General features: G+C 42.0%; 5 protein-coding genes across 11 annotated transcripts; 4 read left to right on the forward strand and 1 right to left on the reverse strand.

Moving 5' to 3' along the window:
• Window positions 1-5,616: 5,616 nt before the first annotated feature.
• On the forward strand, window positions 5,617-32,633 carry SYDE2 (synapse defective Rho GTPase homolog 2). The gene is made up of 7 exons (XM_058030097.1): window positions 5,617-5,725; window positions 9,104-9,796; window positions 18,244-19,343; window positions 22,167-22,293; window positions 26,823-27,004; window positions 27,866-28,097; window positions 30,215-32,633. The coding sequence occupies exons 1-7, from the start codon at window positions 5,617-5,619 to the stop codon at window positions 30,715-30,717; spliced, it is 2,946 nt and encodes a 981-aa protein (XP_057886080.1). The 3' UTR covers window positions 30,718-32,633.
• Window positions 32,634-36,342: 3,709 nt separating this feature from the next.
• DNAI3 (dynein axonemal intermediate chain 3) lies at window positions 36,343-64,067 on the reverse strand. Of its 5 annotated transcripts, none has more exons than XM_058030050.1 (23): window positions 60,913-60,933; window positions 58,408-58,491; window positions 58,127-58,165; window positions 54,450-54,631; window positions 53,806-53,910; window positions 52,844-52,981; window positions 51,282-51,481; window positions 50,915-51,031; window positions 50,072-50,256; window positions 49,052-49,173; window positions 48,861-48,950; window positions 48,341-48,454; window positions 46,822-46,953; window positions 44,886-44,959; window positions 43,409-43,559; window positions 42,570-42,657; window positions 41,788-41,918; window positions 40,378-40,441; window positions 39,882-40,012; window positions 39,022-39,226; window positions 38,531-38,619; window positions 37,168-37,301; window positions 36,343-36,575 (listed from the first exon to the last, which is right to left on the reverse strand). In XM_058030050.1, exons 2-23 carry the CDS (start codon window positions 58,475-58,477, stop codon window positions 36,569-36,571), a joined length of 2,568 nt encoding a protein of 855 aa, XP_057886033.1. In that variant the 5' UTR covers window positions 58,478-58,491; window positions 60,913-60,933; the 3' UTR covers window positions 36,343-36,568. The 5 variants fall into 5 exon arrangements, with proteins under 5 accessions (XP_057886033.1, XP_057886032.1, XP_057886034.1 ...); XM_058030049.1 differs by having other exon boundaries at window positions 38,531-38,622; XM_058030051.1 differs by lacking the exons at window positions 58,408-58,491; window positions 60,913-60,933 and adding an exon at window positions 64,020-64,067 and having other exon boundaries at window positions 38,531-38,622.
• Window positions 64,068-64,303: 236 nt separating this feature from the next.
• On the forward strand, window positions 64,304-80,161 carry MCOLN3 (mucolipin TRP cation channel 3). Of its 3 annotated transcripts, none has more exons than XM_058030272.1 (14): window positions 64,304-64,565; window positions 67,211-67,440; window positions 69,190-69,357; window positions 69,890-70,043; window positions 70,509-70,593; window positions 70,674-70,770; window positions 71,373-71,472; window positions 72,852-72,964; window positions 73,042-73,191; window positions 75,108-75,209; window positions 75,321-75,443; window positions 75,967-76,173; window positions 76,532-76,661; window positions 77,854-80,160. In XM_058030272.1, exons 2-14 carry the CDS (start codon window positions 67,213-67,215, stop codon window positions 77,871-77,873), a joined length of 1,677 nt encoding a protein of 558 aa, XP_057886255.1. In that variant the 5' UTR covers window positions 64,304-64,565; window positions 67,211-67,212; the 3' UTR covers window positions 77,874-80,160. The 3 variants fall into 3 exon arrangements, with proteins under 3 accessions (XP_057886255.1, XP_057886257.1, XP_057886256.1); XM_058030273.1 differs by lacking the exon at window positions 64,304-64,565 and adding an exon at window positions 65,379-65,431 and having other exon boundaries at window positions 77,854-80,161; XM_058030274.1 differs by lacking the exons at window positions 76,532-76,661; window positions 77,854-80,160 and having other exon boundaries at window positions 75,108-75,240; window positions 75,967-76,092.
• Window positions 80,162-82,344: 2,183 nt separating this feature from the next.
• On the forward strand, window positions 82,345-99,017 carry MCOLN2 (mucolipin TRP cation channel 2). Its single transcript, XM_058030181.1, has 14 exons — window positions 82,345-82,394; window positions 86,001-86,160; window positions 87,839-88,012; window positions 88,139-88,283; window positions 88,816-88,903; window positions 89,034-89,130; window positions 89,346-89,445; window positions 90,874-90,989; window positions 92,084-92,233; window positions 93,564-93,665; window positions 93,784-93,906; window positions 96,311-96,517; window positions 97,640-97,755; window positions 98,981-99,017. Exons 1-14 carry the CDS (start codon window positions 82,345-82,347, stop codon window positions 99,015-99,017), a joined length of 1,665 nt encoding a protein of 554 aa, XP_057886164.1.
• Window positions 99,018-108,854: 9,837 nt separating this feature from the next.
• LPAR3 (lysophosphatidic acid receptor 3) lies at window positions 108,855-121,856 on the forward strand. The gene is made up of 3 exons (XM_058030174.1): window positions 108,855-109,048; window positions 111,518-112,275; window positions 118,696-121,856. Exons 2-3 carry the CDS (start codon window positions 111,540-111,542, stop codon window positions 119,043-119,045), a joined length of 1,086 nt encoding a protein of 361 aa, XP_057886157.1. The 5' UTR covers window positions 108,855-109,048; window positions 111,518-111,539; the 3' UTR covers window positions 119,046-121,856.
• The last annotated feature ends 5,460 nt before the right edge of the window (window positions 121,857-127,316 follow it).

Genomic DNA, 127,316 nt, shown 5'->3' on the forward strand with positions numbered 1-127,316 from the left:
AACCTCCTGATGTTTTGAGCAAAAGTTTGGAGCTGTTTTTCTTTTGTCCAAATACATTACACTATTTTATAGTATTTACTTTCACTTCAAGCAAGGTTGAGTGCCACCAATCTGCTGTTTTTGTCTCCATGTTAGGAGAAGGTAATTGTGGTGATGCTCATGATACGGACTATTTTTACTGTGTGGGTCATGCTTTGGCTTCTTTATACTCAAAATACTTTGGTATTTTTAGCATATCTTCAGTGAGACTGACATCTTACCATAGCACTGGCATGTTGTAAGACTGCAGGCAGAGGTGGTAATGACAGCCCTGAAGTTCAATGACGTGTTTTGAAAAAGTCATAGAGATGTTAACTTGCATTTTCAAAAAATTCAAATGCTAACTTAAAAAAATACATGTAAGATGCTAAAAAGAGAATGAATTACTGTCTTATTTCTGCTTAAGCAAAGCACAGAAGGCAGAGCTGTGAACATTCCAGCTGGTTAAGTTAGCTGATAACTATGAACAGAAGAATTTCCATCACATTGCTCATTTGACTCTAGGTTTACCTTATATGGCTCTTCAAATTCTTTTCTGTTTCATTGTAATTACAGTTTACCAGGACACGTAGACCATGCCTCTGGAAGTGATGGGCTCAGCACTTCATGTAAAGGTAAGGTAGCCATCCTGATGCTGTAGGTCCCATTGCCAGAGCCCAGGTGGCCCATGCCACTGGGGTCAGAGAAGGACTGATGGTGGCAGTGGCTCCTCAGAGATGTGTTACCTCCTGGTGACAAGGCCACCCACGTTTTGTTGGGCATGGCCAAGCAACAACAATACACGTGCAGCACACCAGGTGTAAGATCTTGACAGAAGTGCCTCAAAGCTGTTCTGGTTCAGGAAGGTGTCTGGCAAGGATGCTCTCTACAAGGAGGCAGTGGTTTGAACCAAACACTTCACTGCTCTTGGAGTCTCTGAAATCTGCTTTTCAAAAGGGTACTCCAACTGCAAATACTTCTGGTGACCAGGAAGCAGATGGTGGACCCATTTTGGCAATGAACACCTTCAGCTTTGTCCAGCCTGTTGTCTATCAACCTCCTCAGGTTTAGAATATAAATGTTTTATTCTCCCATTGGTTTGTCTTCCTAAGATAAGTAGCTGTATTCTGGGCCTCTGGGGTGCCTTGGCTGGCCAGTTCAAAATAGGGTATGGGGGTAACAAAGGTCTGGATGACTGTAGTGGTGTCTAGGTCTGAGAGAGATCAGTCATTTGGCAGGCTGGAGATAAGACACACAGCTATTAGCTGCCTGATAGAGTTTCATGGGACTCTGATTTCAGTCCATTTTGATGTCAGGAAGGCAGACGCTTTCAACAAAAAGAGTGCTCATAGATTTTATTGGGGCATTCAAATGCTTCCAGTTCCCAGCTGTCATCAGCTCCACTTTAGTCATATAGTTGTCACTTTATCCCTCTGTCTGCAGCAGGTCTTGAGAGAAGAAAGATACTGATTTGTTAAGCTTTAATGAAAAGGAGACTCATTCATGTTTGCAGACACTTTTAGCTTTACTCACACAAATGAATCCCACTGAAGGAAAATAAAGTACATCTTTCCACGGGTACATCCAAAATTAATAAGAAACTATTATTTCAGATAGATCTGAGGAGATCTTGTATGCTGTGAGGGATGGAATTTTCTGAAGTCAGACCGGAGCAGTTCAAACCCAGTCCCCAAGTGTGTACAGAAATGAAAGCCTGTGTACTTAGGAAAGCACAACTTCTGCTGAGGCAGAGCTTATTTCTGGTGCTGTCAGCAAGGCTGGAAAAGGTTATTTTTCAGTCTTTCATGAGGAAATATATAGCTGCATAATTTCATTATTCAACTATATCAGTGCCCGAACATTGCTACCTATGCACCAGCATCTTCAGCAGTGATATCCTTCTGATAAATGCATTTTTTTTTCAACTTAAGTTGGACTTTTTGCCTGTTCAGTTATGTACAGTTCTTACATTATCAGCTTGGAAAAAAATAAGTAATTGGTGAAATCTCAATCTGATAATGAAAAAAACTTTTAAAAAGATTTCTCTTTGTACTATCAGAAGAATACTGTTTTCTCTTTGCTAAAAGTTACACTGTTTAATTGGTCCTAAATATTTGCCCATCTCCTGACAAGAAGCCCCTTCAAGTCTATGCAAGCTCTAGTCCCATTCTCTTAAAGTAGCTTTTACTTTTTGTAGAAGGCCAAAGAAAAGGACTCACATTCAGCACTGTGTGCTTTGCAGCTCCTGAACAAAACAGGCTGAGCTGAAAACAAAAGCTCAGCTTTGACTCTTACTCCACTGGCTCAAGTTAGCTCCAGCCAGATCCTTAATGTTACTTTATCTGCAGGTTTGGGGTTTTTAAGTGTGATCAATGCCAACACTGTTGGACAAATACAGGATGCATAGGGATGTTAAAAAAATCCAGCTGCCAACAAGAAAAAGTGCTTTGTAACCATAGTTTGGAATGGAAACAATTTTCTAAGATACAGATCAAACTGTGTTTATAGACTCAACTATTGGCAGCTTTTCACCAAGCTATTTCCTGTGTGCCTATTGCATAGAGAAATAATCTAAGTGCTTAAACTAACTTTAAAACCATACAGAACATGAAGGAAATACTGTGTGAAGCAGCATGGAAAGCACAATGGTGTTGAATTTTCTTTTGTTTTCACAGCTAAAACTGATGGGAGAAGGCAGTAAGTACTGCACACCAAATGCCAGTACTCCAGTTCTCTACAGGATTTGGTCCTTACTCTGGCCAGTACTTGCTTTCTACTAATATTTTTGTAGTTTTAATTGCTGAAATATCCAAATAACAAGCATTTTCAAAAATGCTTCCTAAATTAGACAAACTTGCTAAATGTTATATAGTTGCTTTAAGTGCAGCAAGTTATTACTCCTTAGTAAAATAATTCAGACAATCAAATGTACACATGAGCAGAAGGAATCTGATTTCCCATTAGAACAGGTGGAAAATCTGAAGGTCTGAAGATAAGAGTCAAGGTAGACATAAACTGGTTTGCTCAGTTTGAAATGGTTGCAGCAAAAGTTTCTTGCAGAAAAAGCCCAGAATTCAGCTGGTAGCTGTTTGGAATCTTTTTGGTGTTTTTCAGTGGGGCAGGTTTCCTCTCCCAGATTTCAAATGCATGCCCTTTGCTTCAGGCATGCATGTGCTGGTGGCACATCTCACCTCCTGACAGCACCTGTAAGGTCAGGGCACTCAGGCTGTGGTGCCCATGCAGAATTTTAATGGGGTTCTTGTTGCTGATGTTCTGCTTGGCTGGGCTTCATTCCTTTATCCCAGCCATGTCTCAGCTGGAGAGCATGGCAGCTCCAGCAGAGGGAAGCTTTATGGTTAGGGGAGTAATTTAGGTTGGATGGAACCTCTGGAAGTTGTCTGGTCAGCCCCAACACAGAGCAGGAGCCATGCAGGTGACTTTGGCCAGGGCCAGGCAAGTTTCCAGTGTCTCCAGGATAGAATTCCCACAGCTTTTCTGGGCAACCTGTTCTGGCATCTAATTATGACATGCACAACAACAATATCAAATTTGTTTATGCTTTCTTCTTCTTGTATCCTTACAGATCAGTTCTGGGAAGTATAGTAAAAGGCTTAGCTTTATATACAGATTCCAGCTAGAAATTTTTGTTGGGAAAGAAAACCACCTAAACAGGCAAGATCAATTCAGGTGACAGGGTGCTGGGCTTTTACTTTACCTGGGCCCTTGTATAATGAAGAAAATATAATTGTGGATGAATTTCCTGGAGACAGATGCATGCTGGAGACAGATATGGACTGTACACAGCAAGTGAGCTGTCAGAAAAGCATTGCCAGTTTTGGCTTTGTGCATTTCTTGCACTCTGATTTGCCTGAGATGCAGTTCCAAACCCAGTCCATGGGTGCTGCAATGCAGCTGCCAGAAGGAGCAGGATCTGAGGCCACGGGGGGCAGATCCATTGGGACTCACAGTTTCCCATCTGCACAGCAGTGAGTATTGGGATCATTCCAACCACCACCATTGCTTCTGGGATTTTTCCCAACCAAAGGCATTCTGGAATGGTTTCACATCTTGCTCTGAAATATGTACACAGTTATTTCACAATATGTGTATTTAAAGGAATGCAAATGGTTTCAAAAGACTGGATGGCAAAATAGCATTTCAAGTTGTTGTGCTGTGATATATGGTGACTACTGTGAGATTTATTTTAGATGAAGAGAAAACACAACTACTCTGTAATGAGTTGTTTTTACTTTGTAGAAATACAGGTATTGCTGGGTTACTACTGTTGGTGTCTCACATTTAAAGATTCAAAAATTTAATATAATTTGGTTCTTCAGGAAGATTTAGTTTCAGATGAGCAAATTGTTAGACTTTCCTCAAAATCTAGTAAGAGAGGAAATCTATGAATATGTGCAATGCTCTTATGTGGCATGGTGCTTTCTCCAGAACCAAACAAGCACTTCCTTTGGTCCAGGACTTGAGTGCTGTGCTGGGCATGCAGAATGCATGGAATGTCTGGCTGCTCCTGGCTGCCTTCCACAGCGAGGTGACAGCCAACGGGTAGTATATGGCAGTGGGTCCTGTGCTCTCACCCACCACAAGACAGGTGTGCTGCAGATTGTTTGTAAACTATGCACATAAAAAGCTGCAAAATATAGTCCTGAAGCTGTTTATAATGAAATTTAATGTAGGAGGTGTAGACTCAGGTACACATTAACCAACAAACCCATCTCAGTACTTTATCTTGGTAAAAAATCAATGCCATATCATCTCCTAAGATCGGTGTTGAAGGGCTGTGCATTTGCTAATGGAACCGATGCAGGATGTAGCTGAGCAGCACGTATACCATAACTGGATTTTTGCCCACTCGAGCAGCCTGAGCACACTATTTGCCCTGTCCTAATGCTGTTTGTCTTCCACCGGCGTGGCATTGGGGCTGGGCCATTAACAGCTGCTGAGAGCGAAGCCAGCTCCATCCCCACACGCCAGGCCCTGCGATGAATCTGCCGGGAACTGAGACCTGCCACACGCACAGCCTGAGCCCAGGGGCAGAAATGGGTTTTCAGCCCAGGGACTTGTTCCTTTGGGGGCAGGGGGAGCCAACAACAAGGGAAAGCACGTATTTAAAATACGCTGCGATTCTTTTGGTCTTGGTCAAGAAACACCACGCACATGGTGGCCGAAAGAGATGATGACACTTGGGGCCGCCGTGGGGAACGGGTACCGATGAGGAGTCTGTGCCTGCTCAGCGCCCGGGCCCCTCCGGTGGGCACTCCCGGGCCCGTCTCGGCTCCGGGGGCTCGGCACTCCCCGCGGCGTGCACAGCCCGCCCCTCAAGCCAGCCCCCTTCCCCCGGGGCGACCCCGCGCGCAGGCGGGGCGGGGCGGCGGCGCATGCGCGGCGCGGGCGCCCTCTCACCCCGCTGAGCTATGCCAAGTATGTGCGCGGCGGAGCCGAGGCCGGGAGCGCGCGGCGGCGGCGCCATGGGGCGGTCGGGGCCGGGGCTGCCGGCGGGGCGGCCGCGGCGCTCGGGGGCTGCGCGCTCCCGCGGGCCGGGGGGCAGCGCCCGCTGAGCGCGGCGCGGAGGCAGCGCCAGGCATGGCCGAACCGCTCCGCAGGACGCTCTCCAAGCTGCGGGGCAGAAGGTCCCAGCGAGGCGCGGCGGCGGGCGCCGGGCACCGCCACGGCGGGGTCTGCGCCCCGCAGGGTAAGTGCTCGGCCGCGAGGCTCCGGCTGCCCGCCCGCGGCCGCTCCTGCTCCTCCACCTGCCGGCCGGCGCCGGGCGGGGGCTCCCGCGGCACCGGGATGCTCCGTGCCCGCTGCCCGGGGCCGGCGGGAGCTTGGGTCGCGGATGGCTCCTCGGCCGCGGCTGCGTGCCACCGCTACCTGCGCTGCTTCTGGGAGCGGGAATTCCGTGAAAGCGAGAGCTCCTGGCGCTCCGACCAGCGCTGGGTGCGCGTCCCTGCTCCTTGTCTTGGCTCCCACATCTGCATGTCACTCCTCGGCTGCTGTTTGCCCGCTGGGCTCGGTTGGTTTGTTCGCTTTTTAAAGATGCACTCGGAATCTTACAGATCAATTTTCAGCTTTGTCGGTGTTCCATTTGAATATATAGTAGTTGTATCTTATACTTTTGTTAGGAAACTTAGCGAAAGAGAACGTGTTTAAATATCTGCCAGAAGAACTGAGAGTTGTTTGATCCATATATGGAGAGGCTGGATAAAGCTGTTCCCTGCTTCCATGCAATCTGCAAAGCAAGGCATGGGATCATGGTGAAGTATTTTCTGTGCCCACGGAGTTGGCATAAGGTCAGCTTTGACTGCAGTAAAGTTGAAACATTGTAGCTTTGATTTCTGAGCATACACGTGTTGGTACTATTATAGCTTAACTTGAAGTACTGATTTATTTAATTTTTCTGTCAATGGAGTGAAAGGTGAAGGAAATATCTGACTTTTTTTTTTTTTCTTGAACACCATATTGAAGCCTTTTGAAAAGGAACTGTTGTCATGTTTGGTATTTGTGTGGAGACACGGTCTTAACTATATTAAATGTAATATTAAATAAGTATGGGAAAATGCTAATAGTAGGTAGCATTCTTCTGAATGAAGCATTACTCTAGAACAAAAAGTATGTTCCTGACCTGTATGTCTTTCAGAGCTTTGTATTTATTTAAAATTGACTCACTCCTGTAACAGCTAACAACATTGAAAACTAGCTCTGTGATATTGAACCACTGGTTGTGCAGATACTTGCATGTGAACCAGTTTGTTACTAAAATAAACACAGGCATAAGGGCTTTCAGGATCAGGGCCAAGTTCGAATAAAGGCAAAGCAGTGCTTGCAAATACTGCTAGCAATTGCAGAAACTGCAGCTGGGAGATGTAAGTGTATAATGTGGATAAGTTTCAGTGGGCATTTCCAATTGATGACCTCTGGCAGCATGTGGCTGATGAGTTGGGATCGTCCTGAGTCCTGTGGAAGGTGGAGTGTCCCTGTGGGCAGCCTTGGCGGAGGAGGCTGGAGGCTCTGCATTGATGGCTCTGCACTAAGCTTTTGCAGATGGCTCGTTATGGAGATACCTGGGTGGATGTTGAAAACAAAGTTTTCTGCTGCTCGGGCTGAAGGGCAGCCTGAGGCTCACACCAGATGTGTCCCTGGGTGTGTGTTTAGGCACACTGTGCTGCTCAGGAGCTGTTGTTTTGGGAATTGCAGCCTGCCCTAAGCAGTGCGGAAGGACCCGTGTTTGTGCAGCAGAGCAGGAAGTAGCAGATATTTTTGTTTGTGGAAATACAGCTCTCGGATGCTCCATCTATTTATGTCGCCAGAGCAGGGACCAGCCTTGGAATGAAGCAAGGACTTTGGGATATTTGTCACTGGCAGGAAAATGACTGCCTGAGAAGTCCCTGACCCAAAGAGACTTCTTGGAAACGTAGGCATAGCCCTGTGCCTGTTGCAGATTAGTTTCCTATCCTTTTGGTTAGTTCTTACGTGAAATTGTAGTGTGACAGTGTGTAAGGAGGAACCATTACAACAGCATGCTTCCATTTCCAGGCTGTGGGTGGGGGAAGGAGCATGATTGCTGCCAAATCACTGAAACTTTGACAAGACATCTGCATGCACATTTCCCTCAGATTCTGCTATCTGACTGACTTAGGCCCCAAGTGTAGCAAAGCACTTCAGTGGAGGAGTGCAAAGGCTTCAGAAGGAGCATGATTAATTTTGTTAATTCTTTGAAACAAGTTAGTTCTTCTCATCACAAACAGTGATAACACTGCAGTTGAGCTGAACAAGCAAACTGTATGCTTTTGAAAAATCACCAAATGATGAATCTTTCATCAAATAAAATGGTGGTGTTTCAGATCTTATCAAGGATCTCTTCTATCATTAAAGTACAAACCTAAAAAGAGGGTCAAAGGGAAGGTGTTCAAATGAGTCTTTTTCATGTCTCCCTTTCTACAGCAAACTTGGCTGGATTTACTGAGCTGCTCCATGAGTCCTCCAGAAAGGTGCCCATATTTTAACATCCATTATTGGTGTGAAAATAATTCTTTGCTAAGAATAATGTTCAAGCAGTAATGAATAGCTGCTTCCATCTCTAATATCCAGTTGCAGGATGCTTCACGTGAAAAGAGGTTGTCTGTTTATGTGAACCCAGTTACCCCCATTCAGCCTCAGTGGCTGAGTGAGCCCAGTGTGGGTTGTCCTGGTGTGCAGAGCAGCATGAGGGTTACCTGACCTGCTCCCTGATTTTAATTTGGATGTGTTTGCAGCTTTTCTTCCAGTCCTAGTGCAGGGGTCGCAGCTCCCCAATGTGCTGCCGCCAGGGGGGTATGGCACTGCTGCTGAGTGGAGCTTGGCTGTGCTCTGACAGGGGGCTCAAGTGTGAGCAGCACTTTTCATGGACAATTAAATGTTTGTTGCTTCAATGAAACTCTCAAGTTTTGGGAACAGTCAGTGGAATTTGTTTACTTCTTGCGTGAAATTTTTGTTGTTTAAAAACTTGTCTACATTTCTTCTTCCTCCTTCCTTATTTTCATGATGGTGTGTTTTGTTTTATTCCCCCCAAATCAGGGGATGCTTCTGTCTTAATTGTTGGATAAAGCTGGTAAGGACAGGAGGCTGGAGGTTCTGGTGTAGGACATTTCATCACCTTTATACAGAAATCTAGAAATTAATCTATGTGGGGATTTTGTAGCCATTTAAGCAGTACATTGGGACTGTTTCTTCATTGGCATAAGTAAACTGGAGAAGTACTGTGTAGTAACTTTTCAGACCGATTGCACCTGAACTTGGCAGAAAAAAGCAGCCATTTCTGTGGAAGTATGCATGACCTTTCAGCAGAGCTATCTCACTGCCATTTATCTAAATTACGTGGTGTTAAAAATACAGCCAAACATGCCTGGCTTTTTATTAGCTATGTGCACATTCTGCTTGATGGGCTGAAATCTAATTTTGTGCTCATATCACCTTATCTTTTGTCCTTTTGGATGAGGTCTGATGCAAGTGTTATATGACAGCAAATGTGTTCATCTGTCAAAAGCCAAACGATATTCTAAACATTTGTGTTTCCCTCTCCTTTTGCCTTCAGATTTCATAGAAAATGTTTACATAGCTTCGAGAAGCAGGAAGGAGCCCGAGTGCCCCCAGGCCGGCGAGGTGCCCGAGCACAGGCCGCAGGTGAACAGCATCACCGTTTCCAAGAAACGCAGCTGGCTGCAGCAGAGCACCCACCGGCGGCCCCCTCCTCCCCTGGAAGAAGAAGATGCCTGTCAGGAAGTGCCCGGGGCCGTTGTCCCGGTGCCCAGGTCTCCCGTGCCGCTGCCGGAGCCCGCCGTGCCCTGGGCTCCGAGCAGGCCGGCGCGGAGCTGCGCCCCGCCGGGCCCGGCCGCGCTGGGCAGCGCCGCCCCCGACTGCGGCGAGGACGGCGACGCGGATGATGAAGGAGAAATATGGTACAACCCCATCCCTGAAGACGATGAGCCCGACTTGCCCGGGGTGCACCCTTCTGCTGTGAATAGCCTTGTTGCTGGGGGCTCCCCATCGGTTCGGTACAAAGCCCACGCCGGGGGTGACTCTGGGGCGGCCGTGAGTCCCCATGAGGGAGCCGCACGCCCCGCGGAGGGTGCGGGGGGCGGCCGGGCGGCACAGCCCGCTGAGGGCGGCCCGGAGGATGGCGCCCAGCCCGGGGAACACCCGCAGCAGCCCCTGCCGAGGTTTGCCTGCAAGGCTCCCGCTGTGCCAGCAGCAGAGGACAATCCTGCCTTCAAGTGTCCTTCCACAGGTAAGACTGAGCAGGAACATAGGTGTTCCTTGGTTATGTCTCTTTTCTCTTTCTCCGCCTCTTACGTTATCAAGTAAGCTTTTGGTGGAAGTGCATGTCGAGTGCATTGAAAGTGACTGAGGTTGTGAGGCTGATGCCTGCTAAGTGCAGAGGTGCACAGTTGTTTCCCAGTCAGTTTGTTCATGGCATCTCCAGGTGTGCTTGGCCTGGGTTCTCTCTGGCCCCCACCTCACTGGAGACAAAGGTTTTACAAAATGAGCCTGGTAATGTGAGGACACACTGGGTTTCCTTTGTCAGCTGGTGTCTAGCCCTGGCCTTGGATTCCTGCCTCAAAGCTACTTAATGTCTGCAGAAGTTTCTTTAACTTGCTGTCTGGGACTTTTTAATAAAGACCTTTTGGTAGACCATGTAAATGCTATTCATCACGTCCCTTTCTGTAATTACTGTCTTGTTGACTGTCTCAGGCTAATCTAATAGACTGCAGAAGAGTGGTTTTCACTTTCAGAAGGCAGTCTCTTTGTTCCTTGTTATCTTTGGCTGAGTGTTTGATAGTCTCGTTTCCATAATTCCATTAGTGTGTGAATTCAGCATCATATTAAGGATTTTTCCCAGTCTGTTAAAGAACCCCAAACAAATATAAAACCACACCAAACAAAAGTAAGTAGAAAAAACTCTCCCAACCCTTTCCAAAAAGGTATTACTTTTAATTACTTATGTGCCTCATATTATCTCAACCTTAACTATAGTGTCCTATTCAAAGTTAGAAACAGCATAAAGTTCAGGAGACAGGGAATGCCAGGTTTCTTTCTTTGGAGAAAGGTTACACTTTACACTGACATTTAAGAGCCTGTATTTCTGCCTGGTTCATCAGAAAGGACCTGAAACATTGGTGTGGGAGCCCAGGTGTGCATTGCCTTCTGGAGGAACTTTTTGGGTTGTCCCCATCCTGGCAGTCTCTGGCCCCACGTCCCTGTGTAGTGGGAGCTGCTGTGCCTGGATTCCTGGTGTAGAGATATTCCTTCTGGGAACAGGGTTTGTTTTCAAAGCACCAGAGCAACTGCTGTTAACAGCAGAAGAAAAAACTCTTGGTCTTCTGGGGCTCACATTTTGTTCTTTTCATGGAAATGCTGCAGATACAGGCATATTTTTAGTTGCAAAGTGTGTTAAAGTTTTTGGGCATTTATGACAAATAGCTCACTTTATAGCTGTTTTAAATACCTAGACCAGTTTTATTTGCTTGCAAGACAGATGAGATAATATGTTCTTTGGTAGATTTTTGACGTTGTTGGGGCTCTAGATGCTTTGCAGAGGTCACTAAGTGTGGTTATTTAGGAAAGCTGTGTGTGTCCTGCAAACTGCTCCACTTAGTTGGTTAAACTCTCCATACGTGGGTGACTATTTCTTTTTTAAAAGAAGTTAGTCCCTTTCTGTAAGAAGAAAAATGTCAAACTTGTTTTCATACTGCATTTATTTCTGAAAGCAAGTTGTTGATTTAAAAGTTTCCTGAACCTGGGAGGAAGTTGCGAATTTCACCTGATTGTTTGTTATGCATTTAGTTAATTAAGGTACTTCAAATGCAGCTCTCCTTCTCCATGTGTTGGGTGGTGATCACATTGAATAGATTAATTGATGATGAAGTGGATCCCTGCTGCTTGGTAATTGGCTTTATTATGGAGAAGTGGCTTAGTTCTTTTTAATCCAGTTAAAGTATCTACAGTTATTTTCAGTCAAATTTAAAATGACAGCTCATCCATATAAAATTACTACATGAAAGGCACCATGGCCAATTTCACTTTATTTGTGATAGGACCTTGTTTGAATTATAGAGCTGGTATGAAATGGATGTCTCTGTTTGCAGAGAGCTGGTACATTAAGCAGTAACTCCTGTCAAATAAGAAATTAAAGCTTTGGGGAAAAGTCTGCCTACCTTTCTTATTGATGTCATATATAATATGTCAATACTGGTTAGCATTGGAGCCTAAATGTTAGATTTCTGGAAGCACAGACAGAAAAAAGTGGGGCAGTAGAAAATCCAAGAAAATAAATATATTTGTTTATTTTGTCATTTGGTATTTTGCTCTTTGGACAATGGAAACAATTTTACCTTTAAAATTTTTGCCTTACTTGGATTTCCAACTTTGTAGAGTGAAAATAGTAATGCCTTTTTTTTTTTCTTTTTGCTTGCTTTTTTGAGTCTTTATTAGACAGGAGATTTCTTTATGAAAAGAATAAATGATAGAATTCTGTTATTGTGGGTCTTTCTAAACAGAGCACCAAATAGGTATTTCCTGTAACTGGAAATACTATTTCCAGTACAATGGATCATAGTTGGAGAGGTGCTAATTTGTCCCATAGTCTTAATTTACATTGCTAGCTCCTGGTATTAATCTGGTTACTTTCTACAGTAAATGCCATTTATGTTAATAGGATTTGTCAGGTAATTCCTTAGTGAATAATTCTAGCCTTGTTGGCTTTAAAAAAGAAACTGTCTAGAAATAAGGCACTCTTATAGCAGAGCTTGGGAAAAAAAAATGCATTTTCTTTATAACATGCATTCAAAAGATAGGAGTAAGAAGGTAACTTGGTTCCAAGTTAATAATGTAGAAACAGCCCAGCTTAGGGTCTTAGGTCTGTGGGAGAAGAATTTAAGTGGAAAGAACCCTGGAGGCTGTTTTTAATTATGTGTCTCTTTGCACAGACAAAATGGTTATGATTGAAAAATAGAACTTTTTTTTGTTACAAATGCAAGATGAGAATTTTTTTCACTGTAAAATGTTGAAGTAAGTTTTTTTTTATAACTCTTTAGGACTGAGCTCTTAACTGTGTGTTTTTATTGCTGTATCACCTGCAAATTATTGAAGAAAAGCATCTCTTTGTAATGTTGGCTCCTGAGACAGATTTACACCACAGAGCTCTGAATAGTGCCTTCTGTTTCTTACAATATTTACAATATTTTTGCATTTGGGGAGGATAACTGTTGGTGTTAGTGCCTACCTAAGGAGTGGAATCATCTCATGTGTCTGAGAGACATCCTGGTAGGATTGGTGCATTGAAGGCTGCCAGGAACTAGATTGTGCTTTTGCTACTAAAATTGTACTTGAGTTAGTTGTCTGGGTGGAAAATCCTGGTAAGAGTCACTGTAAACAATTTCTTTCCAATGTTATGGCAAGTGAAGATGGATCCCATATTCCCACTTAACCCTGATATGTGCCAACTGGAACTTGGCTTAATTCCTGTTAAAACTACAGGGCTCTTTCTCCACTTAGGCTGTGACCATTATCCTGGTTTCCAAATACATCTTTTGGGGCCAGTGTATGCAAATATTTTGCATGCTTACATGTTGCAGGCAAGCTTCCAGCAATATACATAGAGTGTACTGGGCAGCAAATGCTTTCTACACCTTTCCTTCCACATGTTACAATTACTATTTTTGAAATTTAATGCTTATTTCCCAGATGGAAGATGCTTTGTGGTTTACCTGTTTTTCAAGTGCAAGGAGCTTTGGTTTCACAAGACAGAAGTGCATTAATGTGAAATAGTTGCACAATGTGTGAGATACCAGAATGGTTAGGGATTTGGCAGAAAGGTCCCTCTGCTCCCTCTTTTTCCTGCAGAGGTGAAGCCAGTTTTTAGGTGGGTTTTTGGGGAGTTTGTGCACATGCTTTTGGAGGTCAGAGGCTCATTCATGCATTTGTCTTGGCTTCATGGGGTGACAATGCCATAAAGACCTGCTGGTGAGAGAAACAACAGGATGTAACACTGTGGAGTGGGAGCAGTTCTGTCAAAGTAGTTATTGCCTTTTTCAGTTTCTCATTTGTCCTGAGTAACTGTTAATATCCTCTGATGGGTAAATAGGGGCAGAGCTGCTTTTCATGCCATGAGAGACCCAGTGAGGAGAGGAAATGTTCATGAGAGCAGCCTGGGCAGGCAGTGCCTGGCATCACTGCCATGCTCCAGCCTTGGAGTGCCTTGGTGCGGCTCCAGCGTCTGAGCAGAGCCGCCTGTGGTTCCTGTGCAGGGTCACTGATGTTTCAAACATCTGCAGCAAACTCATGCTGCTTTGGAGATACTGAACTCTTTAAATCTGGTCAGTAAAGTGCTGTTACATGTGCTTGCTCCTGTCTGCAGTGAGATACCCCGTGGTGGATGCTCTGAGGATCACCACCCGGATGAGGAGCAGGCACTGGTCACCCCCTTCACCTCTCATGCCTGAGCCTTGGAGGGGCTGTGCTGTAACCACCTCCCATTTCAGTTTTAAGCAATGTATTTTCTCTCTTTTGCTCCCATAAAAGTGATCCCTGAGTTGATGAGTTCATCACAACTTTATTAGTATCAGTGTGTATAGTAATCAAAGAAAACAAACTATCTTTACAAAATTCTGAGATTTTTTTTTACCATTTTAATAATTTCTCCATTCCTTGACGCTGAAGCAGTATGTGAGATAGGGACTGCATTGGTCAAAGTAGTCATTTATATAGAGGTTAAAAAGACTTTTCTTTACATGTTAAATGCAGAGATTCTTCTATTCAGTTAGATAAGTAATTAGGATTTACATAGAAATAATTGTTTTTTACACAGTTTTTTAAAGTGCTTTTTAGTTTTTTAATTTTCTTTTGCCCAGTTGCTGATGTAGATAGAGGTGATGCTTACCTTACATCTTAATTGAAGTTGCTTCAATTTGATATATCATGAGTTGTTCTCTCAATGCCATTTACAGTTCTGCTCTGAAGTTTTATATCAGGACAGGTCTAGAACTGTGCCTGCACCTGAGAAACTTAACAGCCTTTGACATCAGTAGAGCTGATGTACAGTGTGTCAGCTAAGTATCTCTTGTGGATTCTGCCACAGAAAAACATCCCTCTTTCACCTATTGTTTGCTACAAGAATGGTTTTGAGATATTTGGGCTCTTCTATTTTGATTTGCTGCTTTTTCACTTTTAATACATTAACTCAGCATTTCCATTAGGTGTGAGAGTGGCTGTTTGATACTTCAATAGCTTGGTGTAGTAAGCAACTGATAGCTTTCTGGCCAACTTATTCACCTCAACTTGTTCCCCAAAAATAAGTTGCAGTTTTTCTGAGTAACTTTAAAATAACTCAGAAACCCTATCTTAAGCAATGGGGAATGTGGCATATATGACAGGGTAGTCAAATGTGCCTGTAAAACAGCATGTGTTGCTGGCAATGGATGTGACAGTGATAAATGTGCCCAGACACATATAAAGTCCATTAAACAGGGACAGACAAGCATGTTTACTGTGCTGAATCACTGCCCATGTCTGGCAGGCCTGTGTTGGAGGTGCTTGAGCCTGAGCCCTCTCTTCCCTTGGGGCAGTGAGGGGACACTGGTGACTGTCCTGTGGACACCTGGATGGATGGGCGGGCAGAGGGGCCTGGTTTGTGAGGCACTGTGGGCTCTTCGTGTTTCTGTGGCCATGGAAAGGCTCTTTGCTTTCACAGAGCCACAGTGCTGAGCAAAGTAAAGGGTGGCTTTCTGCTCAAGCTGAACCCACAGCTGATGTTACACACTGTTATTTAGGGTGTCTGTTTGTTTTGACTTAGATTGCATTGTCCTGCAAAAGCTTTTTTTTTTTTCTGTATTCATACTGCTGAAGTGTCAGAAGACACAAGGCAAATATATTAAAGGCAGTATAATAGAACAGCCCAGGCTGGAGAGGGATCAGATGATCATCTGGCTCACCCTTCAGAGGAACAAGGAGCCTAAGTGAGACCACCTACCCCACCCTGTGCAGCTGCAGCTTGAAATCCTACAGGAGTGAAGACTCTACCGCGTCCCTGGGTGTTTCCAGGGGTTGAGTGTTCTCACTGTAAAATATAAACATTACATACACATGGTCAGCTGTGTATATAAAACTGACCATCCCTGTGCTGTCCTGGTGCAACAGGTGCCTCTTATGTTTTGTCTTCTGTCACCCCTCTGTAAGGATATTTTTAATGTCTGCAGTTTGCAGCACAATCTTGTAACTTGGATGAGAAAAGAGGTGCAACTCAGTTTTGCTGTCACCCTTGTGAGAAAGCTGGGTAGGCTGGGCAGTGAAGTGTTATTGGATTGTGCTACAACTCCTCCTGCAGCTTGTTCAGAGCTGTCATGTACACTCTTTTAAAATTGCGTGCATACCTCAGCACATTGCTGGCTTTAGTGGAACAACATGTGGCTCAGTGCTGATGGGAATACCATCCTGCATAATGCTCCACTGTTGAGTTTCCTCCAGCCGCATATTTCACTTTAACTGTTTGCTGCTGAACGCAGCACAAGTTGGACACAGAAAAGTCATAGTGTTAGAGTGACTCTTGGTTTTAATGAGTTGGGGTGGGGGAAGTTTAATTTGCTGGCTTGCTTTTGCAAGCCTGTGCCAGAGAGTTTTGACAGAAAGGGGAGATTAATGTTAGAGGCTGCAGTGTGGCAGTGATTGCTATAGAGCGCTCCACGCCAGCCCACCAGTGGGACCGTGCGGTGATTTGCAGTACAAGGGAAGGCTTTGTCTGCCTTTATCAAACACCACATTTCTAACTAGCTGCTTGCCAGAAAAGCACAGCAGGCGTGCTAGAAATAGCCCTGCCCCTGCAAGGGAACTGCTTCCATGAGATGCAGGTTTAAATGAATTTTCTTCTGTTCCTCTGGAAAACAGATTCTATGCATTATTCTTCGTAACTGAAACTTCCTTTTCTAAAGGTACTCTTTTAAGCCACCGTCTGCAAAAGTTACTTAATCCAAACTTCTATTGAGACTAGAGCTAGCCTTTGTAGGGTTTTTCTTGGAAGGGGGCAAGGGAACCAAAACCACAGCAGATGACTTTGGTCAAAGACCAGATTGCCTGATTTAGTTGTTAAGGCTTGGTGAAGTATAAAAAGTACATTACAGTCCAGTGGTGAAAATTAATTTGAATGCACAAAGCACTTGTAAGAATCACTTGCTGTGGACTTGAAGTGGTTAGTTTAGAATTAAAGTAGCAAGTCCTTGGCAAATCAGAAGGAGAAACTCCTTTAAAGTATGGTTTACTAAGCATCTTGTGAAAACAACCCTTCTTTCTGTCTTTTTATATGCTGTAAGCAATCTCCTTTTCTGTGGCTAGCAAAGGGGAATGATGGATGGATAAAGGTGTTTGAGTGTCTGTGAGCTGCCTGGGCTAATTGCTTCACACAGGGTTGGTGTGTTTAGGGGCTCTGTAGAACCCCAGCCTGCACAGGCGAGGCTGCCCAGTCCTCTTGGGAGCTGCTAACATTTGAAAATGGTGATTGGGATGGCTGTTGCTAGCAAGAGGCACTCTTTTTTTCTTAAGGGGAGGAAAAGTGACTCTAAGTGAAAGTAATAATGTAATTTTATTAATATCTATCATTTTTCCCTCAGCTTCCCTTCTGCATTGTTTCTTAACTAAGGTAAATTGATCAATTTTCCTACAGTTATTGCTGCCTCATGCTGGTAAAAGTGAGAATGACTTAAGCAAAACTTGTTATTTGCATTTTCTTGGGTATTAGAGCATGAGGTGAGCCACAGGTTCCTGTCTGTGTGCAATACTGGCTTATGTCTAATTATGTTCCTTAATTAACTGTTCTTTGCTGCTAAATTGAGGAAGTGTTGTTGGTTTGGATTTTTTCTTTTGCTCTTTTTAGCATCAGTGCTTGCTGATACATATTTTTTTTCCTTTTTGGTACCTTGAAAGGGGGGTGATTTCCTGTGAGGATGTCACTTGGGAGCTGTCTAACTTTAAAAACTCTTGTGGGGTGGTAGTGCCAGGAAACATGGAAGGTTGCTGGCAAGCAGTGAAATGAGGCAGTGCAGGATGCAGCTTTTGGAAGGAATAAATCTTACATCATGCTGTAGAAAGGAGAGGCTGAGAAGAATGAAAGAAAAGGTGTGAGACTATCTGCATCTACACAGGAGAGATTTAGGGCTCTTTGAGGTAATAGAGGGACACAAAGAGCCACATTCTTTCCTAGAGACAAGTGTCCTTCCTCTAGACATTAGAGTGGCAGTGCTGATGTGTTGGCTGTGTAGCTAACTGCTCTGCAGACAAGGGTGCCTTTGCCATATTTCCAGGATTTTTTCAGTCTGGTTTCCTTGCACTTGTGCCCCAGGAATGTGGCTGTGTGTGCTTGTCTGGGGGATGCAGCACAAGTGGCTCGAGCTGAATGCAGCGGGTGCAATTGCTCATTTGTTTATATGAAGTTTCTGGCCCTTTCATCTCCATAAAGCAGAACAAATCTGGCTTTTGACAGTGAATTGCCAAGTCTGGCTGATTGAGTCAGCAGAGCGCAGCTTTCTCAACACTTGTGAACATCTGAGTGAATGAGTGAAGGGTGTCTGAAGGAATTGTACTTACCAGGTTATGACAAATCATACATGTTCTCCCCAAGTTGAAGTTTTATTTTTTCATTGCTGAGAATTGCAGTTTGAAAATGATTATTCCTTTTCTTTCCTTCTAAAGGGTTTGGAGCTGCTCTTGCACGCAAACCTGATATACCCTCCACAGAGGTTTCTCCTCCAAGTCCCAGTCCCCTGAAAAAAAGCGGATCAATCAACTGGCCTTTCCCTGATAGAATTAAATCTCCCAGGACTGTGAGAAAGCTTTCCATGAAAATGAAAAAGCTGCCAGAGCTGAGCAGGAAGCTGAGTGTGAAGGGAAGTTCAAGCCATAGTAGTTCAGATAATCCTCCCTCCCTGCTGAAAAGTAGCTGCCGGGATACAAGCCATACAGTGTCTTTGCCTTCTTCTGGAAACTCCACCACAGCTGCCAGCAGGAATGTCATAAGCCGTTACCATCTTGACAGCAGTGTGTCCTCACAACACACCTACAAAAAGAAGAGCTTGAGGAGCTCCAAATCCTTCAACAGAGGTGGTTACCTCAGTGATGGTGACTCACCTGAACTTATAACAAAATCAGGTAAACACAGACATGACACCAAGTGTGGGAAAGGAAAGGAGAGCCTTCCAAGTAACAGTGGTAAACCTGAAATAGATATCGATGCCTTCAGACACTACAACTTTTCTGATCAACCCAAGTGCTCTCAGTACATCTCTGGACTCATGAGCATTCACTTTTATGGTGCTGAAGACTTAAAGCCACCACGAATAGACTCAAAAGATGTCTTTTGTGCAATACAGGTTGACTCAGTAAACAAAGCAAGGACTGCCCTGCTCACATGTAGGACAACATTTCTTGACATGGACCACACATTCAACATAGAAATCGAAAATGCTCAGCACTTAAAGCTGGTGGTGTTCAGCTGGGAACCCACCCCACGGAAAAACAGAGTGTGTTGTCATGGAACTGTGGCTCTTCCCACTCTCTTTCGGGTCACCAAAACACATCAGCTGGCTGTCAAGCTGGAGCCCAGGGGGCTTATTTATGTCAAGCTGTCACTCATGGAGCAGTGGGAAAACTCTCTTGATGGCCTTGACACAGACCGTGAGCCTGTGATGTTTGGGGTGGATGCTCGGAAAGTTGTAGAGAAGGAAAATGCAGGCTTGATGGTGCCACTTTTGTTGCAGAAATGCATTCTGGAGATTGAAAAGAGAGGCTGTCAGGTACTGTGCATGTTTTTTAATCTCTTTTGTCAATATTTCTGTGTAGAGATAGCTGTTGTTGCAGTGTAAATAGCGAGTGGAAATGGGGGGAATTAAAAACGTCTTTACAAGTCAATTTTTTTTCCTTTGCTCTTGTGTGTATTGAACACTGGCTATTGTAATGTGGGAAGAATAACAGGACTGTGTGCAGTCAGCACTTCCAGCTTGGCCTTTGTAGAGGAGAAGTACACTTGCTCACAGGAACTGCTCCCAGCAGAGCTTTAGGAGTGGGGTTTGTGAAACAAATCTGCAGCCCCCAGTGTGTAGAGTCACCCTTGGAAAGCAGAGGTCAGCTGAGAACTTGAGATTGTCTGACCCCTGAGACATGGGTCAGTCTGTAGGGACACACATCTAAATGCCAAAATGATATGGTGGAGTGTTTGCTCAGACCCAAAGCTGAGACACTCTGTGCAGGGACACAGTGAGCCCATCTTTTGGTGCAGTCTGAAGCCAGTGTGCCTGAGACCCATCTCTGTCACCACTTTGTACACAGCATTAGGGTGAGTCCCTGAGGGGCTGAATTAGTTCTTTCCTCACACCACTGCTCCTTGTCTTTCTACAGGTTGTCCTCAAAATTGGGAGTGCTGCAAAGCAAAAGTGCCCAGTGGTTTTTTTTTTCATCCCATTATTGGTTGATGTAATCTAATGAATAAAAATATGCGTGAGAAATGAGGTATGGAAAAACATCACTGGTTATGGGTGCTAGACAAGAGGTCTGTTAAGAAGGGCTATGCACAGTCTTAAGCTCAGATGTTCCCCATGGCAATTAGTTTGAAGCTGGTGGGAGGACTCTTGCCTGCTGTTCCACAGCGTACGTGAGCCCTCCTTGTGTTTTGCACCTGTTCTCACTCAGGTGAGACTGAGAAGTAGTCACACCTACCAGTGTTACTATTTTAAATTGCTGACAGGTTGGATATGCTTGCAGGTGTGATGAGATTAGCTCTGCTGTTTATAACCCAGGTCATGAACTATAGAGGGAAATGGAACTTCCACGTGGCTCTTTTGCTGAAAGTCATCATTGGTATTAGCTGTGTTACCCACAAGATTTTTCTTGTGGGTACTTCTCCTAACATGCAATTACTGGAAAAGAGAAGTTTTATTCTTTCTAGTATATGTGTCCTATGGTTTCAGCACTTTATTATGGGTTTATTAGCACCTAGTCATGCAAATGATATTGGGTAATCAAGGCAACACTGGTAATGAAGCAATTGGAATTTGAGTTATCTGAATGTACTTGATGCTTTTCGCACCGCAACAAGCATGAAATCTCTTTTTGTATTTGCACAGAGAGAACCAAAACTGCAAAATATACTGTTAACTTCTTTTAACCACATGCTTGTGTGACATTTTTGACTTTCCTATAGACTAGAAATACTGTCATGGTGCATAATCTCCACCTGAATTTCAGATGTGGCATTAGGAAACTTTAAAGTTTTAAAAGAAATTTTCTTAGGCATATACTAGGTCATATTTGGTCTTGAGAATGGGGGATACGAATTCCATTGGGTAACTTTCCAGTTAATGTATGACCAGAAAAATGCTTTTGCTTTCATACCTTCATTCTCATGGTTTTAAAACAGTACAGGTGGGGTTCTTTTGTTTGGCTTGGTTTTGGATAATTTTTTGTATTGAGTCCATGGTAGTTTTGAATTAATCTTTTACTGCTCAATACACCTGCCCATAATACTAATTAAAATAAAATTAATATTTCTAAGAATTAGTTTTGTAAGATCATAGTAGTACTTTACATAAATGGTGCTGATGAAAATAATGATAAAATGGAAAATTTCAATACATGAAAGTGCATGATTTAAATGGCCATTTAGTTGAAGAATGGTGCAGGTTTCACTCCTGTCACCTTAAGCATGCTAAATAATAGCTGTTTTGCAGAAAATTTTTAATATAATTTGAAACACATGGAAGTCAGCATCTTAGCAACTTTTAAAACAACATCTTATAGGTGTAATAATGGAGTAGTCATAATTTTCTTGAAATTGGTTAAAGGTATAAAACCAAATTTTTTATTTTTTACTATATAATATAATAGTGTAGGAAAATGCTTTCACTTATTTTGGGTTTGTGTTGGTATATTAATTGATTTGTAACTTTGCCCATTTTTAGTATGGAGTCAGTTGTGTGACTTTTTCTTCTGCTGATGATTAATGACTGTATTTGTACTGCAATTTTGCTTACATAAAGCTCTAAACACTTCTCACTTCTTTCTGCTGATGTTTGAATTCTATTTTGTATAATCAAACAATTATGCCAGGAAAAATAATGATCTGCATAAGTAGGGTGAGAAGCAAATATATACTTAATCTGTATTTCTTTCCTGATTCTGCATAAAAGCAAAACATTAAGCCATTCCAATTTAGGACTTGTGTTACATCAAAAAAACACTGCTCAGCACGTGGACTGTTGAGAACACAGGAGCATCCTTCTCTGAGTGCTCCCGGCTCCTGTGTCCTGGGAGGTGTCTGGTCCTGTGTGGGGTGATGGCACAGCCTAACTGTGCAAGCCCAGCTGCATTCCCAAACAGCTGCTGCTGCTGGGCACCCTGATGGCACAGCACACAGGGCATCACCAGCTGCTGCTGCAGGGCTCTCTGATGGCACAGCACACAGGGTGCAGTCACCACTGCTGCTGCTGGGCTCTCTGATGGCACAGCACACAATGGCAGTCACCAGCTGCTGCTGCTCTCAGGCTCTCTGGTGGCACAGCACAGGGTGCAGTGACTGGTCCCCAGGCAGGCAGGGCTGACATGGCTGTGCTTTGTGCTTGCAGGTGGTGGGGCTGTACCGGCTCTGTGGCTCGGCAGCGGTGAAGAAGGAGCTTCGAGAAGCGTTTGAGAGGGACAGCAAGGCTGTTACTCTCTGTGAGAGCCAGTACCCTGATATTAATGTCATAACAGGTAACACATTGACTTGCTTTTCTTCCAACAGGGTTGTGCCATGTTCCTCACGTACCTTTAAAAGGGGGAAATTGTGCTTTGAACTCTTTTTCTGTTGTCATTTTAACAAGCTTTTAACTTCTGCTGAAAGCTGGGTGGGAATGAGTGCAGTTACTTTGGGGATGTGTAAGTATGGATGAAGCAGCAGTGATTTTTAGGGAGGGGAAGACATGGAAGGACCTGTTTTCAGTAGCTATTCCACCAGGTACAGAGGGAAGTGGGAGTCTGAAAGGAGCTGGGGTCCTGGAGCTGGTTAAACCTCTGCCATTGGTTTGTATTGGAGAAGATCTGGAAAAGCTTGGTTGTGATCAGGCCTGTCTGCTCTGCTGTGGATCCTCACCACGTGACCCAGGGCTGCCTTGGACCAGCTGTTCTCCCCTTTATGTTGGAGACTGCAGGAGATACGGAAGCAGATTTCCCATTGTATTGTGCAGGCTAGTTAGAACTGCAGGAAAGTGCCTTCATTTGATCACTGCTTTTTTAAAACCTTGCTGGGCTTTCTCCTGCTCCCTGGAGTGGCCCTTCACTTGGTGTCACTCAGCAAGCTCCAGGCAGAGGTAAGGCTGCTCCTGGGCAGCCTGTCTGCATCAGCTCCGTACCTGGCTCTCTTCACAGGAGTTGCACTGCAGAACTGAAGTCAGTTGTTGAGGTTTTTCTGGTTTGCTAAAAACTGGAACAGTTTTATAACTATTGATATTTGATGTAAGCTAAAGTTGATCTAATTTCAGGCATCACTGAGTAAGCCAGTTGCTCTGAGAAATTAGTCAGAAGCATTCACTGCCTGTATATCAAGGGATGGAAATTGTAACAGTAGTTGGGGTGTAAATTTTCTGTGCCAAAACCCTTTCATGTAATAGCCAACATCCAGCTGTATAGAAGAGTTATACCCTGTTTGGAGGTTTATTTCATTTCAATGTACTGGGAATTAATTTTATTAATTACATTTTATAATGATACAACATATCAGAAGATGCTACCCGATGACATTTACTGAGTTCCATAAACCTCTTGGTTCAGGGTGTGCAGCCAGTCAGCTTGCCTTACTTGCCTTGGCTGATTTTGCTGTGTGTTCAGTGTTGTTCATAAGTACCAGCATTGTCACCATCAGAAACTTGTATTTATAGAGTCATAGAATTGTTAAGTTGAAAAGACCTTTAAGATCATCAAGTCCAGCCTTTAACCCACCAGTGTTTCACTCTGATGTTACACAGTTTTTATAACTGGGGTGTCCAGTAAAGGTAAAAAGTATAAATGATCTTTTAAACTGGGTCATTTTCTTCTCTTTACAAATAAATTAATGAGAAAAAATGGTGAGAACTTCTAATATCAGATTGTTCCATGAAATCATTTTGCATCCAGAGTTTGCATTGCAAGAGTGAAAAGACCACAGCTTTGTTTTCTGCCTTACAGAAAGTCTGTTGGGTGTCCTTTAGTTTGCCTTCTCTTGCAAGAGCTAGCTTACATGCTGCTTTCCTTACAAGGGAAAAGAGTTGTAAGGAATTGCAGCTTCTTTGCCCTGGTAGCCCTGCAGCTGTGCTGTGCAGGTGCCTGCAGTGCCTGTGTCAGCGTTGTGCTGCAGGGACTGACTGTGGGGGCTCTGTGGGCTGGGGAGCAGGGAGGGAAGGGCTCTTGGCATCTGTACCTTCCACTGACCAAATGCAGCCACTGCAGTTATGGGAAGCTGCCTGCTGTGGATTGACAGGAGAAACTGCAGTTTTGTGGACAGCTGAGTTAGCCACTGTGCCTAGTGCCAGGAATAAGAGAGCCCACAAAACTCACTGCATGTGCTTAGGGAGTTGGGTTGAGAGGGAATGTTTCCCCTGATTACTTAATGCTGGGGCTGATGCACATGATTCATACTTCTATCAGCCAAAACATGTGTTCCACAGAATATGAATCCTCAGCATAAATCTTGGCTGATTTGAAGAGAAGTGCTGCCTTATGTCCTTTTTGAAATTTGAGTAGCGCTCCTTTCCAAAAAGATGAATAATATTTTTTTTGACAGCTCTCCAAAGACTAAAGAATGAACATCAATTATTAAATCTTGAGTGAGAAATACTCTTGGGATTGGCACAAGCTGACACACAATGAAGTGGGCTCATGGACCAAACTGAGGCGTGCAGGCAGTTCATGGAACTGACCTGTAGCCATGTTGCATCGTGTCTCTTGGCATCCACGTGAATTCATATCTCTGCATAAAGCTTGCAATGCTCTTAACAGTTCAGTGGGTCAGAAAAATGAGGAATTAATGAAGTGGATGGCAATTTCTGCTCTCTGTCTAAATTTGTTGTGTGTGGTTGTGTCAAGAGGAATGTGCTAGTGGGCTGGCAGCGGCAGGAAGCGTAGATTGATGGAAAAAAAATAACAGCAGCCTCTTAGAGGGCTAATTTAGCTGAGTGAATGGCAAAAGGATTTAGAAAGGTCAAGGGGCATTCATGGCCCTCAAACCATCCTGCTATCTGGAGCTGGACAGGAGAAAGTCCTTTGGCAGGTGGCAGTCCTATGATTGTGGATGCTATTGCAGGAATTCCTGCTAAATAATTATTAATAGACAGTTGTGTTTAGTATAAGCTAATTTGATTAGAACATATAATTTCCTACTGTAAGCTGGTTTTAATTTCAGCCTCTGCCTCCAAAAAAAGCACAACTGAAACAACAGAGATCTTGATAGAAGTCAGCATCTCTTGCTAATATTTTGCTTATGAAAAAAAGAAAATATCCCAGATATGTTGTACAGCATCAGCATCTGCCACATTTGTTTCATAAATATTTTAACCAGCTAATCCACATAGGGAACCTGAGCCTCTAAATTCAGGGAAGAAAAAATATTTGGTGGGAAGGGAGGAATATGAGTAAGTTACTAAACAAAAACTAGCCACTTTAGTGGAGAAGTACCAAAAGTGCATATTCTTTTTAAAGCAAACAAAAAAATCCCACCAAAACACCAGGGGAAATATTTTTTCAGGAAAAATTGGTTGTTGTCATATTTTGTGTTCTTGAGGGGATGTTCCCATTTTGAGCACAGAGTGAGCTCCTGGAGGCCGTGTGGTGTCTGCAGAGCTGCTTTTGCCTGGCTGCCCCATGGCTGTGCTGCAGCAGGAGGTGATTGGGCAGCTCAGGTTCAGGGCACTGCTGCAAGGGCAGGATTCTTTTTAAATAAAAATATTTATATAGGTAGAAGACAACTCTTGCATGCGTTCTGCACGTGAAGGACAAAATGTTAACTTCTGTTCCCTGTACTTTGTTAGAAACTGCCTTGTAACAAAGCCCACCCTGTGCAGTTCATTTTACAGCTCTGTTACACAGGCTTGAGTTGATGAAAACTGTTGCTTTGTTAAATGGCACAGTGTGATGGTAATTGCTGTGATGTGAGATTTTACAAGGTTGTGAGGAGGGCCTGCTAAAAAAATCTGCCTTTCAAACTTTACCTGTTTGGAGGACAGGCTGCTTTGTTAACTGCAGTACCTACTTTTGAACAGCTTCTTTTAGTCCAGCATTTCTTCCTAACAAAGTATTTAAATGTAGTTGTGATCTAGCTAAAATTAGTAGATATTTATGGCACAGAAAGCAAATTTTTAAGGAAAATGAAAACTGCTGGGAAGCAGACTTGTTTCCTTCAATTTTTTGTTGGTTGTATTGGATATTGGTCCTCGATAGCCGCCTGCTATGCCCTTTCCAGAGACTGCTGTTAGAAGCCTTAATATTTTGGGTTATTTTATCACTGAAACCCCTCTCAAAATGAAGGATCAGCCAGGTTCCAAAGCCAGCTTACAAGAATGCAAACCTCAATTCCTCTTTGGAAAGAACAGGTGTTAATGAGGTGCTTGCCTGGTTGTTGCAGTCGCTGAAACAGCCTCTGTCCCAGCACACCCAGCTGCAGAAACGCTGCAGTATTTCTGTGCCCCAGGGAGGGCTCGGTGCTGGGCACTTGAGGCAGTGCCTCCCGGGGATGTGGATCACATCTGTCACAGCTGGAGGCAGTGGTGTGCTGGGGCAGCAGGGGGCTGGTGGCTCTCTCTCTTGGCTGGGTGAGAAGGCACCATGTGCTTTGCTGTATGTGCCCCTGGCACTGGGATGGTTGCTCATCATTTTATAGCTGAAAATAAACAGAAAAGAAAAACTAACTGATAGGCTTGTATAAAAGCTGGACTTTGATGTTTGTAGGAGCTCCTTTCCTTGAATACTCTGCTGGTGGACTGCTCTGAGTCCTTTCCTTGCCTCCCCTCACCCTGAAGGAGGGAAGCTTGGGGAGATGCTCACCTGGTGCCCAGTGTCCTCACTGCTGCACATGCAGCAGCCCTGTGCTCCTGCCCCTCTTTGCTGTGCCCTTTTGGTGCTGTCCTCCCATCCCTCACTCCTGAGTGCCAGGTTTGGCACTGACACAGAAGATTTTCTTGTGTAATGAGTGCAGTTGATGTACTTTAATGCTCCCAAAAATTGCTGCAAAGGGAATCTGCAGCTTGTTAAAGGCAGCTGTTGTGTCCCATTAGGTGTCCTAAAGGATTATCTGCGAGAGCTGCCCTCTCCCCTGATAACCAAGCAGCTCTATGAAGCAGTGTTGGATGCAATGGTGAAAAATCCCTTGAAAATGACAGCCAGTGGTTGTGAGAATGACCCAAGTGACTCTGAGCACACAGCAGCCCTTCTGGATTGCCTGCCAGATGTTGAGAAGGTGAGTCGTGTTAGCACATTCAAGTAAATCACAAGATTCAGAAACTAAAGGAACATTTTCACACTGGATATAAAATGTCTCAGAACTATTTATCAGATCAAGTGGTTCACTTGCATTTGTGATGCTCCACATGTGTGAAATAGTTCCATGCTGCAGTGAATTGGAGGGTCTGCATTGCTGGACTTGCTCTAGTTTTCGTTTTAAATTGTTTCTTTAAAACTGAATGAATGGCTGTGATCTCTACTTTTACAAGATCAGATAAATGATAATTCCCATGTGTTGTCCTGCTCCAGTTCTGCAGAGCTCTCTGATCTGTGTGTTGGAATTACCTGGACAAATCCATTCCTGTTTCTTAAGTATGTGCAATAAAGCCTTTGCTTCCCTTGCTGTGCAGAGAGCTGTGCACTGTTACCTGCCAAATTCCTGTGTAGCACCACAAACCACAGCCCCTTCTGGGGGGGGAGAGAGAGGGAGCAAGGGGCCTTCACAGTATCTGGAATTACCTGGAAGTTTGTTCAGATGCTGACATCATCTCGAGGGTTTCTTTATTTTCTAATGTACTTGGATCATCTCTACTGCTTCTGCAGCCTCTCCTCCCTTCCTGATGTATTGTGAGAAAACTCATCCGTGTGAAAATGAGTTTAGATAAGAAACAAACTGAGTCTTACCAGAAATTCTCTCTTAATTGGTCTGCTCTGTCATAGTCAAATACAGCTTTTCTAATTCAGCACTTGGATGTTCTGTTGATGAGTGTTGGTGGTAAAACCAGAGCTATCAGCCTTGATCTTTTCCCTCTAGAGCTGTGACCAGCTCCACTGTTGTCTAGTGTTTGGTTTCCTGAGCAGTATTTTGTTTCTTTAGGCTACCCTGAAGATGCTGTTGGATCACCTGAAGCTGGTGGCTTCTTACCACGAAGTGAATAAGATGACGTGCCAGAATTTAGCTGTGTGCTTTGGCCCTGTGTTACTGAGCCAGAGGCAGGAGACCACCAACCATAACAACAGAGTTTTCACAGACTCAGAGGAGCTTGCTACTGCCCTGGACTTCAAAAAGCACATAGAGGTTCTTCACTATTTACTGCAGCTGTGGCCAGGTACTTTCATCTGATCAAGGAAAAAAAATCAAACCATTGCTGTGTGTTTGCACTGTGTGACACTGTACATTAATTCACAGGATGATTGAGCAGTATCAGAATTCTTAAAATGTGAGTTACTGTGGCATCACTGTTAATCTAAAGAAATGATGACAGTTTCTATTTGGGCACTTTGCTAAATGGGAAGTTTGTTGCTTTAATTACTTTCTTACCATATGGCAGTGTTTGAGTATAATGAAAGAAATAGTGAAGAATTTATGTGAGTAAAGACAGTAGAAAACACTAACTCAGTGACATTAAAGTTTCCACATCTATATTAGAGAAGTGTAGGATTTTTTTCCCCTGCTCTTCAGCTTTGACCTGATAGGGTTAATTTATTTCCATTCTTGTAGTTTGGCAGAGTTGAAGATATCCTTAGAGTAAGGGGTCTGCAACTTCTACTTTTTTTTGCAGAGCTTTGAATAAGGAAAAATGTTGCTACTCCATGATGGGTTTGAGGTGACTGAAGGTGCTGCTGCTCACTTGTCAGCTGCAGGTGGGCAGCTCCAAAGCTGCTGATCACCAAAAATGAATAGAAGCTTTCAGTTAGATGAGTGAGTCTATGCAGGAGAGGTGGGGCATGTAGATGGAGGAAGAGGGAGACCGAGAGCTGTTTGGGCAGCAAGCACTGTGCAGAAACTAATCCTGAAACCCTGGGCATGGGTTATGGCATGGCTGCTGTGGGCTGCAAAACCAAGTGGATGCAGCTCTGCCCATGGGAGTGTGTATTGCCCTAAGAGGGTAGGAGTAGGGTAAGTAGTAGAGTTTTCCTTCACTTAGAAGAAAAAGCTGAGTCCTATCCCTTGGCTTGCAAGAACTGTGCAGGATATTGTGTTAAAAGAGAGGTAAAACACAAATGCAGGGACCTGAGTAGGTGAATACCACATAGGGTGAACAGCACACTTGGATTGAATGGAAGGATCACAGTCTGGTCCCTTATATTTAATCTCCTGCAGTTTGAGACAGCTTGATAACCAACGTGTTGTGCAATCCTTCAATTTCCGTATATTTCCAGGCGAAAACAAATAGGCCTTGTTTGGCCAGCCCGTGTAACACTGGCAAGTTATTGTTAACCCATGGCCCTTCGCTTAATGGAGCACAGTCTAAACAGAAGAGGTTTGTTATAGTAAGGGGGGGAAAGCAGTGAGAGTTATTGCTTGTTACTGTGCAAGACATAAAGCAAAATCCCCTGGAGAGGCCTTACTGTGGGTCCAGAAGGAGAAGGATTGGGCACATTTCAGGACTGAAGCTTTGTGCTTGCGTGTGGGGAGTCTAACAAGGAGGGGCTCACGTGGTGAGCTGCATGGGTTTGTGTGCACTGCCTTTTCAGTGGTCAATGGGAATAGGAAGTCTGTGCTGCTCATTACAAGAAGCAGTGGTGTGTATAAACCAGAAGTTTTGCAGCTCAGATACTTACTAGGCCCAGGGCAGTGAGCAGAGCAGAGCTGTTTGCCTTGGGCGGCAGGTCACAGCAGAGGAGCCTGTCAGGGACTGTGCTGGGCAGTTGTGAGCTCAGGCAACCCTGCCAGCAAACCCGTGTGAGTGTTCCTCTGCTTGTGCTGCCCAGAGAAATTACTGAAGGGGAGCTCCTTCAGTAGCACAGAGCATCAGGGCACAAGAGAAGCACGAGAGCTCAGCTCAATGTGTTGTCAGCTTCTCTAGGGGTTTCTCAGAGGTGGTTTTTTGTTGTGTTTTAACCTCTTTTGCTGTGCCTGCTTTCTGTTACTCCTTAGCCTGGGTGAAGTGTGTGAACTGAGCAGTTGGCTTTTCTTTGACCAGAGCTGAATGGTGATTAACTCATAAAATTAATTTAATTGGTGTTCTGGGAGTTTCTACTTTTAGAAAGGCTTCTCTACTGTAATTTGAATCTGGCATGAATCTTCAAATTAGGAAAAAAGTAGTTTTTCCTAACTATTTTATATCAAACAATGGCAAAAAGTGTGCAATGTGTTGGCTGTAAGATTGCATGTATTCGTGCATGCTTAGTGGGACATTGAGGGGTGACAGTGGGCAGCTGCCATGGACTTTTGTCTTGCAGCATGGGTTCAGTTGTGACTGGTTTAACTTCTCTCTTCTAGTTCATCACTCGCCTGCCAAAGAGCCAGCACATCTGAGTGTGTTTCCTGAGCACTCCTCCTGCCTGAATTACCTGAGGCCCAAGAGGCAGAGACCGCAGGTGCTGAATCTGAGCAGTGCCGACATGTCGGGGGTGCTCAGACCGAGGCCAGCCGGCCTCGACAGCCCGTCCAGCAACCGCTATGCTGGGGACTGGAGCAGCTGTGGGGAGAACTACCTGTTAAGCCCCAGGGACTGCCTGGGGGAGGCAGACTATGATGATGTCCCTTCCGAGGGCACGGACAGCGGGGAGGACAGCGGCAGGGCCGAGGAGCCGGACGGCCCCGCGGGACGCCCGCAGCCCGGCCCCACAGACCTCCCCTGTGGGAGCTGCCTGGCGGTGCCAGCCATGGACTCTGCAGTGGATCACAGAGCACACCTCAAGGACCTGCAGGAAAGTATTGATACTCTCATAGGAAACCTGGAAAGGGAACTCAATAAAAACAAACTAAATATGAGTTATTAAATCCTGTCCTGCACGACATCTCCTTGTGCCTCCGTGCCCCTTGTTGGGCTTCCCTGGCTGAGTGAGGAGTGATGGTGCCCCTGAGCACCCCGTGGTAAGGCCATGGCCCACCTTGTGTTAGCACATTTGAAGCCATTCCATAATGTTTCTGCCTTTCTCCTGGAAGGTGTTGTCCTGATTTGTGTTGGAGCCAAGCTTAGGCTGTAATGTGATTCCACATAGTGACGTTTCTCCCCAAAAACACTACGCACTTAGGTGGCCTGGGCAGTACCTGGTAGAAGATAAAGCAACATCTCTGCTGGCAGTGGCAGCAGAATTCCTCATTCCTGAACTCCTGGCTCTGGTACAGATGTTCCTCTCAGAAGAGGATGAACGCTGCTTGGCCTGAGTTTTGCAGCAGGGACTTCAGATAGACTTGTTTTACTATATATGCAATGGCTGCTATGAAAAATGCTTTATATAATATTTATATATAAAGTTTTAATTGTACAAATATTAACGTATTACTGTATTAACACTTTTCAGTAATTATTTAAACAAGCAAAAATAAATATTTTTCTAACCTTGTTTGTATATATCTATGTATAAATGTGCATGTGTCTGTAGCCATCTTTGTAAAGGAAAGGTCTCAAAATTATGAAATGTTCCCATTTCCAGGAAGAATGTTCAGTGATGCCAGGACAAGGTTACCCTTTGGGTAATACATTGCATTTGATTTATGCACAGAAACATGGCCGGAGAGAAGGTAGGGTGAATGATTAATGTAAATGACCTTGTGTATTGCAGGAACAGCCGTTTGCAGGTGTTGACTATTAACTTTCACACACACACACATCACCCTTTCTCTGTTTGTTTGGTTTGGTTTTTTTTTTTTCTTCATTGTTTGTTTCTTCCTCCATGGTTTTTTTCACATATAAAGAAGGTCTGGAAGGTATTTACTTTTCAAAAATTATTTTTTGTTTTTTCTTTATAACATCTTGCTTTGTTTTTTTGATGTTTTGGTACGTTTTTCTCTTTCCAGAGTTTCACGTATTCTTCTTGTGGTACTCTTGGCTACTGCTGATAGTTAGATGCATTTGAGCCCTCTCTAAAGGGTTGTGGCTCTGGAGATACAAGATACAAGTTCAGCACCAAGCCAGTTACTTTTTTTTTTTTCTTTTTAAATTACTCTCCCAAAAATGGAAGCCAGAATTGTCACATGAGGTTGAAGGGGTGGAATGATATTACTCCTGGGGAGTTTGGGTGGGATTGCAGTTCACTGTGACCTTATTAGATTCAGCTATCACCATCTGGTCAGAGCCTCTCTTATCTCTAGTCATTTATGGTGAGCCATTAAACATTTCCTGTTAAGGAAACACATTCTTGATTCAGGTAAAAATAGTCACCAAATTGTATAGAGGTGTTTTGATAGTCCTTCTGACCAAAAGGATGTACAGAGTCATTCCTTGTCCTCTACAGGTCACATACACACCCCCAAGGAAGGGGGGATTTGGGCAGGTGGGGCTGAGAAGGCTTTGGTATTTTCAGAGGTCAGTTGCTGCCAGCTGGTAGGGTAGAAATTAATTCTACATTTTTTTGGTACGATTTTTGACATCCCACCATGGCTTTCCATTCACCCTGTGGGTAAGTGCTTTTCTGCTAACCTGTACTTCCTTATACTCCTTAATTGAAGAGTTATTTATTTACAGTAGCAAGGAATTAAGAATTACTATGGCAAACTTCACCCCTCTTTTCTAAGGAATTATTTTAGCATGGTTCCAATGGGTTAGTCAATCTCACTAATTTATTTTTATAAGTGTTAAAAGATGCAAAACAATTATTGCAATATAATGATATGAATGAAAATGTAAATTTAACCTGAAGCATTTATCAATAAATTGATGTATTTTTTTAAGCTTTTATACCTACAGAATGTGCATACTTTTTAAACTATAAATTTAAATTCTAAATAAAATTTGAATTAAGAACAAAATCTGTCTGTGCCTAGCTCGTGATTATTTAAACCTGTCCAAACTGATGTCATCCATTTGCACTGGCTGCACATGTGAATTAATTATATAAAGACATTTAGCTTTTCAGATGTTTTGTTCTGTTGTCATGTCCAGATTGACCCAATGTTTGAGTTAGGTAATTAAAAACAAGCCACTACTCCATTAGCACTCTTTGAAAGATGTTTGCATTTAAATTTATTTATTAATCTTTCATTGCCTGTAATAACCCAGATGAGGCAGGTGGTTCTCTCTTGAATGCATGTAAGCTTTTCCTCCAGGAGGGCTCTGTAACTCTGTCAACTTTAGTACTTTAATATTACAACAGTGGAAATTGATGACTCCATAAATTGTATTCATGTTAATATCATGGAGTAATTAAAATACATTAATATATTGCATTACTGTAACATTTCCTGGTAATTTAGTTATAACAATTTGTAAAACACATATCTTAGAAATCCTCCTTTAATGAGATATTTCCCAAGTGGTATTTTGTTATGTTATTCCTTATATATATATATTCTTATAGAGACTGTTATATTTCATATAGTGAGTTAGAGAATCTGGTCAAGCTGCATTCTTTTTGTGATTGTTACAGATTCTTAAGGAACAGGATTACTGTGGGAATTACCTTAATCTAGGAACACTAAACTGGGAGATTAAAACAACCTGCTTCTGCCAAAGCAGTAATTAAGTTTTTTACACAAAAGGGCAGCCTCTGGCTGTGTGTGGATGCAGGGCAGAGCTCCTCCAGCCCTGTGGCCACAGCCAGCAGCCTCCTTTGCTGGGCTGACCCGTGCTGTTGTCTGCTGGGTGAGCCTCCTTTGGCACCAGGAGCAGCTCCTGTTCACCAGGACTGGAAGAGTTAACAGCAGAGGGAGAGCCTGAAGTGGAGTTCAGAGAGCAGGTTGTCCTTGGAGGCCGTGGATTTCCTTCAGGTGTGACCTCTGCTTCCAGGTAAAGACAATGGGTGTGGGTGCTTTTACAGAGGCAGTTCCAGGGCTTGCACCAAAATCACAAACAAATGGTTTTACCCAAGCACAAGACACTGATGGCCATGTGCAGGGATGGGTCACAACCAAGAATTGTAGTTTGTAGTCCCCTGGGAAAAGCAGAAATGCAAAGGTAGGTCTGCCCTTTCTTTGCTGCCAAGGGTTAGGGATATGATACACTTCAGTGGATTTAGGAGTGAACTCGGGCCATTTGTAGAGTTTTAATCCTTTCCTGTTTGTTTAAATAGGATTTTCCACATTCCAAACACTGTTGGTGCTGTGTGGTTGATCCACCTTTTTGCTTTTCCCCCTATTAGCTTCCCAAAGTGCTCATTACAGGAGCATGCAAGAGGGGAGTGGGGATGGTGTGGAGTGTGGGATAGTGGGGTGGCATGACCTCAGGCTGGCTTAAGCCACTGGGGACCTACATGCTCAGAAACTTCAGGTATTTACATTTGTCTTTTCCAAATGTGTAACCTATGTGCATGTTTGTTAATGCACCAGACAAGAAATGGATCTGCAGTTTAGACACGTTCTAAAAACAGAGGGAAACATCCCCAATGGATATGTAGGATTTTTACAGAATAAATCTATAAATCTGATAAAGCAGAGACATGTGTGGTATTTCCCCTGTCATATCTTAACCCCTTCATCCCCATCCCAAGGATGGGGATATTGGCATTCTTGACAGGAAGTGTATTTTGGTATAGGAAGCTGTTGTCTCACATTCTGCAGCTAACACCAGCTGAAAGATGGTTATTTGGGGTGTGAGGGAGACTGATGTTACACTGTCATGTAACTGATACATTTGATTTAAATGTCATCCTGCATAATGAATTTACTGTTTTCATTGTGCTTGTCCCTTAGAACCAAGCAGGAAAACCTGTGATGTGCCTTAACATCTTCAGGGCAGAACTGCAACGGCCCGATGGGAGATGATGCAAAGCTGGCCCTGCAGGTATTTGAACATCTAGAATTGTGTTAGATTAAAGGATCCTGGTGGGATGTCTAATCTCATGTCTCCTGTGTTACTTGGGAACAGAGATGAGGAGGAAAATGGCTCTCAGGAAGATGACTCCCTTTCCATTGGTCATTCCTGCAGCTCCCCAAACTGCTATAGGGAGGGAAGGGATTCTGATAAGCAGAATCCTGATCTGCTGCCTCTTTGGCTTTGCTGTTAGGAAAGCCCATCTGAAATCCCTCTTTTGGGATATTTTTTAAATCAAAACTCTTAAGAGTGCCTCTGTGGTGGGGAACAAGGCTCCCATTGAGGCTGCTGCCTCTTCTGGGGAGTAGTGACAGAGCTGCAGTAGAGGGGGTTGGCTGGGCTTTCCAGATAAGCCATGGCCATCTGATTGATTTATGTGTAGCTTGCAGCCCTGTTAATCAAAAGAAATCTGTGGAAGATGCTCTGAGGTGGTGTGCTAATGAAGTCCAAGCCTGATAATAGGTGAGCTTTTTAATTAGTCAGTTGTGTGATGTTTACATATCTGTGTAGAGCAGGCTGTTTGTTAGTTAAATATTGATTTAGTAGAGGAGCAGTGTTCTCTTCCTGTTTGCACTCTGACTGCAAACACTGTGCTGCAGGTGCTAGGGATGTGCTTGTTGAATTTTCCTTGGTTTTAATTTAGAACTAGTTCAACGTGAGGACAAGGAATATTGCTATAATATTTAAACTTCAAAGTAACAAACGAGACCATTTTTCAAACCAAGTCCTATCTACTGGCTCCAAACCTCTCTTAATCTGACCAAAGTTCAATCAAAGTGCTAAAAGTACATGATAGAGAGATCCTGGCTGTAGAAAATTGAAGGGCCGTGACTTTAACACTGCCTAACCCCACTTTGCAGTGTTTATTTTGGGATGCAGGAGCCTCACACTGATCCTGTTTTCTCTTTGGCTGTGCTTTACTCTGACGAAGCAGAGCACTGGGGCTGGCTATTGCTTGTCAGCTGAAGATCCTTTCTGCAAATCCCCTGTGTGTCAGTTGTCTTTTGTGCTTTAGTGTCTACTGTGACCACATGGACATTTGTTTGACAGGAGTCTGTGACCCTCAAACAGTTTGGTGAGTCATGGAAAGAGTGAACTCACCCGTATAGGGTTTAATCTGTCCTCCTCTGATAGATTTAATTTCTGCCTGACAGGCTCTGCTCAGTTACATGGTGTCTGACCTGCCTATTGAAGTAGCAGCAGAAGCACTTACCAGAGAGTCCTCTCTGGATGGAGAGTGGGCATTAATATGCATGAGCTGTTACTTATTTACACTGGTAAATATTAAAACTTCTGTATAACACCATTTGATCTCTCTGAGGGATAATTGTCTTTTGACAGAAATGCACAGCTACAGTGAGCTTACTAAAAGCTGTTTGTTCTAAATAATACTGATTTATTTGAGAGAACAATATATTTTAATGGACTTGGTTTTCTATTTGTAAGGACTTGCCAGGATTAAGTAACAATATGTTTGTAAACTGATGATAGCAAGTAAAAGTAGTTCAGAGTCCTGACAGAGCTTTGAAAACTATTATTTAAAGAGAATATTCATTATAACTGTATTAAGGAAAAATAGTGGGGAAACCGGGTCCAAATCAATTCTTCTTTAACCACACTGAGCAAACAAATAGATAAGGTTAATGAAACAATAATCTCTTGCTGCAAGATTCTTTATTTCCAAAGCTAAACACATTCTGCTGAAATAGAGGCCTTTCAATAAGAAGCTTGCTTGTTCTAAGGGGGATAATGGGCTCTAAGCATCCAGTGAGGAAAGTACTTCTTGTTTCTAAATCCATTACTATCTGCTTCTCCAGCTCTAGAAACACAGTATAATGTGCACTTTCTTGATCCTCCATCTCTTTTTCTCTTTTCTGTAGTCATAATCTGAAGGAAAAAAACAAACCAGGCAATGATGCACTGTTAAGCTTTGAAACTGTATGTGACCCCATTGCTTTCCAGTGGATTGTGCCAGTGCTGTCACAAATTAATGAAAATAGGCATCTCCATGGGCTACATCAATCAACCAGAGACATGGCAGTTTAGTTATTATGACAGTTTAGTTATTTAGTATTAAACCATTTAACAAAAGTGGATAAGCAAAATTCGTATGTAAAGAAGGGAAGGCTGGAATCCATCCTTGCTTGAAGGAGCAATAGGGAAGTTTATAGGGAAGCTGACAAAATGTAATTCTTTGACCAAGCAACTGGTGTAAAATGAAAAGCAAATTTATAGTTGTTAAATGTCCATAGGCTCTAATGCTCTTGCAGGGGGGTTCATTTGACCAAGAAATGCACCACATGAACTGGGACCATCTTTTCCATTCTTAAGAACCATAGATATGAAATAAAGAGATACTAAACAATTCTGATTATGCCCATCCTGATTTTTTTTGTGGAAAATCCTGTCTAGCAATACAGGTGCATTTTAAAGATAAAAAGAAATACAGAACATTTTCTTAATTCCAAATGTAACATACTGTTTTCTGTCTCTCTGTCTCCAGCTCAATTTCATTTCTGTTTTGGCTTGAAACTTTTGATACTCTTCAAACTCCTCTTCACAGTGCTTCAGATATTTGACTTCTCTTTTGAAGTAATCGAGTACTTTTGCATGCTGTAAACACAGTGACAAACAAGGGTCACTACATGCTGAAAGACACAGATCTCTTGCTGATGATCTCAATGGTATCATCCAAATTGGAAATAGATATATCTCTATTTATCCCAGTAGTTTGCAGAAAAACAATTCAAAGGTGTGACAAACTTCAGGCACAAAGAAACCATCAACTACCATACTTTGGTAGTACATTTTGCATTTATTCTATCTGGGATTCTGTGTTTTACTTTTTATTAGTCTCTTCAACAGCCTAGTGGTTTTCAGTGAATACTTCAGTTACAATGAACATAATCTAAATATTAGTGGCCGTTCTTTGGTTGATAATTCTGCACCCTAAAGAGTTTGATTCCAAAGCAAAGGTAATCTGTGCAGGAGCAATGTGTTTCCTCAGATCACTCAGCTCCTGCCTTGCTTTGGAGAAGTTGTTTTTACTAAAATGAAGCTGCTGATGAGATGTTTTATTGCTGCCTACTGCATCTCTGTGCATGGCAAACCTTTATGGGATGTTTATAAACGATTTAAGTGCCTACATAAACATTACACTGCAGGAGAATGGGAAGATGGTTTTGTGGTGTAAGAGTAACAGACTAGGCAGGAGGCAAGACTGCTAGACTGACACACTAGCTGGATCTTTGGCTGGGAGGTGGAGGAAAAGAAAAACTGAAAACTATGTAGAAAAAAAAGGGAAATTAAAACTGCTTGCATTGTTCCCATGGCCTTTTGGTACAGATGGTCCTTATTTCAAGAGCGTGAATGAGTGGGAATGTTAGTAACAGCTTTCAAAATGTGCTTTCACTGAACCAGAACCAGATATAAAGACATGTAAATTGAATGTCCAAATTATAAGGAAAAAAAATTTAACACAAATGTGGACAAGAAGGTGTAAAGAAAAAAGAATTCAATATATATACATTGCTATGCACTCTAAAACATTGTTTTACTGCATGAAAGGTGTCATTTTATGGATGTGACAAAAATGCTGGCCTCTTAATTGTGTTTTCATGTATCCAGGTTGGAACAGTGGAATTCTGCCACCTATCACTGATTTCCTTTAGCTGACTCTTATCTAAGCTCTGTACAAAGCCAGCTTGGCTACAGGTGATCTTTGGAGAATACGGCTGTACTGATCTCAAATTAATTGCCATTATCTGAAGATGCAGACTTGTTTCTGTGTTGGAGTTTTCAGGATAAAGTGTCAAAGAGATTTAATAAAAATTCTTACTAACCTCATTACTTGGAGGTTGACATAATGTTTGACAGATTTCCAAAATATGCAGAACTCCAAGATTGTCAGAAACAGCCAGAAAATGCTGCTCTGCTGAAAGATATTTGACAAAAAAAGTATAAACAATCCAAATTCCAACAGCAACGTGAACCTCCACCCAAAGACAAGCTACAGACAGTTCTTGGTTTTTTTCTGGTCTTTTTAGTTTGTTGTTCACTGCAGCAAAAACCCCAACCTTCTTGCTCTGTTATTTCATTAATCCCTTTCAAGTTTTTCTTTTAAAATACTTTTTTAAAAAATGAAATATTTTTAGTTGCCTTTATGCCATGATAGTACACTTAGAACTGAAGTATCCATTTTTGTATGTACAATGTTAAATTTGTGGAAGTATGTACTTATATAAGATCATTTGTAGTAAGATTTGTGTAATTCAGAGTCATGAGCCATTTTGCAAACAGTGTAGCACAATAAACACAATCACCACCCACATACCTGAGGCAATGGAGGGACTGATGCAAGTGATGATTGATTTGGAGATGTTCTGGAAATGAGATGCTTCATGAGTTTTCTTCAGTAAGTCCCAAATATCTATACTTCCATTGTCTCTGCCAAGGAAGAAAACTCCTGGTCTTGTTAAGGACCATTGTCCTGCAGTGTATCTTCCTGCAGAGCAGCTTGACTGAAGTATTGGTCCATTCTTAATTTTTTTTGTAAAACAAAAGATAGACCAGACAATTAAACAGTACTATCAAGTCACTGCTTCAGAGCTTCTGTCTTGGAAAATGCTCACCATTTAAATGGTTCCATTACAAAAATTATATCAATGGCAAAATTCCCGCTACCTGCTGCAGATAAAAAGGATTGTGGGGAAATAAAAACCCTGGTATCTCACTTCCAGTCTCTTCAGGTAATTTGTCTGTCTGCTGTTAAAACCTGTGGTCTGGAGATTTTTTCAGGTGCAGGTAACCTGAGTTCCTGCATGAGACCCTTAAAATAACCCCACGTTTCTTTGTTTTCATGTGCTGAAATAACCTTGTCCTAAAATACAACTTCTTCAGATTTGTTCAGCAGGCATTTCCCTAGCAGAAGAAATGAATAGTTGGTAAGCTATGCCTTTTACAAAGTTGGAATTTAAGAAAGTCACTTCATTTTTTCTGTAAAAGGCAAGTCTACTAAGCTCTATCTAAAACAGTTTTCTGATGTGAAGATGGAAAGCTTCTTTTATATCTGTTTGAAGATATGAAGCTTCATGACTTACATGTTTCTGAAAATACAGTCTCTGAGCCTGTTATAGCAGGACTGTACTCTTGTACACCTATCACAAATGTTACAGCTGTGTTAAAGTAACTTACTGTAACTCCTTCTTTCCAAATGGCAAAGCTCTGGCCTCCAATGCTTAGAAAGATGTCTTTAAAAAATGGAGATTTCTGGAGAGTGTTGATAGTTTCGGTGTGGAGGGAGTATTTCTGGGAGTGCTTCTGACCTATTGGAGGAAAAAGGCAGTTGCTTGTTACTAGTGCCTTAGGGATCAAGAAACAAGAGTGCAGGACCTACCACAGCCCTGGAAGATATCAGCTTCTTTTTTTTTTTATACTCACAAGGTACAGGAATTGGATTTGCCACAAATCTAGTTACTTTCATGATTTGTGCCAATATCTTTGTACTATTTTCTCATGCCAGCTAAAGTGCTTTCACTTTTGAGGGTGTACTGTTAAATCCAGGTGTTATCAGTGAGAGAGACTATTAGAGCTATGAGCAAGAACCTTAAAAAGATGAAGTATAGACACAAATATTTTCAAGTTAGTAATATATAAAGGCTTAAACAGGTATTGAGAAGCTTGAACTTACTAACTGGTTTTGCTGTATTAGCATCAATTTTCTTTTTCCATTCAGAATAAACAACTTCTCCATCCTGTAATGTCAAAAAATCAAGCAAATGCTAATGTTAGAGCTTGGTGGCTTATTTCAAAGTGATTTGTTTTTAAGCTGAGACTTTTCTTAATTATAACCATTGATGCCAAGATGATTTTTTTGCCTTTTCTTTTATATACTTTTTATATAACTTTTATGTATCCTCAGTATTCTTAGCATGCAGACTTGTAATTCCTTAAGTCTAATAATTTAGCACAGTCCTAGTGTTCTGTTAGGCCAGGAGACCAAACATCCTAAAGGCCTTGTAGTAGGAGGCTGGAAAACCCCACACTATCCTGGGAAACCAAGGTCCTCTCTAGAACATCTCCTGTAAACTGGAGATTTGGCCCATCCAGGGAGAATTCCTCAGATGGGGGAATATAATGCCATTCATCCAGGCCTCCCATTGGGGATAAGCTAATTTGGAAGGTCTATAAATTGTATACAAGATCTGTTGTGTGTGTGCATTGGGTCACATTGGCAAAGTGATGCACCAGTAATGAACCTTATCACATACTGAGGTAAAAACCCCTTATCGCTTAACCTTGTCTGGCTCTCCACTTTTAATACCAGGGAAAGGCATCACCATCATTAAATATGATCTGAGTAAATGAGAACCTGAATTTGCAGCCAGTGACTGAAAACACAATATAGTTTTGCATCACCATTTTTCAGTTATGTATTGCCAAAACAGCTTTACTTGCCATGATGAATGTAAGCAGTCCTTTCTGCAGAATCAGGTGTTTGCTTTTGATAGTTCATACTTTGCTCCAGTATTTGGGGAAAAGCTGACTGGAAGCAAAAAGGAGTCTAATTTTCATTTCCATGTGAACTCAGAACTGGGAAAGACCCATGAATTTTAGTAGCATAGGGTAGGTAGCAGGTTATGAATAGTTGGAATTTCCAAATGGGAAATTAAGTTGGGGGGCAAACTGTAGAAAAAATGTTTTCACATGACATGTGGGGAGACACTAGAAAAATTACTAATCTTATGTGTTCTGGAATAAGGAAATAGTCTTTGGATCCTAATAGGTGGTTAAGCTCAACATATTTTGGAAATGTCTTCTAATTCTGCTCTTAAAGTAATGGTTCATAGTCTACTGAACATTGGAGGTTTATTATTTTTAAGCATGTAGCTAACAGTATTAATAATGTATTAGTTAATAATATAATATTAATAATGTATAAAGTGGAAGTAAAAGGTGGCATGTTCAGAGAGATCTTTTCAGTTATACCTGAAGAAAACGTGCAAGTCCATACATTTGTGAAAACTCTGTTATTTAGCTCTTCAGTCTTTCAGACATCTTGGATTAACATTTTCATTGGTAATACATGATTTTCACTTACTTCTTTTCCAATAAAGAAGTCTGTGGATATATTCTCTAGCAGTTCCAGATTTTTGCTTGAAGAAACATTCATCTCTGCACATGTGCTCTCTTTGACAGATCCTCTTAGTGTGCTCCGAGGTCTTACCCTCCCTGGGAAATGACAGTGGCATCTTTTTGTTACACATTGGAAAGGTGGTTTGTGGACAAGGGGAATTTCAAGAAGAGATATGAAGAAAGACTGCCAAGTAAAGCAGCACAGGTTTACTGTAGGTTTACTGTTTCCTGGTGGAGTCTCCCCATTGCTGCAACTCTGAAGTCAGTGCTTCTTATACCCAGTCAACGCTCAGGGTGTTGCACCATCCTGTTCTGTGCCAGTTTTACACAGCACCAGTGTCTCTGTGGGAGCTGCCCTTACACATCACCCATAGCTGCCACAGCCAGGAGCTAACATCTCTGCTCCAGGGAATGGATTATGTTTCTAAAAATAGTTTTCTGTAATGGCTGAAAAGGACATATTGTTTCAGGGATAAAGAGATTGGGTGAGGGATTTGCATAGGCTTTTAAGTGAAGCTGGATAGAGTCACTGTGTATATGGAATTGCTCAGTTTGGATTTTTTTTGTACATCTCTTCCTAGTCAGTGCACGTAGGTTACACACTATACTTAAGAAATCTTCTCCAAATGTGTGTAGCTATACAGTATTTGTTGCTCAGCTTTTATTATGTATATATTATGTATATACTGAAATACAAGCTTATTAAAAACATTTTCCTCTGTAAGTAAGGTGTAATAAAAATGTTACCTGGGGGTTTGAAACGATACTGCAGTTTCCTGAAGCTGATTCTCGTGGGACCATACTCTGTGTCGTTATCCCTTTCACGCAGATTGATCTGCTCAGGAAGAAGTGCATTTGCTAAACCATTTTGTCACATCTGTGAGGTACAAGTCTAAATTACTTTCTGCTGTAATGGAACAGAACTTTGCAGTGTGTAATACTCCACAATCAGTATTTGCTGCCTCACATACAAGCATGGAAAAAATGGTGTTTGTGTTACCTCCTTCCTGTAAGAATTTTGCTTTATTTCTAGCAAAAAAGCCCAAACAACCCAACTTTTTGCTTGTTCAAAAACTGTATCAGCTGCAGGTATTCTGAGCAGCACAGATCAGCATGTCTAAAATTATAACTTCTTTTTCTTACCTAACATTGTTTCCATCCTCACTTTTTTTTTTTTTTTTTTCCCACAACCTGCTATGGCTGTTTTCATGAGAGTGAATGTTGGTTTGCTGGTAATTATGGTTCTGCTGATCATGACCATGTTGCACTATTTGGAACCCACTGAGATAGACAGTAGAGCATCTGAAAAGGTTGACAGGAACTTACAGTATTTACATAACTACTTTTGCACCTACTGCAGTTTTTTAGAAGTCATGCTGTTTCTCATAAATTAGCTTTTCAAAATGTATTTTATTGAAGTTTCAAAGGAATGTCGAAGTATTTAATTTCATAATCAGAAAGAAAATCACAAGGAAGTCACAATTTGCTGGAAAAAATTAAGTTGGGAAGCAAAATATGTTCCTATGGAGTTCTGGCCATATCTACAGCTTGGCTCAATCCCTGTGTTTTGTATTTGTGGACACTACCTTTATGAGAGGTTTCCAGGAGAGATCTAAATCCTCATCAGTGTCATCATATGCACCAGGGGGCATCTGAGATCTTTTCTCCTCCTTTATTTTTGCAGATAAAAATTCTTCACGACGTTCCGTGGATGGAATATCCCAAAATAATATTGAGCTGCAAAATAATTGTATAATGTATATTTTAGAGTGTTTTGGTTTGCAGCTACAAGCAATTCTCCTTACATTTTAAAGCCTTATATAACAGTAGAGACTGAAAGTCAGACAAAGGCTAGATAATTAATTGCTTCTTTTGCAAATGATGAAATATATTTCTTCATTCACCCTTTCAGTATTCATCCAGTTTGCTTATGGACAGTTATTGGGTGAACTTACTGGCACTGCCTGGGTGAAATTCCTGAAGGCTGTAGCAGGTAATTTAGTAACTCAAACTGAAGTTCAGTCTCAGTTTTTGTGTACCAATTAATTTGCTGATGTTCAAGGCAAATGGTCCCACTCATATTTGTCATCTCATGGGACTCTTCAGCCCTCTGATTGTTCCTTTTGTTCTACTCTGGACATTCACTCTCAGGTTTGATATAGCCAATGAAACTTTCTTCATTGCTGATATCTCTTTCCCTTTTCTAACAGGAGTTGCTCAGGGACATGTGCTCTTCAAGTATGACATTACAGTGGCTTCCCTGTTCTTAACTTCAAATACTTTCAATTTGGAATCCTGGTGTGTGAGTAGTTAAAATAATTTCTTCTATGTGTATTAATTATATTACACTGCAAACTTATTAAGAACTGCATTTGTAATCTTACTTCTCATTTAATTCTTCAAAGTCTTCTCTGTTATTTGATTAGGTAAAATAACTTAGCATCATTATAAAATTTTGCTCTCTCTGACACTCCCTTTGATGTAACTAACAAATATATGATTGAGCCCACCCATGCAGCCTTGAAGCCTTAAGCCTTCTGACATCATGAAAGGTAAACATTTATTTCCACTTTTTGCATTCTGCCTCCCTTGCTAGTCTTTCATACAGAATAATAATATAACTATCATGACTATTTTGTCCACAAAAGAGGAGATTCACAAAGAGTAATTCTGCTAGATAAGTCTCCAAATTGATATGTAATTTAAAGTATTTCTGTAGAAATAAGCCTTGGAATCTTTTAACAGCTTTTTGTGCATGTCCTACAAACAAATGCAAGTGTGGGGATGTGGCTTTCCAGGCTAACATGTGTGTGATCAACACTATTCTGAAGGGGGTACACAGAATATAAGCATATATATGCAAGGGCTTTCAGTTAATAAACTCTTAATGCCTTTACTGTAAAGGGTTTAACTGGGCAAGAGCTGTCTTCTGCATACAGAATTTCAGCCATTCAGGGTTGCTGATAGGAATCCAGAAATGTGCCAGTTAAATTATGGATTATGCCTCATAAAGCTTTTCAAAGGAAACTGGAAGATTTCTTGTAGAGTATGTATTGCACATACCAATCAGGGGAGCATGTTACAAGCTGCAGGTTTTTTTCATCTTTGTTTTCAGAAGTTCCACCCTTTTGGTTTTCCTGAAAATAATGGTAATAATTATTACAGGGGAAGAAGATGATGAAAGACAAAAATCACACTCTGATATGTAAGTACTTCAACACCTAAAACAGGCTACTAGAAATTAAGTCACTGTTTCTGCTTGGCTAAGGTTTGGAAATCAGGGCTCATTAATTTGCAGTTATGAAGTCAAGGTATTTTACAAATATGCTTCAAGTGAACTGATACCAGCTTTGCTTGCTTCACACCTAAAATTCTAAATGAACTTAGCAGGATAAATACTTACCTCTTTAATTTGCCATGTTTGTAACTTCTATTATGCAGTTTAACCAAAGAACCAGTAATTGAGAAATTTATCTCCAACAGTTCAGTGTAGTGGGAGTGATGTGTCTTTGCCAAGTTTATACCATGGGTCACCTATCTTAAATTATCACTTGGCTAGACCTCACTGTGGGATTGTAGTGGTGCCCTCAAATGTTAATTATTAATCGTTTAGTTTTTGTGGGGGGGGTTCTGCAAGTTTTATACTATTTATAATTTACCAAGTAGTTATTGGTTTATAGCAAATGAATTTTAATTACTCAGGAAAATAACTGAAAGGTGTCAGAGGTAACAAGGGATTATAGGCTAATCAAATCTACCTTCCAGTATATAAAACCAAACATATTTTGGGAAAAACTGTACTTACCAAGTATGTGGCAAAATTTCGGCTATTTTTTGTAAGCCAAATTAGGCTTAAAAATCAGTTTGTCTATCTGGAATCACAATGGCAGTAATGCAGGCAGGCAAAGCTGAATTAGATTCTGGATATAACTTTGAATACTTTTTCATTAATATGTAATTATAAAACTGCTGATTTCAGGAACAGTGCCATAAAAGCTGCTGTGTTGTGCAAAGGCTGACAGTACTCCATGTTTACATAACAAAAGTATGTCCCAGTAATGTTGCTAAATACTGGCGAAGTGACTCCTTTGTCAGTGTTATTTATTAAGCATGGGTCTCCTGTATCTGTTATGCTAGATGAAGACAAAAACAGGCTTCTGAGCCTAAAGTTTTACTAAAAAACCCCACCCAAACAACAAAAACCACAACAATGTTCTGCTATCCAATCCCTTTCTTCATACTTTACATCTGGTACCAGTTAGTATCCATGACTATTACTGTATAAAATAATAATGAACAGAGGGATCAGCTGACATTTGATGATATATGTGTCCCCCTTTTCTCACTTTTCTGGAAATGCCACTAAGGACTGTAGTGTCTGTGAAGTTTTAGATTTTTTTTCAAAAATGTATTGATAAATAATTTCCATAAACCTTTTAAAGATTTCAGTTTTCTTCTTCTTGGCCTGCTTTTCCACTGTCATTACTTTGCATTTGACTACATTTGCATTTCAAATGAATTTAGCACCATTTGCAATACTTTGATAGTAAATCAGTACCCAGTGTTCCTATAGACTATAAGCACTTTGGTGCTTTAAAACTATAATGGAAAAAGTAAGGTGACTACAATAATGCCATTCTTCAGGTAATTGAAGTTATTGCTTAGAATTCTTAGTGACAGGCTAGGTTGCTCATAGTAGAAATTCAATACATTTTAAATATGGAAAGCTTACTATAATTTTGAATTATGCTTGTCTGTAAAGTTGTGGAAATTTTTTCCAGTATTAGTAGATTCATATCAGACTGAGAGCACAGCACAGTTGTAAAGCACAATGAACACAACAAGAGGCACCAGATTATTAGTATTTGCTAAATGCAGTGAGAAATAATGAATACAAATAATTAACTCTCTAGTATTTTCTCTTGAGTTTACATTAGGATTTCTGAGGTAGTAGATTAGAAAAGCGATAAAAAGAAGAGAAATTAATTTTTAAACTCACCTCAACATTACATGGTAGCCATTGTACATCTGTTACTGGCTGTGTATGACAATATGGTGTGGGAGAGGCTGCACAATTTCTCACTAGAGGTGGCTCTGTGCTACTGTACTGGGCTTGCTTCTTAGGTGATGGCTAGAAATGTTTTAAGAAAAGATATCTTAGTGCATTTTCAAAATAAAATAGTAGATCAAAGAATAAAAGGTTACTTTGCATTCTGTTAACGCTTTTTCATATATTTCAGATCAGTTTATAGCACTTTTTAGGGGTCTAATACCTTCCGTTTGAGGGAAAAAAAAAGGAAAGTATCAAAAAAGGCCTTTGGATATAAAGCTCTAAAAAGATTTCCAACATGCCTCCACACATATGCAGACATCATTAATGTCTCCTCTCCTCTCGGGGCTTTCTTCTGCTTATCCTCCTTACTGTCTTTTTCTACTGAAATCATCTTCTCCAAGCTACCTTTTCTATGTTCATAAACATCTAGAATACTTTCAGTATTTTTTTCAGTAGAAACAATATGTGTTTGACAGGCTTTTTAAGGTTAGAGTGGAGGGTATATTGGTGCCCATTGAAGAACAGACTCACTAAAACATAAGTTGCACAAAATGCAGTAAACCTTTTAGCTGTACTAATCAGATAGAAATTATACCATGTTAATTGTGATAAAGGTTTGATTTCATGAACTCATCTTCTCCTTTCTAGTGTCTCATTGCAAAGATTATCTACTCCCCTCTTTTGAGTCAGGATACCCTCGCCTGTTTTTTCTCCACAGACATACAGATACACTGCAATATACTTATAACAGAAGTATTTAACATATTAATAGCTGTTATCTTGATTTCATAGAATCACAGAATGTTAAGGAGTTGGAGTGGACCTTATAGATTATCTAGTCCCAGCCCCCAGCCATGGACAGGGACATATCCCACTAGACCAGGTTGCTCAAGGCCTTTTCCAACCTGGCTTTGAACACTCTCAGGGTTGGGGCATCCACAGCCTCCCTGGGCAAACTGTGCCAGTGTCTCACCGCCCTCACAAAGCAAACAATTTCTTCTGAATATCTAACCTAAATTTCCTCTCTTTTAATTTTTACCCATTACTCATTGTCCTGTCACTACAGTTGCACACCAAGAGTCCTTCTCTGGCTTCCCTCTAGATTCCCTTCAGATCCTGGAAAGTTGCTATGAGCCCTTCATGCAGCCTTCTCCAGGCTGAACAGCCCCAACTTTCCCAGCTTGTCTTTGTAGAGGAGGTGCTCCAGTGCTCTTATCAACTGTGTGGCCCTTCTCTGGGCTTGCTCCAACAGTTCCATGTCCTCCTTGTGTTGGGGGCAGCAGAGCTGGATGCAGTGCTCTGGGTGGGATCTCACCAGAGCAGAGTATGGGCCAGAATCCCTTCCCTTGCCCTGCTGGCCACACTGCTTTGGATGCAGCCCAGGATGCAGCTGGTGTTCTGTGTGCCAGGGCTCACTGCTGGGGAACCCCTGCGCACCATATCCACCCATCAGCACCAGAGTTACCTCAGTCACCACTGCTGCTCCTGGCTCACCCTCTGCAGAGTCAGTGACTTCCTCAACAACAGGCTTTGTACTTTCCAGCCTTTCTTCATGTTTAGAAATATCCCACAATACAACCTACAATGATAAATTAGTATGTTACAAATTATATTTGTATATGTGTATTGATACAATGTGCATTAATACACTTTTTTTTTTCAAATCATGACGATTTGGGGAAACAGAAGAAATTCACTTTCTGCACTAGAATTTGTGAAGTCTTTAAAGTATTTTCTCTTCAGCTTGATGCAATCAGAAGAAAGGTTACATATGTCTCTAAAAACAAGTCTTTGTGACTTGACCTATTTATCAGTACAGTAATGGCTCAGCTATGGAATAACCAGACATAGCTTCAGGACTCTGTGACATCTGTCTTCTGTCTGTCACTGTGTTACTATGGATGTTGAGTACATCTCTTCACCCTTATTTTTATACTGGAAGAAAATACAGAAATATGCAATTTTATTTTTAAAGATTGAAAAACCTGTCCATCAACACAGCCACCAGCAATGAAATTTGGATTGCTTGGACTGAACTGAAAGCAGTAAATGTCTTCAGGAGCCTTCAACACCAACTAGAGAGAAGAAAAACAAGATAGTTGAGAAATAGTCACACCATTTGTTTGTTCTCATATTATTTAAATACTTGGCATATTTAAAAGTCATGATTAAATACCTGGAGGCAGGAAGGCTCAAATATACTCCAGAGAAGTATAACTGACTGTAGCAATGATTTATTAGAAAGGTTTACTTGTTCTTCATACGAAGGCTGCTCTCTTGCTGACAGTGCTATAATCCCTAATCAAAAGAGAAAATAAATTTTCTCAAAAGAGACAACTCAAGTTTCAACACATTGATAATTATCCTAAATGACTTATATTTATACCTTCTGAATACAGGGAAAAAACCCCACCAAGCAGGAAAGAAACCCCAAACAAACCAACCATGTATATTTCTTTTTTTTCAGATCAGCTTTGAGGAGACTATTTTCGTTACTTAACATTAGGTTATTTTAAAATGAGTCATAGAACCTATGCATCAGGATAAAACTCCTCTTTTTTTGCTCATGCTCCTCAATGATGTAATAATGCACCTGAAATGATGTGACAGACATGTAGACCTGGCCACCCACCATGTAAACAAATCTTTGTAACCCAATTCATTTTCTTACCCAGGCTGCAGTGTTGGCTAGTAGTATGCTGGGAGCTGGGGCATTTTTATGGAACTTAACTGTGCCTTTGGGTCTGGCTGTGCAGAGCAGTAATGCACAGCAGGGAGCAGGAGTTGATATTTTGTGTGTCTTGTGAGGCTCCCTGGCACTGGCAGAGCCGTGTCCTGCTGAGGCTGTGACATTCCTCACCAGCATGAGGCTGCTGTGAGAGCCAGGCATGGGCACAAGCACAGTGCTATGCAGGGCCATCTGAAGAGTCTGGCACCACAACCCTGCTTAAATGAGCCTCACGGGGGGAAATTTCTCTTACCTGTAATCTCCACTTGTACATTAGGGTAAAGGACGTGGCATGGCCTATATGAATTCTACAAAGAATTTGTCTCATTTTTCATTTTGCCTCAAATTGGCAATACAAACAGGGATACTAAATCAGTTTTGATTTCTTTTTAAATTTAAAAGTTGATGATTTTATGAAAGATGCCTATTTTATAGCTGTCATATAAATCAGTACTAAAACTGCATTACCATAAATGGTTGGATGCCAGCAAACGCAGCTAATGGTTCTGTTCTTGAGATACTGCACATCTGTAAATGTTTGGTATTCTGTAAAATAAACATCTGGCTTGCCTTCTTCTTGGTCTTCTGCGAGGGCCTTCCAGTCATCAAAAAAAACATTCATAATTTCATTTTGCTGCAGTGCAATTTCCACTCTGTTTTGTGAAAAGAACAGTTAAGACTTCAATAATCCAGATGTGACTACTCAGTAGTAGAATTACAAACATTTCTGTAAAGAGATAGCTTCTGTTTTTCACAAAATTATGGTCACATTAGTTTAAAAATCAAGCGTTAATTCCTCAGTGCTGTATCACTGCAAGGAAACAATCTTCTGTTTAAACAGAAATAGCTACTGTATCAAGAATTTAGCTTCAGTTCTTTGTGGGCCAAGTACAGAGCAATTGTCCAATTCTTTGTGCAAAAAATGTCATTAAGTAGGATTTGTCCCACTTAATGGGACATGGCTAAGGGCATAATCAGGGGTAGGACAGCACCTTTGCTTACTGCACGACCATCTGATGAGTGGGAAGTTTTGCAGTTTGTTGGAAAACACGTATCACTATTAACTTTAGCAGTTCTGATATCTATGTAAAGCAACATTCATATCTATATAGACTTCATGGTTATTTTCATATAAAGAAGTATTAAGTTATTGTTTGTTAATATTATAATAATAAAAAAGGAAAAAAGTATATAGAAACATAAAATAAAATTGGTATTTGACTAGACCAATGATCCATTCAGACAAGAGTTCTTGCTTGTGTTCTGTATTATTTCAGGTAGTCTTCAAATGTACTGCTGCAATAATTTTACCTTAAACGTACTGCTGTAAGAAATTTTTTCAGCCTCTGAGATGACAGACTCTCTGCTTTTGCTTCATTTGACAACTCCCTTGGATAATACTGCGTGGATGCATTTTTTGGATACGTCCTACCCAGTTGGAAGAAATTTGAATGTAAGTATAGAAAACATTTCAAAGACAGAAACCTATTTAATGTGTAAAATTAAAATATATAGTTTTTCTAGACGCTAAAAAAATATTTAAGAAAAAAGATGCAAACAGAGCATCCAATTTTTTTCTATTAATCAGTTTATAACTGAGTAACTCCAGAATTTTAGTTGAGATAAGAAACAGTGCATAGCTTAATAAATCAGCTGATAAATGTTTTCTCATGCTTACCATTTTGTCTGAGTAGTAGCTTCTCTTAGTTTTGGAACCATTTGCACCCCCACATCCCTTTCAAGCAGTTTAATACTGAAAGTATTGTCTTCATAGGCTGTGCATTCAGCATAGCTCTCTTTGTCATCTGCAGCATTCTTGTCAGTAAATGTAATGGGTGCACCAAACTGCCTGCGAACTCGAGAGATCTTGTACTTAATCTGCAAAAGATACATTTCCATAGCTGAAAAGAGAAAGCTTTTGGAAAGCTCATTCTTTAAAATGGCTGCATTCATATAATGGTAGAATTAGTTCCCTTAACAATTTCTGCACTGAGTTTATTCATATTTCTGCATTTTGAAATTCTGAAGTGCTCTTATAAATAAACTACATATGTAATAGAAGACAGGTTTGTATTTGTAAAACTAGAAGTTGTAGCATTTTTGGATTACTGCTAGGAGGAAACAGAATTACATTTGCTAATTCATCCGGTATCAAAACTGCACATTTAATTAATTGATTTACAGAAAGCCTTATATAATACTGAATTAGGCTTCCAAGACCTAATTTTCAGCTCTTCCCTTTTGGTGGAAGTTCAGAGGAGTTTCCTTATATTGAGAAGGATGTGTCTTGACTTCTGTCCACAAAGAGAAGTAGGCACTTGATTTCAGGCAGTAGAGGGGTATTGATTTGTCTTGGTTTCACATCCAGGTACTTTTCGGTACTTTTCCCCAGCACCTCTCACAGAATTGGAAAGGAAAGTAAGCTAAAATACTTGTGACTGGACCTTGCCAGCAGAATGCAGAATATGGAATTCTTGGACTGTGCATGTATTAAATTAAATGACTGTGATATAGCTTTAGAGCAATCAGACATTATTTTAGGTGTATGCAAGATGTTCAGTTGCTGAGAACTATCAAAACTTAGCCAGTCTTCCCTGAAGAGGGACTTAGGTACAAGTAAAAATCACTCATGGACAGTTAGATATTTGGAGATGCCTCACACATCACCAATTAGCTGACAGCTGTGAGTGGGTCTAGTTTTTGGACATATAATCTCTCTCTCTCTATATATATATATATATGTATAATCTGTAGATTTAATTAATCAAATATGTCCTTCTGTAAAGTCAGCTTATAATACCTATGGATACTTAAAGACTGTTGCATGCTACTTAGAGGCCATTCATATACCAGAACTGTTCCCTGAGCTTCATGGAAACAGAGCAATGACTCCCATTGGCATCTGGTCACTTGGTAAATTGAGCAAAAAGTGGCAGAGCTGCCAGTGATCAAAGATGATCAGGACTTCTGACCTTAAACCTTAAAAAGTGGTTATGTCCAAGGTGGTGATACATGCCTAATTTGCAAGACTTAGAGAATAGAGTTCAAAATAAAAGTTTCTGCAGCACTTTCAGCTTTTGTTAAAAGTTTAGATATGTCTCTATTTCTCTCTGTTAGTTTTCTTGAAAAACCTCAAGAAAAACTAGGATTGCAGCTTCCAACTTCCTGACTTGTTGCTTTTTAAAAATAAACATGGGGGTTTTATATTTATTTCATTGACTAACATCTGTTGATTCTGACCTTTGTCTCCCTTTCTATAAGAGATTCTTCTTCAACTTCCTTTTCGCTGCCAAGGGAAACCCAAGGTTTGCGGGGTTCTGGAGCTTCCTCTATGTTTTCTTCTTCTGTTTCTTCTTTTTCTTCTGCAGCTTCTAAAGACTGTGATATCAAACAGTGAGAAATGGTACTTTTTCAAAAAATTGTTACAGAAATGTAAGTATTAACTACAGGTTTCAGTCTTAATCACACATTCTTTATTTTGTCTCAGAGCAGTGAGTCTGAGTATACTGTGCCCCTGGGCAGGGCTGGCTGAGGTCCTGTTCATTTGTGCATTAGAATTTTCCAATAATATTTAATATTTAATTGCTAAAGAGAGACTGTTGTCTTGAAAGCAAATAATTTTTTATAAAAAGAATTTATAGTGATTTTTTCCATTAGACCCTCTATCCTGGAACTGCATTTTATTTTTCTTAATTTTTTCTTCTCCTTGTTCCCTGATGCTGGATGGCAAACTCATATTCAAAAATTATATAATCTTTCTATAAACATTCTCCTATGATGCAGTGTACAAGTTCTATTTATCTGGAGCTATTTAGAACTCAAGAACATTTTCATGATTTGAAGAATATATTCATAGATAGTATGAAAAATAAGTATAATACTTCTTTGAAAACGCTCTATATGTTTATTTTCTGTTATTTTTATGTCTGAGAAAACTGATTATTGGCAGAGAAAATGAATGCTTATGATAAAAATGTAGCAGTGGGGGTTCTACTGGCCCTCCGAAGTAAAATGCAAAACCTAAATTTAGCCCTTCTCAGAATAAAATATATTTTTACAGTGATACACATATTTTTCCATTATCAGCTTAACCATTAAAGAAATACTGGGTGCTTAAGAATACTATTCCTGACATCTTTGTTTGAGACTAGATTCTAAAATATTTATAGATAGAACAATGCTCTGTTATACTTGGATTTTACCTTTAGAAAGTTTTCCTTGGCTTCTTCAGAAGCAACAATATAAAAGTTCTGTCCATACTGTGAGCTTGGATCAAAAACTACCAAGAGTTCTTCCCCTGGATATTCCTATTTTAATGAAAAAAATTAGTGAAAAACTGAAAACAAATAATACTCAAAATAAACATAAAGTTGTGACTGGAAAAGCTACCACCAATTTAGTGTGTTAGGTTAATTTTGTATTCTTAGTGGAGAATTTAATGTGCCAATTGAAAGGAATAGATGGGGGTTTATTTTGTAATAAAAATAAGTCTGGGACAAAACTAATCTTTTATACAGACAATTAAACAGAAAATAAACTGTTTCAATGATTCTCAATACACAGACCATGCATAAGGGGAAGCCAAGTATGTGGAGCTCTGTCAGTTAACAGAATCAAAACTAATATATGCTACTTTTAGCATATTTTCAATCTGAAGCTAGTAAAAAAAAAAATGCATGGCAAGCCATGAGAAACTTAGAGTCAACAACTGTCCATGACCTCTAGCACTAAGATATTACAGCATCAGTGTGTTTACACAGAGCCAAACAAGAACAGACCCATTCTCCAAAAGAATGGACACTCTGAGAGCATAAGTCTTAAAGAGAGAATGAAATATGCTACATACTAGGATAACTTTTTTGAAAGGGAGGAAATCAGAAGATTTAGCTCTTGTTTTCATGTCTTGAATTATGTCCTCTTTTTTAATGCACTTGAAATTATTTTCTTCTGTGACATCTTCGTCAGGTCGGCAATTAAAAATTTCTTGGGTCTTTTCAGTCAAAAGCAAAGGAAAGATTTCTGGGTGGCCTTTGAAAAAAAGCAAAATTACATAAGTGTTGTTTAAACATGCATGTATACTTTGATAAGTCTATGTCTTTACTGTTTCTAGCATAATGCCTTTGAATCTCTCACCTATGCCTTTGAATCTCTCGGCTTTGTTTTTGCTATTTTGGAAGGCATGAAATACAAATTATATTTACTTTATTAATCTTTGAAAATACTCTACCCAACATTTTGCACATAAGGATTATGATCTCCCTGGTATGGGGAGCTTTTTTTTCTTTTGATGAACAGGTAATTAACAACTTCAGTGAAAAATCTTTAAGGGGTTGGTTTTAATATATTAAGGGCAAAACTGCACGGTTCTGACTTAAGAAAGCCTTTGAATAAATACCCTGTGGTCCTTCCTTATAGGGCAGCACCATATTAAGCCAAATCAAGGTGAGGATGCTTTTCTGATTTTGGACTTTCATCTTGCTCCCATTGAGTTCAGAGTGCAGGAGAGACTATTCCTCACCAATCAAATGAGACTAAAGCAAGCTCACTGAGATTAAAGTCAGATATTTATTTTCAGTTCTATTGGAGAATTGTTGTTTTCTACACACACGATGTCTGTTAGGCTCATTCATATTAACTCAGAATAAGATATTGCTTATCTTTGTGCTAGCATGGATATCTGCATTGTTTTGGGGGAGGCTGGATGCAGTTAGGTGACCTGTCAGCTGTGCTCTGCCAACACTCAGTCTGGGGATAGCATGCAGTGCTTCTCACTGTGCGTGCCAGCTGTATGTGAGTAGGGCAATGTGTGTAATGCTGGCCTTTCTTACACCTCACATCTTCTGTCTCCAGCTGCATGACAGCTCTAAGGGGCCAAGATCCCTCTAGGCCCAGCCAGTAGATTCCTGCCCCTGAGACTCCTCTGCTGCACTGCCCTGCTAGCAGACTCATGCTCTGTCTCAGCTGCCCAGAAAGAGCATTCCTCATGAAGGCTGCTACATTTTTGTCTGGGCAGGTTAGGAGATGTTCATCTTTTTGGTGAACTGGAAACTAAAAGACTTAGGGATGTGTATACTGTTTTACTGAACTGAAATGTGCTGGCTGTGATAATAGGTGATACTTTCTCTCTTTGTTTCAGTCTCTTAGTTTAAATCACTTAGTATTTTATCTTAATTCCCGGCACCTGTGGGGCTTTTCCTCTTTGTGCATGCCTTGAAGAGAAGTTGACATACCTCAAATGATGATTGTGACCAGCTGTGTCAGCATGTTTTGAGAAGTCATCTCTAATCTAAGCCAACAAGGACTCACAAAATGGTAAATCCTCCTTAATCTCTGCATAATCCTATCACATAATACATTATGTTTGATGAATCTGACATTTATCCTTTAAAATCTTTCAGTGCTGCTACTCCACTGCATCTGCTCTGCCACAGTCATCACTAAAATTAATGGCATGCCTGATATTTCTGGTGCATGCTACACTGTTCCAAGTATGGATTACTTAGTGTCCACTACTTATTTCATAGCACATACAATCTGTAGCATGCACAGGCCATTAGTTCACTCTCATCACAAGCTGTAATGAATATTGCATGATTTTCCTTTTTGATATCTTGGAGATTTCCAGGATTTCTGTGTGGATGCTTCCAAAAAATACAGAATCATAGGGATGTTGATTGCAAAGGCCTCCAAGTCATCTGGTCCAAACTCACTGTTGGTAACACCAGACCTCAAAAATCCCAGCCAGGAGGAATGTTTGGTTTAGACATTATTGTTTGCTACAATAAGCTTTTATGGTGCTGTTCTTTAAATGCTGAATCATGTTGTAAGCCTTGTGCACAAATGCTAATGCTGAAAAAAATCCTTTTAAAGAGCTGTAGGTTTCATTGTCAAATGAAACAATACAAGCATGCATTAAAGTTAAGCAAGAATACAATGGACATCACTACAAGAGGAAACAGAGTAATACAGATACTCTAAGTACATTTTTTTCAACTCCCTATTGCTTAAACCCAAACTAAAAACAAAGAAATGATCAGAATTAAAATTATACCTTTCAGTCTAAAGAATTAAAATTCCATATTGCAGAATATTATTTTAAACAGAGTCTATAATATAAGGAGCTGATACTGGAGTTCTTACATTATAAATATTATTATTGAATGCTCTTTTCCAGTAAAAAGTGTGTAACATCTGATCATAGGCCTCACGTTGTTTTTCTATTTGTAAATTGTACCTGTATCATTTGTAACAGTCAGCAGCTCTTAGTGCTAGGAGATCTCCATAAAAGACCAAGAAACTCTAAGGAAGAAGTAAAGAACACTTGCAGGCCTAAGGAGTGTGTGCACGGTGTTTAAATCTTGCACAGGCAGAGTTTGCTTACACCCGTGTTTTTTTCCTGCTTTCAGCACCAGGTTCCTGGCACTGGTTTAGCTCTTAGAGCTCTAACCTTATTTGCCAGCAGGTGGAGGTACAATTCTCTCTTACTAACTATCTCCTGCAACACTGAAAGCACATTTTTAAAGTGGTGCATTTTTAAAGCACCACTTTAATCATCAGAGGGATCACTTTTTGTGCATTTTCATAAACTGCAGCTTAGCCATTTTGGTGATGCTAACCAGAGAACAATTTTCACGCAGTGCTCATAGGATTATGGAGGAAAACAAGTGATTTACAGTTTCTTTTAGAATTACCAAGTTTGTGTACCCCTTGTTTGCCACTCTGTTTTAGCTTTTAACAATAAAAGCTGTATTGTTACAAGCCAATTAATAAGATAACCCTTTGGACTGTTCCTGTAAACCACAGATAAATTTTACTTTGGTATCAATTTAAGTTATATCTGAGGGATAATTGCACAAATTGGGTCAGAAGAAAAATACAACCAGAAATATGGAAAATAAGAAAACATTGGAAATCATTTGGTGTCTAAGAAGAAGGAATATATTTAAATTTGGATAATTGCATACTTTTAGCCCTTAATTATGGCCATGCTTAAAACCTAACTTTACTTGAACATAAACCTAATTGTGACTTTTAAATGGTTATTTTTTTCCCTTACAAAGAAAAAAAAGATGCTAATCGATGTCTATTGGTATCTATGATTAAGAACCACAAGTGGTATGCTAAAATAATATTTTAATGAAATTTAATAATGGTTCAAAAAAGATCAAAGATTAATGAATTATTAAAATAATCATTTTTTTCCTTCAATTGCTAAACTATTTCTAAATGCAAAGATTTTGCACCCTATAATTCTGTTAGGATGCCTATTTCCCTCTATCCCAACTCCTCTCAAACCAAGAAAAAAACCTCTTCTAAACCCCATACCTGTTTCCCGCTGCACTGTCTGCTACTCAGAGAGCCACTGTAATTACTGTGATAACTGCATTTCTAAATAGTTTCTATTTTTTCCCATTCATTAAAAAATATTTTCTTTTTATTCTCTGCATTAGTAACACTGAAACTTCAAACTGCTTTGAGTATTCCAGAACCACTGCTTTAAAGCTCAGTCATCATAGCACTTACCCATACTGGCCATAGAAAGATCAACTTCATCTTGTTTACCTGAAATATAAGGACATGATGTTATCAGTGTTGGTTACAGAATTATAATGAGTAATTTTACCTCTCTCAGTTATTTATATAAAATAGCATATTCTAATTGATCTCATGTTTTTTTAATGCATGGGGCCAAAATAATTAAGGTAGATCTCATGTGAGCCCAGATTGCTGCTTGTTTCATTTTTGCTGTACCTTACCAAGATGTGTTTCTTTTTCCTTTTCATGATTCCTTAGCTTTGTTTTACCTTTTTGTTTCTTTGCTGCTGGTTTTGAATCTTTCAAGGTGCTCTGGCTGGATTTGGCACTTTTTGACATTTTTTCAGATTTCTCTAGAGAAAGATAAATATCATTAATAATTTTAAGTAGACAACAGAATGCACCATGTATGAGTGAAAATTTTGTCCATGACTTTATGTAGCTTATAATTATAATAATATTTTCATATGCAGCTAAAGGTATGTTTCATAGTTTTAAATCATAAGCTGTATTTTCATATCATGTGTAATAGATGGAAAAACTTCTTTTGCCCAGGGTGTTCAAGAATGAACACTGATTGTCCAAAATACTAGCAGGTTAAATGAGGATAGAGGTTTCCCTTACTGAAAGCTAAGGATCTGAGATAAAGTGGGAAGAGCAGTTATAAATGTTTGTCCCAATGTTTGTAAGTGTCAACCATTACCCAGCTGCACAAAGCATTTCTATTTGCAGTTTATTTTTCAGTGCAGCTCTGCAGAGGACAAACTCGGGAAGATGTACGCCTGATTAAATGAAGCAACCACACGGCAGGAGACGATATTGTATAGAAGGCTAGTTGTTTCATTTGCTCTCTTTCATACCAATATCTGGAGAAAGGATTAGAACAGAAGGGCAGGAAAGACTCAGAAGAAACGCGGTTCAGCCTCCCGCTGCTCAGGCTGGACAGCACCATCATGTGGGAGGTGCTCACACAGCAGCCGGTGGAACAACTAAATCAGGCTGGCCCAATTCTCTTAGCAGCGTTAAAATTGTTTGGTGTTAATATTGAACTGCCAGAGGTGTTCAGATAGGATGAGGACAATGGGGCTCTCACTTTGCTTGTATCCTCCCTCTCCATGTTCACACTCTCCATGTTCACACTTGTATCCTCCCTCCCATGTTCACACTGGGAGAGGAACCATTTTTTAAATGTCTAGAGAGCACTTACAGTATTTGGGTGCTATTACAATTTTACCACTAACAAGAGGAAAGTAGATGCAGACAGGACAGAAAGAGATGGCACCTCCAGGAACGCTGGCATGACATAACAATTTCTGGTGATCTCTTACAGGAGCTACAGCCTGTCTGCCTGTGCACATGAACAGCACATTTTCTGTCAAGATGCTTACGGTGAAAAGGTGAGTTTATAAAATTAATGTTCTGTCTTGAGGGTTTCCTTATGAACAGCCTAAAATAGTGAGTGCTAAAACAAACATGCTGTGGCCTGTGCATTTGCAATTTCAGTGGCATACCAAGACTGAGAAACAGTGCTTTACTGTTTTGTAACACAGTTCTCAAATACTCCAGAAGCAAGCAATATAATCTTAGCTTCTGATCTCAGTTTTAGCATGGAGATGGCCACTGATGACAACATACAGGTCATGGATTATAGCCTGATGGAATAGCTGAGGTTTGGGATACATGCTGGCCTCCCATGAACTCAAGGTAAATTTCAGTGTTTGCTTTAATGTGAGCAGTCTGACACTCTTATAACAGTTATGCCTTTTTCTTTTTCACTCCAATCAGAGTAGAAAAATATACTCTATAAATCTTCAAACTCTTTCCTGTGCCATACTGGTTCTTGCAGGTCACAGGGGCCATCCATGGCATGTTAGTGTACTTCTCTCTTGTTTAATCTGTCTTGATTATGGCAAATGCAGTCCCCCTCATTAATCTGTCTGAAGAACAGTAGCAATTTAATCTTCTGCTTCTTACAAAAAGCAATGATGATACCAACGCAAAGAAAATTAATGTTTCAGAATTCTGAAACTTTTGCTATATGTGGGATGATGTTTTTTAACCCCTGCCCCTGCAAAAATTAAATATAATTAATCTAAGGAGAAAGTTGGGAATTTTTTCTACCCTCCTTCTCACAGTGTTTTTCTCAAATACAGGAGTTGAAACACTGTTAATATAGTTCTGTGTAAGCCAATATATTTTCATATATATATATATATATATATATATATATATATATATATGTATGTATTTTAATATATTTTCATAGATATGTATAATCTTTCAAAGGAGTCCATACAATGTGCTTAGCTTATAGCTCTGAAACACTCACTGAGAGTGCACATCAACTCAGATGGTCAAAAGAGACTAATTTTTCCTTATTTAAAAAGGAAAGCTGTGCAAAGCTGTTTCTTATCTAGCTTCTTGCATACTTTATGTATAAAAATTGTGACCAATTTTGTAAATAGTTCTGTGACTATTCTAGTTTGAAACCAACATTTATGCTTCTGTGTAAAAGAGACAGCCCTCCAGGATCCCCGCCAGGAGGGGAGGGCAGCTGTTGTAGAAATTAGTTGAAGGACAATATACACCATCTCATATATATATTCCAGTCACAATGTCTTAATTCACCATTTCATAATTATGCACTGCAACAAAGCTAGTTTGGAAATTTTGAGTGAGTTCCTCTGAGTACCCTAATCTCTAGGTCACATGAATGGAGGAAACACTGAGAAGGCTGACAGAATTCACATCCTATGTTTAGTAAAATAACTCACCCTTTCAATGGATTTCAAGCATATTTTCCCTATAAAAAGAGTTAAAACTCTTGAAAATGGTGTCCCAGTACTCAGTTCCTCCTCCATCACTGAAAGGAGGAGGTACAGAGGTAGCTGCAGCAGCACAGAGAGCAGGGCCGTGGTGGTGGTGTTGGTGTCAGTGCCTGGTGCATGTATTTGCATTTGTTAATAGAGAAGTGCCCTGTTTAAGGGCTGCAGATGAGCAGAGCAGCCAGTGGCACTGCTGGTGCTTCCCTCTGGCATGCTCAGGGCCTCCGAGCCAGAGAGCAGACAGGAAATTGCAGCCTGCTTATCCTCCTCTGCAGCATCCCCAGAACCCCATCGCCCTGCCCCTCCCTCCTCCTGTGGCCATGTGAGCGGCCGTGCTCAGGAAACAGGGAAGGCCTGCAGGGAAAGCAAAGGCAGAGCTTCCAGAAGCTTCTCTGGAAGCATTACCAGGCCCACAGCCTCGATGCAAAGCTGGTTTTTACACAGGAATGTGGTAACCTCCAGGTGCTCCCTTCAGGAAACACACACACCAAACTTCCAAATATGTATTGGGGAGAAGCCTTTTGTACCTCCCCTCTTCCAAAAAAGGATGATAGAACAAAAGTCCCAATGTGTAAGTTAAAAGATACTATTTTCAGTAGTTGCCTCTTAGTTTGGGGGTTTGCTTTTTTCCCCCTAAGTTTTTATACAAAATATTAAATGCTGTCAAGAAAGCCATGAAAAAAATAATTCTATATTAGTGGACTGTCTAAAAATGTCACCAAAACAATTAATTTTTTAATCTATGGTTAGTTCCAGTTCTCTTAGGGGTACTTCTATACTGCTAATTTAAAAAGAACTGGTTAATGCACACAAAAATGTATTATGCCTTTCCATTATGTTTATAAAAATGTATGATTCTATGATTGAGAAGAGGTTGGAAACAACATATAAATTAACATAATTTGTAAATTTTAAGAGTGCAAAATCTATGTAAAATTATAGCTTTTGAAAATCAATTGTTATAAATATTGCCATGTGTTTTATTTTTAGAAAGTAAGTAATATTTAGATTTCATTAATTATGTTGTCTAGTTTTTCAGCAGTTTTTCAGTGGAACACAGTGTTACATTATGTAATTGCTAAAGTCTGGGTAAATATTTGACAACTTTGTTTGACATTTAATGGCCTAGTTTGTTTACAGATGGCTCTAATATTTTGAACATTAGGCTTAAGAGGAAAAAATAAAATCAGTGTTCTCCTAATAATTTAATGTACTGAAACATTTACAGCTAAAAACAAATCCGTGAAGTTGCTAGGTTCCGCAAAAGGCAAAAACTAATTAGCTATCAGTTCTGCAAAAGATGCTGCCTGATTTTAGGACACAGAATGATTCATTAGTTGCCTAATTGAATGATTTAAGGTCAAGTGTGTGTGCATTACTATTTCAGGACTGTAATTTACTATAATTTGTAATGACAGAAGAATTGGATGCATGTCCATTTTACAAAAGCAATACAAGGAAAGGATCAAAACCACGTGCTAATTGCTTTTTTTGTTGCATCACTAACCAGCTAAAAACCACATTTCTGTTGGCAAACATTTAGGAACCTGTTAAAAATATCATTTTGAAAATTACTTTGTCTCTCCAGAGATTCACGTGTAATGCTGCCTTTAATTAAATTTGTTCTATTTTGCGCTACACAAAGAGCAAATAATACAAAATTATTTAAAAAATATTAATCATCTTGTGCATATTTGGACACAGCTTCACTGTATAAGTTGTAGTGAGTAAAGCTGAAGTTTTGGCAACTGCCAAATAATTTCAGCATATAAATAGTTCAATTTGAATGTACCTGGTTTCACACTTACAACTTTTCATTAAATCAGGCTTACTTGAACCTGTTGATTTTGTCATTTGATAGAAACCAGCAGGTGTAGTTACAGTATCTGGGATGATAAGTACAAAATGTGTAAAATTAGGTTAAGAACTAATAAGAAAGCCATAAGAGAACAAAATGGAAAACTTCATTAGAATGTTGGCTAATACTGTGTTCTGATTGTCTTCTTTCTCTTACTCAAAGAGAAATAGATTAAAATTGAAAAAGGCATAACAAGGATGACTGAAGACATAGAACATATTTTGTACTGGGAGTAAACTAGGATTATTTTTAGCCTGAAAATGGTATGATAGAAGTCAGCGAAATCACAAGAGACACAGAGAAAGTGACCAGGAGATGCTGATTCATGGTCCTAACACGAGATCGAGCTGGCATCACATGAGCTTGCGGATGTGGAACAAACAACTGGGAACAAACAACAGGACTGCAGAAGTGTTTCATTGCACAGTAAGTGTGTGAATTTGAAAATATACTGCCTGTGGACAGGACAGCTGCCAGAAGCACACAATTTCACAATGTAACAGGGCAAACTGACAGATGAAAAATTGAGGGCTACTAAAAATTATGATAATACATCTGGCTGTAGAAATTGAACCACAAAACAAAAAAAAAAAAAAACCACAAAAATAAAAAGGGTGCAAAAAGTGGAAATATGGCTTTGCTATTATCTTACCCGGACAGAACTTCTGGTATGAGCCAGTGCAGCTGGTTTAGGTCATTAAAATATTGTAACAATTTGGTTGGTACTTAAAAAGTTACTAACTATGACATAGAAGCTGTCATAACATGGTGCTGCCAGGATCCAAACAGTAACATTTGTTGCACTGTCGGGACTTTTGAAACAGAAATGCTATATTGTAAAAATTTACTTTAGATAAGACTTCTTCAAACAGAGGTAAGAAAAATGACCATCTCATCTATGAACTGTGAGCTGAGTCGCTGTGCAAGATCCCGTGCAGGGTGTGTGTTTGCGGGGTTTGCAGTAGCCGCGCTCTATGCGGGCCGGGCAGCGCTCGCAGCCCCAGCGCCCCTCAGGGCAGGGGGGAAGGCGCCGCCTGGGGCCCGCTGGCCGAGCCGCGGGAAGGGGCGGCTGGGCCGCACGGGGCAGTGGCGGGTTCCCCACCAGCGGCTGTGCCCTGCCGGCTGCTGCCCGGACCTCGGGCATTTCATCGCTGCCGCTGCCACAGGCCGGCTCCCCTCCGTGCCCTTTGTCCCCTACCTGCGCGGGAACCCCGAGCTCGGCCCCGGCCCGGCGCGTCCCCGGCAGCGCGCGGTTGTCATGGCGACGGGCCAGCCGTGATTGACGGCTCGAACAGGCAATCAGCGCCCTGCTCTGCAAACCCGCCCCCGCGGCGGCTGCTTGAAGGGACGCGCCAGGCAAGAACTACTTGTCCCAGCATGCCGTGCGCGGGAGACCCCACCACCGGCGGGGGTCTGGGGCGCGGGGCATGATGGGGTCTGTAGGCGCCAGGCGGCGGCTGTCCCCTCTGCAGCCAGGCCACCCGCGCACCCCAACGCAGGCAGCGCCTCGGTGCTTACCGGGCAGTGCTGAGGCCGTCTGCCGCTGGGATTGTGGCGATTCGATGCGGTTTGCTAATATGACGATTTGTAATCTATATATTTTGTATTTTGGATGCATAAAAATAATTTAGTTTTCCTTGCTGCAATGTAAAACGCAAGGAGCCCCGGAGTATCTTCCTCCCTGTGCGGAGCACCTGATGCTGGTCCTTGGTGCCACTCCGAGGTCCCTCCACCCCTTCTTATGGTAAGCAGGAGGGTCCCTTCTGTCTTCCTTGTCAACTTGTACAGCCAGGAAGTTCACTTTCTCAAAATGCCCGCTACTCTCCTTGTTTTGGTCTTGGCCCTATTTTATACCAGTGGCAGAAATTAGGCAGCTGAAGACTATGCAGAGTTACAACCCGAGGTTTATCCTCTTGTCAGGCAGCCATGCCAAAGGGATCATTTCCGCGGTGCAGTGGGACTGGCGCAGACCTGAGGCTGGAGTCCATTCTCTTTGAAGTTCAGTTAATAACTTTAATAGCTTAATTGTGTAATGAGTGGAATGACTTCAGTATATCCACTGTACCACTAGCTGCCCTTCATAACTACAGTTCTGTGACCTGAAAGCGATTTTGGGGGCTTTTTTTATTTGTTTGTGTTTTGTTTTTTTTTTTTAATGACGGGTGCGACACAGCTGTTTTTAACATTACTTCCCCTTGTGGAGAAGCCTAGGTCAGTAATCTGGAGCCGGCATTCCCATCCTATAGGGAGTATATTACAGTGTGGAGAGCCGCCCGTCACGTGCGGCAGGAGGGAGATGTGCGGCACAAGGTGTCAGAGGCCGCGGGAGCCGGTGTGCACGGCCCGGCACAGCCGAGCCTAGCCCGGCACAGCACGGCACGACACAGCCGAGCCTAGCCCGGCACGGCACGGCCCCTCACAGCCGAGCCCGGCACGGCGCTGCCCGGGGGCCGGGGCGGGCTGGCGGAGGCCGCGGCTCTCCCGCCCAGCCGAGCGGAGCCGGGAGGCAGCGGCGGCGGGGGCGGCAGCGGGCACAGCGCTCCCTCGGCCGCCCCCGCGGTGGCGGCGGCCCCTGGAGGCCGGGGAGCGGCAGGAGCGGTGCCGGTGCAGGTACGCGGGGACCTTTAGCAGCGGGGAGAGGGGCGGGGGTGCGCCCTGGCCCCGGCTTCTCCTTTGGCTGCGGCGGGGAATGGGTGCCCAGCCCTGAGGGGCAGCGGCTGCCGCGCTCCGGCCTGGCCGGGGACGGCAATGCGGGCGCGTATGGGGATGGCTCCCGCCCCGGCCCTGTGCCATCCGCAAGGCTGCGGCAGCCCGCGGGGCTGGGAGCTGCCGGCAGCGCCGGCAAGGGGAGAGCGGCTGAGGGAAGGGCCCGGCCCGGCCCGGCCCGCTGTGACCGCCCCGGCTGCCGAGACCCCGGCCGGGCTGTGGGGGAGTGGGGGAGCAGGGGGCTGCCCTCTGGGAACGGCGCCTCGAGCCCACCGTGAGGACCAGAAATGCGTTTGGGTTTGTTGGTGTTTGGTTTTGTTTGTTTTTTTTTTTTTTTTTTTTTTTTTAATCTAGCACTGATATTGACAGGACTGTTGCAGGGGCAGAGTAGGGCTTAATTTTAGAAATGCTGGATCAGCTGTCAGTAAGGTGAGTGGAAAGCACAGCAGGCTGTACTCTATCCTGCAGGACAATGGAAGCCTGATAAAATAGGAGCTGAACTTTTCTGGCCTCTGCATGGGCCTGTTCTTAGCGCTGCACTGCTGACTCCAAACTTTTGTTGCGTTCCTGACAGCTGGGGAAATTGAAGGTCTCAAATCATGTCTGAAACAGACTGTTGTTCTTCTGTGTGCAGGGGCTGCTGGAGGAGACTGGATGTGACTGGACATTTGTCTTTGATCAATATCTTGAAGATGATTTTTTGTTTGAGATATATACAAAACTATTCTTATAGGAATCAAAAATAAGCTGCCCAATAAGGCACACCATTATTCACAGCCCAGGCAGTCTTCTCTGTTCTTAATGTCATCTGAAAAAAAAAATTCCTGGCTAGTTCTTTAATATTTTATAAAGCATTTATAAAATGTTTGGGAGTCTTTATAAAGCATTTATAAAATGTTGAATTTAGTACCAGATCAAAATGTAAACATGCTGAATACTGTGCAGAGTAATGTCTTTAAACACGTTTATAAGGTTCTCATCTAATCTTTTCCCCTCACACTGAGCTCAGATGTGAGCCTCTGGCTAATCATGATTCAATTACCTCTTGTGGTTCATTATCACTGGTGGTTTGCACTGGGTCTTTTATGGCAAAAGAAAAAGACATAATCCTGCCAAATGACAAGTTAATGCTCTCAGATGATTTATCTGAATTGCAATTTGTCATGCTCCATTTCCCAGAGTAAACTATGCTAATAGTAATGTATAAGAAAACCTCTGCCTCTCTTGAAAATTCCCTTTCTTCCACAGGTGGGACATAGGCTTGTAGGTGTGGGGGAAAATACTGGCTACAGCAGTAGATAATTTTTCCAGAAGAGTGCATGGTCATGAGAGGCTTTTAGTGCTCCTCCTGAGTCAGGATATCTAGCACATATGCTGTGTTGTCAAGTGAGAGAGGAAGAAGTTTTCAGGAAGTGATCCTGTAAGTCCAAATGGACAGAAATTCCACTATTAAATAAGTGTCCTGGCAGCCTAGCTGTAAGTTTAAGAACTTGGCCATATTTTTCTTGAAATTCTGCAGAAAGTGTGCGCTAATATGTGAAAGGTCTGAAATTCAGTGTAACGTGTGAGTGCCTTTCACAGAAGATAACACCTGGAGTCCAGGTTGTTAGTGCAGACTGATCTGCTGCTACTCTATTGATGCTAGCAGGCTTTTCAATGGACAAGGGCTGCTTTTCTTTTCAGAAATGGAGAATCCTGAGGTGGCTGTGAGCAGCTGCAGTGCACATGATGATGAAAACCTTTCCAGCTACAAACGACACTCATCGGTATCACAGGAGGCACTTTTGGAAGACCAGCTTAGAAGGAAGTTAAAATTTTTCTTCATGAACCCGTGTGAGAAATTTTGGGCCCGGGGCAGAAAGCCTTGGAAACTTGGGATTCAACTACTCAAAATAGTAATGGTTACAGTCCAGGTGAGTACCTATGGAAGCAGGGACTCAGCTTATGGGAAGTCAGATGAATGCAGGTGATGTGCAATTCATGGTGTGGTGCAGAGAAAGGGAAAGGATAGATTGCAAAATTATCTTATTTGCATATATGTGGCTAAGATCTCAGGTGGCCTAATTTTCTCATAAAACTATGGACTGAAAAAAACAGCCTTCCAGTACAGATGAAAGGAGCTGTGTTTAAGGGCTCAACTTGACCTTTTAGTTTACTTTCTTTTTCTTTGCCATTTCTCCCCCAAAGGATGATGCATCTGTTACCCCAATACCCACTTCACTGTTGTGTTTGAGGGAAGGAGAAGTAGTTTCTGTTTCAATATCACAGTGATAAGAACTGAAATTGGTGACTTTTTTTCTTTTTTTTTTTTTTGTTTCGCTTTTAACTTGCATATGGCATACAAACTCTTGCATTGAAAAAACCCTCAGAAATTCTTCCTCTCACCCAGCCTTGCACCAGAGATTCCATATAACTCATGTATCTGCTGCTCAAAACACAATTGTTTGTCTCAAAGTTCTGTGGTTAAGGCAGAAGAAAGTTTTCACAAAACCTTTCTAAGTCCTCAGGTGATCCTTCAGAGTTGCCCACATGTGATTTCCCTTTATGGTCATACCAGTACTATGGCAATACATGTATAGAAAAAAATGTTTTCTTTCCATTTGCATGAATGATGGCACAAACTGCAGAGAAGTTCTCCTGCTGTGCATCTGGCAGCATGTTTGTGTCCCTTACTGTTTCATTTTTAAATGTGTCATCATTTTCTGATTGTCATCTCTCCCATTTTGCAACTAAAAGTAAAATTTGATGATGGAAGAATCCAGTAAGAAAGGAACTAATGCTGATTTCATATTTTCAGAGAAAATCTGCCTTGTGGTAATGCAGTCTGTGCACTGTTGGTTTGTTGGTGTATTCCTGTGGGCTGAGCTTGCCTACAGAGCACTTCAGTATCTCTGTAACTGGGTTACCCTTATCAAAACCTGCATATCCAGTTTGCACCATGGCCATAAATCTGCAGAGTACTGATTCAGACTTATCTCTGATGAGTTTCTTCACAATACACCTGACACCAGATTTGAAACAACAGTCAAGCAATTGTGAGCTCCCAGAAACAATACATCTTGTACTGCTAGAAACCTTTTCCAGTCTGGATAGTAGCTAACAGTTTTGTGCTCACTTTCCATGAACGGTTGTAATATATATTTTTAACCAGCTTCAGGTGTTACTCTGTTACAAGCACAGCTTTGGTGAATTATTCTCAAAGCACTTTTCACTGAAACTTGATTGAGAGATGTTTGTTTTCCTGAGTTGTCCTCAATTTCCCTTTTGTGGACTGGAAGAAGGACTTCAAAGTGGGGTCTTGTTAAGTCTGGTCCTGCCTTTTTGGCTGAGGAACAATGATATTCCCCCAGGGCAAGTCAATTGAGCCAGGCCGAGCTAACAAAGCATTTGTAACAGTATATAGGGAGCTCAAACCTGAGATGGTATCATTTTTTTTGTGAAAATTCAAGTCCTTGGCCAAGATGCTGTAAACATGTTAGAGACACATTGTGAAACCCACTGTTTCCTTAAAGTCAAGCTTTCATTTCAGCAGCTGTGGGATGGAGCCTGCATGTAACTGCTGCGTCTACCAGTGAGGCAAAAGGCTGGCTGTTCATAGAACAGGTTCATGTGTTAATCCAGAAGCCAACTCTGTCTTTGAACAGGAAATATGTCTTTTTCAGCTGGTGGTTTTTGGACTGAGCAACCAAATGGTGGTTGCCTTCAAAGAAGAGAACACTGTTGCATTCAAACACCTGTTCTTGAAAGGATACATGGACAGAATGGATGATACCTATGCTGTATACACACAAACAGATGTCTATGACCAGATATTCTTTGCAATAAACCAGGTAGGAATTGCTGCTGCAATATGTACAATATATATGATCTTTGCCTGGGCACCTCTTTTTGAATTGAACTTCTGTGCCAATTCCTTAAGACTAAAACATCAACTCATTTAGGTTTTCTGTCATTACTAGAGCACTGTAGTGTGGTAGCATCCTTAAAGCTAATCGGTGTACTGGTTCTACACTAAAAGCACTCCTTGGATTTTAGCCAGAATCATTTGCAGGTAACAAATTAGGCTTTCTAGTAAAGATTGGAAGGAGAAAAACATAATATGCAAAAAGGTATTTAGATCCAAATCCTGTACTTAGTGTTTTTGTCAAATAACTTAAGATATTTGAGGACTCTGCTGTTGTGTGGTTTAGGTTTCACAGTTCTTTAAATGATGTTTTAAATAAAAGAAATGGGTTATAACCAATCCAAACACTTCTGCTTTGCTTTGTTTCATTGTTTTGTTTTGCTTTGTTTTGTTTTTTTTTTCTCAGAGACTAACAGTTTTGTTGCTATATAAATTGGTTTGTTTGTTTTGGACTTTAGTACCTCCAGCTGCCCAACATCTCTGTTGGAAATCATGCTTATGAGAAGAGGGGAGCAGAGGAGACACCTCTGGCTGTTTGTCAGCAGTTCTACAAGCGAGGAATCATCTGTCCTGGAAACGACACCTTTGACATAGACCCAGAGATTGTGACTGGTGATGAACCTGATCTATTTTATCAGTTCTTTGGGAGGATGGGACCTACATTTTTGATAAATTCTTTTAAAAACTTTACAGTATGATATAGTCTTATCACATAATCTGTATTGAACTTACTACCAGCCAAAACTGGTAAGAAAAGTTCTGTTTAACTAATCCTCACCTCCAATGTCTAATGCCACAAAGAAGTGATGGGCCTTTGGCACTGGTGACCATGTAATACAAGTGTTTGGGGCTAATTTTCAGGAGTGATCCCTGTGAATTCATGATGAGTAGCTTGGCTGGTGTTGAAGGAAGCCAATGTATTTGTCAGTTGGCTTCTCAGATGACTCCTCACTCAAGTGTGCTATCTTGTCTGGTGTAGCCAACAGCTCATAACAGCCTCAGGAGTGTGACAGGCAGATTACAGTTAAAGAGCCTGATAATCCATGAGATATTGTTGTGAGTCCTTATCCATTCCAGACTGCTTGTACATTGAGCCAACGACTTCTCTGCACAACGCCACGATGGGAAAGCACAATTTGAATTTCACTCTGGATTTCCCCAGGTGAGGAGCAAAGAGCACCCCCTGTGTGGGGGTTTTGGTGCATTCTCCCTGTGCAGGGCTAAGCTGAAGCTCTGTTGCAGGCTGGTGGCAGTGCAGCTCATGTTCAATCTGAAGGCAATCAACCTCCAGACCGTCCGTCACCACGAGCTCCCCGACTGCTACGATTTCACTCTGCGGGTATGTGGAAGCCTGCCACGTGTGCTTCTGTTCAAAACCAGAAAATGACTTCCTGCTTTACTGCACACAGTCAGCACAGGCATTTTCTGAAGAGTGTTGAGTACCACTGGGTCAGTGGTGCCTGGATTACTCTGGTATGGCTTAGTGTACCCTGTAAATAACCAGCAATTGTCACTGTGGGAGGTTAAGCTTTGAGTGCTCCTGATGTGGTCCTGAAGTACTTGCTTGGCTTACAGCCACTTGTGCTCTAATCCATCTGAAGTCTAATGGAAGTGTAAATCTCTTCTCTTTAGAGATGCTTCTGGGAAAGGTTGTTTTCAGATCATAGAGGAATGAGAATGCAGTTAAAAAAAAAATCACTAGTAAAACTAGTTGATCAAACAATTTGTGGGAAATACATGGTTCAGCAGATTTGTCTTTCATTTTGACACCACTTATTTGAAGATACTTGAATTAGTTTAAGCTTAGAAATGTTTGTCACTTCTCCCCTAGGAGAGTTATTCTGCATCATTATGCAGGCTTAGCAATACAGTGGGCTAATATGTAATTGTTTAACTTTATAAAGACATGCATATTTTCTTTATTTGTTGTTTTTAATACAGATCGTGTTTGATAATAAAGCACACAGTGGAAGAATTAAAATAAGTCTAGACAATGACATAGCAATCAGGGAATGTAAAGACTGGCATGTTTCTGGATCAAGTAAGTGACATAAATGTGTTCAAATTTTCATGCTGAAATTTTGTCCATTAGCACAATGTTTGTTAACCTTTTTCTTTATGGAAATGTGAGATACCATCTCTAGTATGTGCACTCTATATCTGATTTTCTAAGAATTTGTTGTTCTTCAACTCCTGATCTGAAAACCTGGGAATCCAGTCACACCATTACTTTCTGTAGCAGTTCTCAAGGCTTGCACCACTGATAATGTCAAACCAAACTTTGTCAATGCCTCACTGAGCATCCTTCTCTCTTTTGCTACTGAACACTCTGCTCATTTCTTAAGGCAGAGTTGTGAAATGTTCTAGCACCAGGCAACAGGACACATGATAGTGGTTGAAAGTTGAAGCTGATTTACTCCTATTTCAGGACTTAGCACCAGGAAAGACAAGGGAGCATTGTTGGTAAAGCTTGCTGGAGTGGAATGGCTAGAAACTCTTCTTATTGTTGCTTAAATGCCATTTGCTGTGTATTTTGCTGTAACTGAGGTACACAGGATAGTTAAATTTCTTATACAATCACTCACAAGAATGAGCCACCTTTGTTGGCAGATATTTGGCCCCGGTCAAAACCTCATCTTTTTTCATTAGCAAAAGGAATCTCTTAGGCAGTCACAGCCCCGGTACCGGGCCGGCGGCTGCCGTGCCAGCAGTGCCCAGCGGGCGGCGCTGCCGCGCCCGCGCTGGTGCCGCAGACACGGGGCCGCTCCCGGAGCCCCTCGCTGACCTCCTGAAATCTTTCAGCATTAAACATCTCATCTTTCTGCTGTCTCACCTCTTTTCAGCTGTATGGTAGGTATTAAAAACAAACAAACAGAAATATTTGGTGCAATGTTTAACATTAGATGATCAAGAATGTAAATTTTAGTAATGTAAGGGATGGAGAACTCATGTCTAACTCAATTCTGATCTTGACTATCTGAGCAATAGTACAAGTTATCTGCACTGCCCTAGGACAGAAAAAGCTGATTATCAAATATGATCTGAGAGGGAAGATACATATAATAATGTTCCTAGGATTTAAAAAAAAATCTGAACAGCTCTATGACTCCAAAGGCCATTCCAGTCCCTGTAAAATGATTAACTTTCACCTGTAATCCTGCAGGGCTGTAAGAAGCACTCACACTTTGGTATATTTTTGATGTGGTATCAACCCTCCTAAATTTAGTGAAGTGGTATCTGTAGTGCAGATGCACTTCTGTCTGTCATAAAATATGTCAGATGAACTTTTGTTGGAAAAAATACTACAATTTTTCTTAATTCAGTTGTATAAATACAGTTAACATCAAAACTTGATTTTTACTTCAGTGATGATCAACAAGAATAAAGGCACTGTAAACATGTACATTTTTGTTCTTGCAGTACAGAAGAACACTCATTACATGATGATCTTCGATGCTTTTGTCATATTGACTTGTCTGACTTCATTGATCCTTTGCACACGATCAGTGATTAAAGGAATTTGGCTCCAAAGGGTGGGTACAGCTCCTTCTTTGGAAAGCCTTGTCTTGTGTAAGCCTGATTAACTGTTTTCTTTCCTACTTTCCCCTAGGAATTTGTAAGCTTTTTCCTGTATTATTATAAGAAAGAAGTATCTTTCAATGATCAAATGGAATTTGTCAATGGATGGTACATCCTGATTATAGTTAGTGATGTCCTAACTATTGTTGGATCAACTCTAAAGATGGAGATACAAGCTAAGGTAGGAAAACTGTTTCTGTCCAGCCTAGGTTTAAATCTCTCAGAGGACTTTAGGCTGGCTGTAATTGCTTCTGAGTGGCATGATATTTTAAAACTCTACCTTCTCCTCCAGAATTGCAACTCATGCATGTTGTTTCTAGTAGCAAGATTTAAAAACTCCAAATATCACTCTATATTATAGTGCTGAATTATTTTTGCTCCCTGTGACTCTGAGGAATAAAATGTAATTTGTCTCTGACTTCCTCCCTTCCTCACTTATTTTTGCTCATTTGATGAATTTCTTCAAATTTAGGATTTAACTTTTGGAACTCTGTTTACAAGTGTTTAACAGAGTCTCTCTCCTTAAATATCACTTTGCTGCTTTCCCAGCTTCTGTTTTCCAGCATGTATGTGACAGTCAGCCACAGCAGGGTCTGGGCTTTCACTTCCTAAAATAGACTTGATATGGACAAAACTCAAAACTTGTAAAACATTATGTTCTACAGAATTAAGAAAGAAAAATTATTATAATATGCTATCCTGAGGCACTTTGATATTTAGATAATACTGGTCTTCACAAAGTCTGTAGCAGACTTTGAAGTGTGACATTGCAACATAGTGAACTTTGGACACTCGTGATGAGAGGATGGGTCTGAAATCCATCTGCTGACAGCTTGGCTATCACAAACAGCCTGTACAAATTGCCCTTCTCACCACAGGACCTATAAACTCACTGAGAGTAGAAAGAAGCTGTGAGGAAGCTGGCCAAGACAAGAGATAGCTCCATCCTGCTTTGGGAAAAGCAAAAAAGAGAACAAGATTGGAATAAGACCTTTGCCTTTGGGATTCCTATATCTTATATTATACATACATCTATTTATATGTGCAAGAGTATTTTACTAAAACTCCTCTCTACAGGTACATTTTGGTCCATTTGTGCAAGCTTTGTGGACCATAATGACAAGATCCTGTTCCATGTTACTGTATGAAAGTGGTTGAATCACAAGTTCACATTAAAGTAGCCTAAATTTGTTTCTTGTTAAGTTCTAAATGAATTATGCTGATAGGAAAGATTAGCATTAATATCCATTGCCAATATCTATTATTTTTGTTTTATTCTTAGGAGAATAGAAAAGAAATGAATGAAAACTTCTTTTCAAATAAGCTGTCACGATCCATGTCAGAGTAGAGCTGCAGTTCAGGAACAGAGTACATGCTATTTTGGATGAAAACAGGCCAGTATCTATAGGTGGAAAAACCAGCAAAATAGAATTCAGATAGAACTCATTAGAAGCTAATTAGTCTTCTCCTTGATAGCTTTATATAGCTCATAGTTCCCAACTACATAACAAGATCCTCCTGAGTTTTTATCTGAGCAATGCTGACAAGTCATGCTAGTTTTTACAAAGAGCTTTTCCTATCTAGTGGAAGAACTTTATTTGTTCTTTGTCATGTTCATACTGTCCATTGGGTTGCAGTGCAGAGATTCCTAAGATGCTCTGAGGAATCTGTCAATGCAGGTTCTAGAAGCTGTTGCTGCAAGTCTGGAAGCAGCATGAAAATGTTTGCAGTGCCACTGCAGATCTTGGTGAGCTGGGTACAGAGGAGGTGTCTGTGCTTCTGCAGTGCACCTGCACTCTTGGCCTTGCAAATGAAGCTCATCTTGTTAGAATCTGTTTTACAAACAGCCATGTGTAAAGGCATGAGCAACTCATTAAATGAGTTGCACTTCAAAGTGCCCCTGCTCTTTCATGGAACCTCTCTCTAATGTATATTGCCTCAAACTAATTTCTAATTGGAGAGAGTTTGCCAAAGGAAAAATGTTTCTAAACAAATTTTTGTGATAATGAGTCATTATTTAGAATCTGTCAGTTGTTACAATAATTAATTATTTCCTTTTTTTTTTTTTTTTTTGCTTCTTCTCTTGCTTTTTTTCAGAGTCTGACAAGTTATGATGTCTGCAGCATACTCTTAGGAATATCTACCATGCTTGTGTGGCTTGGAGTAATTCGCTACCTAGGTTTCTTTCAGAAGTATAATGTAAGGATCTCCTGGGATCTTCATATTGTTGGTATTTATTCTGTTTGTTGCTATAAGAGGACTGGAGGAAGTTTCTGGTTGAATTCTAACTGTTTGCATTGCTTTGTGCAGCTTCTTATCCTAACACTGCGAGCAGCATTACCCAATGTAATGAGGTTCTGCTGCTGTGCTGCTATGATCTACCTGGGCTATTGCTTCTGTGGATGGATTGTACTGGGACCATACCACGTGAAGGTAATGTTCTGACCAGGAGAAAAGATAGCTTGAATAACAGAATGAGAGGTGACTACTGCTGTTTTCTAGTTCTCCATGTCAAGGCTTCCCTTAATGTAAAAATAGTGCATCTTCAACATGATGCTGCTCTGTTTGAGGAGTCTGACTTCCATGACTCAATCAGACTTTCCTCAAGTTATGAAAGCTCCAAGTCAGAAGTGGAAGCTGCCGTGACTCCCAATCACATGCTGATATTTTAAGAAATAATTTCCATTTTGCAGAACACGAGTATCAGACTAAAACTTAGGAGACTTTATGCTTATCCATCTTATGACAGAAGTTTGCTTATCTGAATTGAATGTGCATGCATATAGGAGGTGCCAAGCTGTTTGTTCCTCAGATGTTTTACTGTTTGCACCTTGTCATCCCCTGGGTGTAGGAAGAGATCTGAGGCAGCCAGTCATCTCAGTGAATGTTCTTCATGTTATGTACAGTCTTTGTGTCCAAATAAAGCAGTGACAAAGCCTTGTCTTCCCTACTCTAGTTTCGCACTCTGAACATGGTTTCTGAATGCCTTTTTTCATTGATCAATGGAGATGACATGTTTGCCACCTTTGCACAAATGCAGCAGAAAAGTTACTTGGTTTGGTTATTCAGTAGGATCTACCTCTACTCCTTCATCAGTCTGTTCATCTACATGGTGCTGAGTCTCTTCATTGCACTCATTACAGATACATATGAAACAGTCAAGGTAAGCACAGACTCTTCATTTGGAATAACAGTGCAAGATTGGTGCTATCAAACTGTCATCTCCCTCAATCTTTTAACTTGCAGTGCATGCCAATCTAAAGAATAAATATAATTGCTACTTCTGAGGGTGCAAATTGATGATGGGAGGGTTTTCAATCTCTCTCTACTTTGTTTTTCTTAAAAAGTGTGTTTTTCTGCTCCAATGGAAGCTAAATATCAACTAAACAACACTATTTTCACATTAGGTTCTGTGAATCTTCCAATTACAGACTTGAGCAGTGTCAAAAGTGGTCTGGAGAGAATTTGGGTTGGTGTAGGTTTTAGCCTTGTTAAAAGTTTAATGAATTATCAATTTTTAGCACTATCAGCAAGATGGCTTTCCAGAGACAGAACTTCAGAAATTTATATCACAGTGCAAAGACTCACCAAACTCTGGGAAATACAGGTTAGAGGAGGAAAGTTCTGCATCACTCTTCTGCTGTTGTAATGGTATGTATCTATATTAAAATTACCTATTAAGGTATATACAAAAACAACGTGCTAAAAAATGTCCCTGGTACAATGTTTATGAAAAGTACTTAAATTTTGGGGGAAGTTGTATATGTGGGAGAAACCCACACAAAAATCCCAAACTATTTCTAATGAACAGAGAACTTCAGCAAAATGTCTACAGCCAACAATTTTCTTAGAAAATGTGAGGGAACTTCCAAATTAAGAAGCACTTAATGCAAAAAATTACACAGAAAGTAAGATAAGGCATACAGTAACTTGGGAACCCCATAAGTGTAATGTGTAGGCATTAACATTTCCTGTAGTCACTGTGACAGGCAGGACTAAGAGAACTCCTTCAGTGTCCTCTTATCCACTTTGTAATCACACCTTGTGCAGGTCACAGGCCTGAAACTTGGGGAGAAAATCAGCTTGTCAAGGATTTCAGACAGCATGCAGTTTAAGATACTACCACAGCACTTGGAAAACATTGCCTAACTCCCATTATGGAGGGAAAATGCTTCAGTTATTTGAAGTTGTGTTTCTTCAGGAATACTGATTGCAGGATATATGGTTTATATTTAACCTGCCTGGCAACAAGTCTGAGTCTTCCTTGCTGAAGAGGCTTTTGGTGGGGGAGCTGGAAAATATTTGCCTCTTGTCTTGATTAAAAAGATCAAAGGTGCAATTCCTTGGTATTGGGCTTTTCTGGTGGGCAGTGTTGTTGTATGCCTGATAGAACACGTTTATGAGAGGGAGGAGATGGGGGGATGTATTTTGGAGCAAGGAGATGACAGAGCCTGCTGTGAGCCAGCCCCTGTTCTGAGCGAGTGTTTTGCTGGAGATAAAAGTGTGGGATGAAGCAGAGCAGGGCATCTTGCTCCTGGGTGAAGGGCATGGACACATTAATATTTCCTTTTCTGCACACACCTCTCAGTTTAACCAGACAAGAAAGCCACCAGAAGATGGGTCAGGGTGGGGATGTAATAATCTTCCAACTGACTGTGCAGTGGGGATGAGGCATCTAGGAGAGCAGTCTCATATTCAGAATGTTTTCTGGTGGTTCATAGCAGTTTCTTGTCAATGGATGTCAAATTATTAATAGTTCAGTTGCATTTTTAAGGCTCCTTGTACAGTGAAACTATTATTTTGGTGCATGTACCTGACAACTTCCCCCTCCTCTCTTGTACAGGTTGTAGTGGACATATTTAATGGATTGTGGGAGTGTATCATGGAGGCTTTGAAGCAGCACACATTGCAAGAACTTGACAATGGAGCTGGTGGAAAACCTTATTTCTGAAGACTTAATTTGCTTTTCTCAAAAAACAGTGTAAGCCTATGGCAGAAGTTTATGCTAAACTTACAGACTTTTGATTGGACACACTGCTACTTCAGGGGGTTTGGGGATGGTTTTTAGTAGTTTTATTCTATTTGATTCCTTAGTTAAATTATGCTAGAATGCAAATGGCATAAAAACCTGTTTGTGTTCAGAGACTTGGCTAGATTATAGAAGTAGAATATAAATGTAGTAACTTCAACTCTAAGTAGAGCTAGTGCCAGACATCTTCAGCTTTGAACACCAACCTAGCCCTCAGTACTGCAGGCATTATCTGTCTGTGGCTGACCTGTTACTGAAGGAATGAAAGCTCACTAGAGCCCTCAGCATTTTTTGGTTTTTTGCACTCACATAGTAAAAATAAATACTATGAAATTTAGTGTAATTTGTTTCTGGAGTCATTACACTGAGTTGATACACAAACCACTCAAATATAGCTGAAAGCACAAAATAAATATTTCTTTAAACACAAGTACCACTGGATGTAAGTGGCAATCTATTCTCAGAGAGGCTGGGATGTGCCAGGCTGAACTGAAGTTCCAGGGATGAGCTGAGTGGGAAAAGTTCTCATGTATCAAGCACTGGGCAGAGTCAGTTACAGTTTTCAGCTTAACAGTGTTTGGATCTTACATTTTTAGAGGGAAAATCAGACAAAAACACTTTCAAAATACCTATTTTTTAAAAAAATTTGAAATCTTCCTCTGGCATACAGGTCTGTAAACCTGAAGTCTAAACTGATTTAAAGACACAGGGTATTTGTTTGAGTCTAATCTCTCCACACTTTAGAAACTGGATGTTTCCTAGCAACCTAATAATCTGCTACTGTCAGTGGCTGGATGAAACATTAGCTCGTACGGAAGTTCAGTTTTGACAACTTAGTTTATATTCTTTGTTGATTGTGATACTATTTAATGGATGCCTTATTTTATAAAGTCTATTCACTCTGGGAGCAGAATAGAAAACTAAAGGGAAGCATATTTTAGAGAATTTGCATTTGTGAGCAGCATTGCTGCAGCTGTGTGTGACAATGCATAATGCTGTAGAGGACACTAAACATGTTCTGTCTGAATGCTTACACATTTTAAATGTGCTACAATAAACACTTACAGCTGCAGTAAATATTGAGTGTGTCAGAATTCATTCTAAGAGTAAATATGTTGCCAGGTTAATATAGGAGTTTTGTTTTTTAATAATGCTATGCAATTTCTGGCATGAAATGGAGAGTGGAGTGTGTGAATTTGGATTTCCCATGGCCATGCCAGTTCCTGTGGACCCTGGTGAAGACGTGCTTCCAGCTGATGTTTAACAGCATTTCAGAATTTGCCATAGAAACAAATATTCAAGTATTTAACCTTACACTAAAAACACTCCTCAAATTCAGCATAGGCAGAACAGATTATTCACAGTATCTGAAAGTTTTGTGTACTGAGGTCCTTCTCTTTCAAAACCTAAAACTGAAGACTTTTCAAGAAGACACAAGGCAGTCTTGCCTCAAAAAGCAAATATGAAGTGACCATGTTTTCTCTTGACACGATTAACTCCTTATGGATCTTTGACAATGCACAAAATATAATGTGCACATCTCTATTGTGTACAGTGATTGATGTAAGGAGCTCTGGCAAGGGTGGCAAGCACTTTAAGATCAATGTAATGCAGAAGGCAGACTTGCATGGCTTTTTCATACAGAGTTAAGAGAAAGCAAAGATTAATAATTCACTTAAAATGCAGGTACATTTTGTAAAGAACTATGGAATACTTTGCCAATACAATTATAAAGCAAAAAATGGTCTGATTTCATTTAGAAATGGGATAGAACATGTGCTTTGTCACCATTAACTTACTGACTTGGCAGCAAGTTTCAAGAAAATTTGACAGAGCTCTAAAGTATCAAATTCTTACAGAGTTTTAGAATAACAGAGAGAAAGCATGTTAATAGAAGCCTGCAGTATGAGCATAAGGCATGGAAATCAACAGGTGACCACAAAGCAGGAAAATACACTGTATACAGAGTCTTTCTATTACTAATACAAGTGGTGAAGCCTTCCACTGAAGATTGGTTTCTGTTGCCTGAAGTGAAGCACTGGAAATCCCTGGTAGATCTTTAAGTGATGACAGGTGCTTGTGCTACAGCTAAAAAGTCAATAAACTGAGATGCAGAAATTACTTGGAAAACCAAGGTCTGTGTTACTGCTGCTGGATTCCATAACTTTTAATTTAGCATTGCTGGGAGTTGTGTGGGTTTGGGGAGGAAAGAGTTGATAAATTACAAGTTGCCTTCAGACAGTAGTGGGCAGGGGCAGACTGTGAGGCCAGAGGGGAGGGCTAGCTAAAAGAAGGAGAAGGATGTTTAAAGCAAGGATAGGATGGGGTGAGGGGAAAGAAAGGGACTGCTTATAAATTTAGCAGGGCAGCAATCGTGTATTTCTGGCTATGGGTGCAGGCTGTTACACTGGGAAAGAAGAACAGTACCCTGAAATGTTACAGGCTTCCAACTGCTCAAAATGTCCAGTTCTGACTGGGAAAATAAATGCTGCTTGTATTATATATATGATACTTACATTCTGGGTTTTTTTAAAGAAAGAAGCAGACACTCAAACTTGCGTTGTTCACCTTGGTGCTACTGCTGCAGTCTAAGTGCTTACTTGTCCAGGTTTCTGACCTGTGTGATCCTTGGTGCTAAAGATATTCATCTGCCTGACTATTTTGCTCACCTGAGAAGAAGCCAGTCAATGCTGTGTTTTCTAGCCTGCTGGCTGCTTTTGAGATGAAGTACAGCTCAGCCAGATCTGTGGCTGCTGCTGTTGTGTGTGGTGAGGCTTTTTAATCTTATCAACATATGATGTGCTGGTTATGGCCTTGCAGAGCCAAGATGTGTGACAGTGACCTTATTCTAAAAATCCCTTGTGACTTGAGTATCAGTGATCTCAGCATTAGCAATGCTGGTAGCACATGTAAGGCTGCATCCTGGAGACATGGGTATCTTTATGCTGATACAATCAAGCAGGCACAGACAGAGCTGTAAAATGCAGCTGGGGAGAACAAGGAAGCAGATAAAGCATCTGATAAACTCATGCTTAAATATGCCCTCCTGACCAAGAAGCTGTGGAGGGGCAAGAGATTTTCTTTGTTCTGATTCTCACTGGGCTCTGGAAAGTCCAATAGTCAGTATTTCCTCATGAAAATAAGTCACAGAGTGCTGTATTGGGCAGCAGCTGTTCTCCTACCAAGGCTCATTTCAATGCCAATGTTTTGCATATACAGTTAGGGAGAACTTCTTGTTTTCAGCGAGCCCAGATCTTCTAACATAATGAAGTTACACTGAGAGGAAGAGGTGGAGGGCTTACTTGTTTCTAAGTACCAGTTTCCATGTTGGATTGAAGCACATTCTCAAGAGAAGGTAAACAGTGTGTACACAAAAGAGTAAGAAATCAAATTCAGAGGTATGAGCATCTATCCAGTATTAAAATGTGTAAAGGCATAATTCATCTGGCACATGGGGAGACAGGAATGGAAACAGAGGTAGGACAACACACAGACACTGCTGTATAAAACAAAACTTGTGGCTGCACCTGTGAGGAGCATCCTCCTGCCTCAAGCAGTAGCTAATGCCAGAAGAAGCCTTAAGAAAACCTTCATGCACTAGCTGACACAATGCTCTTGCAGCTAATGTTGAGAAACTGCATATGGATGTTTGTCTGGGCTTTTGTTCCTTCTTCTCCCTTACAGTGTGACCACAACCAAATACAGCATGATCTGAGAGCATTGTGTAAGAATCCTGTGCTGCCCAAGTCCCCTGTGTGGGCAGGTAGAGAGCTCAGCTGCTGCAATGATGCCTCTTACGAGCCTACATTCTGTTTGGAACACCCTAGTTTGGAGTAACTGCATTAAACCACATCCTTTGAGGAACTAAATACCTCTTGACCCGCAAAGACAGCTAACTCTGTAGCAGCTAATCTCACCTGCAGTCTTCCCGGCATGCTACAGACTGCAGGTGAGGCTAGCTGCTACACCTGCAGTCTACAACTACTACCGTGTCTACAACTACTACTTGGCAGTAAGGCAACTCCTGTTATGACAGAGATTATGCTGAGTTGCAGGGAACCCACAAGAACGAGCCAGCCCAACTCCCAGCCCTGCCCAGGACATCCCCAGGAGTCACACGGTGTGTGCGAGAGCACCGCGCTCGGGCCGGGGCAGTGGGGCCGGGCGGGCTCAGGGCACGTGTGCGGCGGGGCTCCCTCCTCCGCCGGGCCCATAAAGGCGGCGCGGCCGGCGGGGCAGGAGCGGGGCCCGGGCTGCTCCGCCGCAGTCGTGCCCCGGCCGGGCAGCGGCCGAACCCCGCGGCCCATGGAGATCCCCCTCAAGTCCCTCCCCGGCGGGCGGGCCGCCGTTAGCGGGTGAGGGAAGCGGGCCGGGCTGAGCCGGGCTGGGCGCGGTGCCGAGCCCTCGGGTCAGCCCGCCCGGCGGGCAGCGGGGTCAGGGTGCGCCTTCGCCAGCGGCTGCGGACCGGGCCGGGCCGGGCTGGGCTATCCCATCCCATCCCATCCCATCCCGGCGGTCGGGGCCGCGGTAGCGCCGGGGCACGGGGACGGCAGGAGCCGCTCGGGAGGCACAGGGGGGCGGCGGGCGCGGGTGCCTCGGGCTGCACAAGGTAGGTGGGTGGGACGGTGGGTGCTGCCCGCCGCCGGGACGCTGCTGGCAGCGCAGAGCTCCGGGCAGGGCTCACACCGTCGCTCACACCGGCCCGGCTGCGGCCGCTCCGCCCGCGGCTGCCGGGCGCGTTTAGCGGGGCAGTGACAGTGTGAGCCCCGCACGGGAGCGCTTTCCTCTCCGTTTCTGAGAGAGCAGTGACGGTGTGAGCCCCGCACGGGAGCGCTTTCCCCTCCGTTTCTGAGAGGGCAATGACAGTGTGAGCCCCGCACGGGAGCGCTTTCCCCTCCGTTTCTGAGAGGGCAGTGACGCTGTGAGCCCCCCACGGGAGCGCTTTCCCCTCCGCTTCTGAGAAGAACGAAGCGGTGCCGTCCTCTGGCAGAGTGCTGAGAGCTTAGTACAGATCGGGAAGGTGAAGCTGGGGGTGCCCAGGCTGACGTGTAGAGCTCAATTCAGTGATGGCTTTTTTTCCCCGTTTTTTTTTTTTTCTCCTTCTTGCCCCCTTAGAACCGCAGGGCTCTCGTTAGTAGCTCTCCAAGATACAGAGCTCCAGCAGATGAATGTTGCTGATACGGAGCTCTGATGGGCACTGTTAGTGTCGCTGCTCTAGTGAGTTATTCATTAACGAAAGTGACTGCGATCACTTACTAAGCGCATTTTAGCTCCTGATTCAATGGTTCTTTTTCTGCTGGGTGAAGAGCTAACTACTACACGTGTATTTCAGGAGTAGGTAGCTGTAAATTGTTGTCCTTACTGTTGAAACCTCTTTGTTGAGTGGAATGCTGAGCTCTAAAATGCCTCGCTACAGAACAGCTGAACAGCAGACTGTCCTACCAGGTACAGCAGTGAAGTGCTGGTTACAGCAACGCAGCTGCTAGAACTGAGTTAGTGCCAGTTGTAATGTATGAGACTCATGGCACCTGGATGTGCACCTCAGCGTGCATTATACTGTTAGGCTTCATTCACAAAAAAAATTTGAATGTGTCGGTGCTTCACAAAACACTCGGTGGAAACCCATTGAGTGGTGTAATTACACTACTGTGTCAGGATTTAATTGCTTCATTGCTCTGTGCTGAGCTGGGTACTGTGTTTCAATTAGGTTTAGATTATTAGGCTAATGACCATGTGGTAGAATTAGGTGGTTTGTTTTAAATATGGTAAATCAGTGTGGTAATCTCTTGGAGCTTTTAAACTTCTTCAGTGCTTTGGTTGAAGGTTCTAGTTCTGCTGATTTAATGTGGTCTATTTGGATGTAATTTTTACTCTACCCCAGAAATGAATGAATTCAAAACCAGTTGATCTATTTCACCTGTTGCCCTGTTACCTGTTTCACCTGTTTAAAAATGAATTCTTAAATACTACACCAGAGAATGACTCTTTTTAAATTGAAAGACAAAGTCCAACAGTGATACAAGCTTGAATCTTTGTTTTTTCTTAAGCAAAAAAAAAAAAAAAAAAAAAAAAGTGCTGCTTTCTTTGACAAATTTCCTGCTCATAATTGCTACAGTTAATTAATAAAGGGAGCTAAAGACATCAATGAAAATAATCCCTAGCCGCAAGTGAGAGTTGTGTAAAGGTGAAAGTGCTGTTATTAGTCAACATCAAGCTTTTGGAATATCTGTAAAGTCTTGACACATCTTTGGAGTAAGCATTATGTTTTTCACGCTATGTATTTGAATATTTTTTTTAAAAAGTTTATTATAAAGTTTGCTGTTTGATTTGTGAGGGTTTTGACCTATGTTTGTTTGCTTTTTTTATTTTTAAAGATTTGTCACTTCTGATATGCTTTTACTGGAAGATTAGGGAAGGATTTTGCTGAAGTCTTGGCGTGGTTCTTATGCCATACCTTCATGCTTTAAAATGTGGCCAGATTTGTCTTAACCCTGTTCTGTTTCCTCTTTGCTGCCCACCCCCGGCTGTCAGTTTCACTCTGGGTTGGCTCCTGCTCACCGTGTGCCCACACAGACGCTGCTGCCTGCGGGAGAGGCTGGCACAGAGCAGTGATGGTGTGGGGGTCAGTGCAGGACTGAAGCATCTTTGTACCCGAGTCCTTGCTCAGTGCTCACAGCTGTAACTATCACATCCTCTTCTGGCCGGTGTGTTTGCATCTTTCAAAGTTTTTGTATCTTAGACGTTACTGAAGCCAGTCCAGTATGTTTTTATTATAAATTTAAATAGGGATACGCTGCCCACAGTTCCTTTTTCTTGGAAGCTTCCCATGTTTTTCCTGCTTCAAAAACCAAAATGGTCCTGCCTCTCATCATCTTCATGGAAGATTGATTTAAGGCTGTGTAGGAAAGATAGCTCTAGAGCTTTTAATATTAAAATAGATTTTTTTGTTGTTTTCGCTTCCTCTTCTGAGGAAACCCCACAGTGTCAGCTTTACTCTGCTTCTTTAACTGAAGTTTCTCTTCTTGTGGGACAGCTGATTCTAGCAAATCAAATGTGCTTTGTGATCTACAGTTTGAGCTTAAATATCTGTGCACTTCAGACAGGTGAGGACACAAAAAGTAAAAATGAAAAAGTATTCCAAGTACCTGAAAACTTGGAATCAATGCTTTTGGTTTTGAGCCTCACACAAAATGTTATCCTTTATAAAATTCAGAACATTGGGAACAACATTCTGAACGGTAAATGGGACTGATAATCAGCTGGTGTCAGATATGATCCTCTTAACATGTAAAGAGAGAAAAAAATTACAAGTTGTGTTCTGATCTGTGTGTGAAGTAGGAAAGTTCCGAAAGTTTATGGCACTGGAAAACAGGGTTAAAATTATCAGGAAATGGGTAAAGTTTTTTTTCAATGTCCCAGTCAGTTGGAAAGGAGAAACCCAAGGTGATTTAAAAGACAACAACAGTCCTTTGTACTTGGTCCTCTGATTTTTACATGTCCAGCTATTTAAATAAATAAATGCCCGTTAATTTAGGCCTTGAAGCTGCATGTTCATAACAGAAGTGTGTGTAAAGCCTGCTCTGGTATAATCTTTAAGACACCTTTTGCTTCTGCTAGAATGTGGGTTATTCGGAAAAATATGGTAACAGTGGTCTCTCTTTGTATCAAATACAATTTTTTACTAGCAAGTCTACATTTCTTTCTATTACAGACCATCTTATTTAATGCCTATTAAATGTTTGTCTAAATGGTGTGTTTTAATGATCAGATGTGTTTGAATGCTTCTCAATGATGTGATCACAGGAAAATATTTTTGCATTTCCATAAGATAACCCAAAAAACCATTTTGGACCTTTTATGTCATATTGTGATCTGAGGTGATACTGCAATGAGGAAATTGTCTGCCAAAATATTCTGTTGGTTTCTAATTAATTTTTTTCTTTTTTTTTTTTTTGTGGCAGAAACATGATGACTCAGTCAGATTTAGATCTAAAAGAGACGGCTTTGAAAGAGGATTTGAAGTTTTACTTCATGAACCCATGTGAAAAATACCGAGCAAGAGGTCAGATACCATGGAAATTGGCTTTGCAGATTTTGAAGATACTTATGGTTACAACACAGGTGAGCCTCTGGTTCTACTCTTAGGGTAGCAGTGATGTGCAAGAGAGGCAGGTCTGTGCTCCTGGGCCTTGGCCATCCCTGGGTACGTGTTACTGGCTTGAACCTCCCACTTCAGTCCATAAAGGAAAAATACTATGAAAGGCGTTTCTAGTGGGAAGAATAACATAAATTATAAAAGCCTCCTGGAGGTTTTTAGGGCAGTCATTACTTTAAAGTATTTTTTTAGGGCAGTAATTTGCCTTAAACTGTTATGTCAAATTTTTGCCATTTCTGCCTTACTTTAAAGCAAATTACTCTTGCTGTGAAATTCAACACTGTCTTCAGGCTTATTGTCACAGTACTGCTTTTTGTTCCATTCTTGGATTACAGTTCACTGGACTATTTAAAAAGTGATATTTCCTGATATCTAATCAGGAAATTAAGTTGTCCACATTCAATGTGAAGATGCTCTGGTTTCTGATGATGATGGGATGGCTGGGCTACAGGAACTGGATGTGCCTCTTGCTTTTGTTATCAAATAATGCACTTGAAAAGTCATTACTGTTTGAGATACTACATGGAGGCAAAGAAGAGGGTGTTTGTAAACTGCACTGGTATCACAGTGCAGTTGGTTATGTTACAGTCGTCTAACAGTGACTGCATGTGGAGGGAAGCAAAATGGGACACACACATGGGTAGAAATTGCTTTTTCTGAACCTTTGAAATGCAAGACTGACATCTGATGGTTTGCAAGAACAGCTAAATATACATGCTGGGTTGTTCCTCTTCCCTCAAAGACAGGACAGCAGACTTTGCATGTGAATGATGACACAAAATACAACTTCACCTGTCTCTGGAAATGTTCAGTACTGCCACCTGTACTAACCTGACTTCCATTTCTGGGGCTATCACTGAACATGTAATATTTCTGTCTGCTGCCCCAGTCTCCCACTGTCCTTTGTGAGCAGAAGGAGTGCTCTTCTGCTTGGTTTTCAAAGGCCACAAGATTTTTCTGGACTGCTGCTTGAGACTTTTCTTGTCAGCCCTTGGTTTTGCTCAGATGTCAGGCTTGGGGATATCCTCCTGCTACTGTGCCTATGAAGAAGCTTTTGTGGAAAACCAAGCAGTTCCTAGGCTCTGTTTATGTTTTCCTTGGTGGTGGTGGTGGAAATGGGAACATCCATATGGCAGGGGAGCACAAGTCTTCAGTGGTAACTCTGCTGTTTGCTGTCCCTGCTTGTTACAGCCCCCTTAAGCAGCAGGTGAGGCTCTTTATTGCTCTAATCCTGTGCCATGGCAGGGGTAGGAAAGGAGCAGGAGTTTGTCCATAGCAAAGCAGAGCCTTTCAGGGGTAGCAGGGTGTGCTGTTAAGGTGGCTTCTCTGCCATTTGCATCCTCCACAGAGGTTTTGCAAATCCCAGCTGGAGTTGTTGGTCCATGAGGTGTAAAAGCTGCAAGGGATGGAGCTGTCTGCTCAGCTGCTGCAGTTGGAGTCTGTTTCACTTACCCTGCATGTGATAACCTTGCCTTTGGGAATCCTGTGCCATTGGTCAAAGGGTGCTCTGCTCCTGCCAGAGTTACAGCAACAGGCACCTGTCTGGTTTGTGTTTATTGTAATTTAAAGCTGTTTCCAAAATGCTGGTGCTTGACCACTGTTCAAAATTCAAATCTATTTCTTTTTTTTTTTTCCTCTTGTTAGCTTGTTTTTTTTGGTTTGAGTAACCAGCTGGTGGTCTCATTCAAAGAGGAAAACACTGTTGCTTTCAAACACCTATTCCTGAAAGGCTATTCTGGAACTGATGAAGATGACTACAGCTGCAGTATATATACACAACAGGATGCTTATGATAGCATTTTTTATGTTATTAATCAGGTAGGTGTGAGTTTTAATTTAAAAACCTGTATTGATACATATAACTTTGAGGTTTCAGTTTGCTTTCTAATGCAAAACAAAGATTACTTTCTCTAACTTCTATTTCTGTTTTTGTTTTTAAACTAGTACAGGAACTTAAAGAACATATCCCTGGGGACCCTTGGTTATGAACATGAAGAATCAGGTCTAAAAATCTGTAAACAGCAGTACAAGAGAGGCACCATGCTCCCTTCCAATGATACTCTGAACATAGATGTTTCTACTGAAACAGGTACAGTACTGTTGTACTTAAAATGTCTTGCTGTGGAGTATTTGAATTCTAGTTTTGAAGCTTAAAACAAATAGCTTTTTGTGTGGCAATCACAGGAACATTACCATGCTTCTTGCCTATTTCCCTCTTGGCTTTTAGCACCTGTCTAGAAAAGACTGCTGTGATTATAAGGAGCTCTCTTCAACCACCTACAAATCCTTGCAGTTGATGCTGAGGTGGTGTTTTGTTGTTCCTTTTCTTGAACACACCTGTTCCCCTCCGTGCAGGAGGTTCAAATAGGGAATTCTGGATGCTGGGCAGTCTGTACCTTCCATGGCTGGGTGCCCTTTCTGCCTCTCAGAGCTGAGTCCTGGCTGCTCACGAGCTGGTACACAAACCTGCTTCTGACCCCACTAGCTGGGCCTCTGAATGGGTTTGCTCAAAATTCAGGTTTTGCCTCATTAGGACTTGCTGTACACACTGATCATCTCAGTTTAATGCCACTTTCACTTTGAAGTTTTTATGCTAACATATTTTCCTCTTGTCTTTCCAGAATGTATCCTTTTAAAGCCAAAGGAACTAACTGGTAAGAAGGCAGAACTGAAGCTGAACTCTTCTTTTTTCAGTCTTGAATTTTACAGGTGAAGTCATGGGGTTTTTTGAATTATTCCAACTTGTCCTTTCATGTTAATATGATGGATTCTGATTTGTGCAGTCTGTGTATATCTCTGTGATATTTAAATACCTTTGTGCACTTTTTCAAATATGCAGGCTTATACAGGTTGAAATCTCCTTCAAGCTGAAAGGCATTGCTCTTCAGACAATCCATGCCCGTGAATTGCCTGACTGCTATGCATTTCAGAACACTGTAAGTGAAAGTTTGGCCTCTTGGAATACTGCTCTGTAGGCAGTACATGTCATCTACTCAAATTATGTCTACACCATCCTTTATGGTGGCACCTTTCTTACAGCCTCTCTGATCAACAGTATTAATACATGCTGTGTCCAAGGCACTTAGCAGGATTTATTTTTCTGGAATGCAATCTAGCTACTCCTGTTTCTGATGTAGCTCTGTATTTTCAGATAACTTTCAACAATAGAGCCCACAGCGGAAAAATCAAGGTCTATTTTGATAGTGACACTGAAATTCAGGAGTGCAAAGACTGGCACATATTTAACTCAGGTAAGTGTGGTGCCTGTGTGTTTGCAGAGCAGCACTTAGGGGTGTCCCTTTGCTTTCCCTGTCTGTGGCAGTCTGTCCAGCAGGACATTCCCCAGCCTGTTCATCCCCCTGCCTGTAAAACAATGCAACTTGCCTAATGCAATTCATCACCTCTTGCTAATCAAGAGCTGGGAAATAATCCCTTTTGTGAGTGTGTTGTGAGATGACATGATCACCTCTCCATGCCAGTGTGTGTTACCAGTGAGCTCCACCTGCAAGGAGGGTGAATGTTTCTTCCATAGGTTTGTAATTGTTGTGCTGCTCTGAGACAACTCAATTTAACCCACTAACACTGGATACATTTCCAACTGAAGCCTCCTACAGCTTTCAATTTTGTTTTCTTCTAACTGATTGAAGCATACTATTTCTGAAAGCTTGCTTTTCCTGTTGGTGCTTTTTTTGCCCCTGCTGGTAGATTAATGACATGTATGAGCAAAGGCTGGCACCTGCCATGTATTTCCAGTGTTAGGGCTTGGTCTGACAGCTCAGAAATGTGCACTAAAGGGCCCTTAAAGGAACAGCAGCTGTGGTAGACTGTGCAACTGCTTCTCCTGTGTGGTGACTTTCTGTAAAGGACTGTGATGGAACAATATCTTTCAGTGTGCTATATAGTATGATGGATTAATAAATACATCAAGTGGCCTGCCTTTTGCCTTGGCAAAGGCAGCTTTTCTCTGATAATGCTGTGTTGTACCCATATTAAAGTGGTAATTTATAGAATATTCTGAATAACCTCAAAGTGCCTTGCCTCAACTACCTGTTCCTGAGTACTTTATTTTGTGTCTAATCACCAGCTGAGGGAGCATGCATATTTCAGTAATAAAGGTGAGTTGAAGGGCTATTGCAATTATTAAAAATGAGTGTTTGCCTCTTTCATATAGTTAAAAATGTATGCTATAGAAAAGATAGGGACTGTTGATGTGAGAAAGCAAAGGACCTAATTTGTGTTCACATTATGGGTTTTAAATTTGTGGATGAAAAGAAAACAGTACAGAAAGTCCAACAAATTTATTGCAGACTAAGGTGGAATTTTTTTAAAAATTTAATGGTGTTGATACAGACCAAATCTGCATTTCTTTTGCCTCATGTAGTTGTAACACTGTGGAAGCACAGATGGACAGGTAAAAAGGAGGATACCTGTATTAATGTACCCATTTTTGGGTTTATTTTGAAGAACTTGAACATATTTCTCATTCTTGAGGTCCAGTCTCCATGACTGTCTTGATGTAATTCTCTGCTGAGCTGTGTTCAAGATATACTTGCAGGAAGAATATAGCTTGTAACCCATCTGCTTTGGGACGAGAGTATTTGAATTGTTGCAAAATGTCACATAACTTGCATTAAAAGAGATGTGGAAAGATTTAACCTTATTGCCTTGTCTCTTTACAGTTCTCCAGAAGAACACTCAGTATATTCTGGTCTTTGATGGGTTTGTCATATTGAGTTGCTTGGCCTCTCTCATCCTGTGCACACGATCCATCGTTCTTGCCTGGAGGCTGCAGAAGGTGAGCACAGGGCTCGTGGCCCTAATGCTGGATTGGTCTCTGCTGCTTTGCTGCTGGTCTTGTGAGGGGAACCTTCTGAAACGTGGGGTGTTAAAGTGAGAAAATCTCCTGCAAGATGTCCCTCTTACTGTTACCTCTAGGAAGGATGTACAGGTATCTTGGTGGACAATTGCTAACTGTGAGTGGATTTTATTTCTGTTTGTGTAGTACTGTAATTTGAAGTATTTTGTTGTATCTGTCCATGGGCAAAAGAAGCATACTTTTTTCCCCTCTTTCTTACAGAATTTTAGACAAAATGATTCTGAGTCTTTGTGCTGCAAACAGGCAATATGTCCTGCACCTCCAAACCACAAATCTTTCTTCCCTGGTTTGAGTAGAATTCCCATGGAGGTCTAGTTATAAATTAATGCCTTAGTGAATATCCTTTAAAGCCAGCTCTAACTGGAGAAAATGTAAAGCACAGCACATAATCTAACTCTGGCTGTTTTTTTTTGTAAGCATGTGGCTCATGAGAGTTAGAAGAGTCCATGGTAGGTAGGCTATGAAAACACAAATACTTGTTTATCTAGCTCAATATATCCTTTTTGTAGCTTGGAAACAAGACCAAGAGTCAGGAGGACATGATTCAACAGAGGCATTGTCAAACTGCTCTCAGGAATAGGCACTTCACATTTATTCCTGAGCAAAAAGAGCAAGTGAAAGCAGATGGGCTGTGCTGGGCAGAGGTGATATTGTTTGCTCTAATGTAAAATGAGAGCTCTTGCCCTGTAGTTGCTTCTGAGTTCTTTTTCACTTCTTTAGTTGGGTGCCTTGCTCTGTTAGAGGTGGATAGAACCTATGGTAAAGGGGATAACAGGCCATGGTTAGGTTGGTGGGAATGGATTATGAAATCAAGTGTTCTGTGGAAAGTTCATTTTCACTGGCCTAAATCCATCTGAAGTTTTTTTCCTATTTATTTCTGTTGCCATTGAGAATCAGCTTTAAATTACTATTCCAGTGAATACTATAGGAAAATGGGTTGTGTGGAACTTGAACGTTGCCTTGTTTTTCATCCAAGGTGGCCTGTAACTAATGATCTAAATGCTTGTCAACAGAGATTTGTGAATTTCTTCCTGGAGAAGCACAAGCGCCGCGTGTGCTATGCTGACCGCCTGGAGTTCCTGAACGGCTGGTACGTCCTGGTCATTATCAGTGATGTCATGACAATCATTGGGTCAATCCTAAAAATGGAGATAAAAGCCAAGGTAAGAATCTCATACTTCAGCTAAAAAATTGCTAATCTTGCTGCAACCATGTGTAATGTGCTTTAATTTGGGGACAGGTGGAAGTGAGCTATAACAGTCAATAGTCATCTGTTTGCTTATTTCAGTCAATTCCCTAGTTTATCTAATAACTACCTTTAGTCTCTCTTCCCCAGAGTCTTTCAGTAACACCATGTAGGCCATTTAAACATCTTATTTCCAGTACTAAGACACCCAATCCCTGGTATGGGACCTGTGGTAGGCAGTTCCCAACAGAAAGACTCAAAAATTTGAGTTGTTCATTCTGTAGAAGTAGCACATACAGGACTGGGGAGCCACGAGTCCTCCCCTTGAATGACACAGGGCTCTTGATGGCTTGTGGGGCTGGGCACACAGCTGTCCCAGCTTGCTTTCCTGGCCAGCATTGGCACAGACAGTGTGTGGCCTGCTCATCCTTGACCTCCCTGCCTGGGCTTGCTGAAATCAATGTGCTTTGTCCAGCTGGCAGGAGGATTTTGGGGTTGGTTTTGTGGTTTTTTATTTTTTATTTATTTTTTTTAATCTCCAATAGATGTGTGTCAACAATTCATGTGTTCACAAAACTTTGTGTTCTGGGAAAAGCAGAGTAGGTGCTGTGCTGCTCCTGCTTCATGTGTACTGAGGCTCAAAGGGCAGATCCCAGAGTGGCCTTCAGAGGAAGCACTTGGGAATCACTGGCTGTAGGTTGAGGTGGGGATTGAGGGTAGGAAAACTTGAGCTAGATGGCTCTCTTGTGCCCACTGCAACCAGTTCCAACCTTCTAAAGTAAAGTGCAAGTAGATTTGGTTGTAGTAGAAACAATGCTGAGGTTCTGATCTGCTGGCAGAGAACCTGTTCAGAGATGTAAATGCATGGAAGCATGGAAAGAGCTGTAGTCCCAAGGGTCACTTTTCATGTAAATGATGGCTCCTGTGTTCTAAATAGTGAATGAGAGCTTCTTTGCCCAACAGCAAATAGCAACCTTCTTTTTAAACAAAAGTTTTGAGTTATCCAGTCTGATTTTGAAACAGTGTTGTAACCAAACTAAGGGCTTTTCTTCTTCCAGACTTTGCACTTCATGTAAAATTTCAAGAATATCAGCATAGGTGTACTTTCATTTGCAGCACTGTTGTGTTTGAATGATCTCAGTAAATAACTGCAGCTCACATTGATCTGATTTTTGTGATGTAGCAACAGGCTTTCAGTATTAGACTGTCCTCCTTTGTTTGTTTGAACTGCTGGAACTTGAATAGCTGTCAAGCTGACATATCTACTGCTTTGTAACTTGACCACCTGCTCTCTTTGGATCCCTCAGAACCTCACAAGTTATGATGTCTGCAGCATTTTACTTGGGACATCAACTCTGTTTGTCTGGGTTGGAGTCATCCGATACCTGGGATATTTTCAAACCTACAATGTAAGGAGAGAATCAAATGTCTAACAATTAAAGCATGTATATATGCTTTTTTCCAGATCTCTCTCTAATTTTTTTTTGCTTTTCTTACCCCCATCTTTTCTTCCCTCTGACTTTGTAGGTGCTCATTTTGACTATGCAGGCCTCGCTGCCCAAAGTGCTGCGGTTCTGTTGTTGTGCTGGGATGATCTATCTTGGCTATACTTTCTGTGGTTGGATTGTCCTGGGGCCTTATCATGAAAAGGTACATCAGCAGTATCCCTCCTTCTGTGGTGCAATGATGGGAATATCTGTGTATGTGTGTATAGCTCCTAGCCAAACCAACAGAAATGTGTCTTAAATGGAAATGTCTGTTTAATAGCTGTAATGTGAACATGGAAGTCATTCCATCTATACTTCCTTCTACCTGCTCCTTTTAACAAAATAACTATTCTTGCTTTTACTGTGTGCTCTCCAGCACCAGGCTGTTTTGGTGAGGGGATGGTTTGCCCAGGCTATGACCATTGGTCTGTCTCTTCTGCCCTCTTCTGGCAATCCCACTTCAGCTGGGTTACAGAGGCACTAAATAGTTCACTGGAACTTACTTTTTTTTTAGTCTCCTTGGCTCTGGCCTTGTTTTTCCAAATCTTTCCAGTGCCATGTAACTTCAGCTCCTAAATTGTGACTCATAGAGGGATGGATGAATGCTTGTCTTGTTTGCTTTGCTTCCTGTGTGGGGGCGTGCTGTTGGTTTGTTTGTTTGTTTCCTTAAGGTTCGTATCAAAGTGTGTGCCTGGTATGTCTTGTCTGCAACCTGGGTGCAGGAGTAAGGCTCTGTATATTCTAGAGCACAAACCAAAACAACCCCAAAGCTTGTTTGCTTTTCCTCTTGGCAGAGGCTCTGTGCGACAGTTTGAACAGAGGCAGATTCCTGTTGTGGCAAACTCTAAATGTCTGTTAATGACTAACAAATGTCTGACTCCTCGTTCTGGATCTCTGGGTGCACACAGTGTGTGTGTGATGGGGACATGTACAGTGCTTTTCCAGCTTGCCCTGCCCCCAGAGCTTGCATTGCTCTGGCTTACTGTAATTCCCCCTTTGGGCAATGCAGGTGTTCAGCCTGCATGTTCCCCCCAGAAATGACAATCCATTTCTCTGTGGGATGCTGGATGCAGAGGGATCTTCTGCCACATTGGAGGCTCAATTGTTTATAACATTATAAGGCACAGCATATTTACTGTTGTAACCTCCCTGCAACAAGTACCTTGTCTGAGCCAAAGGAGGAACAATCAACAACATGCTTATCTATGAAAATGTTACCTCCTCCCTAAATGTCATGGATCAATGTCAAGGGAAGCAGCTGGAGCTGCGGAGGATTCCCGTTCCTGCCGGTTCCCCAGTGTCCCACAGGAAGGCAATGTGGCACTGTGCAAGGCAGCCCAGCCCAGGGCTGCCTTCCCAGGGCTCTCCAGCACTGAGCCCTCCTGGAAGAGAGGGGAAGAGTCTCCCCCGATGTGCAGAAACACTGGAGAGCTCCTTATGCTCAAAAATATAGAAATACACCCTCTGCTAGAGTCAGAGAGAGGGAGTGGGTGTCCTGCATTTTGTGCTATGTCAGGCCAGGGGATTCCAGGTGAGCAGCCCTTAGCAATGTCCCTGTGCCAGTGCATCAAAACTTGAGCTGCTCAAAAATTACCTGTGCCATGCCTCCTTTCTTCCTGGATAATGTACTGCTGAGTTACACAATGGCTTTAAAATTCAACTCAAAAAATAATGATAAAATAAGCCATAGGTGTGAACCAGACCTGCTGTTCCCGTGCACCAATATATTCTCCTTACAAGCATATACCTCTTGACATCTTGTTTTCATTGTAGGGCCACAGTTGTGTTAGTTCATTGATAATGCACAATGTTTTAATGTGGCTAATTATTCATATTGTCCATTAAATTAGAGTTAAGAAATCCAGTTATTTGGAAGGGCAGAGCAGAAGGGGAAGTGGGCTTACCTGGTAGCTTCAGGACACATTCCAGTTTGGGAATGGGAGTTTGAGACTGTCCTTGAAATTAAACCATGGTTTTTGTACAGAGTATGCTCCAGTAGCTTCATAATAAAGCTGTAGCTTGTACTTACAGCTCATAGAGGTCTTCCTGAGTGACAGATTGTTAATTCAGCTTGGGCCATTTGAGTTCTGAAGGCTGTGCTGACTCTGGCCCCTGAACACAGTATTGATTTATTACCCATACTCCAGTAATGCTGCAAAGCTGGGAAGCAGAGAATGTGGGTGTGTTCTCAGCATACTACCACTAATTTACTGTATAGGTTCTCTGAAATCACTTCAGCTGTGCTTTGGGAAATGGAATCATACTTTTCTGCAGGTCCAAAATTGTCTAAATTGCTGTGGTGGTCAGTTATTGACTGTTCTGCCTGTTGAACATCGCAAGTTTTATTTCTTGATAATAAATTTTCTTATGTTTGATCTCAACACATCGTGCTTAGTCAAGATGATAATTCTACATGTTTCTATTACTGATGTATATTTTGGCCTGAATGGAAAGTGTGGTAGCATTTAATTGCCTGAGTTGGCTTTTTTGTCTGCTTTGAGTAAAACTCAGTCTTTGAGTCTTGATTGATCTTCACATTCTGCTAATAATTTGTACTCATTTTCTAGTTTGAGGATCTGAACACAGTGGCTGAATGTCTGTTTTCTTTGGTCAATGGTGATGATATGTTTGCAACATTTGCTCAAATCCAAGAGAAGAGTTCCCTGGTGTGGATGTTCAGCCGATTGTATCTGTACTCCTTCATCAGTCTGTTTATATACATGATCCTCAGCCTTTTCATTGCACTCATTACTGACTCCTATGACACCATAAAGGTAAAGCATTTGTTTTCTGTTACACTTCTATTCAGTTTTGCATTCATTTTTGTTAATCACTCAACACCATACCATCTACCATTGCTTCTGATGTGTGATGAGATTATTAAAAATATTTTCCTTTAGTCTGTGGCAAAATTGGAAGGGTGGCTGGGTGTGCTGACATCTCAGAGATGTGCCTTTGGCAGGAGTTTAGAAAGGTTCAGGCAGATAACTCTAAAGCAATTTAGGTGTCCAGGCCTCCTTAATGTGCTGCTTAGAAATGTGTGGTTAAAAGGAAATGTCTTCTGAGAGGCGCACTGCTTCTCGTTCCAGTTAGAATTGTGCCATCCATTTCCAGTATGGACTGCCTGAAAGTGAACCTCAGTTCTCAGTAATTACCTTCTGTTCTGACCTCAGGTGCTCTCTGCCCTCTGTGCTGCTGGTGGCCTCAGTGGCCAGTGGGGAGGGAATGTGGATCCCACCCTCCAGCCCTCATCTCTTGCTTGTCTTGGTGTCACACGCAGGCCAGCAAAATAATGCTGGTCTGACATGAACTGCAACTTCCAGGCCAGGCAAGAGATTTACTTTTGAAGCACCTCAAAATATAGCTCAATTGACTGTGCTTCTTAGTTTACTGGATGATCTGATCTGCAAAATGGTGTTTTACTGACTCTTCCCTCTGAGCATTTTACACAGATCAATTGGGAGCTGTTTCAGTATGCTGAACTTGTTTTTTCATAGCATTTCTTCAGCATGGCAATATTGAATAGTCACACTGGAACCCTTCAAATCCAGAATTAAAGGTTTTAGGGAAAAGGAGCCCAGGGCACTTGCAGTGAGAACAGCAGCTCACTGTGAACAAGGGAGAATCAATACCATCATGGCCTGAGATCACTTGCTTGGCCTTATGGCAGCAAACAAAACATAAGAATCGGTGAACAATGTGAATTTACACTGTTGGTGGAGCAAAGCAAGCTATGTAGTGTTTCTAGGATGGGAATGGATTCTTTCCTTCCTGCAGACATATTGAATTATTGAACCAAATAATCTGGTTTAACTGTCACACTCTAGAGGAAATTTTAGAACATTTCATGACCAGTAACTTCTCATGTGTTGTAATTGAAATGCTTTTTCTTTCAGAAATACCAACAAAGTGGTTTTCCAGCAACAGATTTACATGAATTTCTAAAAGACCATAACAGTGCTGGCTACAGAAAAGACAGAACTTCTTTTCCACTCATCTGCTGCTGCAGGAGGTCAGTAGGGTGTTTTTAATGTGTGTTTTGCTGAGCAGCACTACAGTTAGCTTCTCACTGCAAAATGCTGCTTCACGAATGCTGGAGTATCCAGAATTCAGCCTGGAAATATTTGGGTGCTGCTGTTCCTCCTGCACTTTACTTCATGTTAGATCTTTAGTCAGCTGCTGATGCAAAGGAAGCAGTTCTGAGCTTAAGCATGTTTTAACTGTTGTACTCTTATGAAAAATGCTATGCAGGAACTGATGAGAGGACTGTGGAGAAGCGCATAAGCTACCAAGGGTTCTGGAGCAAACCAAGCCTTTGCTTCAAGCTGTCTGTTTCTAAAAAGCTTTGCTACTAAGCTTGGAGAAATTGCAGAAAGTGAGAGGGTGATTCAGCCACAGGTGCTTGATCCCAAAACTATGCAGTGTCAGAGGCACACTGTTGGAATACCATTTGCCAGAATATTGGAAACTCACTGGTAAATGTCTTCTTGTAGGCATTGTGGCAGGGGTCCTTTTTAAGGTGGTGGTGAGAGACAAATGTCTCATCTGGTGCTTGCTGGTCTGCTTTGAATTGTGTTTCTGAGGCAGCATAACATAGCTCTGAAACTTGTTAGAGACCTTGTCACTGTCCCTAGGCAGTCCAGGATAATCCATTCATGTGCACAGGATGGCTGTGGGCACTGTGCAAGGAAGCCAGGCTATGAGAGAATGAGCAGACTAAAATGTGAACACTTAATCACAATTGGTGTAAGAAATCCTCTTTTAGCAGTAGGATTGTTGTCTAATGATATACTGATGCTTTTGTGAAATGCAATTTTATGCTTTTGGTGTACCCTTGCAGAAGGGGACCCATAGCCACAAAAGGAACACGTGAGATGATGATGATGGGCAGGTGTCCTGCTGGGGGCACGCAATGAAAACCAACTAATTAACAAGAATTTCAGCTTCAGGTTTCACCTGCAAGTCACTGTGCAGAGTAAGAGATTTGTGTGCTTGAGCATAATAAACATAGACCATAATATGCTGTACAGTACTGAGGGCACAAGCCTGGTGATGGAGTGATAACCTAAAGCTTTTGCTACTGTGGGAGGTTTTGCATCACTGTCCAGTGCAGGAGTCAGAGTTGTATGTGGAAATGGGAGAGCAGAGAACAGAAGGATCAAAACTGAGCTCATATGGGTAGGTGCTTCCTGTTGCATTTCTTGCTGATTGGGGAATTGTGAATTTTTTCTTTGCAGACAACAGAGTGATGACAACTTGATACTCATTAATTGATGGCTGCACATTGAAATTCACTACTGATACATGCAAAGAAAACATAGTGGTGTGGAGAAGGATAATTCTCCAAATTGCAGTGGAACCTGCCATCTGGATCTGCCTCATGAACAGACTTGTCTTAGCTAATTCAGGTTTTGGGGGGAGAAATCTATTGATGTGACAGCAGCTGGCTGACCAACAGGAGACCCAGAAGTTGTGTCTGGAGGAGAGCTGTGAAGAATTCTGTGTTCTTGCCTCAAGTTCTGTCATGTTAGAGAAGACTCATCCTTGAGCATTGTCTGTGGAAGCTCTGCTGGCTAATGACATTGGGGAGGAAGGAAAATGGCCTTGAATCAACTGCTGTTAATAAGAAAAAGAATTATGCAAAAATAATTTTTAAAAAATAATCCTGTGTTTAAAAGTATTAAATAAAAAGAAGTCATGAAGGGAGGAGTTTATCACTTAACTTGATGCATTCAGCCTGTCATTCCTACTTGGCACATTTCATTTTTTGGGATTAAATTTATGTAAAACAAAAAAGCTGCACAAAAGTGGAAAATAACTGTTGTTTTCCCTCATGTATATAATTTTACCACAAACCACTTATAGGTCACAGTCTTTTCTTTAACAGCTTTACTAAAAAGCAGCTTGTTATCCTTTTATCTTTCTTGGCTGTCTTTTCTATTATACCCACAGTATTGATTTATACTGTGTCCAGATTCAACTTACTGCTTTAGCTATAATTAAATACTTTTACAGCGTAGAAAACTTTCGTGGTAAGCATTATCTGAAGACTGCTGGAAATATTTTTTTTCTTTTTTTTTTTTTTTTTTTTTGGTAACATTATACTGTTGTATTGTCATAATCCAGAGGACAAATTCAGACAAAAACAGTGCCTTTGAATTTTGCTTCTATTTCAAGCACATGTTAATTGGAAGAAAATATGTGGCAACTGAGCCTTGCAGTTGGTTTGTTCAGGTGACTTTCTAGCTGTCTTTGGGATGGGCAGCTATAAAGACTGTACTTTCCTTTTTCCTCCTTATAAGCTTTATTCAATGAGAACAGACGACTTTGGGGAACTTTAAAAGGACTGCCAGGATAGTAGTGCATAAATGTTAACCAGGTACTTCTGGAAACTTCCAGGGATGCTGGCAGTTCCTGGGCTGGGTGTACTATTATATGAGATGCTCCACTTGTGTCTCTGCGCTATTTGCTCTCTAAAAAAGCCACTCTTCAGTAGGTGATGTCAGTGTGTTGGTTTGGACTCAGTCTTGCTGTGTGTTCTTAACTACTAATGGTGCTCTCTGCAGCTTCTGCCTTGTCAGTGTTTCAAATGGCAAAGGCAATTCAAAATGCTGCCCTGATAAGAGTGAGATGAGTGGCAGCTTTTTTTTCCCCTTTTCTTTTGTTTATTTTAATCTCCTGCCTAGTGATTACATTTGTAACAATTATACTTTTATTGTTGTTGAAAATGAATGACATTGCTTTGGCTGCAGCTAGGTGTCTAGAACAGATTTTTGGTGTCAGGATTTTGATGCATCCAGGTTCTGCACATTTTAATGCTTCTATTGCTGAGATGTATTTGGGACAGTAAATTTTCTTCCCATCCCAGCTGTGCAACATGTTGCTGTGGCCATAACTGAAATTGCTACCAATAACCAAGACATTGTGCTCTTAGCAAAGATTTTCTCTAACAGTCTTTTCATAAAGACTGTGTGATCTAGAACAGAGCATTGCTGTCTTCCACTGTTGACAGAAGAGCCAACCTTTCTCCTGGTGTTTATTTGCAGAACTTGTTTGGGGCAATGTTAGTATTTTGGTGTGTGCTCTGGGGCCCTGGATAAGCCAAAAACTCTTCTGCAGACTGCAGGAGGGTCAGCATTAACTGGCTGCCAAGGTCCCCCTGTCCCTTACAATATGCAGTCTATTTGGTGATGTACAAGATGCTGATGTTTTCTGAATTTGCAGCTATTTTACTGGTTAGCTTTCTGGAGTGCCTCTTTCTAAATCAGACATTTTAAATCCATCATGTCTGAAAATGGATGTCATTCCTTACTGCTGTGCCCTCTGCCAGTTCTAGCAGAAATCTTGGGTTAGAGACTGGAACCTAGCAGAAGCAGATGGTAAAGCAAGTGTGTGGGTAATTAGTGGTGTAAGGCATGAACAATGTAAGAGGCTCATCCCCTCCAGAGGCTGGTGCCTATTCTCTGGAGCAGCTGAGGTGCCTCCCATGCCCCTGACACCGAGCCATGGTGCAGGAGCTGTGGCTCTTTCTTAATGTGACCTGCCAAAATCACTGCTCAGATAAATACTTGTTTGTGAGAGAATCCCTCAGGGAATGAGGGAAAGCATTATCAACAAAAGAAATGCAAAGAAGACTTAATAATTCTTAACTCTTTTTAAGACTTGATTTCTGTAATGGAATCATAAGGCTTTCTTGTCCAGTATTGATTTTTTATTATTTGAATCATATGAAATGCTCGCTAGCTAGACTGCTGCTTCAGCCCTACCATATTAGAGCAGGTCACTAATGTGCTGTAGAAACCACTTTTTATCTTCACCATCTGGTGTTCTGGTTTTTTCCCTTGTGAAAAAGAAGATAAGACACACTTGCTGGAGGCTATTACTGTCTCTCTGTTCCACAGAGGTGAAACTTAACAGGAAATCTGGCATACGTTGACTCTGAATTCTGCACATTAATACAGATTTGAACACAGTTGCTGGCTAATAGGTGGTCCCAGTCCAGCTGCTAAGGAGGTAATGCACAATAATGGAAGCAGAACTGGAACATAAACTTTTGCAAAGTGCTCTGAAAAAGGGATGTTGCCTTTCAAAGTCTTGTTCTTTGGGAATAGGAAGCTTTTGCTAATTGCTTATAGGACTTAACAAAAGGAGGATAGAAATGGATGAGACAATAAGAAGCTTGATGAGACTTGGACAGGAAAGAAGAGAAGAGAATTTCCTAAGCCATCTTCAAGGTGAGCATTCAAGTGAGGGGAATAGAGTCAATAAGATTTTGGGCTCTTATTCTGAGGTTTTGCTTTTCTTTTTTGTTTAAAACAGAAAAAAAATTTGACACGGAGTCTGTTTGGCATTTCATATATTATGTTCACGTGCAAGGTTGTACCCAGGCTTTAGCACCTAAGTTTCATGCTGTAGTTGTTACCAGGATTTCTGAGAAGTGGGACAGAGATCTTCTGCTGAGATTTTGTTTAGTCAGTTCAGCTCTGAGCAGAGCTGTGCCTAGGTCTGCACTATTGGGCATTTGCTTGCCCTCAGTGAGTGATTGAGGTGGATAACAACGGGTCGGATCTGCTTGATCAGAGGCATCAGATAAATGTGATTCTGTACTACCGTCTGCTTTTGAGTTTGGCTTGTCTTTGATTGCAAAGCTGTGTGTGCTCACTCCGGCCCCTTGGAGGTGGCATGAGCCGCCAAGTTTCTGTATCACACTGCTGGGTGTGAAATGGCTCTTGTTTGCTTTTCACACTGTGTTTCAAAGAACAGCTACGTGTGGTGCTCTGCTGTCTGTACTGTCCGAATCTATTCGCAGAAGTTATTGCAGTTTTATCTGGGTTTTGCATTTGTTTCCTAATGTGTGAATGATGATGGACCTTCTGACGGGCTTTTCGGGCGGCACAGCCCTTTGGGCTTGTGCAGCTCGGGGGTCTCGCTAGCGTTCTCTACAGCCGCTCGTGCCGGGGGAGAGCCAAACCCTGGTCCCGGGGAGGGAACGAAGTCTTGGGCGAGTTCTGCCGTTCTCGGGCCGGGGGCAGGTGCGGGCGGGGCCGGACGGGTTAAGGCGGCGGGGCGGGCCGGGGAGCGGAGCGGAGCGGGGCGGGCGGGCCCGCGCTGGCGGCGGCGCTGGCGCTGCTCCGCTCGGACCGGGGCTGCCGCTGGGCGAGTGGGGCCGGGGTTACCGGTGAGTGGGGCCGGGGCTGCCGGTGAGTGGGGCGAGTGGGGCCGGGGCGGGCAGGCTTAGCCCCTGCCACCGACCGGACCGCGGGGCCGGGGCAGCGGCGGGAAGGAGCGCTGTTACTGCGAGCTGGACGAGCTCCGCGAGCAATGCGCCTTTGCTCTACGAGTCGGGCTGGTAAAACTTCTTCACTTCTGTAAAACTCTCTGCGGTGGTAGCGGAGCCCCGGGCCGTGCCGGGGAGCGGAGCGGGCAGAGCCCGGAGCCAGCCCGAGCCCGGCGGGGCAGTGCCCAGTGCCCGGAGCCAGCCCGAGCCCGGCGGGGCAGTGCCCAGTGTCCGGAGCCAGCCCGAGCCCGGCGGGGCAGAGCCCAGTGCCCGGAGCCAGCCCGAGCCCGGCGGGGCAGAGCCCAGTGCCCGGAGCCAGCCCGAGCCCGGCGGGCACAGCCGGGGCTCTCTCTCTGTCCCGGACAGACGCCGCGGTGTGTGCGGACACGGACACGCGTTCAGGAGCACACACGTGAGTTTCCAAGCATTCGAGACGCCGCTCGCACGGCCCTGGGCGCAGGGTCCTGCCCTGCTGGGGCGCGGGCAGCTCGGACGGACTGCGGGCGCCGGCAAAGGTCTCGTGTTAAGAGGTTTTTTAATACGGTGTTATCTTATTCCATGCAATACACCGAAAAAATACACTGCGTTATTTTGCATGATACGTTCTTTCCCTTAAGGAAACAAAGACGGGGCCGGGGGAGAGGGAGAGGAAGCAGTTTTGTACCCTTGTGTTTCCAGAGATCATGTACTTGGGTCTGCTCTCCTATCTGTGATATGAGTTTAGAAAAAGACATTTCTTGTTGCAGACTGGTAAGCTGCGTTGCTGTAGCTTTGTTCTTCAAGCTATTCTGTGTGTGTGGTTTCTTGCATACTCTTAAGGTCTTCAAAAAGTGCAGTAGAAAGCATAACTCAAATCCAGTTATACAGTGATAAATCTGATTTCACTAAGCTTATCTCTGTCCTGAAAATTAAACTAAAAGGAAACAAATCAAACAGCCCCACAAACCAAATCTGCATAATCAGTAAAGAAGCAGCAGTTCTTACCACCATGCAAAGCTGAGAGATGTATTTAGCTTTTTTTTCAGAATGCTAGGTAAAAGTTTCAGACAAGTTAGACTGGCTGTGTCCTTATCCTCCAGTGCTACACTGACCTTTTAGGAATGTCTTACGGCATAGGCTTTATGCTATCAGATAATGCAATAAAATCTCTGCAGTATATGATTTGATGCTCTAGAGAATGTATTTATCTTGGGTGTTAAAGACTGACATACCTGAATTCTACTATTATGCCATTAGGCCAACTTCTATGTCTTGAGCAAAAAGGTCTTGGAGTGTGCCATTTATAACAGGTCCACTGACACATTTGCTTGTGAACCCAGGCTCTGAATCTCTTCACAGATCAGATGCAGTCAATGACTTGTTTTAATCAGCAGTGGTGTGATTTAGGTCCTCGTCAGTATGTCCTGAAAATAAATAGTTAAATTGACTTGTTTGGGACTGTGCTGAAATAGTGTCTATTGGATTCTGTAGGCTTTGTAAAGAAAGTTGATTTGTTGAATGGTAAAATGGAGCTGGTAGTGATCAGTGAGAGGACCTGTAAGTTCTGCAGAAATGGGAAACTTACTTTAGAAGCAGAACAGGTATTTTCTTCTAGGCATGTTTCACAATGTATAGGCTGTTTGAATGACTTTTAAATACTTTAAATGCTGTGTCTGTTTCCGCATTATAGGATGACCTGCCAGCTCCTTCCAGAACCACACTTAAAGGAGACTAAATGAAGGCTTTGCAGCAAAGTTTTTAGTTTGAACTCCATATATAGATCTAGTAAACCATAATTTCAGAAAGTCTTAAATTACCAAAGTCTGAAGTCTAAACTTGTGGTAACTAGTGAGTTACTTGCTATCTGTCCCTTACAAATTCCTGCAGTGTATCAGAGCTTTTAGACAATTTAGTGCATTAGAGCAGCTTTGTGCTAGAGAGATTTCAGGAGCTGGAGCCTGAGCTTTGTAATACCTATGTGGAGGTGCCCCTGTATCTCTGTGTCACAGTTCTACTGTCAGTGTCAGCCTGCAGCAGTCTGCAGAGGAACAGCACTGTCACTGACATGCACAGGATGACTCTTGTGTGACAGTGATTTTAAAGCCTCTTATCAAACTGTGTGTACAGAGCACTGTGGTTCGTGGCTGGTGGTGCTACTTCCTCTCTCTCTGCAACTCTAAATATTTAGTCTTGAGAGTTTGGTAGGTTTAATACTTTTCTTGAGGCTCTCTATTTGTACCATATTGCATTGGTATGCTGTATGGTATCTTTTATGCAGGATGTATGGTAAATAAAAACCTTAAGTGTTTCCACCACAGATACTTAAGAGTTGCCAAAGAGTAATGTCCATTCCTTTTGCCCCACTCCCTTCCCAGTCCAAAAGATGACACCTCAGAAATGGACTATTACTGGAAATATCCAGAACCGTGGTGGAAATATGAGTGCTGCTGTACTTTCCATAAGTTAACATTATGTAAGTGAAACAGGCTTGGAGAGAAAATGGATGTGGCACTTTGCTCTCCTTAGTCTAAAAGATATTGAAGACCAAGGTAGTGGGATAATGCTTGGGAGTGATTGGTTTGAGTTCAGCAAGTTATCTGAACTTGGAGATACTACAGTTAAAGAAAAAAATAGAGCCAAACAAAACCACAAGTAGATTCCCTTACTTATAAGCAAGTTCTCTGGTTGAAAAACTTATTCATTTGACCTCATGGTTTTTTAGTAATAACTTTTTTTTTTTTAATTTGTAAAGCTGCATTTAAAAAATGTTTTTGAAAAATGACATTCTCAGGTCCTTGAAGTGTACTGTGTACCATGCTGTTTCAAGTACAGGCAGTGCCTGTACAATTTCTGTAATAAACAAAATGTAAAACAGTTGCATTTCTGAGATAATTTGTCTCTGTAGGATCTGTTAAATGAATGTTGGCTTCAATAACGTCCTCTAGTAGTACCAGATTAAAAAAAAATCTTTAGTTTAGATATATGTGTATGAATAATTTTGTGTTCTTTATGTGCTTCCTTTCAGTTTGTTTCTCTAAATTGATTTTGGTTATAATATCAATAAACTATTAAAGGCAATTAAAAGTGAGCCAGAGCACTTACCTCACAAAACTCTTCCTTACAGTTACATATTAACATTTTTGGCTGCTGCTATGTTCCACACCCTTTTCTGCACTGGTATTTCTTTCTAAGCTGAGGTAACCTGGATGGGTTTCTTGGGTTACTGTGCAATCATTGGGTTGTGTTTTCCTCCCTGGCCATACATGTAGCAGGGTGTGGAGGGGAACAAGGAACCAATTCCCATTGTGAGCTGGTGCTGCTGCTGTGGCTGCCCAGCACCTGCCTTCCTCTGGGGAACGAGGTGAGCGAGGGCTTTTCAGCAGTGAGAAAAACAAAAGCATCAGGGGGGGTTCATCCAAAAGAAGAGGGCAGGACAGAGGGTGTCTGTGTCTGCCTGTGGCACAGGGTGAGGGCAGGCAAACGTGTGCTCTGGGGAGCCCTGGCTGCAAACCTCCAGACACTCCTTTTGTGGGGCTCTGCAAGAGCCATCTGCTGCTTGAAGGCTAGATTTAAACAGCTGAAGGAATGTGTGCAAGTAGGCAATTGCTGCTGATGTTTCTCTGCAGTGACAGTCTGAATGTGCACAGAGTATTTCACAGTGTGCCACCTGTGCCTGTGATCAGTCATTGTGATAAACTCAGAGCAACTTTTGTGATAAGTTTCAAAGTCTCTCAGAGATGTGTATTTGATGCCTGGTGTGTGCTGGTGGAGAAGGGGAGCCAGGAGGCCCGGTGCTCGGGCAGGGCTGGCAGGCTGCCTGCTTGGCAGGCTGAGCCCTCTGCTCTGCCATCTCACAGAGCTGCCCCCACAGGGCTGTGCTCCCTCTGGGATCTCTCCTGCTCCCCTGTGGCTCCTTTGGCTGTTGAGCTACCCTGAAATTCTGCACAGAAATTGCTGTGCCAGCTCCGCGAGCCAGGCTGCAGTTCTGCCTGGGTGCACACCCTCCCTCTCCTCTGGGATGGCTTGCTGCCCTGCTAAAGGGCTAAACCACTTTTGTCCTCTTTGTAGGCTCAGTTTTGCTCTCAGGACCTTTCAGTGCATCGCCAAAGCTGGCTTGAACCCTCTCACTGTGACTTTCTGTCTGCTCCCTCCCTCTTGCATTTATGCAGAAACAGGGCAGAAGCCATCAAAATCCCCCAAACTGACGCCAGCCCTTCAATTAAGTTGTAGCCAATGTATTGAAACATCTTGGTTTTTAATGGACAGGGAAGAAAACCGTGGGAGTGTGCCTTGAATTACATTATGGCTTGCAGGCTAAATTTTATAATGACTTTATCATTAAAATACTATTTGTTTTTTTCCTTCAGAAATGTCTGCATTAATAATGAGGAGCTCAACTTAGAGCTGATTTACAGGCGAGATTTAATTTTTAATCAAAATTACTTAAAGCTAATTTTAATCACAGTTTCAATCAGCAAAATCCTTGACTTAAACAGCTGATATTAAATCTCATTATAAATATACAGATTTTCAGTGAATTTATTGAAGCAAACAAGATTCCAATTGAATAACAACCATTAAAGCATGCTAGCTTGCAACCAGCCAAACCTTTTGTCAAAAACATAATTTAGGTGTTGTTTTATTTCACTAACTCTTTATTCAGGTAGCTAGTGTAATATATTCATACACAATCATGCAAATTCTTGACTTTTATTTAAAGAACAGTGAAGAACATATCCTGACTTGGTAGGAGTTTTACTGTCATAGAGGAATTTATAAGCAATTAAAATATATACATCTGTCATTAAGACAAATAATGCTCAAGATGTTATATATTGGGAAGAATTCTTGAAGTGTGCTTTTAAGTTTGAAAACAGTTTAGCTAAAATGCCAAATCCTTTGAGATTTTTGGAACAGAGGATTTTTCCCACTCAAAAAAGAGAAAAAGCTTTAATGTTTACTCAAGAGCGGTATTGGAAAATGCAGTACATAGTCCATCAGTTTGTGGTCTTTGTGGCTACTATTGGTTGAAATGAGGTAATTAAATAAGTTGAAATGAGAGAAAGAACCTTTTAGACAAGGGTATGTTTTTGGCACTTGACAAGTTTTGATGTATTTGCCTGCAAGTAAAAGAGCAAGCTGCTAGCTCAACTCCCCTGCAGAATATGCAGTATGGGACAACTGCTGGAGATCTGCATGAGGGGATAGGAAACACCAAGTGGTGTAGAACAGGTGAATAGAGATTATCTGCTGTCCTTTCTCATAAAAACCCAAGAACTCTCAAACTTGGGAGAGCCAATTTCAAATCAAAATAAGGCAATTCTTCTTTAAGTGAATAGCATAACAGGAGAGCTCTCTGCTGCAAACTCTGGATGACTCTCCTGCCTTTTTAAGTCTGGCCTGACAAGTTTAGCTGTTTTTTTACTAACTGAACAGTATTTTGCCTGAATACTCAAATTCTTGTGTACTTAATAAACAGATATGAAATATGTAATATTTTAGGATTATTTTAAATAAAGGGTTATATTTAAGGGTTATTTTTTTCTTCTTAAGTTTAAACCTGCCCTGATTAAGGTAAACATCTCTGATCTGACTGCAGAAGAGAAGACCTGGAGAAGAAAGCCCTGCCAGGACGTGTCACATGCCAGGAACTATGGAATATCCCATCCCTGTGCCTGCTGTGGACTGGGGCAGGACCACTGAGGATCCAGCTGCATAGCTCTGTCCCAGCTGTACCAGGCTCATTCTGCTGGGAGGGCTTCAGATGAAGGTGTGAAGAAAACCTTGCACTGTCTGCAAGGCCTTGGTGTGTAAGTGCTTTTTGCTGGTGCAAACATCCACGTGCTGCATCTCCACTTCGAAGGACTGGGATGTGAACTTGCTCCAGTTCAGCTTCTGCTTTGGTGCAGCTTCCATTTGGAAATCTCCAGAGTCTGCCCTGTGACTCTGAGACCTCAGCTGGATGCTTTTCTGCTTCTTCTCATCTCACCTCAATACCTCAAGACATCTCTTTCAAAATCATTTGTCGTTTGAGCTCTGCTGTGTGACAGTAAGTGTTTGTAGTGGAATTATTTCAGTGGAGAATTATGGATGTGTGAATGCGTCTTTTTCTTTGGTTACTACTTCAAATAAGGATGGGACCTCATTAAGCTGAAGTATTTAGAATAAATTCATAGCTGATATTTTGGATTTCTTTAAGCTTTTAAACAGATGAGATGCAGAAAGCATCTGTAGATTTCTTTATTCTCCTGTCACTGCAAGCAAGGGATTCATCTGTTGAGATGATTACACAGTAAGATACAACATGTTCAGAAAACCTTCCCTATAATTTTCACAGTTTTGGCTTTTTGGGATTTTTTTTTTTCTTTTCCCTGCCATTCTTGCCCAAAATGCTGCTTCTATTTGCAGGCATTTGGGCTGCTCTGTAAAAGCTTAATGTCAAGCTCAGTAAGTCCTTTGGTGCCTTGATGTGTTAGAGCAGAGGCTTCTCTGCTGGCAGGGTTCCTAGCACTGGGCTACTCCAGTAGCTGTTGTCTGCAGCTCCTCAGGGACTTGTGGTCCCTTACAGAGTGGATTTGATTTTTGAGTAGCTCCTAGGTGAGAATGGGGAATGTGCTGACTGCCCAACTCCCCCTTGTTCCCTGAACAGGGAGCAGTGGGCGTTGAGTTCCTGTTGACTCATTGCAGTGGATCTGCATTGCTGAGGCTTTTTTATTTTTAGATGGATGCTCTGTAATATTTCAGCACAAGGGATGATTTACTTGTTTCCTTCCACTTCTTGTCCTTAAGTAGCTGTTCTTAGTTCTGACTATGTGTTTAAATTTGATGCTTTAAGTAATAGTCTTTGTTAAAAAAAGTGGCTGGCCAGGTTCTTGAGGGTAATAAAATGGACAACAATGTCAAGTGGCCTGCTTTCATGTTGACTACTAGGTGAGAATTAAGAAAAATCAAGGAAAAAAGGCTAAGGAGCTAGTTCAGAAAAATGGAATATTAAAAAAAGATAAATTTCCTGAAGATATTCATTATGGAATAGTGTCATTTGATTTAATATTACTGTAAATATTGCATGAAATAACACAGGTAGCATAATGTAAATGACAAATGATGGATCATTTTAGTTCAAAGCTTGGAAGGAGCCTTTAATATAACAGTGGTGCATTAACCAGCCTGCTGGGGATTGTTTAATTTTCTACCCAGTCCCTGGGGAGATGAGATTTAACTGTAAAATAACCACAGGGTAATAATAGGCTAAGTGAACCTGATGTTTATCTGTTAACAATTTTAGCTGCAGAGGTAGCAGGCCTATGCTTTTAAAATCTTTCTGCCTGTAACCACCTCATCTAGGTTTTTTGTTGGTGCCACTCTGTATAATAGTTAGCATTTTGTGCCATGGCTGTGTTCCTGGGTTTTGCTAAAACTATACAATATCTCTTAATGAACTGTTAAAACCTTTCTTCAGAAACTGACAGTGAATGTGAGGGATGGTGATGGTCAGACACAAACTCTCCCTTCTGAGCTATGAGACCCTGCATGGGCTCCAGCAGCCATGAGTGATTGCTGTCAGATGTCCTGTGTGAATTAGTGCAGGTTCAGTTTGGTTCATAAAAAAGGCAGGGACGTTGCCAAAGCAGCTGACATTGACCTCACCAGAGCAGCACAAGTGTGATGTAAGCTGGAACTTGGACTCCATCTCCATCATCAGGTTTAATAGCCCTGTGTCCAAAATAGTGCTGAGTGGGTATGAGAAGTAAACCCCAGCACTACTGCTGCTCCTGGCTTTAACCTGTGGTTGTGTAGGGAACTGGATTTTGGTTTTAAAGATAACTGGGCTGTGTGGTGCTTGAGAGCCCAGTAAAATAATTCCTGGCTTTAGACTAGTCAAAGATCTAGAAAATATTTTTCTCTTTTCAGCACATTTACTGAAGTTGTCTAGTAGTAAATAATAGACATGCACTCAGAATATATATGCCTGTAGTATCTTATGTACATACCTTTTTACATTTATTAATATATAATTGAATACATATTTTTCTGCAATGGGTCTTTTATTAATCAGTCAGTAGAGTAGAAGGGTTATGATTTATGCTTCCCTATCCCAACTGGCTACACTGAGAAATGGAAATAATGATGGGGCTGTGGCTCAAACATGGGATTTCACAGCAAAAATGGCTTGGCTGTTGCTCAGATTTTCTCCATGACCTCCAGAAAGTAATTTTTTTAACTTCTACTTTGTTGCTTGTACAGTATGATTGCTTGTGCAAAAGAACTGTGCTGGAATTTTTTAAGTAGGAAAATCTTTTAAAATTCCTTAGTCAGCCAAGCATGCACTGTGGTCCTCCAGAGTATCTTCTGTATCCACCCTGTACAGCTTGAATTTTTACTTCAGGCATCCCGTGTCAAGGACCCTCTCATGTCCCTGTCACAACCCCTTGTCCCCAAAAAGGAAGGTATGGTGGTTGAAGCAAGGACTATTAGCTGATTAACAATCTTCCCCCTTTTCCCCTCCCACCCTCCCTAGGATGCAGGGCCTTTAATCCAGGATGAACGAATGCTACTATGACAAGCGCATGGACTTTTTCTACAACAGGACAAAGGCGGACACTGCGGATGAGTGGAGAGGGCCGCAGCTCATCGGCGTTTTGTGCTTTGGCACCTTCTTCTGCCTCTTCATTTTTATCTCAAATTCCTTGGTCATAGCAGCTGTGGTGAAGAACAAGAGGTTTCACTTTCCCTTTTACTATCTTCTGGCCAACCTAGCAGCTGCAGACTTTTTTGCTGGAATCGCCTACGTGTTCTTGATGTTCAACACGGGCCCGGTGTCGAAGACGCTGACGGTGAACCGCTGGTTCCTGCGCCAGGGTCTGCTGGACACCAGCCTGACGGCGTCCCTGGTGAACCTGCTGGTCATCGCCGTGGAGCGCCACATGTCCATCATGCGCATGAAGATCCACAGCAACCTCACCAAGAAGAGAGTCACCTTCCTCATCATATCCATCTGGGCCATTGCCATTTTCATGGGCGCCGTTCCGACCCTGGGCTGGAACTGCCTCTGTGACATTACTGTCTGCTCGTCCCTGGCACCCATTTACAGCAGAAGCTACCTGGTGTTCTGGAGTGTCTTAAACCTGGTTGTCTTCTTCATTATGGTGGTGGTTTACATAAGAATCTACATGTATGTCCAGAGGAAAACCAACGTCTTGTCCTCACACACCAGCGGGTCCATCAGCCGGAGGAGAACCCCAGTGAAGCTGATGAAGACTGTCATGACTGTCTTAGGTAAGAGACCACAAACCATGCTGGGCAAGGCTGGCAGTGCCAGTGAATTGCTTTGTGTTGGTTTGGTTTAGTTTTTATTTGAAACAAACCAACAAAAACTCTACAAAAATTGATCACCCCTCCTAACACAAAGAAACATCACTGAACTTTTAAGTGCTGGAGGCATTTAGGCTTCTGTTTACTTTAGACACTTGTAGAGCTGTTGCACTGTGCAGGAACTTGAGACAAAGGACTCAAACCACAAATTTTGAAGGTAAAGGTTTTTGGCTGATTTTTTTTTTTGTTTGTTTTTTTTAAGTGGGAAGATACAAAATCACTATAGAGAAAGGCATATGATGGTTTATAATTACTTAGTAGAACATTTTCAAAGTAATATTTTTTAGTATTTGCAGAAGGCCATGAGCACTAATGTTGGATGTTGATAGTTTTCTTTGCAAATCTTCTTCTTGGCTGTTTCCTGGGCATAGAAACTTCTTCCCCCTGGAAATGCACCTTCCCTGGGGAAGGGAGAGAATGTCTGGTGGGTCTGTGACTTTGACAGAGGTTTGCTTTTCAAGGGAAGGATGCACCTTCATTCTGTGGATATTGCATGGTCCAACGTACTTTTGGATAATGATGGTACAGTCTAGCCTTAGATCTCTAAATCATAGCATGAGATTTGCCCTGGGTTCTAGCCTAAAGGCACTCTTGATACTTGAGCAGCTCAGATCACTTCATCAGGGAATTGTGATGTAGTGCACATTAAATTAGAGATGAAAGGATCAGGTGACTGATCCTTGGAACAAATACCAGCTGTGGCAGTAAATTTTCTCCAGAATGACTTGAATCTGAACAAGATGTGTCCTGGAAACCAAATATCATGTCAGCAGGGCTCCAGGTGGAGCTGGGGATACGCTGAGACGTTTGTGAAGCTGGGCTCAGGTGCTGGTGGACTCTAACCCACAAATATGGCTTTACTGCTCTGACAGCTGTTCTGAGGTTGGATGAGCCAGTGCAGCAGAGCTGGAACTTTTGGGAAAGGTGATGGTCCTGTGTACCTGGTGTGTCATACTGCAGCATGGTAGTATTAGAGAGCTCTGGGAGAAAAGTGTAATTTTTCATGGAGGGAGGACTTGCCAGGGTAAGAAGTTCAAGTTGAGGACATTTTATTTCCCTTGCAGTTTTTGGAGGCTCTTTGAACCATTTGGTATCTGATTTTATTGGTTTATTTCTGAAATAATATTGCTGTGCTGCTTAACACCTTTGTCTACCAAATGATCTCTTAAAGAGCTTCAGAAGCTGAACTCCATTAAACTTCACATTGCCTGACCTTGTAAAAGAAAGTATGTACAAGGTTCTCACTTATTCTTCTGTGTCTTCCAGAGTTGGCTTGTTCACTGCCAAAGCCTTTTCCTTCTAAATCATCCCCCAACTGTTCTTTTTTGAGAGTCAATTTGGTGATTGCTCCTGTCCCTCTGCCCTTGACTTGCAGGAGCCAAGATTTAATCTTTTGTCCCACCTAAGCTCCCGTGCAGTGAAACCTAAACCATCCATCTGGAAGGAGAAAATCCCTGCAGGAAAACTCTGAATTGCTCCAAATATGATCCTGCCCTAATGCATAGGGATGAGTAGACCGTAGTTAACTGCTGCACTGGAAAGAGACAGAAACCAGAGCACTTTTAAAAAGCAGTTTTCTGAGCATTTCTGTTGAAGCAGGACTGCACCCTGCAGCCAATGTGGGAGCTGGAGGGACAGGGGTGGTGGCTGCCATTCCCTCATCCCTCAAGGTCCTTCAGCCTGGGCAAGCCTTCAGTGTTCTCTGTGCTGCTATGTGGAAACAAACCCCTTAAAATCTCATTTTGAACTTGGTTTTTCTTTTCCTAGGGAGTGGGGCCTTAGGACTATGTGTTGATCAGAAGTTCAGCATTATCTTCCTCTATCTCACAGCATATGGCTTTTCAGCCATGAAATTGAACTACAATTCAGGCAGAATATTTAATGCTATTGTGTGCTGGACTAGGCAAATTTAACTTAGCCTGCATGCTGCTTTAGAGATGCTAATTTTGTATATGTACTTTGCCAGTCAGAAACAAAACTGAAACAGAGCCTGCTTCCAAAGAAGTTAAGTTAGTGCTGGTGTTGCTGGGTGTACAGTCTACTGCAAGCTCATGGTCAGAGGAAATGTATCTTGGCATGTTCCTTCATATCAGTTCTCCAAATTTTGACTCTGAGTGGCATTTTATAGCCATTTATTTCCAAAAATGAGAACTTATTTTTTTGAACAGTTTGAAATGTGCTCTCCTGGCCAAGTCATTCAAGCACTGTGTGCAAAATGCATTAAAAGCCAAATGGCTTGTTTTCTGGACTTTCCAATTACCAGGAATCACCAAATGTTATTCTTCCAAAATTCTGCTCATAACCACTGATGCAAGAGCCTGGAGCTATATGCAGCTCGTGGGTTTTTCCCAAAGCAGTTATTTTAAATGCTTTTTTCTGAAATATATGAAAATGCTTTGGAGTACACACCTGACACCATCTTAACTAAAAGCCCAATCCAAGATGCTGTGCTGGATAATGCATAATAATCCCCAATATTCTTGTAACCGCATGGCTCTATTGCTTTCATGGGAGATTCAGGACCAAATCCCTCTGCTGTGCTGCTGTGTGGAAGCAGGCTGTGTGTGCTGGGTACTGCTGCTCCTGCCACCTTCCTCCTGCTCCCTCCTTGGGAGGGCTGGGCTGTGCTGGCTGCCCCTCCAGCCAAACATCCCTGTCCTCCCTGGCTGCTCCCCTCCTGTGGCCCTACAGCTGAGACCTGGGGGAATTGAGATTTTAGTGTCATTTCATGGATTCCTGGTGACCACAGCTTGTGGTGGGTTTTTGCACCATCCCTTAGGCTTGGAGGGTCCCTTTCAGAGGCTGGGAGCCAGGTCTCTGTCACCTGCATATTCCTGCCAGGACCCCTGAAATAGTCCATCATGGCATGGGAGTGAGGCTTTCCCCTTGGCATGCTGAAACACAGGGTGTTATCTAGGTGAAACTGGAAGATGTGGAACCAGGAAAAAGGGGCTAAAATCCTCTTGGGCTGACCTTGTGGCACAACCCCAGCGCAGCCTGTGGCTGCAGCTCTGAAGAGGAGAGGCTGCAGGTGTGTGGGTGTGGGATTTTCAGGTGGTTGTGTATGTGGTAGCTCCTCTGAACCTGGCAGTGAGATTCCTGCTGAAACAGCAGCTTTGGAGGGGACGATTTTCAGTTTCAGTGAATTTATAGTTTAATTGGTAACTTGCTGTTTTAACTTGGTCGCACATGTGGCATTGTCATCTGGAACCTACTGCACTTTTTTTTTTTAATCTCAGTTTTGGCATGCTCAGGGACAGCCTTGATGTGCAGGAGTTTATGAAATGATGCTGTTGAAGCATCAGTAGTGCTTCTGGATCCACAGGAATTAATTTTTAAACAGAGATGATGTAATATACAAGAAATTCCACGGTTAAATCTAATGGAAAATCCTCAAACTAACCTTGAGGCATGGTGATCTCTCTCTTTGGTGAAGAGACTTGGAGTTGTTCCAATCTATGTGGCAGTCAGGCTGTATTTCATGTCACTTTTGTGAATTTTAATGAGTCCCAGAAGTCAAATTATTTTTAGAGTGTGTCACTTTGTCAGGGAGGGGAGCTCCTATGGGATAAATATTCTGCAAACAAGAAAATTGCTGAAGGGCTGAGACTAAGGTATATTTTTATGCTTAACCATGGCTCCCTCTGAAAGCTTGGTGGTAAAAATAAAAAAAATCTGAGCAAGGCTGCGAGTCTGAGACGTGCCTCACTTTCATCTCTAAGTGGTGCTAAGAGCAAAATGTGTTTTTGATGGAGTCAAAGCAACCCCAAGAAAGCATTATCCAGTAACTTGGACACTGCGTTGCCCTGTCGTTGTTTTTGGTTGTGGGAAATGTGTGGAGACATGCCTGAAGGTGTCTTTTATCTTCCCTCACTTTTGAAACCTTTTAGGGTTTACTTGTATAGATAGACAGGAATACATCCTATGAGTTTGTGACCACTCTTGCCTGCAGTTTTGGGTTCTGTTTAAAGGAGAGATTTCTGTGTCTTTTGTTAAATGTGCCTTTTGGGGTCTCTTTCCTCTCCTGCTGGCTTCCATACAAGCGTGGTTGCACCTTGCACTCTTTATGGTACAATGGTCAAAATGCTTTCAGTGTCTGTTCTTAAGGAAGGTTTTACCATCTCAGTTTCTGCATGGAGCTGGTGGATTGGCAGCTTTGCCAGTGACCCTTGTTAGTGAAACTTCGGTGTCTGAACACTTGCTGAGACACTTAACCAGGCACAGTATTGTCTGGGTGGTTGGTTGGGTTACAGAACTTGTTAAAGCTGATGGGATTTGCTGGTGAACCCCAGGACAGCCATTCTGTGCAGTGTTTTGTCCATTGTAGATGATAAGAGAGAGCTGCTCTCAACTGCTTACTCAGCATGCAGGAGCCAAACCAGTGTGTAGGACAGAGACTGACCAGGGAAAACAAGTGTTGTGGTAGCAGCATGCAGCTCCCAATACCAGTGGGCAATGGAGGAATGTTACTGATGTTAACCAGTATCTCAAAACTAACACCATGAAATTAGCACTTAGCATCACAAAAATCTTGGTACAGCAGAGGAGAAAATTCAGTTTCTGAACAAAGTGGTCTCTTGCCTTTCTATTCAGCACTGCCTAGAACAGAGTAAATCAGCTGGATTTTGTCTGCAGTCCAGGAGCAAAAGGTTGCAGCAAGATCCACAATACCTTGTCTGATACATTTTTCAGCAACCCTAGTGCTTGCTAAATCCACAAATGCCCTTAGCATACCATTATGGCCTGCCTGTCACATGGGCATTGCCCACCCCAGTCCTCAATGGGGAGCAGTCTCAGTGCTGCTGACCCCAGCCAGTGTGTGCAGCACTGCTGGTGGGTGCCTGGCTGCTCCTGGGCACTGCCAGGCTCCCTCCCTCTGCTGCCTTCCACAGCTTGGAGATGGGAATATCCAGCTTTGAAAGGATGAGGTGGACTTGCTTGTTCTACCAAAATTGTTGAACAGATATCCACATCCCCAGAGAGCTTTTAGGCATGTAGATGCTATTATTTGTTGAATTTTTTTTTTTGTTTTGTTTTGTTTTGTTTTTTTTTTTTTTTTTTGTTTTCTAAGCTCCAAAATGGGGAAACTCTGCTGTGATAAGTGGTTGGAATTTCCTTGGTACATTGTTCAAACTGTGACTGCTGGGCAGAGTTGTAATTTTCTATTTCTGAATGTCAGACAGCAATTGTGGCTTGTGCTAAGTTAGTATTATCATGCATATGGCCACTCCTTCCCTGGGCTTGGGCAAGGGATCACGGGGTGCAGTGCAGGGGGAGACCAAGGGGCAGATGGGGCAGGGCAGGGCCCCTCTCCAGCTGGTGCCTGAGGCTGCATTTGCTAGCAATGTTACCCCTGCTCACCCTCATTTATGGTGTGGGTGTGCAGGAACACGGGAAGGTGCAAATGCAATATTGAACTGCCTTCTAAGCTGTGGTTTTAATGCTTTCTTTGTGCTGTGTTCAGTCCAATATCTACCTCATTCTCCCTTTAATTTTTTTTTTGCCTCTCAGAGTTTTCTCTTCCCCCACCACTAAGCACTTACTTCCTCATACTTTTTCTGTTTTGCTTTTGGTTTTTTTTCCCACCCCTTCATTTCCCTTCACTTCACCTTCAACAATTCATCTGTTTGTTCCTCCTCTCTTTTCCTGTGTAGCTAATTTTTTTTCCTGCAGCTGAATTACTGTGTCTGAGCATGCAGAGCCTGGAAGGGAGCAGAGGCAGGAGGTGGGCTCAGCTCTGACAGGGGAGCCCACGGTGCTGGTGTATTGTAGGGAGAGACACATCCTACACTAGCTGTGGGTTTCCCTGCCAGGACATGTGGAAATTATGCGATACCTGTCTTATTCATTGGCACTGCAGAGTCAGCTGTGGGGTGGCTTGTCTCTTTAGATCATATTATGGCAGTGGTGGAAGTGAACCACTTGATATCTTCTCCTCCAGTACATGAAAGAGATGAACAGAGGAAATGTGTTCCAGTGTCAGTTCTCTGCTTTTAAATGCTCCAGAGCTCTTGTTTATTTATCAGCATGGATAAATCATTGTTGTGATGACCTTTTCCCATGTGTGTTTGAGTTGATGCTGTCAGCAGCTCAGATTCTTGCTCCCTGCAGTCTTCTGAGAGCTGCCCTGCCTCCTGCTCAGAGAAGCTGTAGCAGACATAATCTTGCTACTGTCATTAGAATTTTGTCCTTGCCTGCTTTTCTCATTTTTGTGTAGAATTTTGACAAAATCAATAATCTTGTAAGATATTAAACATTCCAAAACCAACCTTAGAAGTTTGAAGTCAGATTTGGTTTTCTTTTTATTGTCTCCTATATTTCTAGGTGCCTTTGTTGTCTGCTGGACCCCTGGCCTGGTCGTCTTGTTGCTTGATGGGCTGAACTGTACTGACTGTGGGATTCAGCATGTTAAAAGGTGGTTTCTTCTCCTGGCCCTGTTGAACTCTGTCATGAATCCAATAATTTATTCATACAAAGATGATGAGATGTGGGCTACCATGAAAAGGATGATTTGCTGCTCCTCTGAGGACAGGAGCCAGGACAGACGCTCGTCCCGGATCCCCTCGACAGTTCTCTGCAGGAGCACGGATATCTCGGGCCACTACATTGAAGATGGCATTATTCAAGGGACAATTTGTGGAAAAGGAGATCTTGGTGACAAAGGAAACTCCTGAGCTATGCAAGGGACTGACTTGGCTGGAAAAGGAGAGGGGGAAGGGAGAGGTTTTGTAAGAGGAGATCGACTGGCAAAGCTAGTAAACAATATATCCACTTTGTTCCAGAGCCTCAACTCCAGTGTTAACAAAAGTTCTTATAAATAATTGCCTGATGGAAAAACACTTTGTAATGAAGAAAACTTTCTGTACTGCCATCCTTTTTGTCTTTCAAGTACATGAAATTGTTTTTTCATGTGAATGGAATAAATACCTCTCAGAGACATCTTGTGCATGGAAACAAAGTGTAAGCAATGTAAGGAGACCTTCCTTAAGCTCCTACAGAGAGAAGAAACTTGCCTGGCTGTGCAGGTTTGGCATTCATTGAGTATTTATGCTTTGAGTAGTTTCTGTGCATCTTGAGGAGGATTGCCAGCTTGGTTGGACAGAATTGTGACCTGTTTTCTTGGTTTGTGAATTTCATGAAAAAGTTCACACTTACCTCTTCTCTTCCTCCTCCTTATCTTGCTTTCAAAATTGGTAGTTTGATAGTTTATTAAAGCTATGCCAGAAACCTGGCTGTGATGGGAGAGCCAGAGCAGGTGTCAGTGTGTGTGAGTGTCTGACCATGGACTGCCAGGATCTGAGAGTACAGAAAGCACAAAAGCCATTATTCTTCCACAGAGGGGTGAGTGCTGCAGGCAAAGACAGTGCACTCAGCTGCTGTTGTGCAGGCAGGCATGGAGGGTGGATTGACAGAAAAGCAGTGAGGCTGTGCTCATTGTGCTCATTTTTTACTTCCCTAGACAACATCAAATGAGTGTGCTCGCTCCTCTTTACCTGCTGTGCCGCTGAGAGAAATGAGATCCAAAGCTCTGCTTTACAAGGGAACTTTGAAGGGAAGTTTAAATTAAAATAGAAATTAATTTACAGGCAAAAAAAGCCTGAAATCAATGTAAGCCCCTACCATAGTACAGTATGCATTGATTGTCAGGCCTTGTCTGGACCACATTTAACCTCTGGTTTGCAAACAGATCTTACTGGAACAGGTACTTGGGGAAGGGGCCACGAAGCAGCGAGCCATGGAGGGCTTTCAGCATTGTGACTGACCAAATCTAGTGCTGATGCAGCCACAGCCCAAACAGCTGGAGTTTGACTCATGGACTATGCTGTAACAGAGGATCCAGCATACAGAGCTCTATGGTAAACTTCTATTTAAACTTTCAAATTAAGAATTGGATTGTAATTTCTCAGCACTCTGAAAGGCTGGCTCATGCTGCCTGGTTTCAACAGCAGTGAACTCCCTGTTGCCATTGTAACTTCAAGAGGAGTTTCCTGTGTTGTCTCCTAGGGAAAGTCTGATCCCTAGTATCAAGGCAGGTTACCACAACCAGAGGTCACTTTGAAAAGTTTTGGAAGTTTTGGCCACTTGGAATTATCAGAGAACAACATGAAGAGCCAACAGCAAGGATATACTTTATGAAGCTGGAAGATAAAATTCAGCTGTGGTTGGGACAAATCCTTCCTTGGGTGCCACTTGCACATGGATATCTGGACTGTGTTGGTCAAAACAGAGCCAGCCCTTGGCTCAAAGGCTGAGCGGGGGGTTTGCAGAATGCACTGGGGGACCTCACAGCAGCCCTTAGCATATCCTGCAAGCACAGTAAGGCCCTGTTCAGAGAGCTCTCCCACAGCATGCTCATCCCATCCCATCTGGTAGGGATGTGCCCAGTATTCAAGGTAGATGCTGTATTTGAGCAACGCTAAAAATGTTTACACATTTTTTTGCTATTATAATGCAATTTTTTGTGCAAATACTACTTCACTGCTCTGGTGTTCTGAAAAGCATGTAAAGTGGTGCTTTTAGAGGCAGTGGTGTGGTGGGCTGAGCCTGGCTGGAGACCAGGTGCCTACCAAAGCTGCTCCATCACTCCTCTCCTCAGCTGGACAGGGGAGAGAAAATAAAACAAAAGGCTCAAGATAAGGACAGGGAGAGATTGATCACCAATTATAGACTTGACTTGGAGAAAAATTAAGTTATTACCAATCACATCAGGGTAGGATAATGGGAAATAAACCCAGATCTTAATACTTTCCTCCCATCCTCTGTTTTTCTTGGGCTTAGCTTTACTCCTGATTTTCTCTATCTCCATTCCACAGTGGTGCAGGGGGACAGAGAATGGGTTGGTTCATCAGTTGTTGCCACTCCTTCCTCCTCATGGTGAGGTTTCCTCAAACCCTTTCCCTCTCCTTTATGGGGTCCCTCCCACAGGAGACAGTTCTCCTCAAATTTCTCCAAGAGGATGGGTCCCCATGGAGTCACTAGCCAGCAAACCTGCTCCAGCATGGCCTTTCCACGTGCTCACAGCCTCCTTTGGGCATTCCCTTCTCCTGCATGAGATCCTCCACAGGCTGCAGGTAGATCTTTGCTCACCATGGGCCTCCATGGGCTGCAGGAGAAGCTCAGCTCTGGTGCCTGGGGTGCCTCCTGCCCACCTTGGTGTTGGCACAGTTGTTTCTCTCACAAATTCTCACTCTCCTCCTCAGCTGCAGTTGCACAGGTTTTTTCCACCCATCTTATTAAGTTATCCCAGATCTGCTGCCACTGTTGCTGATGGACTCAGCTTTGGACGGGGTGGGTCTGTCTTGGAGCCAGCTGGCATTGGGTCTGGCAGACACAGGGAATTTCTGGTGTCCTCTCACCAAAGCCACCCCTGTTTCCCTCCCCATGCCTCTAGGGAAACCTTGCCCTGCAAAGCCAGCCCAGGTGGCCTTGCCAAGGCACCCCTGTCCCTACACCCCTACAGCTACTGCAGTGCACAGTTGGTCTCAGCTAGGCTGAGGCTCTGTATGCAAACCTAATAGAAAATAAAATGGTACTTCAAAATGCAAGCCTTGTTTTGCCTCCTGTTTGAATGGTGATGGAGCAACAATGGGGAAATGTCTCATGTTACTGCGGGTCCAGGTGGGGGTGGGGGTTGTGTTAATAAAATTTTCCTATTTACTAGCAGTACTGGCCAGTGTATTGCTTGATTGAATCAGGCCCTGAACAGAGCTTGGATGAAGATCTTGAGCATCTGCAGCAGGGGAAAAAACATTAGGTCTCTCCTGCAGAGCTTGGGATTTAGGATGCAAAATAACTGCCTGTGGCTGATGTTTCCAGGTAAGCAGGAAAAGGTGACTTCTGTGAAGGTAAAGGACTTAGGTTTTTTTTACAACACTTCATCCAGTGGACTCCTCATCTAGGTTAAGGTCTGAGACCTGTTACCAATCATTCAGCTGCAAGTAAGTAGGAGGGTTTGAGGTCTCTTATCCTTTCTGTTGTGTAATTAAAGAGAAAAAAAAATCCCAAAGCCTGCAAACTGGTACTTGGAGAACGGTACTATTTGCAGTGACATGCCCTTTGTTGCTGCAGAATGCTTTCCTTGGAGCTGCTACATTCATGGTCTACTGCTATAAATTGCAATGTGACATGAGTGGAAAAGGAAACTGATGTTGCATCAAACTTTCCTATGAACTGCTACAGCACAGGCTGTGTAATGTTTCCAGTATCAAACTGTCTAAACAACTACCTACTCACAGAGTAGGGAATTCCTTATTAACTCCATAAACATTTGTCAGAATAGTTTGTCTCAAGGAAACCATTAAAGCACTATTTACGCTTGAGTAGGAAAAAAAAATAATTAAAAGAACGTAGGGCAGTTGGTGAAGGCAAGTTCTGCAGGGCTCCTTTGTTCCCTTTTCCACTAATATCCCCAAATATCTGTGTCAGTTGACTTGGCATATGCCTGCTCCTATTTGTATAAGCACATTCTGCTGGGGAGGGCTTTAGGGTGAACACTCACAGAATCCCCAGGACATTGGTTCATGGGAGGCAGTGGAAGGAAAGGGAAGAGTTACCATTAGGTCAGAGAGTTATGAGATTCTGCATGTTCCTGGTGGTGCTGGAGGTCTTTCTGCTTTTGAGAGCTGCTGTATTGCAGGAAGCAGCAAGCAGATCCTTCTAAGACAACATTTTCATAGCAATTATGGTTTGAAAACCTTTGTGATATTCTCCTCTTCTCTCTCCAGCTGCTCCCAAACCAAAGCTGCTTTTCCAGTTGATCATAGGGTCCAGGAAGAAACGCTCCATGGCTTTTCCCAGGCAAAGATGTATGGTCTGTCCTCTGTGATTTGCTCTCCCATAAAGCCTGTGTGGTCACAATCATTAGAGATGCTTTTCAGAGAACTGTTATTAAAAGCTGGGAACAATGAGGTTTTACTTTACACGAGAGATCTTTTGGATCTTTCTGGATAAGCAGCTAGACTGATCCTTGTTTAATAGCTGTGTGCGTGGGAGAGAAGTTTCCCTGATATCTGTGCTGTCAGTCTGACCTAGGTGGTGTGGGTGATGAGTCCCTCTGGGACAGCAGCCAGATTGCCAAAGCTTGAGTGCCTCTAGAGCACGACCCTTCCACAGCTTTGGGGCTGCTCTGCCATGACTATGATTACCTCTGTATAGGTTTTTTGTGAGCTTTTATTTTCAGTAATTCCTGCAGACTGGTGAAATACATCTGTATTTGTGCATATGACAGCTTGTGCGTGTATTTGAACTGCAATAATTACTGCAGCTCTTTGATGGTGCCTTTCTCTGATCAGATCTTTATTTTATACATATTTATATTTTTTTCCCTTAAAAAAGAGGAATTTACATATCTATATATATTCTTCCCTTAAAACTCTCTCCCAAGTAGCAATGAACTATAGGAGCAATACTTCTGATACGATTCTTTCACAATTTTAGTGAGCTCTGAAGATGCATGAAGATTCTAAAATACTGGTTAATGGAAGATGACAGAGGAAGGGTCCTTTAAGCTTGACATATTTCTCATGCTTTTCCCTATCATAGCATATTTCTTATGCTTTTCCCCTGGCTACAGGTCACCATCCAAGCAGATGCAGGGCAGGATCAGCCTTTGGTCCTGCCCAAAGCAATGGCTTGCAAGACTAGAGCCAAAAAAAGAAAATATATGGAAATGTTAAAAAGAAGAAGGCAGGGACCTTCTGTTATTTACCCCTATAATTCTAATTAAATCACTTAAAAGAAGTGATCCCATTTTCCCTCTTGCTCCCACTCATGCTGGCACAGCCATTTGTGAGATCATATTGTGAACTGTAGTAGGTCTGAAAAATAACCCTGAATGTCATATTTTGCTAGTAACTGCAGAAGATTTTTTTATTTGTCATGAACCAGCAGCTGCATTATTTCCTCTGCTTGCTTTTTGGAGTCACACAGATTATTTTTTTTCTAGAAATCTTTGTGAAACACAGTCTCCCTTAAATGCTATACTTCACAGTGACTAGGCATGCTTCTATCAGGGAAAAATAAATCCATCTGGAAATGAGGAATTAGGTCATGATAGTTCCTCCCCACCCACAAGATCTTTTGGAAGACAGGGAATTTAGACTCATTTGCTTTAAGCCATGACTCAAAACATCCTGCTTATCTTTCAAGTACCATTTGGTCCCTGGCTTCTTTTGTACACATTTTTATAGTATTGAGAGTGTTTTTTCACTGCAGCAGGCAGAAGCATCTGTTTTCTTCCAACCCACTTAGAGTGCTATTTTGCAGCTCACAGGTATGCTGCTGTGAATTGTCTTGTACGTGCATCTCCTCCTGTGGGAGCTGAGAGAACCAACATTTAAACCACCCTCTGCTGTACTTACACAGACAACTGTGCCACAGGCACAGCTTTCTTCTCTCAGCTAGCCTTCACTAAAATCCCATTTGTGCACTTCTGATTCTGATATATGGCACTCTAAGAAAGTCAACATGCAGAATAAGAAAAGCACAAATGACTTGTTAATCTGTTCTCAACAATAGCTGTATGTTAACTTAAATGTTAATTTCATGGAAATCATAGATATGGCCTAACTTCTCTAAAAAAATCCCAAAATAAATAAACAAAAACTCCCATTAAAAAGGCTATGGCAAGCAAAAATCCACACCAAACCCAACATTATGCATATCTGTAGGCCAGGAGTAAGTCAGCACACTTACCATCCCTTTAGTTTCCCTGACTTGCTCTGGGATATATGAAAATCAGGAATTCTTGTTTCTGAGCACAAGTAATCGCTTAGGGGTTTGGTATGTGATCTCCTGGGGATCTGCTTCTTATCTAGGCAGGTCCTTTAGCTTTCCTGCTAGAGCTTCTGTGGAAGGTGGTGGGATACTGGACTGGGAGCATCATTGTTCTCCCATTACTGCATTTCACATGTGCAATTGGTAAGAATATATTATCTACCATATTGTCCCTAAATGTTAAGATTCTTTTGCTTATGCTGAAGACTCTCACAGTTCTGTAGCACTAATTTTATCCCCAGGTTCCATTTGTATTTATGCAAACAACTGCTTGGTGTGTTTGCTTTACTTAGGTTTTTGTTAGCAATATGCTCAGTTGCTAAAAGATGTCAAAATGCACAGAAGTGGAAAGGCTTGATCTCCAGAGATGGAAATATTATTAATGCTTAAATGACTCTATTCAAATCCCAGTTAACACATCAGTTGCTATGAATGTTAGTGTATTGGCTTGTGCAGTGCACTCTGTGATGCTGGGCTGGGATTTTCCCACAGGTACAAACGAGTTAATTTAATTAGAAATGGAAGGGTTTGTGCCTGTAGGGCTGGTGAATGGTGAACTTGCAGTTGCTCACCCCCATGCTCTACCTCAGTGCCCCTTTCTGTGAAAGGAGCCCTGTGAGTGTCAGCAGCTGTGGGGTGAAGACATTTAATGGTGTGGTTAGATGGAAAGTCCCTGCTGTATGGGAAACTGTCCCTATATCAAGAGGCTGGCTGACAAACACACCAGCCCCTCTCAGACACAATCACTGATGTTAAAGAGGAGACATTTGTGCTCATACCCACAAATTTACAGTATTGGATCATGTCCCAGATTTGACTTACATAGTTGTGTCCTGTTTTCTCCTTTATAATCTCTTTGCATGTAATTTTTTTTTTGTGTTCTGCTTTGTTCTTCAAAGCACAGACTAAAGCACATTTCTCTCTAAACAGATAAATTCCAGCAGTATTGGGTCCTATAGCAACCCTTCAATTTTACAGACCAGAGAGCCACAAAAAGAAATAAAGACGGTTGAGCAGAGATTTTAGTCTTGAGTTTTTGCAAGGTCAGAATACCAAAAATAACAAAAATAGTTATGCTTGCATGCATTAGTTAAAGATTTTGGAGCAAAATACTTTGTCAAAAAAAAAGGAAACCCTGAGCTCGTGGCTGATTTTTTGTAGTTAAAATATGAGTAGGAAGTTCTAAACTTTTAAATTGTGAGTTTTCTCAACAGAAGCAAAGAAATCTGTTTTCTGATTGGTTTCTTTGAACTGGATAGAAGCTGCCATGTGCATTTATCTCCTTCCCAGCACGAGGGGATCCAGGCAGGAGGGAGATCTCCTGAACCCCTTCCCCCACCCAGGTCCATGTTTCTGTCTCCAGGAGCCTTTGCTGATTTACAGAAACAAGACCAAGGCCAAGGATGGAGGAACCTCTGCAGAATTCAGTGTGAGCTCTGCCTGGAGACTTTCTGTTGAGTGCTTGTGCCTCCTGTCCCCAGTGGTGGCTGAGATTGCTCCGTGGTCCTTGCTTCTCTGGAGCAGACTCTGCCCAACTGGTTATTTTCCCCAAACCTGTTGATAAGGTGACACCTTTAAATCTTTGCTGCTCAGTCAAGTTTTACTGAAAGTAAGTGATGATTTCAAAAATTTCAAGGACTAGTCAGGCAAAAAGTGGCACACTGCCCATGCCTCATTCCATTCAGAAATCAGGATACAAGTGTTTTATGGATGCAATTTTATGCTTGCCTATGCATAGGTGAGGACTTGCAGGAAAATTATGAAGGCCATCTCCAAAGGGGCTTCCCAGCAAGTCCCCAGCACCCTGATATCCCATCACTGCTGTGCCTCTAATCTTTGCCCGCAGCCAATGCCAAGAAAATGCCAGTCTGCCATCTTTATCCAATTTGTAGTCAGCAAAATTGTTAAAGAATTATTGAGGTGAAGTAGTCTTGGCTCCTTCTCTTTGCAGGAGTATGAATATGGCTTGTCCAAAAGGTGGCAGGATGACTTGCAAAGAGCTGTGAGTCCATCTGTGAACACAGACCTGTGTGTGAAAGAAAATCAGGCTTCCGTGGTTGCTCACCTTGTGTATGGTGTGCTTACTTTGTGATGCCTGAGGTTCAGAGGTTTTGCAAAGTGACTTGAGGATTTACCTCTGTGTGAGTCCTGAGACCTTTCATTTGGTGGAA

The sequence above is a fragment of the Melospiza georgiana genome, chromosome 9 (assembly GCF_028018845.1).
Source record: "Melospiza georgiana isolate bMelGeo1 chromosome 9, bMelGeo1.pri, whole genome shotgun sequence".
NCBI lineage: Eukaryota > Metazoa > Chordata > Aves > Passeriformes > Passerellidae > Melospiza > Melospiza georgiana.

Coding starts and splice junctions, on each gene's coding strand:
- MCOLN3 (XM_058030272.1), top strand. CDS start 67,213: ATGGAGAATCCTGAGGTGGCTGTGAGCAGCTGCAGTGCACATGATGAT. Junction 71,473..72,851: donor CTGGCATGTTTCTGGATCAA/GTAAGTGACATA, acceptor TTGTTCTTGCAG/TACAGAAGAACACTCATTAC. Junction 75,444..75,966: donor TGGGACCATACCACGTGAAG/GTAATGTTCTGA, acceptor TCCCTACTCTAG/TTTCGCACTCTGAACATGGT.
- SYDE2 (XM_058030097.1), top strand. CDS start 5,617: ATGGCCGAACCGCTCCGCAGGACGCTCTCCAAGCTGCGGGGCAGAAGG. Junction 19,344..22,166: donor TTGAAAAGAGAGGCTGTCAG/GTACTGTGCATG, acceptor TTGTGCTTGCAG/GTGGTGGGGCTGTACCGGCT. Junction 27,005..27,865: donor GCCTGCCAGATGTTGAGAAG/GTGAGTCGTGTT, acceptor TTGTTTCTTTAG/GCTACCCTGAAGATGCTGTT.
- DNAI3 (XM_058030053.1), bottom strand. CDS start 58,477: ATGTCAAAAAGTGCCAAATCCAGCCAGAGCACCTTGAAAGATTCAAAA. Junction 42,658..43,408: donor CCTGGAAACCTCTCATAAAG/GTAGTGTCCACA, acceptor CTTCCTGAGCAG/ATCAATCTGCGTGAAAGGGA. Junction 40,013..40,377: donor TAATACAGCAAAACCAGTTA/GTAAGTTCAAGC, acceptor TTCCTCCAATAG/GTCAGAAGCACTCCCAGAAA.
- LPAR3 (XM_058030174.1), top strand. CDS start 111,540: ATGAACGAATGCTACTATGACAAGCGCATGGACTTTTTCTACAACAGG. Junction 112,276..118,695: donor GACTGTCATGACTGTCTTAG/GTAAGAGACCAC, acceptor CTATATTTCTAG/GTGCCTTTGTTGTCTGCTGG.
- MCOLN2 (XM_058030181.1), top strand. CDS start 82,345: ATGGAGATCCCCCTCAAGTCCCTCCCCGGCGGGCGGGCCGCCGTTAGC. Junction 86,161..87,838: donor TACTTATGGTTACAACACAG/GTGAGCCTCTGG, acceptor TCCTCTTGTTAG/CTTGTTTTTTTTGGTTTGAG. Junction 88,904..89,033: donor TTCAGTCTTGAATTTTACAG/GTGAAGTCATGG, acceptor TCAAATATGCAG/GCTTATACAGGTTGAAATCT.